The 144179-nt window shown below is 46.6% G+C and overlaps 1 protein-coding gene across 1 annotated transcript; it reads right to left on the reverse strand.

Moving 5' to 3' along the window:
• Positions 1-5501: 5501 nt before the first annotated feature.
• Positions 5502-107012, reverse strand: LOC142296616 (G-protein coupled receptor 54-like). The gene is made up of 6 exons (XM_075340434.1): positions 106969-107012; positions 106415-106784; positions 53212-53336; positions 47982-48117; positions 9441-9679; positions 5502-6852 (listed from the first exon to the last, which is right to left on the reverse strand). Exons 2-6 carry the CDS (start codon positions 106710-106712, stop codon positions 6502-6504), a joined length of 1149 nt encoding a protein of 382 aa, XP_075196549.1. The 5' UTR covers positions 106713-106784; positions 106969-107012; the 3' UTR covers positions 5502-6501.
• Positions 107013-144179: the final 37167 nt, after the last annotated feature.

The following is a 144179-nucleotide window of genomic DNA, read 5'->3' on the forward strand; positions in this document are numbered from 1 at the left end:
AAAAAAAAAAAGTTGTCTTGTGATTTAAATAAGTATTATTAGCCACACCTGTTTCTAGAAGCTTCTGGTAGTCCTTGTGGAACTATATAAACCAGCCAGAACAAGCGAGGTTCTGAGCGTGCGAGGTACTGCAGCAAAGTGCGGGGATTGCAGATAAGTGTGGCATAGTTTAAACACAAGTGCGGGGATTGCAGATAAGTGTGGCATAGTTTAAACACAATTTCATAGTTTGACACAAGAAAATAGTTTGAATTTATCCTTATACGTTTCCCATTGTTTTTTTTTCTTTCTTTGTTTTTCTATTTTACTGTTTGTCCCCATTTAATAGGTGCTCCATGGACAATGCTACCAGGTGTGTATCTTGTCAGATATATGCATGCCTTGAGCAGCCGTTCGAGGGTGAATAGGTCTGAACTCGATGCAAGCATGTTGCGTATTTGGAAGCCAAGGTAACTGATCTAATTAAGCAGCTTGCAACACTCAAGGGCATTGCAAACCTGTAGAGGAGTTTAGAGCTAACTGAGCTTTCTCTGGCTGGGGCCAGTGATATGGATGAGGGTGGAGGTGGGGAAGATCAGGACCCAGAGGTAGGTAGCTGGGTAACAGTTAGAAGAAGAGGTAGGGGGAAAAGTGTCAGGAAGCCTAGTCCTGACCTGGCACAACCTAGTAAATATGCCTGTTTGGTTGATATTTGGAATGAAGGGCCAGGACTAGGGTCACTACTGAAGGACATTGCTCCTAGCAACCAGGAAAACGACTGCTGTAGGAAGGAGGGAAATAGGAGTGCAGCAAATCCCAGACAGATGTTGGTGGTAGGGGACTCTATAATTAGGCGGATAGATAGGGTCATCTGTTGCCGAGACTGTGAATGCCGAACAGTGTGTTGTCTGCCGGGTGCGGCATATTGCGGATCGGATAGACAGATTGCTGGGTGCAGCTGGGGAAACCACAGCGGTCATGGTGTACATTGGTACTAATGACAAAATTAGAGGCAGGTGGAAGGTCATTAACACTAGAAGTCCCAGAAATTTCTGGGTCTCTGGGTTCCAAAGGTAAAAATGGTAAATGACCCCTCTCTGGGACTTCTAGTGTTAAAAATGATTACAGGGAACTAGGAGAGAAGCTGAAGTCCAGGACCTCCAAGGTGGTGTTTTCAGAAATACTACCGGTGCCACGAGCGTCACTAGAAAGACAGCGGGAGCTTAGGGAGATAAATACGTGGCTTAGAAATTGGTGCAGGAAGGAAGGGTTTGGGTTCATGGAGAACTGGCCTGACTTCTTAGTCTGCTACAGGCTCTACGGTAGGGATGGGCTGCACCTCAATGGGGAAGGTGCAGCTGTGCTGGGGGAGAAAATGGTCAGATGGATGGAGGAGCTTTTAAACTAGGATCTGGGGGGAGGGAGGGTAGTGGAGCAAAAAAGGGGATAGATAGAGCGGATAGAGACAGTAAGACGGTAGGGGTCAATGAAGGATTAGGGGGGATAGGACATGCAAGGAACGTAGGGAGGCTAGGAGTAATAAAGGTGTTAATGGTATTAAATGTCTACTGGCAAATGCAAGAAGTTTTGCAAACAAAATGAATGAATTGGAGGCTCTTATGTCAACCTTGGATTATGATGTGATGGGCATTACAGAAACCTGGCTGGATGAAATCCATGACTGGCTGACAAACATACAGGGTTATAGTACATTTAGGAGCTATAGGAAAGACAAAAAAGGTGGTGGGGTGTGTATATTTATCAAATCAAACCTAAAACCTGTGTTGAATGATGACATTGGGGGGGAACTGCAATAATGTAGAGTCAGTATGGGTAAATGTACATGGGGAGGGAAATAATGGAAAAATGCTAATTGGAGTTTGCTATAAGCCTCCTAACATACCTGAACAAATAGAGGGTGAAATGCTGGAACAAATTGAAAAGGCAGCTAAAAATAATAATCGGGTTCTTATTATGGGGGATTTCAACTATCCAGACGTACAGTGGGACATAGAATCTTCTGGTTGTGCTAAAAGCTGTAAATTCTTATCTACTATTCAAGACAATTTCCTCTCTCAGATGGTAGATGAACCGACGAGGGGAGATAATTTGCTAGATCTGGTCCTGTCAAATAGACCGGATACAATTTCAGATCTACAGGTCCGGGAGCACTTGGGCACCAGCGATCATAATATGGTAAGCTTCAAAGTAATATTCAATAGAACATTTCAAAGTGGAAATGCTAAAACCTGGAATTTTAGAAAAGCTGATTTCAACAAATTAAGGGAAGAGCTTAAATGTGTAGATTGGGACAAAGTCATGGTAACTGGGGATACTGAACATAAATGGGGAAAGTTTAAGTTGGTGCCTCAGGATTGCAGGATTGCTGATGTGGTACCGATATTTAAGAAAGGTAAGAGGGTAGATGCAGGCAACTACTGTCCAGTAAGCCTAACATCAGTTGTATGCAAAGTTTTTGAGGGCATTTTAAGGGATGACATGCAAAAATATATTGCAGAAAATAATATAATAACTGACAGACAGCATGGATTCATCAAAGATAAGTCGTGTCTAACCAACCTGTTGGGGTTCTATGAGGGGGTAAGTGCAAACCTGGATATTGGTAATGCAGCTGATGTGATTTATTTGGACTTTGCAAAGGCATTTGATACTGTACCACATAATAGCCTTATACTAAAGCTCCAGAAGCAAGGACTAGGGGAAACTATATGCAACTGGGTAAGGAATTGGCTAAAAGATAGGAAACAAAGCGTAGTCATAAATGGTACATTCTCTAAATGGGCTATAGTCAGCAGTGGGGTGCCGCAGGGATCTGTGCTAGGACCGATTTTCTTTTTAATCTCTTTATTAATGACCTTGTGGATGGGATTGATAGGAAAGTGTCAGTCTTTGCTGATGACACCAAACTATGTAGGATATTAAAAACTGACCTTGATAATACAATATTACAAAAAGATCTGGATAAGATGTCAGAATTGGCAGATACTTGGCAAATAAGATTTAATGTTGATAAATGTAAAGTAGTGCACCTAGGACGGAGTAATCCTATAACTGCGTATACATTAAATGGAAGTAAACTCAGGACTACAGAACAGGAGAAGGACTTGGGTATTCTCATTACAAATAAGCTGAGTAGCAGTACTCAATGTCAGGCAGCAGCTGCAAAAGCAAACAAGATTCTAGGGTGTATAAAAAGAGAGATTAGATCTCGTGATCCCAACGTATTGTTACCCCTCTATAAATCACTTGTAAGGCCACATCTGGAATATGGGAACCAGTTTTGGGCTCCACATTTTAAAAAGGACATTCTGAAGTTAGTCAGTTCAAAGGTGGGCAACTAGACTAATACAAGAAATGGAAGGCCTCCCATATGATGACAGGTTGAAAAAGTTAGATATGTTTAGCTTCGAAAAAAGACGTCTCAGAGGAGATCTCATTTATATGTATAAATACGTGTGTGGTCAATATAAAGGACTGGCACATGACTTATTTCTTCCAAAGACAATACTAAGGACCAGGGGGCACTCACTGTGAGTGGAAGAAAAGCGATTCAACAGCTAAATAGGAAAGGGTTCTTTACAGTTAGAGCAGTCAGACTGTGGAATGCCCTACCACAAGAGGTAGCAATGGCAGATACTATAACAGCTTTTAAAAAAGGGCTGGATGATTTTCTCAGTACACAAAACATTGTTGGTTATAAATGACTTAGTGACCAAATGTAGAACTGGGGGAGAAAGGTTGAACTAGATGGACCTAGGTCTTTTTTCAACCTAAGTAACTATGTAACTATGTAATGATCACCATTTTGGAACGATTTTGCGATCGTTGATCGTCGCTCATTAGTGTTACACGCTGCGATGTTGCTACCGGCGCCGAATGTGCATCACTAACGACGTGACCCCGACGATATATCGGTAGCGATGTCGCAGCGTGTAAAGCACCCCTAAATCCCACGCTGCACTGAATGAGAAGAAACTCCAGGAGAGATTCAATGGTGATTTTATTAATCACAGTGAATGTCATGTTGACCCGATGGAAGAGATGAATATCTCCGAAACGTGTTGTTAATAAGATCGACGTCAAATCTCTCCTGGAGTTTCTTCTCATTCACAGCTGCGCAACATTAACTCTTTCTACACCAGTTGTATTCACGTGGGGCTGCAGCGGCTGTGTTCTACGCTATCAGAGTGGTTGTGACTATCACAAGCCTTCAAGGTGAGACTCTTTCATTGTCCTACCCTTATCCTCTCACCCGGGTAAGACACTATTTGCGCTCCTTTGTCTTCCTTTTTTAAAACAGTTCAATGAAAGAGACCACCACTCAAAAATAAGCTTTTTACTAAACGTTAACTTTGTGGGGATTATGAACAGTAGCTAGCGGGTGCACAGCTTAAAGAACGTTTCTTTCACAATATGAAGCATTTCCATAAACAGTCTAAACTCCTTTCTCTTGACTTGCTTGACCTTGAATCCAGTTTTTTACCACAACCCAACTTAGTACTACAGTCCAGTTAGTGAGAGTCCTATTTTCATCCCATGGTTTTCCGTGTCTTTTTTTTCTCTTAAAGGAATCACCAGTCAGACCTTAGGTCTGTTTCTACTGCATGCTACACCCTATTTAACCTCTTTCACTTCAGTTTATCATCTCCCACTCTGGACTAGTTCCAAACATTAACTCTAACTTTCCCTACTGTCAGGCAAAATACAATCTATCACAAATAAAGCTAGTCACAATACACATTACAAATCATAACAGTACTCGTGTCTTCAAATGGGAACGTGGACAGTATGTTCCTCTCCTTGCAGAGGGGTAACTACAATTAGGGTAAGTTCACACAGTGGTTTTTTTGCGGCATTTTTGCATGTCTTTCGGGTGCATTTTTGGCCTCAAAACTGCATGACTTTGCTTCCCCAGCAAAGTCTATGAGTTTTCATTTTTGCTGTCCGCACACAACTTTTTTTTTTAAGCTGCGTTTTTGAGTTTAAAAAAAAAAATGGACATGTCAATTCTTTCCTGCATTTTTCTGCATTTTCCCCCCATGCAATGCATTGGAAAAAATGCAGAAAAACGCAGAGATCAAAAACGCAGCAAAACGCAGCCAAAAACGCACCAAATCGCGGTAAAATGCATGCGTTTTTTGCCGCGGGTGCGTTTTTGTGCGTTTTTAGCGGCCAAAAACGCACAAAAATGCAGTGTCAAAAAAACCGCAGTGTGTGCACATAGCCTTATGGAGACATCTGATGTGCAGAGCATTACTCCAGGAAAAGTGCACATACTTGAAAAAAATAAAAAAGACAAAAGAAGCGCTCTCAAGAAGCATAAAGAGAAATAGAAAGATGACTACACCTTCATGGGACAATACACCTAAACATCTATATGAGCATATGCATAGGATACATTTATTTTAGATAGGGCTCACCATTTTTATTTCCAACTAGATCATTTTAAAATAACTTTGAAAAAACAAACAAATCCAACATTTTGGGGGAGATTATGTCTTTATATATAGTGAAATTACCAGTACATATAAAAATACATTTCTTATACATAAACACATATAAACAGGTGTAATACACACATTTGCTCATCTGCAGAACCAATCTTGCTAGCAAATTAAAATATTATTCCAGCTTTTGTCACAAGGCAGAGACAATAAATATGACATGCAGACATCACACTTAACTTCTCAAATAAAATTAACACCAATAATATAAAATACAATTGGAGAAAATTTTTAAGAGGTTTGTGCCAGTATTTTGTCAGACAAAAAAATAAAAAAATGCTGGTGTACGCCATTTTTGTGCCACAATTTGCAAGTCTATCAGCACTTTTCAAAGCTTTCAATAAAAGAGGACAGGGGTTAGTGGAACATGATCAAACAAATGTACTATAATTTACATCAGAAATTTGTCTAAATCATAGCAAAAATCTGTCCCTGCTCATAGTCTGGCATAAAGTCATCCAAAGATACACCAAGTATATTAAGAATAAGGAACAGTAACATACAGCGAGCCAGCAGATAATGAAAAAATATGTAGATACAGTCATGACTGTGATGAAGACATAGCCGAAACACGTCTCATTTCCACTCCTAGCAGACTTCACTTTCACCTCTGCCTTTTTATTGCTTGTATGTGGATTGAATCTAAGGAATTTTTTTACTCTTTAAAATAAAGTATCTACATATTTTTTCATCACCTGCTGGCTCGCTGGATGTTACTGGTCATTCTATTTCCTGGTGGCATTGGCACTTGCCCTTTGGTCCGATGCTGAGCCCACAACACATACAAGGTGCAACTATACGGGTGGTAAGCTGGCAACCCCTGCTTTTTCTACTACTAAGTATATTAAGAGGCATGCACCTCATAATAAACTTTGCCACCTTATTTCAGTTTAAGTGACTTTCAGACTGGCATCTAAGTAAAGTCAAAAGTCAAATCTCCCCCTTAATGTTTGGCATCCACAAGAACACAGTGCTGACAACAATGTTCAAAAATTGTTCAGGTTCCTGATGACATAAAGTGCATTTCAGCATTCCTCGCTGCTCCTGTAATGCACTCAACCTTTGGCTTGAAAATGAAGGGAAAGGCTTTCTTAAAGGACTTTCTAAAGGTAGCCCCCATGAATGCATACACAATGGGATTCACAGAGGAATTGGAATAAGACATACAGTGTGCAAAAATTTTCAGCTTGTAGGTTTCATAGCTTTTCTGAAAATTTGAATCAAAGGCTTGAAATAAAATAAAGAGCTGAATGGGTCCCCAACAAATGGTAAAAAGAAGAACGATCACCACCACCATCTTGGATATCTTTGCTCGTACTGCCTCGGATCGCTCTGCTAAAAGCTGAACCTAAAAGAAAAAAGAAGAAATTTATTCAGGCATGTAAAGGGTAACAAGAAAGCAATGAAGTCATGACATCAGCGTTCTTCCATCACAGGACTGCTGAGACCTTTAATTGGCTGCAGCAGTAAGGTGACTAGAACAAGAGCTTTCCACCCAAGGAAAAACCTGCTAGCAGTAGAACAGTGAGTGAATCTACTCAGCATGTGACCACTAGTATCTAACTCACCAAACACGTAACGATGGTTCGAATTGGCTAGCAGAGTCGAATCCTTACAATGTGTATATCACACAATTACTATTCAACAAACTGCACTGCTTGTTGAAAGTTTTAGCTCGGTTGGAAAATGTCTTTAAGCCACAGAACTTTGTTTGCGATTATCTGGGAAGGTAAAGAGTCACAGACCCAGCACCACACATAGTTCTGGTAATGAGCTCAGGTTTTGACCCAGTGCAGCAGTGCCAGTCAGTGCAAGGTGGAACTTTTATGCCGAGAAATTTGATTTGCTGATTGTAGGCACCACAGACATTCCAAATTCTGGTGTTGTTTCTCTCTCAATGCACACAATCTTGTGTTGCAAACAACGCAACTTGCTATTATGATGATTATGATGATCTCACTCACCTCTCTGGCTGCCATCGCTGCCCGACACTGGATTTCGTCTCAATACGCATGACCTCGAAGTTCCAGTTATGCACAATAAGAAGCCGGGTGTATGCATTCTGGCTTCAAACTGAAGTAAGGCACATAACTGAAACTCTGGGGTCATGCGAACTGAGCCGAAATCCAGCGTCGGACACAATGGCGGCGAAGAGGTGAGTGAGATTATCCTCTGACACTGCACATTCATTAGCATGTTAGCATGCCCACAGGGGTGTACTAACATGCTAGTGAAGCCGACTAGCCAGGGTAACTAACACCCAGGGGACTGGTCCCCTCGCTCATTAGCATATGATAAAAGAGCTTTAGAAATCCTTTTTTTTTTAAACATCTCTTTATCTATGCTAATGTATACAGGGACGGTTAGGCAGGGATTAGCAATATACACCCAGAACTGCTCGTGGTTCTAGGTGCATATTGGACCTGACAGGTTCCCTTTTAAAGGCATAGTACTCTTAGTTATTATAAACTTTTGACTTCGTAGACAGTAATAAAAATGCCTTAAAACATTCTTGCTTTCATTATTCTGGCATTTGGTAAATTTAAATAATTTTAGTAATTTTAAGTGGCCAAAAACAAGAAAAGTTTATTCTAATTTCATGTCAGACAGTGAGAAAACATGCATATGTGTCTTTTTAGATAGTGTATGTAAATGTCTGGTTCAACTGTATATACCTGAAGTAAAAAGTACATGTTAATTAAAGTTCCACAACAAAAGTATGAATTTAAGTATAAGGTTGTCTGTGCTTTCTTCACCATAGGTCACCCTAATTTAATGAGTATGACTCCACATGCGTTATGTCCCACTCCAGTAGAATGTATTGGTAAGGTTACATGACTTCTTGAAATTTAGAATAAGAAAAGAAAACTTTTTTATTAATCAAACATGCTAAAAACAATCAATGGCATTCCCATATACCATTATATCATTATATATAACATCATAGTGTATAAAGGGATATTTGTATTAGAAAATGGTGTTCAACCATCAGATATTTACAATATTTACCTATTTGGATGTTCAGGCGAAAGATAGGACCCATAACAGATAGCCACAGCATAGCCACAAAGTACCATAGATATACAGTACATGAGGTTAAATAAGGTCCTAAATACAGCATTAAGGATTCCCTACCTGATGCGGAGGTTGGTACCCTAATATGTACGAAAATGGTGCGCCCATTGAACAAAGACTGTCCCTTTAAGTCCCTATTATATCTCAAAAATAATATTAAACGCATCACTCCTCTAATAGGGTATTAGAATTATAAATATCTTATGCAAATTTTCTCTTCAAAGAGGAAGAGTACTTGTAGTTTAGTGCCACCAATTGGAAATAGCAATACTAAAAGTCAATATTCACCCCTTAACGAGCCTTGCCATATGACTTAGGATATAAGCCAAATCAGAATCCTAGTTTGCAGACACAGTGTTTCAACCTCTTGAATTGTTATTTGGGTGTATTTATCTGACCTCTGAGCAATCAGTGAGATATATAATTTACAACGGAAATCATAGTGCCTTAGGCTGGGATAGGGGATTGTTATTAGTATATATGTGTTTTTGTTTTCTGATAGCCAGGAGCTTTCATTTTAAATATTGTATTAAAAGTTATATGTTACTTGGTCTACCTTCACTATAGCATTTTGACATTTACCCGCTAGATACCATAATTGCTTGTATTGAGCTTTTTGAAAGTTTTCATAATTTATTGTGATTCCCTTATACTTAGCATGCATTTAAACGGATTTCATGTGGCCAATATAAGTAATCAGACGAATTAAGTCTCCATTCTGGGTTATGTAAGTGAATATATTGTACGTAATAACTGTCTGAGTGGGTAATACACTTTGTAAAATGAAGGAAGAATCTGCCATACTTGTGGATAATTAACATCAATATCAGCTCTTTTTTTAGCCATACATCCATACTTTACCTGATAGTTGTTGTCAATGGGCTCCACAACAGGCCTACTCATCCTTTTCAGCATGAAAGCATAGCATACACAAATAGTTAGCAGAGGTAAGAGGTATACGGCCAGAAATGTATAAAGAATAAAGGCTTTTTGATGTGCAGCAGTTGGAAAGGCTTCTATGCAGTAGGTCTGTGGTCCATACCAGTATCCAGTACTCAGTTTTTGGTACATTGCACAAGGCACAGATAATACAAAGGAACCTGTAATTAATTGAAGTGTTACAAATGACAGAAAATCGAGTTACCGGATGCAAATTACACTTATCACAATGCAACAATAACTGATTTCTTCCTTTTAAGGTTCACAGTGATTTCTATATTGTGCCCAGTTATATGCACTCAATATTTCCTAGTTGAGAGCTTTACACGTTTCACGTAAATCAAATACAACAAATAAGCAATAACAGTGTGCAATACAATTAGACAGATCTACTACACATTATACCCTAATGCACTTAAAACGTTCTTGTTCCAAAACTTAATTTCACTATGGTTACTGAATTCACAGTCCGTGTCTGACAGCACTGCATATCCCTTTAATTTAAACAAATGATCCCATTAGTATGCAGTGTCCTTTGTTGTTTGGTCAAATTTTTTTATTTTTCCTTGTTAACAATATCCACAGTAAATCATTATAGATATTACAACAAGATTATTTATCAAGGGATGATTAAGTACAGAAAGACTGCTAACAACAGACTCAATGAGATAACAGTGACAGATTTTTATGTCCACTTGTGGTCTTAAATTGGACAATGTCTTCCTGCAGCTCTCTATATTCACATTGGCTCCTGCATATATGCACAAGCCAGCTATAAGTGCAGACGTCACTGTGTATAGAGCTAATTTCCATTACAACAAATAAAATACAATTGTAACCTAGAAACAACTAAACCAATGTGGATATGCCATAAAAGAGTGGAAAAGTTTCTGTTAGGCAGATCAGCTAAAGTGAAGCTCTATGCATATTGACTAATAAGAGAGTGCCTTGTGAATAGCTCTTCACTTTATGGAGCAATTTGTCATCTGGTGATAAACAGATTGCCATTGTATAACGAAATACAAATTAACCACCAAGCAATTTTTGTATCGTCAAAGCAACACTCAGTACGTCTGGAGCGGCAGTGATCATTACTGCTCAGACGTGGGTGTGGACCCACTGGACAACGGAGCCCTGGCTTAAGGCCGCTTTATACGCTGCGATCTCGCTAGCGAGATCGCTAGCATGAGTACACTCCCCCATCGGTTGTGCGTCACGGGCAAATCGCTGCCCGTGGCGCACAGCCGTTCAACATCGCTCGAACCCGTCACACGTACTTACCTGCCTAGCGACGTCGCTGTTGCCGGCGAACCGCCTCCTTTCTAAGGGGGCGGTTTGTTCGGCGTCACAGCGACGTCACTAATCAAAGCGGAGAGGCGGAGATGAGCGGGACGAACATTCCGCCCACCTCCTTCCTTCCTCATTGCCAGTGACTGCAGGTAAGGTGAGGTCCGTCATTCCTGCGGTGTCACACATAGCGATGTGTGCTGCATCGGGAACGACGAACAAGTCGTACCTGCAGCAGCAACGATATTTGGGAATGGAGGAGTGTGTCAACGAGCAACCATAAGGTGAGTATTTTTGCTCATTAGTGTTCGCTCATACGTTTCACACGCAACGACGTCGCTAACGAGGCCGGATGTGCGTTACGAATTCCGTGACCCCAACGACATCGGGTTCTCGATATCGTTGCGTGTAAAGCGGCCTTAACTCTGGAGGGGCATGACTAAACAGCTACTTGGTCTTCTTTAGAGCCTTTGCTGGTGAGGTTAGGCTTGTGCTGCAATTAGCAGTCAGGTGCCACTCCATGGCAGTGACCGAGTCCACAGTATCTGACCCAAACAGCAGCATGCGAGACAAAGTCGGAGCCACAGGCTGCAGTTTGGACTGGTAGCAGGTGAGAAAGAAACGTAACTACAGGCTGGAGTCTGGCCTGACAGCAGGCGATACTGAGTCAGAGCCACAGGCTGGAATCTGGAGTGACAGCAACCGATTTGGCGTAAGAGCCACAGGAAGGACAGGTTCAGGTGCAGGTTCAAGCAGGACAGGTTGAGGTTCAAGTGAATACAGAGTCACAGAAACCTACAGTGCCTTGCGAAAGTATTCGACTCCCTTGAATTTTTCAACCTTTTCCTACATTTCAGGCATCAAACATAAAGATACAAATTTTAATGTTATGGTGAAGAATCAACAAGTGGGACACAATCGTTAATTTGAACGAAATTTATTGCTTATTTTAAACTTTTTAAAAAAATAAATAACTGAAAATTGGGGCGTGCAATATTATTCGTCCCCTTTACTTACAGTGCCACAAACTCACTCCAGAAGTTCATTGAGGATCTCTGAATGATCCAATGTTGTCCTAAATGACTGATAATGATAAATATAAGCCACCTGTGTGTAATCAAGTCTCTGTATAAATGCACCTGCACTGTGATAGTCTCATTGTTCTGTTTAAAGTGCAGAGAGCATCATGAAGACCAAGGAACACAACAGGCAGGTCCGTGATACTTTTGTGGAGAAGTTTAAAGCCGGATTTTGTTACAAAAAGATTTAAAAAACTTTCAACATCCCAAGAAGCACTGTGCAAGCAATCATATTGAAATGGAAGGAGTATCATACCAATGCAAATCTACCAAGACCCGGCCATCCATCCAAACTTTCATCTCAAACAAGGAGAAGACTGATTAGAGATGCAGCCAAGAGGTCCATGATCACTCTGGATGAACTGCAGAGATCTACAGCTGAGGTGGGAGAGTCTGTCCACAGGAAAACACTCAGTCGTATACTGCACAAATCTAGCCTTTATGGAAGAGTGGCAAGGAGAAAGACATTTCTCAAAGATATTCATAAAAACTGTCGTTTAAAGTTTGCCACAAGCCACCTGGGAGACACACCAAACATGTGGAAGAAGGTGCTATGTTCAGATGAAACCAAAATCGAACTATTTAGGCACAATGCCAAACGATATGGTTGGCGTAAAAGCAACACAGCTCATCACCCTGAACACACCATCACCCCTGTCAAACATGGTGGTGGCAGCATCATGGTTTGGGCCTGCTTTTCTTCAGAAGGGACAGGGAAGATGGTTAAAATTGATGGGAAGATGGATGGAGCCAAATACAGGACTATTCTTGAAGAAAACCTGTTGGAGTCTGCAAAAGACCTGAGACTGGGAGGGAGATTTGTCTTCCATCAAGACAATGATCCCAAGCATAAAGGAAAATCTACAATGGAATGGTTCACAAATAAACGTATCCAGGTGCTAGAATGGCTAAGTCAAAGTCCAGACCTGAATCCAATCGAGAATCTGTGGAAAGAGCTCAAAACTGCTGTTCACAAATGCTCTCCATCCAACCTCACTCAGCTCGAGCTATTTGCAAAGGAAGAATGGGCAAGAATTTCAGTCTCTCGATGTGCAAAAGTGATAGAGACATACCCCAAGGGACTTACAGCTGTAATCGCAGCAAAAGGTGGCGCTACAAAGTATTAACTTAAAGGGGACGAATAATATTGCACGCCCCAATTTTCAGTTATTTATTTTTTTTAAAAAGTTTAAAATAAGCAATAAATTTTGTTCAACTTCACAATTGGGTCCCATTTGTTGATTCTTCACCATAACATTTTTATCTTTATGTTTGAAGCCTGAAATGTGGAAATAGGTTGAACAATTCAAGGGAGACGAATACTTTCGCAAGGCACTGTAACAAACCCACCAGCAGGTTACAAGACACTCAGTACTGAAGTTCCTCAGGCCCCTCTCTACAGCGGAGCGTGCCTTAACACTAGAAGTCCCAGAGAGGGGTCATTTAACATTTCTACCTTTGGAACCCAGAGACGGGTCGAATGACCTGAAGGATTTTAGCTAACTTTCTATAATCACTGTCTTTTGTTCTGTAATTAAGGCCATTACTGTCACACCACAGGAGGTTGTTATTTTCCATTGAGTTAGCCATTTAGTTTCTAGTTAGTTCTATTCAGTTTATTGTATGTCATTTGACCCTCTTTCGGGACTTCAGGGGGGAGCTTGAATTTTCTGGGACTTCTAGTGTTAAATGGCAAGTGCCTTCCAGCCATAGGGTTGGGACACTTCCAGAGAATGCACACTGCCCCTTTAAGAAGTAGGGAGTGAGTTGGCATGCGCCCTAATCTCATGGCCAGGAGACCTGCCCATTGCAAGATAATATGCCAAGGATTGATAATGAATGGAGAGGTCTGCCATTTTTATCGTACATACATTCCAGCTGTGACAGACAAAAAATCCAGAAAATTACATTGAATAATTTTTAAATGAATAATTTGCATTTTAGTGTATAAAATAAGTATTTGATACAATAGAAAAACAGAACTTAATATTTGGTACAGAATCCTTTGTTTGCAAGTACAGAGGTCAGACGTTTCCTGTAGTTCATGACCAAGTGTGCACACATTGCAGCATGGATTTTGGTGTACTCTTCTATGCATATCTTCTCAAGATCTTTCAGGTTTCGGAGCTGTCACTGGGCAACCTTGAGTTTCAGCTGCCTCCAAGGATTTTCTAGTGGGCTCAGGTCTGAAGACTGACCAGGCCACTCCAGGACCTTGAAATTCTTCTGACGGAGCCATTCCTTAGTTGTCCTGGCTGTTTTTCTTGTCATTGTTATGTTGGAAAGACTTAAGGGGGCTTTACACGCTGCGATATCGTTAGAGAATTATCGTCGGTGTCACAGTGTTTGTGACCACATCCGGCTTCATTAACGATATCGCAGTGTGTGATACCTATGAGCGACCTTAAACGATCGCAAAAGAGGTCAAAATCATTTTCCGTGGAGAGGTCGTCATGAAACCAAAAATCGTCTGCTTATTAGCGATGTTGTTCCTCGTTCCTGCGGCACCACACATTGCTGTGTGTGACACCGCAGGAGCGACGAACATCTCCTTACCTGCGTCCCGCCGGCAATGCGGAAGGAAGGAGGTGGGCGGGATGTTACGTCCCACTCCTCTCCGCCCTTCTGCTTCTATTGGACGCCTGCCGTGTGACGTCGCTGTGATGCTGCACAAACCGCCCCCATAGAAAGGAGGCGGTTCGCCGGCCAGAGCAAGGCAGGTAAGTCTGTGTGACTGGGACTAACGAGGTTGTGCACCACAGGCAGTGATTTGCCCATGTCGCACAACTAACGGGGGCGGGTACGATCGCTTGCGATCTCGCTAGCGAGATCGCAGCGTGTAAAATACCCTTTAGCCATGACCCATCTTTAATGCTCTTACTGAGGGAAGGAGATTGTTAATCAAAATCTCTCTATAAATGAACCCATCCATCCTCCATTCAATACGGTGTAGTCCTGTACCCTTTACAGAAAAGCACTCCCAAACTATGATGTTTCCACCACCATGCTTCACGGTTGAGATGGTGTTCTTGAGGTTATACCAAAAAGTTCTATTTTAATCTCATTTGACCACATATCTCTTCTGGATCATCCAGATGGACATTGGCAGACTTCAAATGGGCCTGGATATGTGATGGGTGACCTTGCGTGCCCTGCAGGATTTTAATCAATGACGGCATAATGTGTTATTAACTAATATTTGAGATTGTAATTCACCTCTATTCAGGTAATTGACCAGGTCCTCCCAAGTAGTTCTGGGATGATTCCTGACCTTTCTCAGAATCATCCTTACCCTATGAGGCGAGATCTTGCATGGAACCCCAGACCGAGTAAAGCGGGCTTTACACGCTGCGACATCGCTAATGCGGAGTCGTTGGGGTCACGGAATTAGTGACGCACATCCGGCCGCATTAGCGATGCCGTTGCGTGTGACACCGATAAGCGATTTTGCATCGTTGCAAAAACGTGCAAAATCACTAATCGGCGACATGGGGGTCCATTCTCAAATCTCGTTACTGCAGCAGTAACGAGGTTGTTCCTCGTTCCTGCGGCAGCACACATCGCTGCGTGTGACGCCGCAGGAACGAGGAAGCTCCCCTTACCTGCCTCCCGGCCGCTATGAGGAAGGAAGGAGGTGGGCGGGATGTTACGTCCCGCTCAGCTCCGCCCCTCCGCTTCTATTGGGCGGCGGTTCAGTGACGTCGCTGAGACGCCGCACGGACCGCCCCCTTAGAAAGGAGGCGGTTCGCCCGTCACAGCGACGTCGCCGGACAGGTATGTATGTGTGACGGCTGTTGTGCGACACGGGCAGCGATTTGCCCGTGTCGCGCAACAGATGGGGGCGGGTACCCACACTAGCGATATCGGGACCGATATCGCAGTGTGTAAAGTAGCCTTAAGATTAACAGTCATTTTGTGTTTCTTCCATTTTCTAATAATTGTGTCAACAGTTATTGCCTTCTTACCAAGCTGCTTGCTTATTCTCCTGTAGCTCATCCTAGCTTGTGCAGGTTCTTTAAGTTTGTCCCTAGTGTCCTTAGACAGCTTTTTGATCTTGGCCATGGTGGAGAGGTTGGCGTGTGATTGATTGTGTGGACATGTGTATTTTATACAGGTAACGGGTTCAAACAGGTGCAATTAATACAGGTAATGAGTGTAGAGTAGGAAGGCTTCTTAAAGAAAAAATAACAGATCTCTGAGAGACAAAATTCTTGCTGGTTGGTAAGTGATAAAATACTTATTTTGTGCAATAAAATGCAAATTAATGATTTAAAAATCATACAATGTAATTTTCTGGATTTTTGTTGGGGGGATTCAGTCTGGCACAGTTTGAGCGTACCTTCGATAAAAATTACATACCTCTCCAATCTTTGTAGATTGGAAAACCTGCAAAAACAGATGTGTCTCAAATACTTATTTTCCTCACTGTATGTGAGTAAGAGATTATTTGAGGTAGGCCTTAAAAAATTATGTATTAGGGCATCATACACAACCTTGGAAAATTAATAGCCAGGGTTGCATCATGAACCTGTTGATATGGTGAAAGAGGAGGAGTAGAAGGAGGAGGACACAAAAAATTAGAAAACAAGGACTGTATACTCTTATTTGGGTGGGAAGCAGTGCATCAGAAAGGAACATTACAATTTACTTTAGATCCAGCTGCTGTTATCCGGTGAGGTTGAGAAGTCTGGGCTAATCCACGCTTTGTTTATTTTGATGTCATTCTATCAGCATTGTCAGGCGGATGTGCCTATTGGTTATTATGCCCCCAGCATCATTAAAAACTCTCTCAGACAAAACAGGGCAGGTCAGCACCTCCAAGGCATAGAGGGACAGTTCAAGCCATGTGTCCAACTTGGATACCCAATAGTTGTATGGCACAGAGGAATCACGGAGAATAGTGGTACGATCGGCTACTCCGTCACCATTTTCATAAACTTTTCCCTAGTTTTCACAGTACCCCGCAAATCAAAACCTGTGTGCTGTGCTGGGAGGGTCTAATGAAACTGTCCCAGACCTTAGATAGTGTTCTCCTGCCTCTGTTGGTTATGGTTTGTGTTCCTCCTCCTCTACTCCTTGGTTGTCCAGACAACTATGAGCTCTGCTGCCAGTGTTGTCAGATGGGAATTTTTTCAACAATTCTTCAACTATGGCCTCCAGGTATTGCACCATTTTAGCCCTCTCGATCACAGGAAGGAGAGATGCAAAGTTCTTCATGTAGTGTGGGTTGAGAAGAGTGCACAACCAGTAATTGATATTGGCCAAAATGCATTTAATTCGATGATCATGGGAAAGGCAGCAATACATAAAGTCTGCCATTTGTGCCAGATTCCCAACAGACAGGACTTCCCTGTACCCACCAGAGGGATGACAATCCATCTCCTCCTCCTCCTCCCTTTCTTCTTCCTGCTTCTCTTCTTCAGGTCATCCATGCTGGTGTTGGTAGTATCCTCTGTAGTGCAGGCAACTATCTTTTGTTCCTTCTCCTCAGGCTCCTACTCCTCATTATCACCTAATCCACGCTGGGAAGATGAGATGAGGCTGGGCAGGGTACTATCACCCTATGTACTTTCCTCCTCCAGTTCTTATGTGTGGATGCTGATTGGAATACTAACAGGCATGTTGGAGTTGGTAGTCAACCATGGTTCTCTGCTGCTCATAGATCCTTGCCAACATATGCAATGTTGAGTTCCAGCACAGGGGCAGGTTACAAATCAGTTGTTGAGCTGGCACTTGCAAGCACTGCTGCAGCACTGCCAGATTGGTGGCAGCTGTAGCTGACTTGCAGAATTTGATGCACAAGCTGCACACTTTCACAAGTAGCTCAGGCAAATTCGAGTAAGTTTTCAGAAAGCGGTGAACTACTAAACTAAGTTGAGCACATGGGCCAGAGAGGGTACTGTGTCAGATTTCCAAGCTTCAGAGCCACCATCAGGTTACAGCCATTATCACACACGACTATTCCTGGTTGGTTCAGCAGAGAGAGACTCATATCTGTCTGGTCTGTTAAGGCCCAGTCACACACAACGACTTACCAGCGATCCCGAAAACGATGCGACCTGATAGGGATCGCAGGGAGGTCGCAGGTGAGATGTCACACAGTCAGATCTTACCAGCGATGCAGGAACAATACAGGTCGCAGTAGCGACCTGTATAACGATCTCAGCAGTCACTGTGACCCTGTCACACAGTGTCAAACACAGCGATGTGTCCTGCCCAGCAGGACATCGCCTTTGAAGAAAATGGCCTGGACCATTCTGCAATGACTAGAGATCTCACAGCAGGGGCCTGATCGCTGGTAGGTGTCACACATAACAAGATCGCTAACGGGATCACGGAAACCGTGACTCAGCTGCGATCTCGCTAGCGATCTCGTTATGTGTGACGGTACCTTTAGACTTTCCAACAACTTTGTGGCAGTGTGCTGCTTGTCACCTAAAGATATGAATTTCAGCATAACCTGTTTCCAGTTTACCGAGGCAGTGCTACAGTGCTTCCAGCTTTATATTTAAGTGAATGGAAGGTTTGAAGAAACAATTTATATATAAACCCTTAAAACATCATTTTATTGGTAAGCTTAAAACATCCAAAAAATACACACAATATAGAACCTAAAGTGCACTGGTGCAGAAGGGAGGAGGGTAAAGAATAAAAACCCTAAAAGTAAGCCTCCCTCCTGTCCACTACCTCACGTGGGGGTTGGCACCCTAAAAAACAATATATCGCCCCCACTCACCGACGGCTATCCTTGACCTGTCCTAAATCACCCTAACGGCAGGTACGAAAAAGTGCTCAAAACTGATAAAGTGCAAGAGTGTGGATAGCCAGTGAGGTATAAAAAGAGGATCGTGTATGTCCAATTGCCTCGTGCCCGAAATACCTCACATTGATAGATAGGTGAGGTGGGTATGGCTCTTGACAGAGGTTGGGTGGGAGTAGGTCAAAAAGGTGGGGACCCTAGTACCTGTCTCCTGACTGCTCCCTACCTCAAGCGGGGGTCGGCACCCTAAACAAAGCGATACAGTATGGCGCTTCTGTAATTGTAAGACCACAGGGGTGATATATGTGGCCACTTGTTCATGTCCCATAGACTACGTAGGAAAGACTAAGAGAGAACTACGCAGAAGAGTCGGGGAACACCTGGGAGATGTCCGCAATCAGCGTGACACACCACTGGGGAGACACATAAATGGACATCATGGAGGCGATATCCATCAGTTATCCTTCCGTGTATTGGAGGTGGTTAAAAAGAACCCTTGGGGGGAGATCATGATAGGATCCTCCTTAGAAAGGAGTGTGAGTGGATCTTCAGGATGGAGTCGGTACACCCTGGGGGACTTAATGAGCAGTTGGCACTAAAAGTTTAAAATGGCACTAAAAGTTTAAGTGTCATTAAACTTTTGCGTTTAATGACACTTTTGTGCATTATTGACATATATATGGCACTGGTTCCCTCTCCCCCCACCCCTTTCCCTTTCCCCCCCCCTCCCCCCTTCCCCTTGTATTTCATCAAAAGTGCTTCCAGCTTGCAACGGATGGCAACAAAAATTCAGAGAGGAGGGGTGCAGGACCTGGTGTAGTAGGTGGGGGAAACCCTAATGGAACAAAGGCCAGCAATTCTAGGTGTCGGTAGCACTTGTGCCGTCCAAGGCTCCAACTTAGTTCACGCCTCCACAAGGTTCACCCAGTGTGCTGTCAGGGAAATGTAGCATTCCTGGCCACAAGCACTTTTCCATGTGTCAGTGGTTAAGTGGACCTTCCCAGTAACTGCATTAGTGAGGGCATGGGTGGTTTTATGGGACATGTGCTGTGTAAGACTGGGACAGCACATCGGGAGAAACAGTTACAGCTGGGGACTGAGTACTGAGGGATAGATGCCATAAGGTTCCAGAAAGCCGCAGTCTCCAAAAGCCTAAACGCCAACATTTCCATGGTAAGCAGTCTGGAAATGTGGATGTTTACTGTGTGATCCTATGGGTGGGTGTCTGCTTATTTCTGCTTAAGTGCCAAGACCTGGGGTAGGGACAGCTGGATGCTGCACTGGTATAAGGAAGTGGACGTGGTTGCTGATGTAAATATGTAAAGACAGGTTCATGGCGAGTGGCATCCATGCCTGTATCCTGGACAGAGGATTAACCAGCACACAGCATAGGGGAAGAGGCAATGGAGTCACCAACAGACAATGATTGTGGATCCAGGTCTTCAGCCCACCTAGTTGGATGCTTATATAACATATACCTAAGCATGCTGATGGTGCTCAGGCTGGTAGTGGTCTGGCCTCTACTGAGCTTGGTATGACATAAGCTGCAAATGACCATTTTTTTTGTCTTTTGTACTTTCTGTAATAAAGCTCCAGACTGGTGAATACCTAAGCCTTTGCTTTGGATCTTGCTGTGTGTGGGTGCTATAGGGAACAGTTGTCCGCTTTCTCCCTCTGGCTACCCTACTTCCTCTTCCTATCTTTTTGGGGTGCTGCATATCCCTGCCCCTTTGCACTGCTGTTCTGTCTCTGCATGCCACTTTACAGATTGGGTCAGTGACTTCATTGTCTACCACTTCATCTTCCACATCCACACTCTGGTCCTCCTCCAGACTTGTAGACCTAATCTGACTTGTTGGCAACTGGGTCTCTTCATCATCATCAACCTCTTGAGATAGCAATTGCCATTCTTCACCATTGGCTTCTTCTGGCCATAGCTATTCAAAAAATTGGGCATCACCGCACACGATCTTGTCATGTGGCTCTTGAAATGGGCATGGTGAGAGATCAGAAGGAGCCATAAATGGAAAGGTAAAGATCTCCCCGATGTGTCCAAACAGGGGCGGCTCCAGGTTTTTGTGGGCCCCAGGCGGAAGAGTCCCAGTGGGCCCCATAAACACGCAGACACACACACATACACAGATACGTACATATACATATTTAAAGACAAACTCACAAAATACATATAAACAGCAGTGTGTGTGCCTGCTACATACAGACACACACACTGCTCTGCTGCATACATAGAGACACACACTGCTCTGCTGCATACATACAGACAGACACACACATACTGCTCTGCTACATACATACATACAGACACAGCTCTGCTGCATACATAGACACACACACAGCTCTGCTGCATACATACAGACACACACACAGCTCTGCTGCATACATACATATTCTTTTCGATTGGAGGAAAGAAAATTCCTACATCAGCATAGAAGAGGGTTCTTCACGGTAAGAGCAGTGAGGCTCTGGAACTCTCTTCCTGAGGAAGTGGTGATGGCCAACTCACTGAATGAATTTAAGAGAGGAATGGATGCATTTCTTGTTAGCAAAAGTATAGAAGGTTATAAATAGCATAATCTTACAGGTAGATAGAAGAGCGACCAAGATTATTAGAGGAATGGGTGGGCTGCAATACCAAGACAGGTTATTAAACTTGGGGTTAGTTAGTTAGGAAAAACAAAGGCTTAGGGGGATCTAATCACAATGTATAAATATATGAGGGGACAGTACAGAGACCTTTCCAAAGATCTCTTTACACCTAGGCCTGCGACTGGAACACGGGGGCATCCGCTACGTCTTGAGGAAAGAATGTTTAATCATAATCACAGATGAGGATTCTTTACTGTACAAGCAGTGAGACTATGGAGCTCTCTGCCGTATGATGTTGTATTGAGGGATTCACAAGTAAAATTTAAGCAGAGCCTGATCGCATTAATTGAAAAATATAATATTACCAGTTATGTATATTGGATTTTATGATAGGGTGTTGATCCAGGGAACTAGTCTGATTGCCGTATGTGGAGTCAGGAAGGAATTTTTTTCCCCATTGGAGCTTATTTGACACATTGGGGTTTTTTTGCCTTCCTCTGGATCAACATGTTAGGCTACGGGTTGAACTAGATGGACTTAGAGTCTCCCTTCAACCTTAAAAACTATGAAACTATGAATACAGGCACACACTGCTCTGCTGCATACATACAGACACACTCACACTGCTCTGGCGACTTTTCCTCTTTTGAAAAAAACGGCCGCCCATTATTCAATCTCGTATTCACTGCTTCCCCCGTCGCCTATGATTGGTTGCAGTCAAACCCGCCCCCACGCTGAGTTACAGCTGTCTCACTGCAACCAATCACAGCCGCCGGTGGGTGGGTCTATATCGTGTAGTACAACAAATAAATAAATAATTAAAAAAAAACGGCGTGCGGTCCCCCCAATTTTGATACCAGCCAAGGTAAAGCCACACGGCTGGAGGCTGGTATTCTCAGGATGGGGAGCCCCACGTTATGGGGAGCCCCCAGCCTAAAAAATATCAGCCAGCAGCCACCCGGAATTGCCGCATCCATTAGATGTGATAGTCCCGGGACTCAACCCGGCTCATCCCGAATTGCCCTGGTGCGGTGGCAATCGAGGTAATAAGGAGTTAATGGCAGCAGCCCATAGCTGCCACTAAGGTTAGCCTAGGTTAACCATGGCAGGCATCTCCCCGAGATACCTTCCATGATTAACCTGTAAGTGAAAGTAAATAAACACATACACCCGAAAAAATCCTTTATTTGGAATAAAAGACAAAAAAACCCCTCTTTTACCACTTTATTAAAATCCCCAAATACCCCTTCAGGTCCGGCGTAATCCACACGAGGTCCCACATCCAGCTCTGCTACATGAAGCTGACAGGAGCAGCAGTAGAACACCGCCTCTCCTGTGAGCTCCACGCAGCAACTGAAGTGAATCGCGCTGTCAGTGGGGACGTCACTGAGGTAATACCGGTGTGTGTGTGTGTGTGTGCGGTGATGATGGGTGCGGTAGTGCCGGTGTGTGTGCGGTGATGATGACGGCTGTAGTGTCAGGATGTGTGTGGGGATGTCGGGATGTGTGCGATGATGTCGGGGTGTGTGCGGTGAAGATGTGAGCGGTAATGTCGGGATGTGTGCGGTAATGTCGGGATGTGTACAGTGATGTCGGGAGGTGTGTGCAGTGATGTCAGGAGGTGTGCGGTGATGTCGGGAGGTGTGCGGTGATGTCGGGAGGTGTGCGGTGATGTCGGGAGGTGTGTGGTGATGTCGGGAGGTGTGCGGTGATGTCGGGAGGTGTGCGGTGATGTCGGGATGTGTGCGGTGATGTAGGGATGTGTGCGGTAATGTCGGGATGTGTGCGGTGATGATGAGGGCTCTCTCGGCTAAAGAAAACTTATTTCACTGGAATCCGTGGCCTTTATTATCACACTTTTTGCAACGCAAGTGTAAAACTAGCTAAGGGACGGCAGCCACAGTTTCCCGCCGAGGACTGCGGTCCCTGGAACTCGGCCCGGGGGCAGCAGAACTGAAGGAGAGTGGGCCCGGCCTGGGGGCAGCTGAAGTGACGAGGCCGAGTGGGCCCCCCAGCTCTCCAGGGCCCCGGCATTTGCCCGGGTATGCCGGGTGCTGACGCCGGCCCTGTGTCCAAATGTGGGGTGACTTGTCTCCTGGGACTCGCCATGGTGGGAGGAAGGAGGATCAGTTTAAGGATTATGGGGTCCAGACACTTAATTAGTCAGATTGGACCATCAGGAAGACAGAGTTATCCTAGTAAGTAGACTGCAAGCATTATCTGCCAACCAGCCCAGAACATGCTCTCACTTTTCTAGCTTGAACAGTGGTATCACATGCCTCCCCAGTAAAGGGAGACAGGAAACTAGGTCTAGATCAGAGGTCTCAAACACGCGGCCCCTGACGCTGCTTGTTGTGGCCCACAGGGCCGTAGACCCTGTGACAATCGCAGTCCTATGCACTGGGTCAGCGCTGGCAGGGCTTTACTACAGTTGATTCATTTGCGGCGCACCGCGCACATAGGAGCTCTCTGGACTATATCAATGGCAAGCAGGTAACGAGGCTTTGTGAAGTCACCTTATTGCCTGTGATTGGTAGAGTGCACTGTGCACTGCAAATGAATAACTGTAATAAAGCCCTGCTGGCACCGGCTTCCTGCACTGGCCACGATCACCATGGGGTACATGGGTCTGCAGTTAAGACAACACCAAGGGAATGGAGGAAAGGTGAAGTGTATGTGAAGAATAGCATAATAAGGAACTAGGATGAGGACTGGGGACATTACTACAAAGATGGGCACAATTCTACAAGGTTGGGCATAATGCTAACAGGATTAGCACAATGCTATAAGGATGGGCACAATACTACAAGGATGGGCACAATACTACAAGGATGGGCACAATACTACAAGGATGGGCACAATGCTACAAGGATGGGCAAAATGCTACAAAGATTGGCACAATATAATAACTGACAGACAGCATGGATTCATGAAAGATAAGTCGTGTCTAACCAACCTGTTGGGGTTCTATGAGGGGGGAAGTGCAAATCTGGATATTGGTAATGCAGCTGATTAGAGTTGAGCGTGGTTCGCGGTTCGTGGTTCTCCAGTTCGCGGCTCGAGTGATTTTGGGGGCTGTTCTAGATCGAACTAGAACTCGAGCTTTTTGCTAAAGCTCGATAGTTCTAGATACGTTCGAGAACGGTTCTAGCAGCAAAGAAAACAGCTAATTCCTAGCTGGCTTTCCGCTGTAATAGTGTAAGTCACTCTGTGACTCACACTATTATGACATTTCAGTGTATAGTGTGCGGGAACAGCGCATTCAGATCACTGCTGTATGTATAATGGCGATCGCCATTTTTTTTTTTTTCCCTTGGTTTCCTTCCCTAAGCGCGCGCGTGTAGTGGGGCGGGCCAGCATGTCAGCCAATCCCAGACACACACACAGCTAAGTGGACTTTTAGCCAGAGAAGCAACGGCATGTGTGATAGGATGTCCATGTCACATGTCCCTGCATTATAAAACCGGATATTTTCCTCCAGCACGCCATTATCTGCCTTCTGCGTCCTTGGTGTCAGACATCACTGGCGCAGCTCCTATCGCCGATACTGCTGTGTACGCTCCATACACAGCGCTGTACAGCATAGGGATAGCACTTCCTATCAGTCCTTTTAAGGGCTCATACCGGCAGGGTCAGAGCCATAGGTGACAGGTCCGTGAAAACAGAGTTTAACAGCTACACAAGATGACAGCGTCTGTGTAGCTAAGGTCAGGGATTTCCTCGCTGCATTTCCCCATTAGGAGGGATAGAAAGGCAGGCTTCCTTTCCTCTACCCAGACCCACAACCCTGCCACTGTACCCTCCTGCCCTTTGCACACTAAAACTCATTGTTACTAAGCCATTATACTAGCAAACACTGAGTGAACTTAGTGGCATCCTAAACGTGGCTGTTGGACTGCTGTATTGTCCCAGTAGTGCAAAGATATTTGCAGCACGTCTGCCTGCATTGCACACTAAAACTCATTGTTACTAAGCCATTATACTAGCAAACACTGAGTGAACTTAGTGGCATCCTAAACGTGGCTATTGGACTTCTGTATAGTCCCACTAGTGCAAAGATATTTGCAGCACGTCTGCCTGCATTGCACACTAAAACTCATTGTTACTAAGCCATTATACTAGCAAACAATGAGTGAACTTAGTGGCATCCTAAACGTGGCTATTGGACTTCTGTATAGTCCCACTAGTGCAAAGATATTTGCAGCACGTCTGCCTGCATTGCACACTCCAACTCATTGTTACTAAGACATTATACTAGCAAACACTGAGTGAACTTAGTGGCATCCTAAACGTGGCTATTGGACTTCTGTATAGTCCCACTAGTGCAAAGATATTTGCAGCACGTCTGTCTGCATTGCACACTCCAACTCATTGTTACTAATCCATTATACTAGCAATTTATGCTGCCAGTTTAACGGCCGTAGTTGCATTGTCAGGGATAATTATTCTTTATTATTCTGCTGTTAATAAAGCTAGACCACCGCTGCAATCTACACCACCTCTCAATTTTTACTACCACATTTTAAGTGCACAATCTTGTCGCAATCAACATGAGTGGCAAAATGACAGATGCTGGTGGAAAGGGGAAGAGGCGTGTTGGAAAAGGAAAAAAAGGGTTTGTCCGTGGGAAGGTGGCAAAGCTCCATTAACATCTGCTGAAGATAGACCATCTACCAGCAAAAGTAAGATGTCTACTACTTACCGTGGACAATCCGATGTGCTCCCTTTTTTACGGACACGAACAACAGGAACAAAGGTAGATGATGGCCAAAAAAGGAAAATGCTTGAATGGATCTCAAGTAGTCCAACAAGTGCCCTCTCAGCCACCTCAACTACCGCATCCAAAAAACACTAGTCCTCTGAGTTGTCATCCCAATCAAACTTGCTTTCTCCCAGCTCTGAAGTCTCCATCAGCCCTGCACAGTATGGTGGAACTGAGATGGCTGAGTCTGCAGAGCTGTTCAGTCACACTATAGCCTGGGAATCAGAGGTCTTCTCCCAAGCTACAGTGAGTACAGACCAGGAAATGGTCTGCAGTGATGCCCAGAACCTTTGTGACTCTGATTCAAGCCGTGAGGACCAAGTTTCTGAGCATAATGTTGACCCTTTGTCACAAACTGTAACACCTGTGGTTATAGACAATGAGGAACATACTGATGACGATGAGACGCAGATACCAGATTGTGATGACAACTTAAATATTCGGTCAGGGCAAGAAAAGGCTCGGTCTGAGGGTGAGGGGAGTGCAAACACAACAAATGATGAGGAAGTTCTAGATCCCACCTACTGTCAACCCACAGTCAGGCACTCGAGGACGTCAACAGAGGCCGTGGAGGAGGATGCAACCGACGACGAAGTTACCTTGCGCCTTCCTGGACAGAGTCGGAGCACTGGTAGCACGTCTACAACTGCATCATCAGCCACCACTCTGCCTCTGAGCACTAGTCTGGGGGGCTCAGCAGGTCGCATGCCCTCTAAGCCTTGCCTAGCCTGGTCCTTTTTTGACATAGAAAAAGATCGCCCAAATTATGTGATGTGTAAAATTTGTCGTGATTCTGTTAGTAGAGGTCAAAACCTCAGCAGTTTGACAACTTCTTCCATGAATCGTCACATGAATAAATATCATAGGTCCCAGTGGGAAGCTCACCGTGCTGCAATGCGGCCTAGCGGAGCGAACCATCCACGGCCTGCCCCTTCCAGTGCATCCGCGCGCTCTTCATCTTCTAGGACTGTGGGGACAGCTGTCACACCTGGTTTTCCACGCACAACTTCCACCACTGTAACCGCAACAGGCAGTTTGCTTGGTAGGTCGTCAGTTGGTTTGGAAGGGGAAACAAGTGCGTGTGTACAGCTCTCTCAGACATCGATAGCACCAACGTTGGATGAAAGCAACATCATGTCTCCGACTGCACTTTCCTCACAAACCTGCATTTTTCCAGGGACACCCTACTCAACACCGTCTACACACAGCAGCCAGATCTCTGTCCCTCAGATGTGGACAAATAAAAGGCCATTTCCTGTGACCCATGACAAAGCTAAGAGGTTGACTTTATCCCTCTGTAAGCTCTTGGCTACCGAAATGCTGCCTTTCTGCCTGGTGGACACACAGGATTTTAGAGACCTTATGTCTGTCGCTGTGCCCCAGTACCAGATGCCCAATCGCCACTACTTCTCTAAGAAAGGTGTGCCCGCGCTACACCAGCATGTCGCACACAACATCACCGCTTCCTTGAGAAACTCTGTGTGTGAACGGGTGCATTTTACCACCGATACTTGGACCAGTAAGCATGGACAGGGACGTTAAATGTCGCTGACTGGGCACTGGGTAACTATGGTGATAGATGGTGAAGGGTCTGCTGCACAAGTCTTGCCGTCCCCACGACTTGTGTGTCGATCCTCTGTCTGTCCAAGTTCCGCCACTGCTTCTGCCTCCTCCACCTCATCTGTGTCCTCCACCTCCGCCCCAAGCCTGCCTGGTCAGGCCACCAGCGTTCTCACTGCGCAGAAGGAATCACGCACCCCTCATTACTATGCTGGCAGCAGAGCGCAACATCATCAGGCGGTCTTTAGCTTGACATGTCTTGGGAATAAGAGTCACACAGCTGAGGAGTTGTGGTCAGCTCTGCGGTCCGAGTTTAATAAATGGTTGTCTCCACTCAACCTGCAGCCTGGTAAGGCCGTGTGCGACAATGCTGCAAACCTGGGTGCGGCCCTTCGCCTGGGCAAGGTGACACACGTACCTTGTATGGCTCACGTGTTGAACCTTGTTGTCCAGCCATTTTTAACACACTATCCCGGCCTAGATGGCCTTCTGACCAGGGCACGAAAACGGTCTGCTCACTTCCGCCGTTCAAGCGCCGCAGCTGAGCGACTTGCATCGCTCCAGAAGTCTTTCGGCCTGCCAGTTCATCGCCTGAAATGCGATGTGGCGACACGCTGGAATTCGACTCTCCACATGTTACAGCGACTGTGGCAGCACCGCCGAGCCCTGGTGCAATACGTCATGACGTATAGCCTGGGCCCACGAGATGCAGAGGTGGGGCAGATCACCCTGATGGAGTGGTCAAGGACCTATGCACCCTTCTGCACAGTTTCGACATGGCGACGAATATGTTTAGCGCTGACAATGCCATTATCAGCATAACAATTCCAGTCATTTACATGCTGGAGCACACGCTAAACACTATTCGGAGTCAGGGGGTGGGACAACAGGAAGGGGAGGAACTACAGGAGGATTCATATGCGCAAGACATAACAACATCTCCAAGGTCCAGACGTTCATCATCACCAACGCGGCAGGCATGGGACCATGGGGGACAGGGATCAACAAGGGCGCATGGTAGCAGGCGAAATGTTGAGGAAGGTGCAGGAGAACATGAAGAAATGGAGGACGAACTGTCCATGGACATGGAAGACCCAGCGGATGAGGGAGACCTTGATCAAATTTCAGTTGAAAGAGGTTGGGGGGAGATGTCAGAGGAAGAAAGAACGGTTAGCACCTCTATGCCACAAACACAGCGTGGACTTGGTCCGCATGGCTGCGCAAGACACATGAGTGCTTTCTTGCTGCACTACCTCCAACATGACCCTCGTATTGTCAAAATTAGAAGTGATGATGACTACTGGCTTGCCACACTATTAGATCCTCGGTACAAGTCCAAATTTTGTGACATAATTCCAGCCATAGAAAGGGACGCACGTATGCAGGAGTATCAGCAGAAGCTGTTACTCGATCTTAGCTCGGCTTTTCCACCAAACAACCGTTCAGGTGCAGGGAGTGAATCTCCCAGTTGTAACTTGACAAACATGGGACGGTCTCGTCATCTTCAATAGTCTACCCGTACCAGTAGGACTGTATCTGGTGCTGGTAATAGCAATTTTATGGAATCTTTTCATAATTTTTTTAGACCCTCCTTTGCAAGGCCAACAGGGACAACAAGTCTAACACATAGTCAACGGCTGGAGAGGATGATACAGGAGTATCTCCAAATGAACATCGATGCCATGACTTTGCAAATGGAGCCTTGCTCATTTTGGGCTTCAAATCTTGAAAAATGGCCAGAGCTCTCCACTTACGCTTGTCGTGTCCAGCTGCCAGCGTTGTCTCTGAACGTGTCTTCAGTGCTGCTGGGTGTGTGCTGACAGATAAGCGCACGCGTCTGTCCAGTGACAATGTGGACAGACTAACGTTCATCAAAATGAACAAGTCATGGATCCACAAGGAATTTACTACCCCTGTGTCATCCTGGGGAGAGTAAATGCTTGTGGATTTGGAATGTGCTTGATGCAAATCAAAACATCCTGTTTGCAACTAGGGCACAAGTGCTGCCACTGATGGGGTGTCTGTGTGGCCCAATTTTTTGAAAAAAGGGAGACTCCGCTTGGAGTAACCCTTACTTACATTGTTTTTAAAAATGATCCAAGATGAACAGAGCTGGGATCAGGAAAGACTTAGCTACCTACCCCGGTGTCATCCTGGGGACAGTTAAGAATGGCGTATTTTTGAATGTGCTTGATGCAAATCCAGCTGTAAAGTGTACAACTAGGGCACAAGTGCTGCCACTGAATGGGTGGGTGTGTGTGGGGCCCAATTTTTGGAAAAAAGGGAGACTCCGCTTGGAGTCACCTTGCGGTGTTTTACATGATTTTAGAAGGGCGTGCCATGCCTATATCTGTGTCTCGTCCTCTTTTTCCTCGTTACGCTCTTTTGTTTTCGCATGAGAATTTGTTCTTGTCACTTTCCCATGTGTTTGTGTTGTGTTGTGAGTTGTTTGTCACCTTTTGGACACCTTTGAGGGTGTTTTCTAAGTGTTTTTATGTGTTTGTGAATGCCTGCCATTGTTTCCTATGCAGTTCGAGTTCGGTTCGTCGAACGTTCGACGAACCGAACTCGAACGGGACTTTCGTTCGGCGAACCGAACTCGAGCCGAACCACGACCGGTTCGCTCATCTCTACAGCTGATGTGATTTATTTGGACTTTGCAAAGGCATTTGATACTGTACCACATAATAGCCTTAAACTAAAGTTCCAGAAGCAAGGACTAGGGGAAACTATATGCAACTGGGTAAGGAATTGGCTAAAAGATAGGAAACAAAGATTAGTCATAAATGGTACATTCTCTAAATGGGCTATTGTCAGCAGTGGGGTGCCACAGGGATCTGTGCTAGGACCAATTCTTTTTAATCTTTCTATTAATGACCTTGTGATTGGGATAGATAGTAAAGTGTCAGTCTTTGCTGATGACACCAAACTTTGTAGGATATTAAAAACTGACCTTGATAGTACAATATTACAAAAAGATCTGGATAAGATGTCAGAATGGGCAGATATTTGGCAAATGAGATTTAATGTTGATAAATGTAAAGTAATGCACCTAGGACGGAGTAATCCTATAGCTGCGTATATACAGTATTAAATGAAAGTAAACTCGGGACTACAGAACAGGAGAACAAGGATTTTGGTATTCTCCTTACAAATAGGCTGAACAACAGTAGTTAATGTCAGGCAGCAGCTGCTAAAGCAAACAAGATTTTAGGGTGTATAAAAAGAGAAATTAGATCCCGTGATCCGGAAATATTGTTACCCCTCTATAAATCACTTGTAAGGCCACATCTAGAATATGGGATTCAGTTTTGGGCTCCACATTTTAAAAAGGACATTCAGAAGTTAGAGTCAGTTCAAAGGCAGGTAACTAGACTACTACAAGGAATGGAAGGCCTCCCATATGATGAGGGGTTGAAAAAGTTAGATATGTTTAGCTTAGAAAAAAGACGTCTCAGAGGAGATCTCATTTATATGTATAAATACATGTGTGGTCCATATAAAGGACTGGCACATGACTTATTCCTTCCAAAGGCAATACTAAGGACCAGGGGGCATACACTGCTAGTGGAAGAAAAGCGATTCCGGCAGCTAAATAGGAAAGGGTTCTTTACAGTTGGAGCAGTCAGACTGTGGAATGCCCTACCACAACAGGTAGTAATGGCAGATACTATAAAAAAGGGCTGGATGATTTCCTCAGTACACATAACATTGATTGTTATAAATGACTTAAGGCCCTGTCACACACAGAGATAAATCTTTGGCAGATCTGTGGTTGCAGTGAAATTGTGGACAATCAGTGCCAGGTTTGTGGCTGTGTACAAATGGAACAATATGTCCATGATTTCACTGCAACCACAGATCTGCCAAAAATGTATCTCTGTGTGTGACAGGACCTTTAGTGACAAAGTGTAGAACTGATGTAGGAGGGTTGAACTGGATGGACCTAGGTCCTTTTTCAACCTAAGTAACTATGTAACTATGTTATAAAAAAATCTTGTGTAGCAGCATCAAGGTCTTTAAAGCTACAATCGCTGCGTCTAATACACTATCGCTACTCCAGCAGGTTGCCCTGCACTAAATGCAGCTAAGAGCGATGATATTATACAGTAAAATAGATTTTTCAGGTAGCAGCAGCACAGTCTGTAAGGCTAAAATCCCTGCTTCTAATACACTCTCCATACTACAGCAGCTTGCCCTACACTAAATACAGCTAAGAGTGGCAATATTAGAGCATATATTTTTTTACATAGCAGCATTAGCATGGTCTGTAAGGCTAGAATCCCTGCCTATGAGCCTCTAATACATTATCACTACTCCAGCAGCTTGCCCTAAACTAAATGCAGCTAGAAGTGTTATTAATAATTAAGCGCACCAATCACCAGGATTTTCCCAAATAACCTAAAGCCAATTCTGTAATAGCATTATCATGCTGAGTTTATACATACCTTTAGTTGTCAGATAGTATGTATACGTTTTGAAACACAAGCAAGTAAAGTTTTTTAAAATGAGCAGCTTTTTGAATGATAGCAGCTGATAGGTGGGTGGGTATTCATAGTGATTCCCACCCCCCTGCCTGTCCATCCTCCCTGTTACCCTGTTATTTATGCTAATTCTATAATAGAATCCTTTTACTGACTAAAAGGACCTGTACTGATGTCATACCCATGTGACCAGAAGGGGCGGGGCCTCAGCCAACATAGCTGATACCAGGAAGCAACATTATTTTTCTGTTGGCTGACACCCCGCCCCTTCTGTCACATTGGTATGACATCAGCACAGGTCCTTCGGTCAGTTAGTAAAACGATCCTATAATAGAATTAGCATAAATAGCAGGGGGAGGACGGACAGGCCAGGAGAGTGAGAATACCCACCCTAGCTATAAGCTGATCTGATTGGCAGCTGCTGTCGTTCAAAAAGCTGGTCTACAAACTTTACTTGCTTGTGTTTCAAAACCTATACATTTTAGCTGACAACTAAAGGTATGTGTAGAATCAGCATGATAGTACCAGTATAGCACTGGCTTTAGGTTATATAGGAAAATCCTGAAGATTGGTGCACCTTAATAGATTGTTTTTACATAGCAGCAGCAAGATCTGTAAGGCTAGAGTGCCTTCCTCAATGCCTCTAATACTCTCCCTACTCTAGAAGCTCAAACTACACTAATTACAGACTAAAGGGTGCTTTACACGCTGCGATATCGCCAGCGATAGCTAGCGATGTTGTGCGCGATAGCATACGCCCCCGTCGTTCGTGCGACATTTAGTGATCGCAGCCGTTGCCAATATTATCGCTACGGCAGCGTCACACGCACATACCTTTCCAGCGACGTCGCTGTGACCGCCGAACAATCCCTCCTTCAAGGGGGAGGTGCGTTTGGCGTCATAGCGACGTGCTGAACTGAAGTAAAGTGCTGAATTTAAGATAAGTGCATAGTTTCAACACAATTACATAGTGGTGATAACTGTAATTGTTGAATTTCATTGGGGAATTGTGTGTCTGTTTGTGATTCTGTGAAAAGGGAAAAAAAAAAAAAAGTTAGTCTTGTGATTTAATTAGTAGGATTAGTCACACCTGTTTCTAGAAGCTTCTAGCAGCTTCTAGTAGTCATTGTACATCTATATAAACCAGCCAGTGCAAGCGAGGTGCTGAGCGTGCGAGGTGCTGAACTGAAGTAAAGTGCTGAATTTAAGATAAGTGCATAGTTTCAACACAATTACATAGTGGTGATAACTGTAATTGTTGAATTTCATTAGGGAATTGTGTGTCTGTTTGTGATTCTGTGAAAAGGGGAAAAAAAAAAAAAAAGTTAGTCTTGTGATTTAATTAGTAGGATTAGTCACACCTGTTTCTAGAAGCTTCTAGCAGCTTCTAGTAGTCATTGTACATCTATATAAACCTGCCAGTGCAAGCGAGGTGCTGAACTGAAGTAAAGTGCTGAATTTAAGATAAGTGCATAGTTTCAACACAATTACATAGTGGTGATAACTGTAATTGTTGAATTTCATTAGGGAATTGTGTGTCTGTTTGTGATTCTGTGAAAAGGGAAAAAAAAAAAAAAAAAAGTTAGTCTTGTGATTTAATTAGTTGGATTAGTCACACCTGTTTCTAGAAGCTTCTAGCAGCTTCTAGTAGTCATTGTACTTCTATGTAAACCAGCCAGTGCAAGCGAGGTGCTGAGCGTGCGAGGTGCTGAACTGAAGTAAAGTGCTGAATTTAAGATAAGTGCATAGTTTCAACACAGTTACATAGTGGTGATAACTGTAATTGTTGAATTTCATTAGGGAATTGTGTGTCTGTTTGTGATTCTGTGAAAAGGGAAAAAAAAAAAAAAGTTAGTCTTGTGATTTAATTAGTTGGATTAGTCACACCTGTTTCTAGAAGCTTCTAGCAGCTTCTAGTAGTCATTGTAATTCTATGTAAACCAGCCAGTGCAAGCGAGGTGCTGAGCGTGCGAGGTGCTGAACTGAAGTAAAGTGCTGAATTTAAGATAAGTGCATAGTTTCAACACAGTTACATAGTGGTGATAACTGTAATTGTTGAATTTCATTAGGGAATTGTGTGTCTGTTTGTGATTCTGTGAAAAGGGAAAAAAAAAAAAAAAAGTTAGTCTTATGATTTAATTAGTAGGATTAGTCACACCTGTTTCTAGAAGCTTCTAGCAGCTTCTAGTAGTCATTGTACATCTATATAAACCAGCCAGTGCAAGCGAGGTGCTGAGCGTGCGAGGTGCTGAACTGAAGTAAAGTGCTGAATTTAAGATAAGTGCATAGTTTCAACACAATTACATAGTTTGACACAAGAACATAGTTTGAATTTATCCTTATACGTTTTCCATTGTTTTTTTTTCTCTTTGTTTTACTACTTTAACGTTTATCCCCATTTAATAGGTGCTCCATGGACAATGCTACCAGGTGTGTATCTTGTCAGATGTATGCATGCCTTGAGCAGCCGTTCGAGGGTGACTACGTCTGCACTCGATGCAAGCATGTTGCGTATTTGGAAGCCAAGGTAACTGATCTAAAAAAGCAGCTTGCAATACTAAGGGGCATTGCAAACCTGGAGAGGAGTTTAGAGCTCACTGAGCTTTCTCTGGCTGGGGCCAGTGATATGGAGGAGGGTGGAGGTGGGGAAGATCAGGACCCAGAGGTAGGTAGCTGGGTAACAGTTAGAAGAAGAGGTAGGGGGAAAAGTGTCAGGGAGCCTAGTCCAGACCTGGCACAACCTAGTAAATATGCCTGTTTGGCTGATATTAGGAATGAAGGGCCTGGACTAGGGTCACTACAGCAGGATGTTGCTCCTAGCAACCAGGAAAACAACTGCTGTAGGAAGGAGGGAAATAGGAGTGCAGCAAAGCCCAGACAGATGTTGGTGGTAGGGGACTCTATAATTAGGCGGACAGACAGGGTCATCTGTCGCCAAGACCGTGAATGCCGAACAGTGTGTTGTCTGCCGGGTGCTCGGGTTCGGCATATTGCGGATCGGATAGACAGATTGCTGGGTGGGGCTGGGGAAAACCCAGCGGTCATGGTGCACATTGGTACTAATGACAAAGTTAGAGGCAGGTGGAAGGTCCTTAAAAATGATTACAGGGAACTAGGAGAGAAGCTGAAGTCCAGGACCTCCAAGGTGGTGTTTTCAGAAATACTACCGGTGCCACGAGCGTCACTAGAAAGACAGCGGGAGCTTAGTGAGATAAATATGTGGCTTAGAAATTGGTGCAGGAAGGAAGGGTTCGGGTTCATGGAGAACTGGGCCGACTTCTCAGTCGGCTACAGGCTCTACGGTAGGGACGGGCTGCACCTCAATGGGGAAGGTGCAGCTGTGCTGGGGGAGAAAATGGTCAGACGGATGGAGGAGCTTTTAAACTAGGATCGGGGGGGAGGGAGGGTAGTGGAGCAAATAAGGGGAGAGATAGAGCAGATAGAGACAGTGAGACGGTAGGGGTCAATGAAGGATTAGGGGGGGATGGGACATACAAGGAACGTAGGGAGGCTAGGAGTAATAAAGGTGTTAATAGGATTAAATGTCTACTGGCAAATGCAAGAAGTCTTGCAAACAAAATGAATGAATTGGAGACTCTTATGTCAACCATGGATTATGATGTGGTGGGCATTACGGAAACCTGGCTGGATGAAAGCCATGACTGGGTGACAAACATACAGGGTTATAGTACATTTAGGAAGGACAGGAAAGGCCAAAAAGGTGGTGGGGTGTGTATATTTATTAAATCTAACCTAAAACCTGTGTTGTATGATGACATTGAGGGGAACAGCAACAATGTAGAGTCAGTATGGGTAAATGTACATGGGGAGGGGAATAATGGAAAAATGCTAATTGGAGTTTGCTATAAGCCTCCTAACATACCTCAACAAATAGAGGGTGAAATGCTGGAACAAATTGAAAAGGCAGCTAATAATAATAATCGGGTTCTTATTATGGGGGATTTCAACTATCCAGACATTCAGTGGGACATAGAATCTTCTGGTTCTGCTAAAAGCTGTACGTTCTTATCTACTATTCAAGACCATTTCCTCTCTCAGATGGTAGGTGAACCGACCAGGGGAGATAATTTGCTAGATCTGGTCCTGTCAAATAGACCGGATACAATTTCAGATCTACAGGTCCGGGAGCACTTGGGCACCAGCGATCATAATATGGTAAGCTTCAACATAATATTCAATAGAACATTTCAAAGGGGGAATGCTAAAACCTGGAATTTTAGGAAAGCTGATTTCAACAAATTAAGGGAAGAGCTTAAATGTGTAGATTGGGACAAAGTCATAATAACTGGGGATACCGAACATAAATGGGGTAAGTTTAAGGATATACTACTAGAGTCATGTAAAAAAACGTATACCCTCTGGTAATAAAATGTCCAGGAATAAAAAGAAACCACTATGGATAAATAAGACTATACAAAGTATAATAAAACAAAAACAAAGGGCATTTAAAATCTTAAAGGCTGAGAATACAGAAATAGCATTTCAGAAGTATAAAGATATCAATAGGAAATGTAAAAAAGAAATCAAACAAGCAAAATTAGCTACTGAAACAAAAATCGCCAATGACATTAAAATAAATCCCAAAATCTTTTATAAATACATTAATGCCAAAAGGAAAACAAAGGATAGTATTGGCCCCTTAAAATATAATAACAAGTTAGTTATAGAGGACAAACAAAAGACTGAGATATTAAATAGGCATTTCTCATCTGTATTCACCAAGTAACTGACTGTACCAGGGATCATTCAACAAGTGAAAAATCAAAGTTCACCACCCGATATAATTAATTTAACACAAGATGAAGTACGCCTACGTCTGAGTAAATTAAACATTGACAAATCCCCAGGGCCAGATGGCATTCATCCACGAATATTGAGGGAATTGAGCTCCGTAATCGACAGACCGCTGTATCTCATCTTTTTAGACTCACTTGTAACAGGGTTGGTGCCTCAGGATTGGAGGATTGCTGATGTGGTACCGATATTTAAGAAAGGTAAGAGGGTAGATCCAGGCAACTACCGTCCAGTAAGCCTGACATCAGTAGTATGCAAAGTTTTTGAGGGCATTTTAAGGGATGACATGCAAAAATATATTGCAGAAAATAATATGATAACTGACAAACAGCATGGATTCATGAAAGATAAGTCGTGTCTAACCAACCTGTTGGGGTTCTATGAGGGGGTAAGTTCAAACCTGGATATTGGTAATGCAGCTGATGTGATTTATTTGGACTTTGCAAAGGCATTTGATACTGTACCACATAATAGCCTTATACTAAAGCTCCAGAAGCAAGGACTAGGGGACACAATATGCAACTGGGTAAGGAATTGGCTAAAAGATAGGAAACAAAGAGTAGTCATAAATGGTACATTCTCTAAATGGGCTATAGTCAGCAGTGGGGTGCCGCAGGGATCTGTGCTTGGACCGATTCTTTTTAATCTCTTTATTAATGACCTTGTGGATGGGATTGATAGTACAGTGTCAGTCTTTGCCGATGACACCAAACTATGTAGGATATTAAAAACTGACCTGGATAGTACAATATTACAAAAAGATCTGGATAAGATGTCAGAATGGGCAGATACTTGGCAAATGAGATTTAATGTTGATAAATGTAAAGTAATGCACCTAGGACGGAGTAATCCTATAGCTGCGTCTACATTAAATGGAAGTAAACTCGGGACTACAGAACAGGAGAAGGACTTGGGTATTCTCATTACAAATAAGCTGAGCAGCAGCACTCAATGTCAAGCAGCAGCTGCTAAAGCAAACAAGATTTTAGGGTGTATAAAAAGAGAGATTAGATCCCGTGATCCCAACGTATTGTTACCCCTCTATAAATGCACTTGTAAGGCCACATCTGGAATATGGGATCCAGTTTTGGGCTCCACATTTTAAAAAGGACATTCAGAAGTTAGAGTCAGTTCAAAGGCAGGCAACTAGACTATTACAAGGAATGGAAGGCCTCCCATATGATGACAGGTTGAAAAAGTTAGATATGTTTAGCTTAGAAAAAAGACGTCTCAGAGCAGATCTCATTTATATGTATAAATACATGTGTGGTCAATATAAAGGACTGGCACATGACTTATTTCTTCCAAAGACAGTACTAAGGACCAGGGGGCACTCACTGCGAGTGGAAGAAAAGCGATTCCAACAGCTAAATAGGAAAGGGTTCTTTACAGTTAGAGCAGTCAGACTGTGGAATGCCCTACCACAAGAGGTAGTAATGGCAGATACTATAACAGCTTTTAAAAAAGGGCTGGATGATTTCCTCAGTACACAAAACATTGTTGGTTATAAATGACTTAGTGACTAAATGTAGAACTGGTGGAGGAAGGTTGAACTAGATGGACCTAGGTCTTTTTTCAACCTAAGTAACTATGTAACTGCGGCGTCACTAAGTGGCTGCCCAATAGCAGAGGAGGGGAGGAGATGAGTGGCCGGAACATGCCGCCCACCTCCTTCCTTCCTCATTGCCGGTGGACGGCAGGTAAGGAGATGTTCGTCGTTCCTGCAGTGTCACACGTAGCGATGTGTGGTGCCGCAGCAATGACAAACAACCTTGCTACTGACCAGACAACGATTTTTGGTAAATGAACGACGTGTTACAGACCAACGATTTTTAACTCTATTGCGATTGTTTAAGGTTGCTCCTAGGTATCACACGCTGCGATGTCGCTAACGATATCGGATGTGCGTCACAAACACCGTGACCCCGACGATATATCGTTAGCAATGATGTAGCGTGTAAATGGCCCTTAAGAGTGGTATTAGTATAGAATACAATAGATTTCAATTAGCCCTGAAAAGGACTGTTGGTTTAGTGTTGCACCAGCAGGTACTGTCATGGTATAGCACACTGTCCCTTCTCCAGCAGAACCCTCCCTACCCTATTTTTGGGTATACTGCAGCAAACATGGCCTCAATTGTTGGTATATGCAACAGACAAGGACTTCTTTGTTTGTGTGAAGGAGGACTTTGTGCTGATCTGGCAGTGGATGGTGTTGTGCAGTTTCCTTACTCACTGTATTGTAGAAAGTCTCTTGTTGTTTTTTCTTCCTGGTTTCACTTTTCACTTCCTGACACAATGCTGTATGACTGTGCTTATCATTACCTCATGTTCCAGGAGTAAAGAGTTGTTATCCCATGTATCTGCTCTGTGAACTTTCTTCTGCAACTGGGAAGCTAGAAGCTGTGCTGTGCAACAGGTTATGGGCCCACCCCAAGACAGCAAAGATCCCAGCAACACAAAGATCCCAAGATCCCAAGTATACCAGGCACCAAAGATCCCAGGCACCAAAGATCCCAGGCACCAAAGATCCCAGACACCCAAGATCCCAGACATCCAGGACACCAGAAAGCTCAGCAAGACCCTGGTGAATGCAGAAGAATTCTTCAGTACAATTCTCTCCAAACAAGTAAGACAAGTTAATAATGATGAGTAGCACAGACCTAAAACTCACAGTAGCTAAGCTGAATAATGAGAACTAGCAGTTATGGAAGTTCAAAGTGGAGATGTAATTGTCTAAAGATGATGTATGTGAAGTAATCACTACAGATAGAACCAATGATAATAATCAGACATGGGATAAAAAAAATAGACATCAAGAGCTACTTTCATCCTATTAGTGGAAGATTCTCAATTAATACACATAAGGAATGAGGATACAGCATATGGAATGTGGGAAGCATTAAGAAAGCTACATGAAAGACCCAGCTTAAATCACAAGTTATTTCTACGAAGAAAGCTTTACAGTATGAGATAGAGTGCAGACAATGACATGCAAAAGCAAATATTCGCTATGATGGAAGTGATATCACAGCTGAAATCAATTGGTAAAGATATTAAGGATAGTCACATAGCAGCAATATTATTGTGCAGTTTACTAGATTCATACACTGCTTTAATAAGAGCACTAGAGACAAGACCTGAAGCAGACATTACATTAGAGTTTGTGAAGACCAGACTCAGATGAATATCAAATAAGGAAAGAGCAAACAAATGATTCTACTTAAAAAGATGGTGGAAATGCTCTTAAAGCTACAGAATCAAAGAGACCCTATAATAAAGAGAAAAGAAAATGTTTCAGCTCTAAGAAAAAGGGCTAGTTAAAGAAAGATTGTACTATATGTAAAGCAGAACAACAGAAATTACACCATAAAGAGAATACACAAAAGGTAAAAAACACAATTTCTGATTCATGTGTAAATAATTGGAATGGCACAATTAAAGTAACTGATAAGAAATCATCATCAGGTTAGTTTATTGACTCAGGAGCAACAAGTCATATGACAAGTAATAAACGTTTCTTTACTGAACTTGATTTAAATAAGAACAAAGCCATTTATCTTGCAGATAGGAGCAAAATAACTGTGCAAGATATTGGACAACGAATGCTAAACTGTTCTAATATGTATGGACATGATTCAAAAATACTTGTACAGGATGTGTTATATGTTCCAGGATTAGAAAAAGAATTGTTATCTGTAAAACGTCTAACAGCTAAAGGACTTACTGTAAAATTCAAAGATGATGAATGTATATTCCTAGCGGGAAATGAGATAATAACCAATGTCAATGCAGATGAATTATTATATAATCTAGACACATTAAAGGAACAGATGAAGTTGTGTACACATGATCACAAGAATTGTATTCACATGTGGCATAGACGTCTAGGACACAGACATCCTGAAAGTATAATGGAGCTACAAAAGAAAGAATTGACAAAGGATCTATTGATATATGATTGCTCAATTACCGTAAGATGTGAATGTTGTATAAAATCTAAAGTTACATGAATATCTATACCTAAAGAAAGTGAGACGAAAAGTACAAGACCACTTGATTTGGTGCATACTGACGTATGTGGACTCTTGAAAGTGACTACATCAGGAGGCAATATATATATATAGTGACTTTTATAGATGACTACTCAAGATACACAGTCACATACTTGATCAAGAACAAAAGTGAAGTTTTCAATAAATTAGTAGGCTACGTGACAAAGTCGAATAACAAGTTTCAGAGGAAGCCAATTGTCATTAGAAGTGATAATGGAGGTGAATTCACAGGACACGAAATAGAAAACTACTTAAGACAAAATGGAATAGAGCATCAAAAGACTGTTCCATGCACACCTGAACAAAATGGGGTAGCAGAAAGGAAAAACAGAACTCTGACTGAAATAATAAGATGTATGCTACCAGATTCCAAACTACCAGAGAAATATTGGAGTGAAGCAGCAATGACAGCTACTTACCTACAAAACCAACTTTTTTTCCAGAAAACTGAAAAAAACCCATATTAACTGTGGCAGGGTAAGAAACTAAGTGTGAATCATTTAAGCGTTTTTGGATGTAAAGTTTTTGTATTTATTCCAAAAGGAAAATGTTCCAAAATTGAAAACAAATCTATAGAAGGCATATTTGTTGTATATAGTGAAAATTGCAAAGGATGTAGATTAATAGATCCCAAAACAGACAGAGTTACGGTGAGTAACAGTGTGACATTCATTGAGGATCTAAATGAAGACACAATGATTTCACTAGAAACAAAAAATGAGAAAAACAGCAGTGATATAGCTGAATGAACAGCTGATGAAAAAGAAGTTGAAATTGATGAAAAACAGGATACTGAAAATGAAGATACAACTACAAACAGACATAGAACCAAGACATTCAATAAGAGAAAACAAAGGAAACCCACTAATACGTCTTTCATACAAGGCAAGTACAAACAAAATTTATGAGCCTACCTCTTGGGAAGACATATCTTGACTTCCTGAAGAAGAAGCTAATAAATGGATAAAGGCAACAGAAACAGAAATAAAATCCATGCATGACTCAAAGATATGGACACTGACAGAATTACCAGAAGGAAGAAAAGCTATAGGATGTAAATGCGTTTTTAAAGTAAAATACCAAACAGATGGCAAAGCTGAACGATATCAAGCAAGACTCATAGCTAAAGGTTATTCTCAAAAATATGGAGAAGACTATGATGAAACATTTGCTCCAGTTGTAAAACATACTACAATAAGAACTCTGTTTGCAGTTGCAGTAATGAAACAAATGGAATTGAAGTAGCTGAACGTAAACACAGCATTTTTGAATGGAGATTTAACAGAAGATATTTACATGGAACAACCTCCAGGATCCAAAGATAAAAGTAACCCAAACATGGTTTGTAAACTACAGAAAAGTATATACGGTTTAAAACAAGCTGCTAAAGCGTGGAATGATAAAATCACAGAAGTGCTCACAGATAAAAAATTTCAAAGAAGCAAAGCTGATCCTTGGCTATACACAAAAAGACTGCTGGACAGATGGATCTATGTACTCATATATGTTGATGATATTTTAGCTTGTTTTGAAAAAGAAAGGGGTAAACAGGACATAATAAGAATTCTGAATCAACATTTCGAAATCAAAGACTTGGGAAATGTGAAGTATCATTTCTTGAGGGATCACCAGGAACAAGGAATCCTGAAATTAGAATATTGTCCAACTGAAGATATGACAGCAGATATTTTCACAAAGGCATTGAATGCTGAAAGACATCAGAGACTAATGAAGAAATTAAGCTTAATGTTGAGAAAGGGTGTTGGTATATGCAACAGACAAGGACTTCTTTGTTAGTGTGAAGGAGGACTTTGTGCTGAAAACGGTGATGTTGTGCAGTTTCCTTACTCAGTGTATTGTAGAAGTCTCTTGTTTTTTCTTCCTGGTTTCACTTTTCACTTCCTGATACAATGCTGTATAACTGTGCTTATCATTACCTCATGTTCCAGGAGTAAAGAGTTGTTATCCCATGTAATCTGCTCTGTGAACTTTCTTCTGCAACTGGGAAGCTAGAAGCTGTGCTGTGCAACATCAATGGGTCCCAATGATGCTATGCGGCCAGCCAATCATAGTAATGCTAGTATCCAACATGGATACGGCATTTACATGATTACCAGGTTATCCTTGCATGTTTAGTGGCTGAAAAAAAGCAGCAAAACATGCGGTGCAGGGACCCAAGCCTGTCACTCAAGTGCCAGAATACGCAATCGAGTATCAAGCATCTCAAGCACCCTGATGCTCGATCTAGTACCGAGTGGTGCCCAGCACACTCGCCCATCACTAATGCGGAGATTTAGAGACTAATCCATATGGAAGATCTAGCACTAAATTAGAAACAGCATTTTATATTCAAATTTGTTAATTAATTTGGTTACATTGATGCATCAATATCAGCACAGTTGTAGTGGACTGGTGTACCAATGATAATGTATTTGTAGTCTATTTTTGGCTTTAAATTATATTAAAAGTGTTGTTCACTACTTGACAATACATCCTTCTCATTCACTATGTTTGCCCCCGTTAAACTAAAAAGGCTTATATTTCCCTCCTCTGTAGGCGCAGTTTCAGCAGAATTAACAATCACTCTCTTGGGTTCATGTGAAGTTGTTCTCACGCGGGCCTTGCACCCAATCAGAGCCAGCTTTACTTTTCTGCCTTCAGACAAATCAGACATCAAGAGGAAGTGAGAGAGCAGCCTTCTCTGATTGGACACAGTGGTCGCGCGATGTAACAACCTCACATGAGCCCCGGCAGAGCAAGTGCTAAGACCAGTGGAACGGCGCCAACACCAGAGGCGAGTATAAGCTTTTATACTTTAACGGAGGCAAACATGGTGAATAATATATATATTATGATTGCATTGTAATCAACACAGCAGATGAATAGGTTAAGAAGATAGATGGAGTTCTATTTCAACCTTATGAACTTTATTATGATTGTAGTGGTCACATACTGCAGTTATTATTGGAGAGCTGTTGTATAGTTGCCCATGCACCAACAGTTTTCCAGATCTCCAGCTATTATGAAAACATATATCATCTCCATTAATGAAAGTGCTTCTATTTAAAAGTATAATAAAATACTCTAATTTTCCTCAATAAAATGTTACTTGGACTTTGCAGACCTCCAAACAAGATTACATAGTATTGGCAAAGACATTTGCTTAAAAAAATGAGATGGCATTTAATGACATGAAATTATGGAGCAATTATCCAATTTCAGTTTTCCCACAGTGTAAACAACTTCCGCATATGAATATAACCGAAGACCAATTATGTGCCTGTGCCTAAAACTTCATTATGAAAATAAGTGTAGGACATAATTATAGTAGTCTTGTAGCACAACTATAGGAAGTAGTAGGATGAAGAGGTTTAAAAAGAATGTATCATCAGAAAATGATCTATTTTTTAAAAGGTTATACAGGAGTTTTATTTTTCTACTATGAGGCTAAGCACTTATTGGGAAGTAGTTGCTACCTACCTGCATGTTCTGCTGTGAGACAATCTCTGTCGGCTCAGTGGTTACAGAACCACTTCTTGCTCTCCCACCTCCTGTGACGTCTCTTCTGTTCTGCTCCCTTGACAGGGCATCACTAATGGCATCATGTTGATTGACAGCTGGCTCCCCGCTGCCTAACGCAAGTCTGTTGAGTACGTGCGATTTACATTGCATTAGAAGTATAGTGAGATTAGTCTGCTAGAGAAACGTACACCCAGAGTAGGAGTTGGAAATCATGGAGTCATATGCAGAGATCTTTGCACTAATGCACCAGATCATGCAGTGTACATTGTACTCAGCGTGTCTGAATTGAGTTATACAGTGGGGATACGGCTGTCAATCAACATGATTGATAGAGCAGAGCATAAGAGAAGGAACAGCTCTGTTGATGTTAAGACATAGGAAGTGGGACATTTGTGACTGCTCTGAACTGGGAGACATTGGTGCACTGCAGAACATGCAAGTAGTTAGAAACTACATGTGGAAAAGTAAAAAATAGTCCTTGTTAACCCCCTTACATTTGATTTTTGTGTATATTTTTAAATTTTGTATTTTTTTTTCTGTATCACAACCTGTATAGAAATAAAAATTTATAAATAGGTTATTTTCTAATAATACATTCAGTTTATCTAGAATCACCACAAACTGAACATGACTGTTAAAGCAGCACTGTTTACAGGGCCGGTGTCAGCACCCGGCAAACCTGGTCAAATGCCGAGGCCCTGGGCTGCCGGGTGGGCCCACTCGCAGTGGCAGGAGTGGCATACCGCTAGTCAGGGGGGCCTGGTGCCCGCGCTGTCACTGCGTACCCCCCCCCCCGCCGAGGATCGCGCTTTCAATTGTATCGGCATTGCAGTTGCCGATACAATTAAGAGCAATGATGAGATGGAGTGGCACGCTCCCTCTCTTCAGTCTCCCGCTGTGTCTGTCGACGCTCTGACAGCTCAACACCAGAGCACAGTGATGTCATCACTGCGCGCCTGCAGTGAGGTCAGAGCGACAGCAGTGGACGCGCCTAGGAGACCGGAGCAGTAGGGGAACGAGGGTGCATTAAATGATATAGCGGCTGTATACTACATGAGGGTGCCTAATGCTATCTGGCTCTGCACTGTGATATATAGGGGCTGTGTACTACATGAGGGTGTCTAATGTTTTCTGGGTCTGCACTGTGCTATATAATGGCTGTATACTACATGAAGGTGCCTAATACTATCTGGGTCTGTACTGTGCTATATGGGGCTATGCACTACATGAGGGTGCCTAATGCTATCTGGCTCTGCACTATGCTATATAGGAGCGGTGTACAACATGAAGATGGCTAATGCTATCTGTCTCAGCACTGTGCTATATAGGGGCTATGTACTACATGAGGATTCCTAATGCTATCTGGCTCTGCACTATGCTATATAGGGGCTGTGTACTACGAGAGGATGCCTAATGCTATCTTTCTCAGCACTGTGCTATATAGGGGCTGTGTACTACGTGAGGATGTCTAATGCTATGTGGTTCAGCACTGTACTATATAGGGGCTGTGTACTACATGAGGGTGCCTAATACTATCTGGCTCTGCACTGTGCTATATGTGGGCTGTGTAGTACATGAGGATGCCTAATGCTATCTGGCTCTGCACTGTGCTATATAGGGGCTGTATACTACATGAGGATGCCTAATACTATCTGGCTCTGCACTGTGCTATATAGGGGCTGTGTACTAGATGAGGATGCCTAATGTTATCTGGGTCTGCACTGTGCTATATAGGGGCTGTGTACTACATGAGGATGCCTAATACTATCTGGCTCTGCACTGTGCTATATAGGGGCTGTGTACTAGATGAGGATGCCTAATGCTATCTGGGTCTGCACTGTGCTATATGCTGGCTGTATACTACATGAGAGTGCCTATTGCTATCTGGGTCTGCATTGTGCTATATGTGGGCTGTAAACTACATGAGGGTGCCTAATGCTTTATGGGTCTGCATTGTGCTATATGGGGGCTGTGTACTACATGAGGGTGCCTAATGCTATATGGGTCTGCAATGTGCTAAATAGGGGCTGTATACTACATGAGGGTGCCTAATGCTATATGGGGCTGCATTGTGCTATATGGGAGCTGCTTAATGTTATAAGGTGGCTGCATAATGCCATATGGGGGCTGCATAGTGCAATATGGGGGCTATATAATACTACATGGGGGCTACATAATACTATATGGAGGACTATGGGGGCTTCATAACACTATATGGAGGAATATGGGGGCTACATAATACTATACCCCCAGAGCTGTATGTCCCCCCCACCCCAGAGCTGTATACTCCCCAGAGCTGCATGTCACCCCCCCACCTCAGAGCTGTTTGCCCCCATTGCTGTATACCCCTTTCCTTTGTAATATGTATGCCCCCCGGTAATGTGTATGTATGTCCCCAGCCTCTCTTGTGATGTATATACAGCAGTGTTAGTGTGCTCTATGTGCGGCCATGTCTGTTAGTGACGGCCACCAATCAGCGTGGCACAGACACATGCCCAGGAGGAGCTGGATGGAGACAAGCGGGGAGGTGAATGAGGCTGTTGCCGCCTTCCCAATATTGGAAATATATATATAAATAAATATATATATATATATATATAAAAATAATGTGTCTGTATGTGCATGTATGATGTGTATCTATGTATGTCAGTGTATTATGACTGTCTAGATATATGTCTATTTATATGTGTTTTTGTGAATTTCTCTTTAAATATATATGTGTTTGTATGCCTGTATGTGTATGTATCTGTGCATGTCTATGTGTGGATGGGGCCCACGTAGACTCTTTCGCCCAGGGCCCACAGAAACCTGGAGCCGCCCCTGACTGTTTGTTACCATTTGTCTATAACAAACATTCATGAAAATGTTTGTCACTTCAATAGTAATGGTGCTGGAATGAAAGTCTTTATTCTTTTGAAAAATCTTCTTTTTACAACATGAAATGTACCTAGCTAAAAAATGGACCTACTGTACTTATAATGGAACATACAGTAGAAATGCAATATTTGCACATTTCATACAAATCCCACCAGCTATGACATAGGAGCTGTCTTACCAGGTGAATATTAGTCATATGTATCTACTTAGATGGCCTGCAATGTGGTTTGTCTGCCTACGTATTAGGCCGGTTGCAGAAATTGTCCAAGTTTTATCCATAAAACTTTGACAATTTTTTTCTAATTTACATTCGATTTTCATCCATGTGCAATCCATCTGTCTGTTTTTTACATCCGTGTGATGTCAGTGTGACATTGGGCATACAGAGTAGAATATCAACATTTGCAGATGATCATAAGCAAAGTATCTGGATCAACATTTTAGGTGGTGGGTTGAACTCGATAAACATGCTTTCTTTCAAACTTAAAACTTTAAATGGTGACATTTTGAAAATGTCCTGTATATTGCCTCCACCAACCAAATCATTTTCTTATTCATTGTTAGAAATGTCTGCCAAAATATTCAATGTTAAACACTGCAAGTTACAAATGATCTAAAGCAAATTTAATTATTATTATTATTATTATTATTATTATTACCTATCCAAATCCCCAGACTGACAGCCATGGCTAAGCGAGGGGTGCGATGACGCAGAGATTGCAATGGATATACTGTCACATAGCACCGGTCAACACTCATTGCTGTAAGAGTTATACAGGTTGCCTGGGCTGTAACCTTGAAAAAACAAAGATGGAAATAATTTTCAATCAACAAGAAAAGAGATAATAATTTAATAACATTGCTCTAAGTGGCAAATGAGTTCTAACATGTCTTGTCTTAAGGCTGCTTTACATGCTGCAATATTGTTACCGATATCACTAGCGTGCGTACCCGCCCCATCGGTTGTGCGACATGGGCAAATCGCTGCCCGTGGCGCACAACATCGCTAACACCCGTCACACTACTTACCTGCCTAGCGACGTCGCTGTGACTGGCAAACCGCGTCCTTTCTAAGGGGGCGGTTCGTGCGTCGTCACTAAGCGGGCGCCCAATAGAAGCGGAGGGGCGGAGATGAGCGGGACGTAACATCCCGCCCACCTTCTTCCTTCCTCATTGCCGGTGGCCGCAGGTAAGGTGAGGTTCCTCGTTCGTGCGGTGTCACACATAGCGATGTGTGCTGCCGCAGGAACAACGAACTACATTATACACTCAGCAGTAACGATAATTGACAATAGGGGGGCATGTCACCGATGAGTGATTTTGCACGTTTTTGCGACGATTCAAAATCACTCATAGGTGTCACACGCAACAACATTGCTAAAGCGACCGGATGTGCGTCACAAATTCCGTGACCCCAACGAGATCGCTTGAGCGATGTCGTAGCATGTAAAGCGGCCTTTAGTGTCGTCCTACAATCCTTACTTATACTTCCCAAATGTTCTGGGTTCTGTAGGACAGTCCAGAGTTTGTCTTGTTGACCCTATGTCCTTACTTCAATTGTATCTGTGTCCCCTATAATATAACCGCCATTATTAACACAGTAACATTTAGTTTGGAGTTATCTCAGGCTCTTAGGATCCACAATGTGTTTCACAGGGCACTGCTCAAAAGGTATCTGGAACCTTTGGAGCCATCCCCCTTGCTTCCGGCCCCAACCATGGTCGGAGTTTTAAATAGCTTAAATTGTTGACTCTCATTTCCTTTGTCGTTCCCTTCAATACTTGGTGCACTGGAGGGATTACAGACCAGAGGAGAAGATGTGGGTCCCAGCATCAGATGTGAATGCCACAAGAGTGGTTCATTCATTTCATGTAGCCCATCCAGATAGGCCTGGTCCTCAATGTCCGAAGACCAGTCGTAGAACGGATATACTGTCACGGGTGATAGACAGTTATGTGGTTTTTGGCTATAGAAGGTCACTGTTTGGCTGTGCAAAATGCTCCCTGACTTTCTATTGTACCTGCTGTCAGTATTCATTGTAATAGGTAGCTTTCCTGCTGGATTTTCATTTATCCCCCTTTTGGACCCAGCAGGAGCTCGTCTTTCACTCAGATGCTGATCATCAGTATTCTCTTGGTGCTTAAATACTCCCTTCTTTCCTGGACTGGTGCTGGTGATATTATTCAGTTCATTCTAGCTCTGTATATAATAGCCACTGGGTAAATTTCCAAAATTATCAAAATGCAAGGCAGCAAGACTTCAAAGCAGCAATTAATAACAATGCAGCAAGATTAAAATTTAACTTTTACTTAAATTCTCTTAAAATGCGATCAAAAAACACCCAATCAAAAAAGACAACCAAGTATTAAAAGGTTTAGCCCCTCCTATCTATTCAAGGGATATGTGCAAGCCAAACTATATTAAATTACCACCGCTGTAACAAATCGGATTTATCTCACCAAATTTATAGGTGCCACTTTCCATTGGAATTGTTGGGGTCCATTACCATAGCGGAACCTATTAGAATTTGGATGTACCTCCCAACGCGTTTCGTTCAATTAAACTCTTCAGGGCGGTCAAAAATGCGGCAAATCCAGCTCAGGTCCCATTGAATAAGAACCTATCATTTGCATGACATGCTGAAACAAATGTACAATATTGACAATAAATATCAGCGTGTCAGCAGTTTTCAACAAACATCCACATGCAGGAGAACTCACCACATAACATAAACTCTTCAAAGGAGTCCTAAATGCGGCAAATCCATTCAGGTCCCATTAGAACCCATCACCTACATAACATGCTGAAACAAATGTACAGATTGACAATAAACATCAGCATGTCAGCATGTCGACCGGGTGGGCGGAAACAACGTCACACGCCGAAATAGTGTGGGAATACTTAAATTCCGGCGTTGTGCGGTGGCTCTTGATAGATCGATAAGCACGGCCGCTCCTTGACACGTGGTGAGTCACCCTATATGTGAATGTGTAAAAAAAACGCTGACATGCTGATGTTTATTGTCAATCTGTACATTTGTTTCAGCATGTTATGTAGGTGATAGGTTCTAATGGGACCTGAATGGATTTGCTTCATTTAGGACTCCTTTGAAGAGTTTATGTTATGTGGTGAGTTCTCCTGCATGTGGATGTTTGTTGAAAACTGCTGACACGCTGATATTTATTGTCAATATTGTACATTTGTTTCAGCATGTCATGCAAATGATAGGTTCTTATTCAATGGGACCTCAGATGGATTTGCCGCATTTTTGACTCCCCTGAAGAGTTTAATTGAACGAAACGCGTTGGGAGGTACATCCGAATTCTAATGGGTTCCGCTATGGTAATGGACCACAACAATTCCAATGGAAAGTGGCACCTATAAATTTGGTGAGATAAATCCGATTTGTTACAGCGGTGGTAATTTAATATAGTTTGGCTTGCACATATCCCTTGAATAGCTAGGAGGGGCTAAACCTTTTAATACTTGGTTGTTTGTCTTTTTTGATTGGGTGTTTTTTGATCGCATTTTAAGAGAATTTAAGTAAAAGTTAAATTTTAATCTTGCTGCATTGTTATTAATTGCTGATTTGAAGTCATTCTAGCTCTGGTTGCAATCAGGTGGCTTGCTCTCATCTGTAGTACTGTTGCTGAAGCTTGCTTAACTCCTGCCTGTGTCATCTATGGATAAGTAGTTCATGCTTTTACCTCCATGTGTCCACCTTGTGTCTTTCTTTAGCGTTTTGTGGGGTTGATGAAGAGATCATCCCACCCATTCCCTATTTAGGGACCAGCACTAGGGATACCTAGGGTCAGGTATTCGGCTCGGCGCATAGGATCGGAACTCTTTCTAGGGTGGTGGGGGACCCCAGGGACCAGCTGTAGGTTTGGGCATGGGTCACTATCTCCCCCTTCCCTAGATGCAGGGTCCCCTTCCATTACCTTTCGCCATTCACTTGGTACTTCCCTGTACCTAGCGTGACAGCTACTCTAAAGAGGGCAGGGTTGGACGCTTGGCTCACCGGCTGGGATAGTGGAACAGAGGCTCAAATCTGGGACTGTCCAATTGCATCCGAGATAGTTAGGAGTTATATATTTGTCAATGGGCACTGGAGATACTGTGCCTAGGGTGGCATGTTGCAGGAGACGGTGCCGGTGTAAGAAAATTACAATTTTTTTATCCCCTTACCTTTAATATGTTAGATCAAATAACAAAACTGGGATCATTGTGGAAGGAGAGAGGAATTTTCATGCATTCATTTGCATTTGTGTCTTTTTGGGAGGTTTTTTTTTCATGTTTTAGACCTTTTAATTCTGAGATCACTGAGTGGTCCCAATCTTGAGCCCTCATCCAATTGCTCAAAAAAACCTATTGATAGTACACAGCTAAGGAGACAGGAGAGCACAAACAGCATATTACAAATATAGTAGAAAGTCATAGGCTTTCTGTGCACTCCTGTTTTCTTGTTTGTGCACTTCTAAGAAGTCATTGTGTACTGATGGTGGTTTGGTGCTGTATTCATGTACAAAGTGGTTTTGGTGATGTATTTATGTACATCACATGATAAAATGAATGATGTCCTTCAAAAGTACAAGTCATCCCGCAAAAAACAGGCCCTCAAACAGCTATGTGAACTGAAAAATAAAAATGTTATGGTTGTTGGAAGAAGGGGAGGAAAAAAATGAAAACGAGAAAATAGAAAATCCCAAGGTTGTGAAGGGGTTAAAGAGAGGTTACATTTTTTTAAATTTTAAAGGGACCCTGTCAGGATGTTTATAATCTAAATAAGATACATGGTAGTGTTAGGCTGGGTTCACACATAGCGACAGCGACAACGACGTCGTTGTTACGTCACCATTTTCTGTGACGTAACAGCGACCTTGTAAGTCGCTGTTATGATCGCTGCTTAGCTGTCAAACACAGCGATGCAGCAGCGATCATAACGTCGCTACATGTGCAGAGAGCAGGGAGCTGCGCACACTGCTTAGCGCTGGCTCCCTGCTCTCCTAGCTACAGTACACATCGGGTTAATTACCCGATGTGTACTGCAGCTACATGTGCAGAGAGCAGGGAGCCAAGCACACTGCTTAGCGCTGGCTCCCTGCACTCCTATCTACAGTACACATCGGGTTAATTAACCCAATGTGTACTGCAGCTACATGTGCAGAGAACAGGGAGCCGGCACTGGCAGCGTGAGAGCGGCGGAGGCTGGTGACGAAGGTAAATATCGGGTAACCACCTTGATTACCCGATGTTTACATTGGTTACAGCTTACCGCAGCTGCCAGATGCCGGCTCCTGCTCCCTGCTCGCTTCATTTCGTTGCTCTCTCGCTGTCACACACAGATCGCTGTGTGTGACAATAAAAAAACGAACCAGGGCTATGTGTAACGAGCAGCAATCTCACAGCAGGGGCCAGATCGCTGCTCAGTGTCACACACAGCGAGATCGCTAATGAGGTCACTGCTGCGTCACAAAATCCGTGACTCAGCAGCGATCTCAGCAGCGATCTCGCTGTGTGTGAAGCACCCCTTAGTTATAGAAGTACAGGTTCACATAGAACTTTATGGCCCAAAAGAATGTGCCATTGTGGGGAAAATCAGATTAGAAAGATTAAAGAGGTGGTTCACCCGTTTTCATTACTGGCCACATCGATATTATGTTGAGAAACAAGGTTTCTCTCAAAAACCTTGTGTTGCCAATAGTGCCTGTGAGTGGCGCTATTGCGGTTCGCTCACCTCCTTTGCGTGACTCCCGAGCTCTGTGACCTCTGATGTCAATTACATCGTTTTTGTATTTTTATTTATCTATATATGGCTATATATTCATTTTAACAGGTTCTGATCAAATAAACACTGAATTTGGTAGCTTTTATGGAGACTACACGTACCTGTTGTAAATAGTTCACTCCTCTGCACATTACATCTCCAAATACCCAGCTAGGGAGTGGATAAAGTGTTGCAGTAAAAGGGACACAACATAGCAGGAAAGTTATGTCTGTCGTGGCAAGATTTGCTGTAAAGAGAAAAAAATTAAATACTTAGATTTGCAGTTGTACAAATCTATAACACTCTAAATGACAATTTACTCAAACAACTGCCGCATAGATCTGTTTAACTGACAGTTATTTACAGTGCTATTGTAGAAAAGAAACTGTGGCACTCACCTGGGTATAAACATCAGAGGCTTTAACCCCTTAATAATGGGGTTATTTTTCGTTTTTTTACTCCCTTCCTTCCAAGTGCCATAACGTTTTAAATGTTTTCTCAAGACAGCCATATGAGGACTCGTTTTTTGGTAAATGAGTTGTACTTTTCAATGACACCATTCATTGTACCCCATAATATACTGGAAAATGTGAAACTGTGAGAATACAAATTATTTTTCTATATTCTTTTTTACTGCGAGTGTATATATTTAAGTATATATCTTTCTCTATATGTTTTTTTAATAACCACTATATACCATTCTAAAACCAAGTTTGCTTTTGTATATGAGGAGCAAAATGGAGTTTTAAGGCCTGAAGCTGATGATGGATATATATTTCAGTCTGTTTTTTGGTTACTGCAGCATATCAGGAAAAGTATGTGTACGTCAAGGTCACCAGCTGGACTGATACAAAGGAACGAAATGCAGATATGATAAGAAAGACTGGCTATCTGGCGCAAGTCCAAATTTATGGCCTGAGGTGCTATGTGACAACTGCACCACGAGGAATGGAAGGGACAGAGAGAGGAAGTTCCAAAATAGATAAATGTCACTGACTCTTTGCATATGCTTTTAATTTAGCCAATGGCATACTTATGAATTTTACTAAGAGATTAACCCCTTTTGGCTCTATAAAAGGCTTGTAAAAATAAAAGCACGTCACGCTTGTGCACCTATTCTCACTGAGCGGAGGTTTATACCAGATATCTGTGTGGTCTAAATCTCTTTGTCGCCACTCAGTGATTATTAGGCTGTGTCCGCACTTTGCAGTTCTATTCCGCCGCGTGTAAGTCATTGCGTGTGCGTCTCAGAACACAGCCAAAAAAGCTGCGTTCTGAGACGCATTTGGCAGAATGCAAAGTGCGGACATTCCTGGAGAGAATTCATGCGTTCTGGATGTTTTCTCTGCCATAGACAGAGTGGGAAAAGCATCCAGAACGCACATTTTTCACATTACGCACCCACTTGGCTCTGCAGCATCCCCATAGACTTGCAGCAGACCCGAGTGGGACCGCACTATCATGGCTGGCTGCGGGACAGAGCCACGCGATCAGAATAAACTCAGATGAACTTCACCCGACTTCATTGTGATCGCGCGGCTCTGTGTGTGTGCCGCGGCTTGATTTGCGGTCACACGCGAAGGACTCACCTGTGATCGCAAATCCCCTGAGTGACTGCAGTGAGCCACATGATCAGCTGTGCTTTCACTCAGGTTACTCGCGGACACAGCTGCAGTCCTCCACCTGAGAGCGGTGGTCGCGAGTAACCTCAATGAGAGCACAGCTGATCACGTGACTCACTTCAGTTGCTGTATGGAGCTCACAGGAGCGGCGGTGTTATAGTGCCGCTCCTGTCAGCTTCCAATGTAGCAGAGCTGGAAGCGTCGTGGGACCTTGCGTGGTTTACGTCGGACCTGGAAGTGTTTTTGAGGGATTATTAAAGTGGTGAAAGAGGGTTTATTTTGTCTTTCATTACAAATAAATGATTTTTTGGATGTGTGTGTTTATGGAAGGTATCTCGGGGAGACGCCTGCCATGATTAACCTAGGACTTAGTGGCAGCTATGGGCTGCTGCCATTAACTCCTTATTACCCCGTTTGCCACCTCACCAGGGCAATACGGGATGAGCCGGTAAAGTCCCGGGAGTGTCGCATCTAATGGATGCGGCAATTCCGGGCGGCTGCTGGCTGATATTGTTAGGCTGGGGAGCTCCCCATAATGTGGAGCTCCCCATCCTGAGAATACCAGCCTTCAACCGTGTGGCTTTACCTTGGCTGGTATCCAAATGGGGAGGGGACTTTTTTCATTTATTTATTTTTTTTACTGCTCGATATAGACACACCCACTGGTGGCTGTGATTGGTTGCAGTGAGACAGCTGTCACTCAGCGTGGGGGCGTGTCTGACAGCAACCAATCATAGGCGCCGGTGGGCGGGGGAAGCAGGGAATACGTGATGGATTAATGAGCGGCCGGCATTTTTATAAGAGAAGAAGCCGACACAGTGTGAACACCGTGCTGTGCAGTGCCGGTGATCATGGATCAGTAAGTATGAGAGAGGGGGTCGAAGGGAGAGACCGACATGGACAGAGAGAGAGATAGAGACATAGAGAGAGAGAGACCAACCGACAGACCGACCGACAGAGAGAGAAAGACGAAAGACCTGCCTTTGTTATGTTAAAAAAAACATGTGGATCGCAATAATAATGCAATACAAGCGCACTGCTTAACATTTTGGCAGCGATTTACTACAACTCATTGATTTCAATGAGTGTAGAACGCAGCCAAAATGGCAAAAACAATTGACATGCTGCTTCTTTGAACGCATGGTTTTTGCCCAAAATTATGCAAATTAAACGCAGCGTTTGGAAATGCAAAGTGCGGACAAGAAATTCACATTCTCAAAATGCATGCCTTTTGGCATGGAAACGCTGCAGTTCAAAACAGATCCTAAAAAGCAGCTAAAAAGCAGGTGTAAACGGAAAGTGCGGACACAGCCTTAGGCCTGTGACACACATTCGTGCTGCCGGCACGTGTTTGTGATTTTTTACACGTACCGGCGGCACGGAGACACGTTAAGCAATGCTACCCTATTGTAGCAGGCACACACACGTAAAACCACACGGAACGTGTGTCCGTGTGCGTTTGTACGTGTGTGCGTTTTTCAAAGCGCTGACATGTCAGTGTTTTCTCCCGCAGCACGGCTGTCACACGGCCCGCACCCGTACCACACGGGTGTAGTGTGGATGCGGTCCCATGTGACACGCACCGGAGAAAACACACGTGTCAGTGAAAAAAAAAAAACCATTTACTCACCTTCTCCTGCCCTCCTGTCTCTGCCGCTGCTGCCTCTTGCTGCCGACCGCCGCTCATTATTCTCATTGAATATTCCCTTCACTGCCTGGCAGCAGCAGCAGCGGGGAGACGGGAGGGCTGGAGACCGAGGATCAGCACCACGGACAGCAGCGCGGACAGCAGGAAGGACCAGGTGAGTATGTTAATTACCGGTTCTACGAGTGCTATCGCGGATAGCACACGTAGAACACACGTGTCCCGCACATACCAGAGACACGTACTTACCTACACGCAACACGCAGGGGAAATACGTGTCTCTCGGCACGTGCGTGATTTTCACGTGAATGTGGCAGAGGCCTTAATCAGAGACTTCAGAAGACATTCACTGTTAAGAAGGTGATTTCCGAAGCTATGGAATTTCACCTTGACAAAATAAATTCCAAATAAATTGAAATTGCAAAAAAAGTGCAATTCCACAATTGTTTTTGGGGTTTTTTCATTTACTAGATTCCCTATATGGTAAAACTGACCTGGCAATATAAGTCTATAAGTCAGTATGACTATGCAGATACCTAACGTAGTTTATTTATTTAACGGGTGAAAAAAAATTTGGAAATTTGGAGAAAAAAAAATTAAAAAGTTTACATTGGTCGCCATTTTCCTTGGGATATGAGGCTTTGTGAGTTCTATTTTTTGTGCCTAGAGTTGCTGTTTTTACTGATGCAATTTTTTGGGTTGATGCGTGCTTTTGATAGCCTGTTATTGCATTTTATTGTAATGTTGCAGCGACCTAAAATGTATTTTTTTTACTTTACATTGTTTACTGATCGGATTAGTATATTTTATATTTTGATAGTTTGGACTGTTATGAATTTAGTGATACCAAATATGTGTATTTTTTTATTTATTTATTTGTTTGATTTTTAGACAAAAGGAGGATGATTTTAACATGTGTTTTTAATTTTTCATATTTTTAAAAACTTTTTTCACTTTTACTGTATTTAGTAGTCCCCTTAGAAGACTTGAAGCTTCTTATGCTACACATAGAAGACCAAGGAACAAAAATAAACTCCGTTAAAAATTAACTTTAAGGCTATGTGCGCACTAGAAAAAGGATTTTTCTCAAGAAATTTTGTAAGAAATTTCTTGAGAATGAAGGATTAGCGCACCTGCGTTAAAAAAAACGCACCAATAACGCACCGAAAAACGCATGCGTTTTTACCGCGTTTTGGTGCTATTTTTTTGCAGGTTGGTCCTGCGTTTTTGCTTTAACAGCAATAAATAATATAGATAATAGATAGATAGATGGATAGACAGATAGATAATGGATAGATAGATAGATAGAAAAATGGATAGATGAATTAAATATTTTTTTTAAAAAAAACGACGTGGGGTCCCCCATATCTTTTGTAGCCACTAGCGCAAAGCAGATGGCTACAGCCTGCAGCAGACCACAGCTGGCAGCTTTACCTTGGCTGGTAATCCAAAACAGAGGGCACCCCACGCTGTTATTTTACATTAAATAAATAATTTAAAACAAAAACCGTGGGGTCTCCCCCAAATTGGATCACCAGCAAAGGTAAAGTGGACAGCTGTGGTCTGGTATTCTCAGACTAGGGAGGTCCACCATTATTGGACACTCCCCAGTCTAAAAATAGCAGGCCACAGCTGCCCCAGAAGTGGCACATCCATTAGACGTGCCAATCCTGGCGCTTTGCCCCAACTCATCCCATTGCCCTGGTGCAGTGGCAAACGGGGTAATATATGGGGTTGATACCAGATGTGTATTGTCACCTGGCATCAAGCCCTGGAGTTAGTGATGTCACGTGTCTATCAGATACCTGACATCACCAACCCAGTCAGTAAGAAAAAAAAAATAGACAACAAAAGAAGTTCTATTTGAAAAAACACTCCCCAAAACATTCCCTCTTTCACCATTTTATTGAAAAGAACAATTAAATCCAGGTCCGGTGTAATCCAATAAGGGGGTCCCAGGACAATCGATACCATAGTCACTGTCCCAGTCAATGAAGAACAGAATGTTCCCCATTGGCTGGGAGAGTAGTGCAGTGACCTGAGCTAACATCAATAGGTCAGCCCAGGTCCCTGCAGGGGATGACGAGCGCTGACTTCAGGAGGTTAGATGAGATCATTACCTGCTGTGACGATCTCTTACACTCCTGATGTCAGCGCTGTCACTGACTTCCATTGCCCGCCACGTTCTCACAGGAGCGTTATCGCGGGAGCCCGTGACGTCACCGCTAGTAACAGTCTCGGACCGCCCGCGAGATGTGACGTGTGAACACGGCGGTCAATGGAAGGCAGTGACAGTGCTGATGTCAGGAGTGCAGGAGATCGTCACAGCAGGTAAGGATCTCATCTAACCTCCTGACAGCAGCGCTCGTCATCCCCACGGCTGTCCGCACTGTAGTGTGAGAAGCTGCTGATACTGCAAAGGGGCAGAGGGGGGGGCATATACTGACACAGTGCAGTGCGAGCAGCTGTGGGGCTGGCAGGGAGCGGGACACAGACTGTACGGGCACCCGACGGAGGTCACATGGAAGTGCTTCCGTGCGGCTTCCAGGGATTGAGTGTGATCTGTGTGTGTTTACTCTTTGCTTAGCTTCCTCTTCCTGTCATAATGACATCACTTCCCTACAAAACGCAGGGCAGTGATGAACATTATGTCCCGAAAAACGTGAAATACCGCAGGGAATAACACAGGAAAACGCAATGAAACGCACAGAATTTGCTACCTGCGTTATTCCCTGCGTGATTTCATGATTACATTACAGTCAATGGAGTGAATAACGCAGTTAGCTGCAGAAAAGAAGTGACATGCTCATTCTTTTTCTCAAGAAAATCTACTGAAAGAATTTTCTTAAGAAAAAAACGCAGTGTGCACACAGCTAATTTTTTTTGCCATAGGTTTTGCTGGGAAATGTCTGCAGAAAGGTACAACCATTTTCTCAAGAAATTTATGCAGCAAAAACGCAAAAAAAAAACGCAGGTAAAAACGCAGTGTGTGAACGTAGCCTTAATGATAGCATTAAAAGGTCAAGTGACCAACATACACAAAAATACATGAAAAAGTAGGGTGCAGTGTGTATAATGACAATAACTAGGCAGGAGACGGAGATAGATACAAATTGGCCCTAATTAGGCCCTAATTTGTCTCTCCCTACCTAGCAATGGAAGGTATGACGCCCTAGGGTTGTAGCGCCCCCATTTACCAACAGGAATCCCTAAATCACCCTTTTATACCCTACCCTGACAAATAACACCATATATAACAAATTAACAATAACCCCCATAGCAATGCAACGATCTCTGGATACCATCACCAGATACGTTACCATTCTTTTGGCCCACCGTTGCCTAATTAGGACCAGTTTGTATCTATTTCCATCGAGAGGGGCGGAAGTAACTGTGCCCTCCACACAGACTGACAGGTGGTTATAATGGTAAGAGAGCTGTCAGTCAGTGCAAGGGATACAGCCACTGCTCTCGATAGACAGAGAGGTAGCTGAACCTGCCCCGGCACCACCCTAATGACTGAAACCCTAAACAATGCCGGGAGATTAAAGTTCTTTTCCTCATGATAGCAGGGCTCAAATTGTAGGCACTGGGCAGGTTTCAAACACTATTAACCCCATATCTGCAGCTTAATAGTGTTTTCATGTGACAAGTTCCCTGGAGATGTGTGAGATTTTTAGCAGAAAGACCAAAGAGTTGGATTTTGCTGTACTTGATGCAGGAGATGAGGGCATACACTAGCATTTTAGTAGATTCAGGGTTGCGGAAAGGACAGATTCCGGAAGTATTTTTGTAAAAGTTGGGATGTGGGGTTTGAAGGACAAGGCAGAATTGAGGTTTAATCCAAGGCAGTGGATTTCCGGTACAGGGGTGAGTGTGGTGTCATATGTTGTGCTAGAAAGATCAAGCAGGTGAGTTATATGAAAAGAAGGCAAGGTGATGAGTCCAGTTTTGTCCACATAGAGTTTTAGGAAGCAAGAGGAGAAAAAGGAGGATATAGCAGATAGACACTCCGGGATTCTGGACAGCAGAGAAGAGACGTCCAGTCCAGAGAGGTAGATCTTAGTTTCATAAGTGTATAGGTAGTACTACAAAAATTTGGGACTTTAAGGAGTTTCTTCATCAATTTGTCTAAAAGAAGCTGTCTGTTAACCTAATGGCAATGCGCTACCTTCAATTACAGTTTGTTATGCAGTCCACATGAAAGAAACCTATGAAAACATGAAACAGCTGTTAAGAGGCCTGAACTATGATCAACATTTGCCTCTGTGGTGACTTAAAGGTGGTTGCCATGTTGCTAGGTCTCCAGGGTGGATACCCAAAGTACTGCTGCTTTCTGTGTGAGTGGGATAGTAGTGCAAGAATAAAAGAGACTGTCCCCTCCAGTTTGTAAAAGAAATAGATACAAATTGTAAAACAAAGTATTTCATTGATAAATTTCCAAGGTTGAGTGAAGCAAAGATAAAGATAGGAACCTATATTGGACCTCAGATTCGTAAGCTTCTTCAAGAAGAGGAGTTTCTCTATTTGGTGCAGGGCAAGCAAAAGGCTGCATGGGTAGCATTTGCATTAGTGGTAACTAATATTTTTTGAACCTCAAGAGCAAATAACTATGAAGAGTTGGTGGAAAATCTCTTCCAAACATATAAGCATCCTGGCTATAACCTGTCCTAAAGTATGGATTTCTTACATACACATCTTGACTTTTTTTCCACCAAACTGAGGAATAGTGAGCGATGAGCATGGTGAGAGATTTCACCAAGATATTGCAGCTATGAAGAAAGTATATCATGGAAAATGAAATCCATCATTGCTTGCAGATTACTTTTTGGGTAATTATAAGAGATTATCCGATGCAGGAATACAAGAGACAAGCAAAAGAGTTGTCACTGAATGAGAAACAATTTTTTAGTGCATTTTCTGCAACGGGTTTATAATTCGCAATAGTGTTTAGACAGGTTCTAGTTATTTGAATCGTTGCTAAGTTCCCTCTAAATAAATATCAGATAATTGGCATAACAAAATATTCTGCATCTTTATATTTGCAAAAATCATAATGTGTGAAAGTACTGAAACTTTTATGCATTAATCATATGTATCAGTAAAAGGAAAACTCTTTGATATAATACAAACAAGAGTTAACTAACTAAACATTTTCATTGTCAGATTTGACTTCAGGAGCTCAAAATCATTAATAAACGGCTCATTTCACAATTGAACCTGATAACGTTTGAAAACAGTATATACTCCAATAAACGTATTACTGTTCTACATATTTTCAAAGAGATGTGTTAACAAGGTTATGCTGCTGTATTTGAGGGTAGCAAATACTAGTGATAGAGAATATAGCATTGTGTCACTTGTTTTACACATATTAAGGCCTTGTTCACATGACCGTAGCTATCCGATTTTCTATCAGATAGTAATTGAACCAAGGTTATTCAATGGGGCATTGCCGATGACCGATTTTTTTCACTGACAGAATTTGTGAAAAAATCTCTGAAATCAGATGAAACTCATCCATTCAAGTTCATGTATGCAATGAAAAATCTAAAAATCGAATGCCACAATATGACATCCGATTTTTTCGGATACTTTACAATTATGTAGCATAGGAAACTGTTAATGGCCCTGTAAATGATTAATAGCGGCTGAGTAAAAAGAACACATTGCATACGGATGCAAGTAAGAAAAAAATTGTCCGTTTTTCTGAATGAAAATCTGACCTTTTTTTTTTTTCTTTTACACTTGACTGGACTCGCCCTAAACAAGCTGCTATAACAGGCCTTGATGACACTGCAATTTATTGCTGCATACCTTTAGCCATAATTATGTTTCCCAATAACAAAGCAATTTAAGGGTATGTGCACATAATATGTTTTTTAGCACATTATGTGCAGGGCAGATCAAAGTGTGCCTGCGTGGACCTCACTGTCGGCTAGTCTAGATGACGTAGAACGTATCATCCACACTAGGTTCAGAAGGAGGACAAAGATGGCCGAAAGAGGAGGTGCGGGATCCGGAGAACGGAGATGCCCATCCGACCAGTCTGCTCCGCGCTGACTGTCAGGTAAGTATTATAAATATCCGGTGACAGGGTCCCTTTAAATACTGCACCCATATCTCTCTCTTTCATAGGTATCCTGTATACGCCTTTGTATGCCCTTGCCTCCCTCACTAGTAATTGACAGTACTTTCTTTATTAGAGAGATCACTGTCAGCCAAGAAGTTCAAGTAACTCAATGCCAGTCACCTGTAAGGGAGGTGGATACATGTAATACTAGAGGGTGGAATACCACACAGCGCTTTTTAGCCTTGCCAGGGTGTACTCCGCAGCCTAATTAGCATATTATGATAAACTTTACTTTCTGCTTATGACGCGTCTACGTCATACACACGCGCCAGCATTGAGATCCTGTGCAGGCGTACTACAATACCTTGATCTGCCCCGAGCAGGGCAGATCAAAGTGCACCTGCACAGGACCTCAATGCCGGCGCGTGTGTATGACGTAGACGCGTCATGCACCACAGCTTCAGAATAAGGAAGACCAAGATGGCCGAAAGGGGAGGCGCCGGTCCCGGAGAACGGGGCCACCCATTCGACTGTTGTGCACCGGAGCGACCTTCTAGGTGAGTATTATAAAGTGTTTTTCATGTCATACCCAGTAGCCTGGGCTCTTATATACAGCATGTTAGAATGCTGTATATAAGAGCCCAGTGGTGGTGGCCGCAGCTTATAGGGCAAAAAACTGGTGACAGGTTCCCTTTAATGTGATTGGGCTGTTTGCATATGACTAGGGTATTGTAAAGTGTCCCACGCACAATGACCACACAACGTTGAGTGGCGATGGAAATATATGGCCATAGCAGCCTTTATTAATTACAATTAATAACATACTCAAACTGATAACCATCATAAACATAACCTTTACTCTGAGGGGATCCTGGATGGCCTGAACCACTGAACAGCACCAGAATACCATCCCATTGCACCACTCCGACTCGGGGCTGACAAATGTTCCCTCCAAATTTTAACTTGTTGCCCGAGAACCGTCCCAGCTAGAACTTAACCATAACCAAGTATGAAGGGTCAGCATACCTCTGATGTAACCCCTTACTCTATTAACCAAGGCCATCCCTGACCTACTCACCTCCACAGCAATTGGACTCGAAACCTTGCGCCCGAGAGTGCCACCACACTTTAACGCCTAATTTATTCCTTCCTTCAAATCCAAATTCCACAAATCCAAGCCCATATCGTTTAGGTGAACAGCATCCTCACATAAGAAATCCGGGTCAGGTACCTCCCACTCTCTATGCAGCACAACTACTCCCCCATGTCTGCTTACAAATTTTGAAATGGCTCTATTAACTCTCCCCCTGACCCTATTAATTCTGTCCACCGAGCAAGCATTCTACCAAGTAAGGCGTGCCACAATTTCCGACCATACTATGACCACCTTAGGAAATAGTTCCCAAAGCCTCAATAAATCCAATTTTATATCCCTTACTATGTCCCTAGATGATTGGACGCCTAGGTCATTACCCCCAACGTGCAGCACTAAAACATCGGCAGGCGATCCAGTATAGCATAATAATGGAGCTGGGGTAAGACTCCATTCCATAGCATGCCCCTAATTCCAATCCAGTGCATGCTTGCCTCCTCTCTCTTGAGACCTAGAAATCTACCTTGAGACCTTCAGTCCACTCACAGTGCACCCCAGTACACGAACGAGTGACCCATAATCAATACTAATCTTGCGTTTGTATCTGTAGAAAAATAAAATTAGACACACCACAAGAAAACAGAACATTAAAACCAACATTTGAGAAACAAAACTACAGATGTACATATGTGTACTGGAGACGCTGGAGACCCTGCTGCTCCAAACAAAACCACCTTCTTTCCTTTGCATGCTTCGTCTGTTTTGGACCATCGCAATACACAAATTCCCCCCAATCCTGAAAGAATTCCACATTTCCGAACAACAACTCATCCTGTAACAACACCGTTCTGCTGATCAACAAAGGTCCCCAAAATGCCAATGAGAAGGCGACTTGGAACAACTGTACCTTATATTCATCTACACAGACCCCTTTCAGGTCATCTAACATGGACCCCAGCAATGCTAAAGAAACTGACTTTCTACGGTCCTGACGCATAAAATGCCTTCTGTAGCCTCAAAGCCCGTTGAACTAAAAAATCCTTCGTCACATCCACAATCTGTCTCAACCTAAACCAAAACGACAAGCCTGCCATTTTCTTTAAAATACTTGATCCCGACACTCCTGTTGAAAAACAATGACTTATAAAATATAATAACAATGGCAAAAGATACTCACTCACCCCTTCTCTGTCCACCGACCTACAGAATTCCAACCAATCCTTCCATACCGCATCATATGCTGCCCTCGTCGCTGCTCCTGACGATTGCAACATTAAATTAACCGCTACACGGATACCAGATTCCATAGATGATCCGGGCAGGGGGTGCCGTGCTGCTCCGCTCCCAGGGCCAACGAGTGGAGTTGGTCCCACTGGAAATGAGAAATGGCATCTGCTAAGCAATTATGTACACCCGGCACATATTTTGCAGACAACCATGCATTGAACTCTAAACCTCTCAAGACTAAATGCCGCATTAGGCTCACCACCGGAAGAGAGGAAGCAGACAAACTATCAATGACTTGCACGACTGCCATGTTATCGCAACAAAATTTGACACTCCTATTGTAAAATACCTTGCCTCATACCTCAATGGCAGTAACAATAGGAAATAACTCCAAAAGAGACAAATACTGAAGCAGACTACTTTTCCTCCACGCCTCTGGCCTGGCATGAGCCCAAGAATCACTTTCCTTGAAAGTAAGCGCCAAACCATACGCACCTGAGGCATCCGTAAATAGTTCTAAATCTGAACTATCTACCCAATCCTCCATTAAGGTCTCCTTCACACGTCCGTGAAAATCACGCACGTTTTTTTACGGACGTGTCAAAGGTGCGTATTGCCCTCCGTGTGCCGTGTTTATGGCACACGTGTGTTCTCTGTGTGTTATCTGTGATAACACACGGAGAACGGGAACTTTCTGCTCACCTGTCCCTGGCGTTGCTGTCCGTGGTGCTGATCTTCGGTCTGCGGTCCTGCCGACTCCCCGCTCCTGCTGCTTCCGGCCCGCAGAGAAAGCCATGGACCCCAAAAAGGGGGAGGGGCAACATGACCAGAGGGAAGGGAGGGAGTGAGGGGGTTAATAAAGTAAAATTAAAGGGGATTATGGGACACTTTAGGGGATTGGGGGAAAAGGGTCCCTATAGGGGAGGGGGGGAGTATATAAGCTATAGGGGAGGGGTCTTACCTTCCTTTGTGATTCCGGACGGCGAAGGATTCAGACCCAGGACCAGGGAACCAGCATGGCTGACCTCCAGGAGCTCGATTGGCTCCTCGGAGCGGCGATGGCGGTGCACGGGGCCCAGGCAGTGCAGTCCCACGTCAGGGCTGCCTGGGCTTCCCCGTCGGCACCTGCCCCTTGCTCCCTCCTAGACGCGGGCGGCGTCCCAGGCCCCCGATACGGTATTCCCCAGGCGCAGGGGGGGCAAGGAGGCACAGTGAGAGCCCCCCTCGGGACCAGCCGCGGCGGGGCGGGGCAACGGCAGCTCCCTGCGTCTGCCCCGGCCGCCGGGAGGAATCTCCGGCAAGGCCGCGGCGGCCAAGAAGGGGGCGTGGCCAGCCCGGGGCCTTCTTCCGGTCTCCGGCCTCGGGCTGGAGTCTGAAGCCCAGCAGCGTCTCCCGGCCGGGAGCGAGCCCAGCGACGAAGTGAGGCCAGCGGCGGCCTGGATGGAGGCGAGCCCGGTCTAGGGCCTACTTCCGGTCCCAGGCCTCGGGCTCAATTTTCCAGTCCGGCAGCAGCCCGGGATCGGTGGCGTGCCCAGCGCGGGACGGAGGCCCGGAGAGGGGACATGTCCGGCCTGGGGCCCGCTCTGGATGCCGGGCCCCCGGCGGTGGGGCACGTCCCGGCAGCAGCGACCACACGGGAGCGTGCCCGGCTTATGAATGAGGCCAGCAGTACCCCCCAAGGACAGTGGGGGGACCGGGCGCAGGCAGCCAGCAGGGGGACCGGTATGGGCAGGCGTCACCCGGATACCTGCGAGGCTGTGGACAGCAGGGGAGACGGCGGGAGCCCGGCGGTGACTGCCAGGTCCCTCAGATCAGCAGCACTGCGCCCGGCAGCCGCGGTCTCCCCCGGGCGGGGGAGGACCCAGCGGGAGGTTCCGGTCGGAGGCCCTGGAGGGCGAGGAACGACGGTGGGAAGCCCCCTGAGTCTGGGGAGCGGCTCCTCCAGGAAGAGGCCTCGGTCGGCGGCGTCCCATGGGACAGGACAGTCTCATGGGCGGTCGCCGCACGGAGAGCGAAGGATGTCGACCGCCAGTTCCCACGCGGCGGCCCAGGAGGGTGGCCGTGGTGGGGGGGACGCATCGGCTGCGTCCTCCGGAGCGGGACCGGTGGAGGATGACTACAGTGAGGAAGAAGAGGGAGCCCTCCGGTCAGGAGATGAATCAGAGGAGCAGCTGGCGGCTGACGTCGCGGAACCGTTTTCCATCTCTGCGTCACGGTTGGGTGAGCTAGCCGTGGATTCGGCATTGATTGCGGCGTGGGGCGCTGGTGTTGGGGAGGCGGCTGCGGGCACGGCAGTGCCGGAGGGGTCAGCTTTGCTTAGTCAGTTGCTGGGGTTGCTGCAGGGATTAGCGTGAGCAGCGGCGGCCTGGACGGGGTCGGCGGCGGATAGCACGGCGGCAGTCGGCGGCGAGTTGGCGGCGGTGGGGGCAGCAGCAGTTAGCGGAGTAGTAGAGCCTGTGGGTGAGAAAGTGGTAGATAAGGAGAAGGAAAAGGAGGATGAGGTGGTGCGGCTGGATGACAGGGCTAAGAGTGAGGTGTATGTGTGCTTTGAGGGACCGCTAGGGGCGCACCTCAAGAAAGAAGTGGGGGAAAAAATTTGGAAAGGGGAGTATGTGGAGATATTTTCCCTGCTACCCCTTGAAAATTTTAACCTGGACAAGGTCAGGCCGAGCGATTCCAAGAAAGAAAAGGAGGAGGAAGAAAAGCGCCGTTATAGGCTCATTCCTCGTTCCTTTTCTAATTGGTTGCAGGCGTTTGCAATTTTGGCTAGTGTGATAGGGGAAAAGGAGTTGGAGCACTGCTCGGCCCTGTTCGGCTATATGGATGCTATTGGGGAGGCGTACCGCACGTACGGGGGTTTAGCGTGGCTGCGGTATGATGAGCAGTTTAGGCAGAGGAAGGCGTTGCGGCCCAATATGCGGTGGGACCATAAGGATATTTCCTTATGGATGCGTCTAATGGCGGCCCCGAGTCAGCCCTTTCGTGGCGGTGCCGGGGGAACGGGAACCGGGCCCTCGGGTACACAGAAAAAGGGATTGTGCTGGGAATTTAATGAAGGCCAGTGCAAATTTGGCGCAGCGTGTATGTTTAAGCATGAGTGTTCCGGCTGCGGGGGGGGGGACATAGTTTGTCCAAGTGTTTTAAAAAAGGGAGGGGCAAGGCCGGGGATGGGTCTGGTAAAAGGGAGGACACCAGTGAGAATAGAGGCGATGGCACCGTTTTTAAATAGGTATCCAGACGGGACAGCGGCATCGCTTTTGCGTTGTGGTTTTTTGTATGGTTTTCAGATTCCGTCAGCGGTTGAGGCATTGCCTCCGGTTTGTCGTAATTTACGGTTAGCGAGGGACCTCCCTGAGGTGGTGGGTGAGAAGTTGGGGAAAGAGGTTGAGCTGGGTAGGATGGGGGGCCCATTTGAAAGCCCGCCGTGCAGTAATCTGGTGGTATCTCCGTTGGGGGTGGTGCCGAAGAAGGAGCCGAACAAATTTCGGCTCATTCACCATCTTTCATTTCCGGAAGGGTCGTCTGTGAATGACAAGACGCTGGACTTGGTGCGGGCGGCGGGGCGTGGTGCGTTGATGGCGAAGGCGGATGTGGAATCCGCGTTTCGTTTGTTGCCGGCGCATCCGGAGAGCCAGCACCTTCTGGGTTGCTGGTGGGGTGGGAAGTTTTATGTTGATCGTTGTCTGCCTATGGGTTGTTCAATTTCTTGTTCGAATTTTGAGGCGTTTAGTTCCTTTGTCGAGTGGATGGTGCAGGACGTGTCCGGCTTGTCCTCTATTATCCATTACTTAGATGATTCTCTTTGTGTTGGGCCGGCGGGTTCCATGGTCTGCGCTGGTTTGTTGTTTACCTTGCAGAAGGTGGCGGATCGTTTTGGGATACCTTTGGCTCGGGAAAAAACTGAGGGGCCGGCACCGGTTATGGGGTTCCTGGGGATTGAAATGTATTCCTTGGCGATGGAGTGTAGGTTGCCGGAAGGAAAAATTGTGGATTTGCGGAGCGCGGTAGCAGCAATGCTGGCGGCAAAGAAAGTGTGGCTTAAGGTGGTGCAGTCGTTGCTTGGGAAGCTGAATTTTGTGTGCAGGATTATGCCAATGGGGCGTGTGTTCGCCAGGAGGTTGGCTACAGCTACGGCAGGCGTATGTTCCCCGGGGCACTTTGTGTGGGTCACGCGGGAGATCAAGGAAGATCTGTTGGTTTGGGATGTCTTCTTGCGGCAGTTTAATGGCCGAGCTTTGTGGTTGAAGAATGTGGTGCCCAATGGTGCGCTGGACCTGCATACGGATGCGGTTTCGGCGCCATTTTTCAAGGGCATTGGTGCGTCGGGAGGTGGGCTGAGGAATGGCGGCAGGGTGGCCTGGTTAAAAATCTGGCTCTGCTGGAGTTGTTCCCAATCGTGGTGGCGGTGGAGTTGTGGGGGTCGCAATTTTCTGGACGGAAAGTGTGTTTTCATTGCGACAATCAGGCGGTCGTGCATGCAATTAACAGCTTGTCAGCAAAGTCTGGGCCTGTAGTGGCATATCTGCGGCATTTGGTGCTTAAATGCTTACTGTGGAACATTCATGTGGTGGCGAAACATGTACCGGGGGTTGACAACGGGGTGGCTGACGCTTTATCTCGTTTTCAGTTCCACAGGTTTCGGGAGTTGCTGCCGGGGGCGGACGAGATCGGAGCGGTGTGTCCAGAGGACTTGTGGAGCCTGGTGAGGCAGTGATTGTGGGTTTGATTCGGAATTCGGTGACTGAGGTGACTTGGTGCCGTTATGCTAAAGAGTGGGTTGAGTGGCAGGCAGTGTTGGGCGAGATGTTTGGTAATGGGCGAGCGGATTATTTATTGGCGCTACTGGCATTGGTGAGTGAGGATTTTAGGGCCTGGAGATCGGCATCGGCGGTAGCCCTTAGGGTGGCGGCTGTTGCCTTTTGGTTGAAGGTCAGGGGCGAGCGAGACGTGTCGCGGGATTTTCGGGTGCGGCAGGCCTTGAAAGGTTTTCGTAAAGGGGTGAAGGAACGGGACACTAGGTGGCCCATTTCATATGAGTTCTTACAGCGGTTGGTGGATGGTTTGCGGGTAATCTGTGTCTCAGTGTATGAAAGGGTGCTTTTTGAAACTGCCTTTGTGTTAGCCTTTTTTGGGGCTATTAGAATCGGGGAATTGGTAAGCCCGTCCAGGGTTAAAGGGGGTGGTTTGCTGTCTGAGGACGTGGCAGTAGTGGGATGGAGAGTGGAGTGTCGGCTTCGGCGGTCAAAAACGGACCAGATGGGTCGAGGCAGGTTGGTTGTGCTGTATGCGGTGCCGGGGGAGGAGTTGTGACCGGTGCAGGTGGTGAGAACGTTTTGCAGTTTGCGGGGCGGTCTTCCGGGCCCGCTGTTTCGGCACAAGGATGGTACGTGGTTGTCTCGTTACCAGTTTGTGGCAGTGTTGCGAAGTTGTTTGCGCTGGGCGGGGGAGTGCCCGGAGGATTTTGGGTCCCATTCCTTCAGGATCGGGGCAGCTACGGAGGCTTCGCGTTGGGGCCTGGGAGATGATATGGTGAGACGGATTGGTCATTGGGAGTCCTCTCGTTTTAAGGGTTATGTGCGTCCACAGTTGTTATCTCGTCGAGGAATGTGATAGAGTCGGTTGGTTTGCCGTTGGTTGTTGTTCCTTTGCGGGAATTTGGGAGTGGTGATATTTTGTTTATTGAAGTTGTTTCCTTTATTGTAGGAAATTGCCTGATATGGATTCTGTGGCACTCTTTCGTGTGCTGGGGGGCTCGTCGGGCCGACGCTCGCCCCAAATGGTCGGCAGCTGGGCATGGACAGATCGGTGGTGTCGGTCAAGTGGATCGGTGAAATGGAGCCGGGTCGTGCCGGAGTTTGAGTATTATTGTAGGGTGGATAGACCCCCGAATGTGTTGATTTTACACGTGGGGGGGGGGAATGATTTGGATGCGCGGGCGTCCCGTGACTTGATTAGGGACATTAAGATTGATTTATTACGTTTATGGACCAAGTATCCGGGTTTGATAGTGGTGTGGTCGGATATTGTGGCCAGATTGGTGTGGAGGGGGGCGCGGACGGTTGAGAAGCTGAATCGCGCCCGGGCTTAAGTGAACAGGGTGGTTGCGCGTTTCGTGCGAAGAAACGGTAGCGTTGTGGTTTGGCATGTGGACCTGGAGTCGCCGAAGTGGCAGTTTAGGAGGGGTGATGGGGTTCACCTTAACGAGATTGGTTCCGATCTATGGGCCTTGGGTTTGCGTGATGGTGTGGAGCAAGCCTTGGGTGTGTGGCGGGTCCAGGCCACATAAGGTGTCACGTGTCCTGTCCTGTGGCGGGGGTAGGTCTGGTCCAGAAGCAGTTGTAAGGGATTGGTGGCTGGACCGAGAGGCACTGTCTTGGTATGGTGTCTCCGGGTTCCGGTAAATTGCAGGCACGGGGTTCTGCAAAGTTTGGGGGGTATTAATCCGTGGTGTGGTTAATACCTCATCTTTGGGTCGGAGTGTTGCGGCCAGGGATATTGGTGTAGGAAAGGGTTTCTGCTGGACCGGGCCTACATAGGGTTACTTGTACAGTGTATTATTTATGTGTTACCTATTATTATTTGTTTGGGGTTGCCTGTTGGACGGCGCCCCCTTGTGTTAGAATGTTAATAATAGGTAATAAAGGCTGCTGTGGCCAATTTGTTTAACCAAGTCGCATGCAGTCGGTGTGTTTTTTATTAGGTTAAGTTTGGGGGATATGGTAAACCATCACGACCGGAGAATCCTTCCTCAGTGGTTATGGTGTGAATATGCAATGAGCATAATGAGTGGGGGTCGGAAGCAAGTGCCAGCAGTGGCAGAGACAGCAGTGCTGGAGAAGGTGAGTACAGAAATTATTTTTATTTCACAGGCACATGTGTTTTCTCCAGTGCGTGTCACACGGATCATATCCGTGCGGTCCGTGTGACACCGGTGATGCTGGAGAAAAACAGATATGTCTACGTGTGGAGCACATGGGCATACGTACGCTCCACACGGACACACGATCTATGGCAAACACGCACGTGAGCGCAGACCCATTGATTTTAATGGGTCTACGTGTGCCCGTGTCTCCGGCACGTGAGGAAACAGACCAAATACTTACCGGAGACACGGACGTGTGAAGGAGGCCTTACCATTGAACTTGATCAAACATGAAGACCAAATTCTTAGGTCTGCCTTTTGACAAGTCGACAGGCGGACAAAATGACCTAGGTGCCGCACGCCAGTAGTGGCTGCTGCAACATATCTGCCACATGGGCATACTGCGACATGCAAAATTCAGCTTTCCTAACGACTGGAGCAGACACAAACACATTTTTTTGCCTATCAAAGTCACCTGCACCTCCAATCTTAAATCCATGATCCTATTTATCGGGAAATGGCACTCCATGGCAACTGAATCCAATTCAGTCCCCAAAAAACGCATTGTTGCGGATGGGCCTTCCATTTTTTCAGGTGCCAGAGGGATCCGAAACATCTCTACCACCTGCTCAATTATGTGAAGTATCAAAGACCAGCAATCAGAGTTCATAAAACCCAGACACAAAAAATCGTCCAGGTAGTGCAACACCGACTGCTGTCCAGCTTATTGCTTTATCACTTATTCCACAAAAGTACTAAAACACTCAAACAATGAGCATGAAATCGACATCTCATTGGCAAACAGTCTACAAAAAATGTGTCATTCCACAGACAACCCAACAAATGAAAACATTCGGGATGTACTGGTAACAGGCGAAAAGCGGCTTCAATATCTGTTTTGGCCATCAGGGCACCATGCCCGCACCTCTGCAACCACACCAAGGCTTTATCAAAAGACACGTTGGATACTGTACTCAACTTGTCATTGATGCCATCATTTACCGACTGTCCCAGTGGGTACGATAAATGATGTATCAGCTGAAATTTATTAGGTTCCTTTTTTGGTGCTACTCCTAAAGGAGAGACCCGCAGGTGGGGCCATGGGGGCTCTCCAAATGGCCCGGCCATACGCCCCTGGATCACCTGATTAAGAAGTTTGTCTGACACCACCGACGCATGGAGTCGTGCAGACTTCAAGTTATCCAGGCAAAACAACCTAGCGTCCGGCAAATAGGGGATTTTAAAACCGAAAGAAAACCCCTTTTCCAGTAACTCTGCAGTATCCCTATCCTGATACTCCCTTAGGTAAGGTTGCATCTCTTTGATTCTCACCAGTGTCGCTCCCCTTCTGGTTAATAACTCCAGTACGCCCTTTTGATTTTTTGAAATGCTTAGATTGCGTGTGATTCCACCGCAGAAGGCACACTCATGTTTAAAGTGACCATTTGCACCATACCGGCATTGACTGTTGTTAAACTGCCAATAACAACCGGGTCGTTGATAGGCCGAAGACATCGAACTGGATGTTGACTGCCCGGCCCCTGACCGAAACGGCTGCGGATAAGAATGTAGAGCCCCCATAAGGCACATCCATAATGCAATGTCCTTATGGTCCCGCCAAAAATCTGGTCTAAAAGCCTTTCTTTGGCTGAACTGCTTGTCACAACGAAGCCAAGCAGTGCTGCCATAAACCGTATAAGCCTCACCTATAGAATCCATATAACAAAATAACGGGGAATAATTTGGCTGTGCCTTTTTGCCAATCACACTGGCTAAAATGGCAAACGCCTGCAGCTAGTTTGAAAAGGTACAAGGTATCAAACGGTACTGCTATTTTTCTTCCTCCTCCTTCTTACTTTCATCTGGCTTCACTTTATCCAGATGGAATGTTGTCAAGTCTAGTAACGAAAAATTTCAACATACTCATCCTCCCAAATGTTTTCATGCATATCCTGCTTTAAAACAGACACACTTCACCATGCGCTGCATCGTCCAACCAAATATCAGGGTCTGCTAACCCTGCCGGAGAACCCGTCCCCGAACCGCGACTTGAGAAACTGCTGCATTACTACTAGGGTCTGCTGACCCTACTGAGAACCCAGTCCCCAACATGGCCATTTGAGACACTGTAGCAAAAAACCACTGAATTGCTATCTTTATTATTTATCCATGCATTAACTGGTGACAACTGATAGCTCAGGGGGCCTTACCGCCGTCGACGAAAGCTTCATGGTCCCTGCTGGCATGGGTGGAGGCTACGCCCCCCACCTGCGCTCCTTCACCCGTCTGGTCTAGCTCCTGGCATTCCTCCCAGCAGCGTGACACCGCTGCTCCCTCGCTGGAGGAGACACCGACGAGTTCCTCATCCTCCTATGCTGCCAGGGGACCTCAGGGCTCAAGAGCTCTGGCGGGCGGCGACATCTAATGGGCGGATGGGCTGGCTCATCTCTCTGCCTCAGCAAAGATTTCAGCTGCTCCTGCAGTCACTCGTGGCCACGCTCCTCCATTGTTGTCCTCAATGCCGATGCCACCGCGGGGTCCATGTCCTGGATCCACGAGACAGTATGTCCTAGTGGCTCTTCCTGTTCTTATAAAGGTAATCCTTCTTCCTTTCCACATCCCTTCCTACAAACTTACCACCAATCTCATAGCAGTCCCTAACCATGTGACCACTCAAATCCCTATAATTCCCCCATATCCTGCCAAGTGAACATGCCAAAATCATTGTTAACCCTTTCCTGCTTAAACTCCCTATTAACCCCATATGTGCCTGTCCTTACAAACCCCTGTCATGTCCGTTTTTCCGCTATGGCTGCGCCCCTCTCCAGCCTTCATCTTTTTTATTCTACTTCTATTATCTATATATATAATTGCCTTATTCTGTCTGTCTGTCTGTCTGTCTGTCTATCTGTCTGTCTGTCTGTCTGTCATGCTCCGAAATTGTGTCCTTACGGTGACACAAAGCTGATTGGCCGCTGGGCTCGCCATGGCCCCGCCCCCCCACACGGATTGGCCTCTCGCCCCGGCTCTCTGCAGGCCCCGCCCCCCTCACGCAATGCACGCTCGCTCTGGCCCAACTGACACGGAGCTCCGATTCCCAGGTGAGTACACACACACATCAGATCACACTCACTCTCACACACACCTCACACATCACAACATCCTGGGATATCGCTTGCTTCTACACCGGCTCCGTCAGGATCCCAGCAGCGCCAGACATAACCTTGCGATGATGGGATCTTGACGGAGGCCGTGAACGCTGGTAACCATTATACACATCGGGTAACTAAGGTCCCTTAGTTACCCGATGTGTATCATAGTTACCAGTGTACACCGGCTCCCACTCACTCTCACACACACCTCACACACACATCACATCGCATCCACACATCAAGGTCCTGCAGCGGCGGAAAATACACACACGCACACACATAACAGCACACACACACACATACACACACAAATCAGATCACACTCACTCTCACACACACATCACACACACATCACATCGCATCCACATACTCACAACATCCTGGGATATCGCTTGCTTCTCGGCGGCGATACTGTGCTGTGAGCTTCCAGGACCTGTCGGAGGATCACATGGCCAGAAGCATGTGATATCTCCGGATGTTGTGAGTATAAGCGCGTATGTGCAATATCGTCAGTGTGAGTGTGTGTGAGTGTATGCGATCGGGTGTGTGTGAGTGTATGCGATCGGGTGTGTGTGAGTGTATGCGATCGGGTGTGTGTGAGTGTATGCGATCGGGTGTGTGTGAGTGTATGCGATCGGGTGTGTGTGAGTGTCGGCAGAGGAGCATGGCGTGCTGGAGGAGGCTGGGAGGAGAGAGGCTGATCCTGGGGAAGGCTGGGATGGGGAGGCTGATGCTGGGGACAGAGAGGCTGATGCTGGAGACGGAGAGGCTGATGCTGGGGACAGAGAGGCTGATGCTGGGGACAGAGAGGCTGATGCTGGGGACAGAGAGGCTGATGCTGGAGACAGAGAGGCTGATGCTGGAGACAGAGAGGCTGATGCTGGAGACAGAGAGGCTGATGCTGGGGACAGAGAGGCTGATGCTGGAGACAGAGAGGCTGATGCTGGGGACAGAGAGGCTGATGCTGGGGACAGAGAGGCTGATGCTGGGGACAGAGAGGCTGATGCTGGAGACAGAGAGGCTGATGCTGGGGACAGAGAGGCTGATGCTGGGGACAGAGAGGCTGATGCTGGGGACAGAGAGGCTGATGCTGGGGACAGAGAGGCTGATGCTGGAGACAGAGAGGCTGATAATGGGGACAGAGAGGCTGATGCTGGGGACAGAGAGGCTGATGCTGGGGACAGAGAGGCTGATGCTGGGGACAGAGAGGCTGATGCTGGAGACAGAGAGGCTGATGCTGGGGACAGAGAGGCTGATGCTGGGGACAGAGAGGCTGATGGTGGGGACAGAGAGGCTGATGCTGGGGACAGAGAGGCTGATGCTGGGGACAGAGAGGCTGATGCTGGGGACAGAGAGGCTGATGCTGGGAGGAGAGAGGCTGATGCTGGAGACAGAGAGGCTGATGCTGGAGACAGAGAGGCTGATGCTGGAGACAGGGAGGCTGATGCTGGGGACAGAGAGGCTGATGCTGGGGACAGAGAGGCTGATGCTGCGGGTAGAGAGGCTGATGCTGGCGCAGCATGGCGGATGAAGCACGTTTGGGAGTGCGCAGCATGGGGGATGGAGCACGTTTGGGAGTGCGCAGCATGGCGGATGGAGCACGTTTGGGAGTGCGCAGCATGGCGAATGGAGCACGTTTGGGAGTGCGCAGCATGGCGAATGGAGCACGTTTGGGAGTGCGCAGGATGGGAGATGGAGCACGATGGGGGGTGCGCAGCATAGGGGATGGAGCACGTTTGGGAGTGCGCAGCATGGCGGATGGAGCACGTTTGGGAGTGCGCAGCATGGGGGATGCAGCACGATGGGGAGTGCGGAGTATGGTGGATGGAGCACGTTTGGGAGTGCGCAGCATGGCGGATGGACCACGTTTGGGAGTGCGCAGCATGGTGGATGGAGCACGTTTGGGAGTGCGCAGCATGGGAGATGGAGCACGATGGGGGGTGCGCAGCATAGGGGATGGAGCACGATGGGGAGTGCGCTGCATGGGGGATGGAGTACGATGGGGAGTGCGGAGTATGGCGGATGGAGCACGTTTGGGAGTGCGCAGCATGGCGGATGGAGCACGTTTGGGAGTGCGCAGCATGGCGGATGGAGCACGTTTGGGAGTGCGCAGCATGGGAGATGGAGCACGATGGGGAGTGCGCAGCATGGCGGATGGAGCACGTTTGGGAGTGCGCAGCATGGGGGATGGAGCACGATAGGGAGTGCGCAGCATGGCGGATGGAGCACGTTTGGGAGTGCGCAGCATGGCGGATGGAGCATATTTGGGAGTGCGCAGCATGGGGGATGCAGCACGATGGGGAGTGCGGAGTATGGCGGATGGAGCACGTTTGGGAGTGCGCAGCATGGCGGATGGACCACGTTTGGGAGTGCGCAGCATGGCGGATGGAGCACGTTTGGGAGTGCGCAGCATGGGAGATGGAGCACGATGGGGGGTGCGCAGCATAGGGGATGGAGCACGATGGGGAGTGCGCTGCATGGGGGATGGAGCACGATGGGGAGTGCGGAGTATGGCGGATGGAGCACATTTGGGAGTGCGCAGCATGGCGGATGGAGCACGTTTGGGAGTGCGCAGCATGGGAGATGGAGCACGATGGGGAGTGCGCAGCATGGCGGATGGAGCACGTTTGGGAGTACGCAGCATGGGGGACGGAGCACGATAGGGAGTGCCCAGCATGGCGGATGGAGCACGTTTGGGAGTGCGCAGCATGGCGGATGGAGCACGTTTGGGAGTGCGCAGCATGGCGGATGGAGCACGTTTGGGAGTGCACAGGATGGGAGATGGAGCACGATGGGGGGTGCGCAGCATAGGGGATGGAGCACGATGGGGAGTGCGCTGCATGGGGGATGGAGCACGATGGGGAGTGCGCTGCATGGGGGATGGAGCATGATGGGAAGTGCACACCTCCCCCCAACACACACACACGCGCGCGCACTGCACAACACACCACACACACACACTGGGAACCACAAACAACTGCCCTACACAGACACCCACACACACAGACAACGCTGCACACACAAATATACGCACATACCGCACAACACACACATTGCACAAAACATACCTCCCCCAAAACACACCACACACACACAAACCGCGCAACACACACACAACGCTACAGACACACAGCGCTCCACAAACAACGCAACACACAAACAACACCGCTCTCACCCCCCATCACACCCAGACAACATCCAGAACATGTACAGCGCCCTACACAAACACTTGGTAACTACACACAACAACATATATATATATATATATATATATATATATATATATAACAAAAATCATACATGAACTACACAATACGTAAATTCTAGAATACCCGATGCGTAGAATCGGGCCACCTTCTAGTTCATACATAATTCCATTACTGATGACAATAAACCTATAACTATTACTGCACAACCTTCAATTTTTCCTATTTATGTAATAGTTTGGCTATTCTTCTCCTATGATTGGTATAGTCATTCTTTATATAAAAGAAAACCGGCAAACAGTACAAGCATCTTTTTATAGGAATGAAAAAAATCTATAGAATTAAATTGACAACCAACTCTCTTACAGAACCCAGCTCTTCAAGTGATAATAATATTAAATAATAGATTACTATTTTTTTTAAGTCTCTTTATGTTTGTAATGTATATTTAGCACAAGAGGAATATCAAACACTGAGCCTTGAGGCTCCGCTAAGCATAATATCTATAGGAGTATTGAGAGGAAAAGCTGTCAGCTAAATAAGCGTTCAGCTGACATCACTAACGCAAGCCATACACTTTAGACAGCTATCTCCTTGTCCATTGAACATAGCGTTCTCTCTTCTATTGAAAGCTTGCTAAGTAGTCTAGGTTGTTGATGTTAGGTAATGGCAGTATTTTATATTGTTAGCTGATATTTCTTGTCCATACATATTTTACTATCTGACATTTATTTTGGAGGTAAAAAGGAGAAGAGGAAGAAGAAAAACTAAATTTCCATTGATTGCCTGTGTAATAGCCACTGTTTCTCTGTCAAAAGGGCTCTAACTGAGTTTAACATTGGACGAGTATAATTTGGAAACCCTGAACAACAATGAAACACTGATGTACTAACCATGTCTTCTCTCACACTAACGCTGCTGCTCCCTTGGGGGCTGGTGGCAATAGCCTGTGATGAGGAACAACCAAGGAAGCATGAGAAGCCATTATAGTTACCAATAACAAAGCCTTTTACTGCGGTAGAGGCTGAAAAGACATAACATATAATTGTCATCGCATTCAGATTTAACAATTTTCATATAGATGGTTATATATGGTAACATTTTATATTTCTTCTTCAACACAATCTCACAGTTATATTAATCAATTTTAGCAAAGTCCATCTTTACTACTTCCTGTGCTCCGTTGTAGCAGTTCCCTTTCTTCTTGCTTCCATGAGGCAAGACTTAGGTGGGCTTTACACGTTGCGACATCGGTAACGATATATCGTCGCGGTCACGTCGTTAGTGACGCACATCCAGCGCCGTTACCGACATCGCAGCGTGTAAACCCTAGGATCGACGATCACCGATCGCAAAAACGTCAGAAATCGCTGATCTTTGTCACATCGCTCCTTCCCTTAATATCGTTACTGCTGCTGGTACGATGTTGTTTGTCGTTCCTGCAGCACCACACATCGCTGTGTGCGACACCACAGGAACGACAAACATCTCCTTACCTGCCTCCACCGACAATGCGGAAAGAAGGAGGTGTGCAGTTTGTTATGTCCCACTCATCTCCGCCCCTCTGCTTCTATTGGCCGGCCGCTTAGTGACGTTGCGGTGACGCCGAACGCACCTCCCCCTTGAAGGAGATATTGTTCGGCGGTCACAGCGACGTCGCCGACCAGGTATGTGTGTGAGAAGCTGCCGTAGCGATAATGTTCGCTACGGCAGAAATCACCACATATCGCATGTGCGACGGGGGCGGGTGCAATTGCTAGCAATGTCGCAGCGTGTAAAGCACGCCATAGAATTCCTTCTCTAAATTTTACACATTAGGTTGGTAACTTGAAATCCACCACTATTACATGGCGACCTTGTCCAATGTACAGCAGTTTTAGGACTACCATCTACCATACTACTATCATTGCTCCCACTTATGTTCCCGTTTGGGCTTTTACTGTCTCCACATTAAGCTGTAGTCACTTCCAGAATAATGTTTCTGACACTTTTATGGATGGTAGAATTTGCTTTCCGTCTGGCTGATGCTCAATGTGTGCTAGACCTCTGCAGCCCCATATATTGGTAAAGCCCCTCCTTGAGGTTTCCACTAATTATTAGCCCTTTTGTTACCCCAAACTCCTGCAGCTAGCAATAGTTTTCTTTTCATAGTGCACTTAAAAATCAGTTTAGCAACTGAGAAATGCATCAATTGCATATGATCTTCAAAGGACTCCTAATTATTCTTCCACTTTCTAACATCTTCATTCTATTTACTGTAATATCTACCTATTTATCAATTAGATAAAAATTACCTAACATGTAGTTTTACATTTAATTAAAATTAAATTTTACCAGGGATATCATGGAGAAAATTTAAGTATTTAAGTATTATTATTTTTTTATTAGAATTACACATGCTTTGTTCTACACATTTAATTTCTTTGTGTGTATTGAAACAAAACAAAAAAACAAAAACTGAAAAAAAGGAAAATAGGACATACCGTATTTTTCAGATTGTAAGACACACTTGTTTTCCCCCCAAAACTGAGGGCAAAAAGTAGGTGCATCTTACAATGCGGATATGGCTTATTGGGGCGGTGGTGGTGGAGTGAGGTTATTGGAGGCAGGGTCGGAGATACTGAGGGTGTCACTGCAGTGTCGTGGCGGTGGGTGCATAGAGCTTACTGGGGGTCTATTGAATTGTCAAAGGTTGATGCGATGAACTTCAAAAAAATGGCTGCGGAGGCAGCACGTGCACAGATTGACGTGATGGACTTCAAGAAAATGGACATGGAGACCTTTCTGTGTACACACCGCCTCTGCGGCCATTTTCTTCAAGTCCATCGCGTCAACCGCGGGCGATTCAATGGAGTCCGCAGTCAGATCAGGCACCCACTGCGACACCCCGTCCTGTGACCCTCCTTAGTTCTCCACTGCAGTGACACACTCGCAGCATACCTGCAGATCAATGGCGCCTGCTGACACGACATCCCCGAGGCCGCAGTATCACTGACCCTCTGTCAACTGACCTTCCTGAGACGCAACACCCCCTTCTCTGAGCCCACATCATCGCTGACCCTGTTTCCTGTGACCTTCCTGAGCCGCTCCCTCTGGTAAGCATTAGGATTAAGACACACTAGGATTATACGACAGACCCTCATTTTAACATTAAAAATTATATTTTCCTATTGTCCTCCTCTAAATTTGCGGTGCGTCTTATAATCTGAAAAATATGGTAAATTCACACAAAACTCCAAAAATAGGCTGAACAAAATTATTGTCATCTTCAACTAAATATTTGGTTGCACACCATTTGGAATAAATAATTGCATCAATCACTTCCTATAACTATCAACAAGCTTTCTACACCTCTCAACTGGAATTTTGGACAAACTGCTCCAGGAATCCAATATGTGAAGGGTGCCTTCTCTCATCAGCAATTTTTAAATCTCTCCATAAGTGTTCAATGGGATTTAGATCTGGACTCATTGCTTTCCTCTTCAGAACTCTCCAGCACTTTGTTTCCAACCATTTCTGGGGGCTTCTTAAAGTTTGTTTGGGGTGGGTCATTGTCCTGCTGGAAGACCCATGACCTAGGAAGCAAACCCAGCTTTTTGACACTGGGCTCTACACTGCGACCCAAAATCCTTTGGTAATCTTCAGATTTCATTATCTCTTGCATATATTTAAGGCACCCAATGCCAAAGTACAAAGTATTAAACATTTGTATGTGATATATAAATCTGGGACATACAGGTATCACATTTAGATACACACCGGCTTCTATAAGAACTCTGACTGAGATAGGGAAGGATGCGGAAGTAGCATGAAATGGGAGACTTTAAATCTGCAGTCAGAGCCGCCATCAGGGCATTACTACTGTAACTGGTGTAAGGGGCCCGGTGAAGAGAGGGGGCCCAGACAGGCCCGGGGTAATTACTAAGCTTTGTTAAGCCTCGGGCAGGCCAGTTGTAACGGGGTGCCAGGGGCGCCTCTGGGCTTGTAGTCGTGGCCCCTTCTGTCAGGCTTACCCCTGGCTCCGCCATCACTATCGGGACGGGAGATGTCTTGGTGGGGCAGAGTGTGGTGGTGCAGATGTCGTCCGACGTATAAACACGTTCCAGGCATGGTTCGATGCAAATAAAAGACATTCTTTATTTCACAACTCTTTCCAAAAACCAGCAGTTACAGATGACTTTACGTTATTTTCTTAGCTGGGGAAAGCCTGCCCTGACGTCTCCTCCAGTGGGGATGTGCCCGGCTACTCTACTTCACCTGGCTCCCACTTATGGCTACCCACAGCCCGGACCCACACCGGGACTGCTTCGCACTGTGAGGTTCCGCCCGCTCCTTTTCTCTCCGGCTTCCCTGTTCTTCCAGCTCCCTTCTTTCTTTCTTTCTTTCTGCCCACTCAGCTCCACACTCTGCCCCTGGCTGTTTCTTCTCTCCCGTCCCGGACACAACTCCCTTCAGCACACACTTCCTTTCCCCCTAAGCTGCCGGCTCCTCCTCCCTCCTGTACAGTTTCTATGGGGACAGCATTAACCACTTCAGAGAAAACCTGTGCTTCCTTGTAAGGGGTCTGCCCACCCCTTACACAGTCACAGCCGCAGCAAAGGGGCCCAGCCATTTCAGCCACTGCACACACACACACACACTGCTAAATTGCAGGCGAAATTAGCCATCTGGCAGGAAGCAAGGCGCGTGGAGCAGAGCAGGGAGGCGGCGCATCATCACACAGCACTGTGATGAGGTCATCACTTTGCGTCTCATCACAGTGTTTCGGGCAGCATGGAGGTGGCGAGGACACAGCATCCGCTGTGGAAAAGTAGGTGCTTGGTGAGCTGAACATAGCCGGGGGTGGGGGGCGCCCCTGCCTGCCTGCTTTAGCTAAAGGGTTGGAACCGCAGGCCTGCAATTACTTTTTCTGTGGCCCCTGGGAAGATTCCTGGGGGCCGCAGTGCTCTGGTGCTTACATACAAATGTGGTCAGGACTTCCTGTGTGAGCGGGTTTAGCTGTGTGCCTGGAGTCCTCCGTGTGTTGTGTGCCCGCTCTCCAGTGTGGTCTGTCCCCCCAAATCTGTGTGCAGCCCCCTAGTGCTGTGTGCAGCCCCCCAATGCTGTGTGCAGCCCCCTAGTACCATGTGCAGCCCCCTAGTACTATGTGCAGCCCCACAGTGCTGTGTGCAGCCCCCCCAGTGCTGTGTGCAGGCCCCCCTAGTGCTGTGTGCAGGCCCCCCTAGTGCTGTGTGCAGGCCCCTCAGTGCTGTGTGCAGCTCCCCAGTGCTTTGTGCAGGCCACCCAGTGCTATGTAACAGAGGGAGAAGGAGGGACTCAGCACCAATACTGCAGAATAAAATGTAGAAACTTTATACTTCATCCTTTTGAAAATAGTCAAAAATGTTCCAAAATAAACGCCATGCGACTTGACGCGTTTCGGACAAGGGGGGAAATAAAAGCAGTCCTTAATTATAAGCCTTATGATTAGAAATAAAGTTTCTACTTTTTATTCTGCGGTATTGGTGCTGAGTCCCTCCTTCTCCCTCTTCTACTCTTGCCTTGGATTACGGACCTGTCTATCCGGTGGATTATGAGCATCCATTCAAACCCTGGAGAACATTATATGGGTGAGCTGAAATAATTCCCCCTTCTCTTCACTAAGTGCTATGTGCAGGCCCCCAGTGCTGTGTGCAGCCCCTTAGTGCTGTGTGCAGCCCCTCAATGCTGTGTGCAGCCCGCTAGTGCTGTGTGCAGCCCTCCAATGCTGTGTGCAGCCCCTTCAATTGCTGTTTATCACCACCAGTATTGTGTTCCCTCCAATGCTGTGTACCACCCCCAGTGCTGTTTCTCCCCCAGTGATGTCTGTACTCTGCAATTGCTGACCATGCCACCCAGTTGTGTCTGTGCCCCCCTAGTGGTTTACGTGTCCCCCTAGTGATGTCTGTGCCCCCCTAGTGATGTCCGTGTCCCCCAAGGGATGTTCATACATACATATACACACTAGCTGTAATATCCAGCATTGCCTGGGATGGTAGCTGTCTCTCTGTCTCTCTCTCCCACTGTCCCTCTCTCCCAGCCTCACTCCGTCTCCCTCTCTGTCTGTCTTTCCCTGTCTGTCTTTGTGTGTCTGTCTGTGTGTCTGCCTCTCTCCCTGTCTGCCTCTTTCCCTGTCTGCCTCTCTCCCTGTCTGCCTGTCTGCCTCTCTCCCTGTCTCTATCTTTCTCCCTCTGTCTGTCTCGCCGTCTCTCCACTGATATACTATCTCACAGAGAAGCTTCTTATGCTAAGAATGTCCTTTGTTCCTATAGCAACCAATCACAGCTCCTATTAATGACCTGTAGCTCCCAGCTCCATTGACTTTAATGGAGGCAGGACTTTTGGGGAATAACTAAAGCGTGAGGTTAAATTTTCTCCTCAAAACATAATCTATGATGTTCCCTGAGTCACATGAGGCATCTATGTGTCTATATATATATATATATATATATATATATATATATACACACACACACACGTTTTTTCTAAGCATGGCATTGAGAGTGTGGAAGGTTTGAGGGGTAGAGGCGGAGCTGGGGTGCAGCCTGTGCGGAGTCTCAAGGGGGCCCAGAAATTTTGCCAGTATGGGGCCCTGAAATTCCTAGTGGCGGACCTGTCTGCAGTTGGTGAGATATCAGGAGATTCAGATGAGACAAAGGTTGTTGATTCTAAAGGCCCAGTCACACTAAACAACTTACCAGCGATCCCAACAACGATACAACCTGATAGGGATTGCTGGTAAGTTGCTAGGAGGTCGCTGGTGAGATGTCACACTAAGCGACGCTCCAGTGATCCCACCAGCAACCTGACCTGGCAGGGATCGCTGGAACGTCGCTACACGGGTTGCTGGTGAGCTGTCACACAGGCAGATCTCACCAGCAACCAGTGACCAGCCCCCAGCGACGCGTGGAAGCATGCTGCGCTTGGTAAATAAAACACCAAAAAACTGAGCTGAAACAATGTTCAGTAAACAACCCGATATTTACCTTGGTTACCAGCGCACACCGCTTAGCGCTGCACTCCTAGCCAGAGTACAGATCGGGTTAATTACCCGATGTGTACTCTGCTACGTGTGCAGGCAGCAGGGAGCCGGCTTCTGCAGACGCTGGTAACCACGGTAAACATTGGGTAACCAAGAAGCCCTTACCTTGGTTACCCGATATTTACCTTCGTTACCAGTGTCCGCCGCTCTCACACTGCCAGTGCCGGCTCCCTGTTCCCTGCACTCCTAGCCACAGTACACATCGGGTTAATTACCCGATGTGTACTGTGGCTACGTGTGCAGAGAGCAGGGAGCCGGCACTGGCACACACACACAGCGATGTGTGCTTCACAGCGGGAGAGCAACAACTAAAAAATGGTCTAGGACATTCAGCAACAACCAACGACCTCACAGCAGGGGCCAGGTTGTTGCTGGATGTCACACACAGCGACATCACTAGCAACATCGCTGCTACGTCACAAAAGTTGTGACTTTTGTGTTCTGCTGATCGGATCAGCAGGCATGTGCGGGGATTACCGTGGGCTCACCACAGGAGCCCGCGGTTACTTGGGGGGAAACAACCTAGGACGTATATATATATGTCCAAGGTCGCAAAGGGGTTAAACTTTATAATACTGTTTTATAGTATTTTATTTGCAGAAATGTTGACTAATTGACTTCAATTAAAGGGGTTGACCCACAAACAAAGTACATTTTAATTAATAGATCTTGAAATAATAATAAATTACACAATTGGATGTGTTATAAAAATGTTCCTGTGCTGAGATAATCTTATAAATGTGCCTTTGGTATGTACTGTGTAATGAATGTGACCGACCATTCAGAGCTGCTCTAGTTCATGATCTCAACATACTACAGATATTACCTAATGTAGGAAGCAAAAGAGCAAATGGACACCATGGGATCGCAGCTGATTCTTTCTGTGAGCTAAAACGTTTTAAACAAGCAGGAAAATGTTTTACCTCACAGAAAGGAGCATTTGTGATCCCATGTTGCAATGCCTGAATACTCACATATGTTTCCTCCCCGGCCCAGGAGATGTGATATGATCAGACCATGTCCTTGTATGGTTAGACACGGCCATTAGACAGTACATAGATGGGGTTCATTTATTTCAGTGTAGGAACATTTTTTTTAACACATCTAATTGTGGAACTTATTTTTATTTAAAGATCTAGTGATTAAAATATACTTTGTCCATGCGACAACCCCTTTTCCTAAGCTTTTGATAATATTTACCACATTTGGCAAAGCTGTTTTGACAGGATTACAAGATTTACATATTGCGGAGTTAGTGTTAGATTGTTATTATCCTCTTTCCCCAGAATCAAGGAAGATTGCTTCTAAAAGAAATTGTGCGCAAATGTATCAACATGAGTCAATAAAAACACTTCAAGATAAGTAATATAATCTCCACATAGAGACAAACCTAATGCCCTCATTTGGTAATCTTCTATCTAAGTGGAGAATTGCATTGAGAAAATATAAATGGAAAACAACTGGGTGTATTGCCCAAGCTCTTTTTTAAGGCCTCATTAAGGCATACATAATTTCTTTGCTATGTAAAATAGGGCTCATCATTCATTAAGGTTTTGAATCCAAGGTTATAAAAAAAATAATAGATTGCAAACCTTCCCGTATACATTGCAATGCTAATTACAGACAGTACACACATTACATGCTTATGGCATCTGTGTGCGGTCTGTAGTTTTCTCCGGCCAATAGACTTGTAAGGATAAATTTAATATGTGATATTAATCAAAAACTAATTTTTAACATTAATCTAATACTGTGGCCTCCTTAGCGCTCTATCAGACCGCTCTTCTATATTTTACTATTAGGCTACTTTCACACCTCCGGTTGTAGCAGTGCGGCACAATCCGGCGCTCTGCTGAAAAAACGAAACCGTTTTTTTTGCCGCCGGTTTAGTTTTTTCCAGCATTGACTTGCATTGGCGCCGCATTGTACCGCATGGGCTTGCGTTCCGTCCGTTTTTTGCCGCATGCGGCAGATTTAGCCGATGCGGCGGCCGGATGGAACGTTCCCTGCCACGTTTTTTGCTCCGGCAAAAAAAAATGCATTGCACCGCATCCGGCCGCTGCGGCGCATTTTTCAATGCATGCCTATGGACACTGGATGCGGCGCGATGTGGCAAAAACCGCATCCGGCCGCCGCATGCGGTTTCTTCCACTGCGCATGCTCAGTAGCATGCCGCAACCAGAAAAAAACGGATGGGCCGCATGTAAAAACTTATGCAAAGGATGCGGTGTTTTCGCCGCATCCGTTGCATAGGTTTCACAGCCGGATTGAGCCGCAGTGCTCAAACCGGATGTGTGAAAGTAGCCTTAATCAAAAACTGGCACATCTGTGTGATTTTTTTTTGTCAGGAAAGCACAAATGTGTGAACAGCGCCATAGATTATAATGGGTACATATTCTGTGAAAAATATAAAACATGTACGTGACTCAGAGACGTCTGATTGGGGTATAAATGGGTAGCCCACATAAATAAATGTATATGTGTATATATATATATTTTTATATATTGTCATTTTCTTAACATGGAGAATGTTTTACCTATTTTTCATATGTGGGATGTGATGTGACCAATTAATAGCAGAATGGCTGGGGAGTTTTTCTTTTGTGTTTGTTTTCTACATTTAGCATTCCATTACGAAGCATAGAATTTTAATTTCCTATTAACGTTAGGGTGAACTCTTAACCAGAGATCACTAGTTGCCTACTGCCTGGCCGAATTGATATGGGCCAAGTGCATGCATAAAAGAATTCACACCAGACACAGTCGGATATGAAATCTCTTCTTGGTCACAGTAAAGATGGCACCAAACAGACCAGTACAGAGCATGTGTCCTCTTTATATAGGCTAGGGGCGTACACAAGTTTGGATATGCCCATTTAGTGGGACAGTTCATGGGCTAGCCAATGGGGAGATCTGTGTTGCTGTTGATGGGCGAGTCAATGACATCATCGGATGGATCCATGGTGATGGGAGGGACGTCATCTGGAGGATCCATGCTGATGGTTTGGTCTGTGATGTCATCGGGGGCCATCTTGGCTTTCTCTGAAGAGTGACTGGCTTATGTATAGAGAATTGATTTAATTGAACACACTTCTCACAGTGCTCTATGTCCAGAGGTTATTAAGTATTTAATCTTATGGCTCTCCTCAACACTTACTTCAGCTACTAATTATCTTTATATCAGAAAATCCATATATGTCCTTCGCCTTCTTCAGGCAATTCCCATTTTGCGATCTTCTGTTATGAAGTATGTGTATCTACACCTAAGGATATCCTGGTATCAATACAGAAACTGTCTGGGAAAATAGTAGGACACATTGAATACATTATTCACTTAACGACAAGTTAAAGCACCATTCCAGCATTTTTTCATTCCACCACTGGAGTGGTGCTTTAAATGCAGATCCCCTGAGCCCTGTCTGACACTCACTGTAGCGTTGAGAGGCACTGGCTACAGAAAGCCAGTTCCGACTAGGGGAGTTGCCTGATCAACGTGTTTAGTTAGCTAGAGTTCCTGTGCCCTAGCCAGCTAGTTGTCAGGTCCCCTTTTCTGCTGTGCTTTACAGTGTACTATCTCCCTCCGCTACACTGGTGGCTTACGCTACACCAGAGACTGTGCCTGTCTGCCCCAGCTGTGTCCCAGCCTCTGCTACCCTGATGACTTGCTACGCCAGAGACTGTGACTATACCACCTGGCCATACCTCGAGCTTCAGTTACCGCCGTAGTCCTTGCAACACCAGAGACTGTGCCTGTCCTACATAGCAGTGCCTCGAGCTTCAAGTACCGCAGTGGCTTATGCCACACCAGAAACTGGGCCTGTTCGCCCAAGCCGTGCCTCCAGCCTCAGCTGGCCAATGGTCCCTGCCAAACCAGTGACTGCCTGTCCATCCTGGCTGTGCCGCTTGCCCCAGCCTCTCTGCTCCTGTGTCTGTTCTTGCCTTATGGGTCAGCTGCCACAGTCCCGGTCCCTGCCCTGGGAGTAGCACCTGGCTTATGCCTCGCGGTGGGCGCTTATTCAAGCACTTCCCATGTAAGGGGGTAGGCCCAAGGTCTCCCTGTGGCCCAGTGGGTCCACTCTAGCTTGCCACTTTACCATCTCCAGTGGTGAGCATGACACTCACCCTCTGCTGGCTTAACCTTCTATCACCGCCGCCCTGTTGTGCTCTTGCGATTTGTGCCCTGCTGGCAGATCCAGTGTTTTATGAGGCACGTCAGAGGTCACAATTCTATGTTAGCCTCATTCTGGCTCTCATAGAGATGCAATGGGAGCTTGTGATGTATCTTCTGGCCAGACAGAAGTTAATGTCACAAGATGGCACAGTGGGACTGTTACAGCGTCACTAAATGTTGAAGCCGCCAGATGATGAGTATATGACAGGGGCTTAGATTTAAAGTGCCACTCCAGCACTGAAAAATAGAGTGGTGCTTTAAAGACACATGAATTACCTCTCCCCATCATATGTTTGTTTCTGTTGCTGTTTTTCTTTTCGTTAATACATGTTTTCAGATCTAAGGGCAAACAGTTATAGATAGATTTATATATTATTTGTGAGTTTTATTATGCTGTCTAGAGAAGTGAATATTCGGGCCTATTAGCATACCTCTGCGTACTTAGCTCACAAGCCTCAACTGTGCTTCACATATGAATTTTGCCCACACATAAGTGTAATCTCACAATATTTATGTGAAGAATGCACCCTTTGACTGAAATGAGATTAAAGAATTCTTAAAATGCACAGAGGGCACCATCATGTTTACAATGGCAAATCTCTACTGACTAGATGAAAAAGTATTTGATGTTTAGGTTCACATTCAACTTTAACAATATCAAAGCCACAAAAAACAAGTAGCACATAATAAGTAAATGTTCAAAATCATATATATAAACCAATAGTTTTTACCGAGTTGTATTATAGTTGTGCCAATTCACAAAATCTCAATATAAAAGAAGCATGAAATACATAAAAATAAAAACATTATAATTCAATTAGAGAATAAGGGTTTTTCAAGTCAAAAATCTGTGTTTTTGGAACTATTTTATTTTTTTTACAGAACTGGTGCTCCCACACCACTGCCAGTACAGACTAGACACAACTTTGAGACCCATGTTGGAGTCTTGACATTTAAAAACCATTCAGGCAGACAGCGGCATCAATTGCCCCCCCTGCCCTCATTTTCCCATAGTTTGTTTGCACAGCAGAGAGTTATACTCTTTACAGCATGAAGGATGTGGGCTGGAATTTTCATTTAAAAAACTGAGCACACAGCGACCATGCCTTCTTTCTGCAATAGCACATGTAGGCTGGAATAGTGATCTCTGCCATCACAAAGCGCTCTCGCAAATCACTCCTTCCAGCGATTCTGTGGCTTCTGCTGACATAACGTTACATCTACAGAGCAGGGGCTTCTCTTCTTCTCTGCTCTGTTGACAGGGCATGCTGATTGACAGCCGGCTCTACGATGCCTAACTACTGAGAGGCGGCAGACAACCAGCATGATGTTGGCAGTCACGGCCCCTTGACAGAGCAGACTGGAAGATGAAGAGCTGTTCTGTTGACATGAAGCAACAGAATCGCCAGCAGGAGCGGTTCGTGACCACTCTGAGCTGGCAAGAGGGAGAACAGTTAACAACTATCTGCCTTTTAGTTTTTAAAGCACCACTACAGTGGTTTTATTTATATTTCATCACTGCAATGGTTTTCTAATCTAAAAGGGGCTTTACAAGCAACGACATCGCTAATGAGATGTCATTAAGGTCACGGAATTTGTGACGCACATCCGGCCTCGTTAGTGACGTCGTTGCGTGTGAAACGTACAAACGACCGCTAACGATCAAAATTACTCACCTAATCGGTGATCGTTGACACGTCATTCTAATCTCAAATATTGTTGCTGTTGCAGGACGCAGGTTGTTCGTCGTTCCTGAGGCAGCACACATCACTACGTGTGACACCCCAGGAACGAGGAACAACACCTTACCTGTGTCCTCCGGCAACGAGGTGGGCGTCAATTTCTTTCGGCTGCTCTCCGCCCCTCTGCTTCAATTGTATGGCTGCCGTGTGACGCCGCTGTGACGCCGCACGAACCACCCCCTTAGAAAGGAGGTGGTTCGCTGGCTACAGCGACGTTGCTAGGCAGGTAAGTCCATGTGACGGGTTCTAGTGATGTTGTGCGCCACGGGCAGCGATTTGCCCATGATGCACAACCGATGGGAGCGGGTGCCTTCACCAGCGACATTGCTAGCGATGTCGCTGCGTGTAAAGTGCCCTTTAGTCAAATGCCTTTAGTCTTATACTCAACCTCCAGTTTTTTCACCTTTTATCGCCGCCGCTCCCGACAGTTTGTGTTCAAATCCTATTTATATGCTCATAGCACTGGCAATGTTATCATGACTAAGGATGGTTCTCATCTAAAACATTGTTTCAAATGGATTTTTGTAAATGACATTTGGTGTCTGAATTTTTACCCTTGGGTTTTCTATGAAATAATTTTTTCTCCACATCAGAGACCTGTTTTTTTTCTTTGTTTGCTATTTAGTATGTCTGAACAGCACTTTTTTCTGCTCTGGAGTGTTGGAGTTCCTTTTGAGGTTGAGCTGAACTCTTTCAATGCATTAGTGTTGTGATGACAAAAAGATAGCGGAGAACCGGGGCTCCTAAACTGTCCCTTAAGCTGGTGGACCGTATGCTATCCCTAACCTCAGTAATACTATTGATGGTGGAGAGGCCTGAGACTCCTTCCTGGCCCTGCTCCTGACCAGTCCTCACTTGATTCCTCCTCCCGTTCCCGCCAGGGAGGAACGGGACAGGAGTGTGATGACGCCCACAGATAAAGACAAATAAGAGAAAATCAAAACTCTGTCACATAGCACTCACACAAAAGTAAAACAATAAAAGGTTCAGAAGGAAAAACAAGAGCAAGAAGGAAGCTACAAAACAACAGGGGTAAACTCCACAACTGCACCAAGCACTTTCACCAGTAAGTCTGGGTCACCACACCTCACAGACCAACATAGAATAAACTATAGCTGGCGTGAGTAGAAGGGACACCAAACATATTTTATTTTCTCATTTTCAGTACATTGAATGGTGAAAAAAATAACGTCTTTCAAAACCACAAATCATCCTGCAAAAAAACAAGCCATCATACAACTGTGGACAGAAAAATAAAAAAGGTATGGCTCTTCCATGAAAGGGAGGAATAAATGAAAGTGCATAAGCAAAAAATTGGCTGCAGAAGGAAAGGTGCAAGGAACGCCTCGAGTGGTTTTTAAATCTGGGATAAACACAACAGGGAAGTTAAGAATGAAGTGCGATAAGGTAGAGTGGACAGGTGGTGAGGGGCAGTAAAGTAGGGTGAGATGGTCTTCATCAGTGAAGGAGGAAAAGCAGGTTACGAAGGCAGATCATTAAGCATTTGTGTAGAAGGCTTGTGCTGGATTCAGGTTGCAGCTCTCTCTGATGTTACTGATCTCATGTTTGAAATACATGGCAAAGTCCTCAGCAGAGGTGAAAGATGCGAGAGGGGGCACCAGAGAACAGAGAAGAGAGGTAAAAGTGTTAAATAATTCTGTGTAATAGAAGGGAAAAGAGCCAAACTCCAAACACTGCAATGCCGACAAAGCAGATAATCTCCCATGGGCACCTATTTGTGTCTGCCATGTCACAAAACTCCATCATCTTATGTTTTTCATTGACTCTTGGAAGTAGATGAGCCAACTAGAGGGTTACTGTACACTGTACTGAGAATAAGTGCAGTGGGGCCATGGATGTAATTTACAGCGTCTGATTGTCTAACAATACACAGGCAATTACAAAGTTTTATCATTGTGTCAAATACGAATTAGCACTATACAGCACCTTAAACAATATATTTAATTGAATATCTATTGTGTAACAGATCTGTGATTATTTCCTAATATGTAGTCACTTGTAATAAATTGCAGTCATAGGCACACAGAGTTTAATTCACTGGCAGACACAGACAGAAGAAGGCCCAGAGGCTAGCTGGAAAATGTTGGCCTAGGGGACAAGTGCACAGCAGTGGCCCATGAGTAGCGGCCCTTTCTTATTGCGTTTAGAGTATGAAATTCTCCATTGAGGTAAGCTCAATATATCAGACAGAAACATCCTCACCAAAGATCTGGCAGTTATTACACAGAAATGGTACTACAACCAAGCTAACTACATAAAAGTAGTGAAATAACCAATAGAAAAATGCCAGCTCACCTGTATTGGAACTTTCCCTAATGAGAAGCACGGACAACAACCTGTTAGGTGTAGTAATGGTTTGGATTGATTTACAGTCTATGTTTTTCCTCTGGGAATTATGTTTATAAAACTTTGATCATTGGATTTTAGCCTAAGTATTCTACAGTAAAGCCCTTTTTAACCACTTTGAAGCTTGATTTTCTGTTTTATTGCAGTAAAAGATCCAAGCCTACTACACAGATATGGTACCAAAACCAAGCTTAGGTCATGTTCACACACAACTTTTTTGCTGCCAAAACCTGCTCTCTTTGCAGTAGAAATGCTCATTCTGCAACATTTTTCTGGTGGTTTAAGTATGCTTCGTCTATAGTACATGTATTATAAAATTAGATTTACTCACCAAAATGCTTAAAAATGCAGCAAATTACATTGTTGCATTTTTTGCAGCATTTTTCTGATTGCTTTCTGTGTATGAAAAAAGGTGCAAAAATTGCCTGCTACAAATTTAAAAAACACTGAGGTTCTCATATTCACTCAAGGAAAAAAAAAACTAGTGTGTGTATGAGATTTCTGAAATCTCGTAACTTTTGCTGGTACTGTAAAAAGCAAAATTTAATTTGCATAAAATACACAGCAAACATTGTTGCAAAAATGCAACGTGTAAACATAGCCTTAAGGTAGCATTACACGCTACGCTAAAGCGATGTCGTTGGGGTCACAGATTTTGTGACACACATCTGGCTGCGTTAGCGATGTCGTTGCATGTGACACCTATTAGCGATTTTGAATCGTTGCAAAAACATTCAAAATCGCTAATCGGTGACATCCCCCCTAATCTCAATTATCGTTGCTGCTGCAGTAACGATGTTGTTCGTCATTCCTGCGGCATCACACATCGCTACGTGTGACACCACAGGAACGAGGAACCTTTCCTTACCTGCATCCCGCCAGCAATGAGGAAGGAAGGAGGTGGGCGGGATGTTCGTCCCGCTCATCTCCGCCCCTCCGCTTTGATTGGCCGGCCGCTTAGTGACGTCGCGGTGACGCCGAACGCACCACCCCCTTGAGGGAGGGATTGTTCGGCAATCACAGCGACGTCGCTGAACAGGTATGTGCGTGTGACGCTGCCGTAGCGGTAATGTTCGCTATGGCAGCGATCAGCACATATCGGCCGTACGACGGGGGCGGGTGCTATTGCGCTCAAAATCGCTAGCAATGTCGTAGCGTGTAAAGTGGCCCTTAGGTATGTGCAGATCACATTATCTTCAGGTGGATTCCGCCTGAAATCTACATGAAAAAGTGCAGCAAAAAAGAACATAATGCACAGCAATGTAAAAATGACATTACTGTGCACAGTTTAATGTTTTGTTATCTCTTCTAACCACTTCAGGGTTCGCAAACTGTGAAGAGGTTAGAACGTGACACATTTCTAGTGTAAACTGAAAAGAAAAAACACCAGCGGATCACCTGCAGAGAATTACAGCAAAGCCACCATAGAAGTAAGTGTGACGCCCTGGACTAGCCAGGTAGTCACAGGTAGACCCCTGCACTACACCTGTCCCCTAATAAGGTGTCATCAGCCAACCATTAAAACCTAGTCACCTCTCTCAGTGCTTGATGGACACACCAGCGGGGCAGAGCTAGGTGGTTGGCCACACCCACCGAGGAGTTCAGAGGGCCTGAGGCAGGAAAAACAAGGAGATGAGTTGACAGGAGTGAAGGAGAGTGGAAGCAGGCCTGTGCCCAGGTCTGCAGCAATCTGACAGGTGCCGGTGTCGGAGCCCTGGTACCTTGGCTAGGAGGCAAACGGTGGCCTTAGCCTGCAGGAGCCGGGAAGACGGCTCGGTGGAACCGTGGTGGACCGGGACAGGGTAGTGGCCCGCCGGTAACGACCCAGGGAAACGACTCGGAAACCGGAGCACAAAGGGGGCACTCAGACCCTGAAACGAGGTCCAGAATCCACTGGACTGAGTTAATTAACTGATTGCGGTCTGTACTATAGGTCCTTTACCACCCAAGTCCCGACTGAAGACAACAGCCCACCGAGGGGGATAGAAAGCCACCGCACAGGCAGAAAGATCCCACGGGCCAGCGTCTGCGGGCAAAAGGGCTCTCCCGACATCTACCAAGCCGGGGAGCGGACTTCTGACGCTGAAGCGCAGGCAGCCCAAGTACACAACACGGTACAGGAGAAAGGCCAAGACCACCGTATCGGGTGGGAGACCAGACGCAGCCGACTGCGGGCACCGACCACCATCAACTTGGTTTACTAGAGACTTGTGTGTGTCAATAACCGTGAGTACAACAGTGCCATCCGGCCGCGCACCGCCCTGCACCGCCCAGCTATCCCCAACGGATCCCGGGGCCATCACCCCTACCCACGGAGGTGTTAACATCTTGCTGCACTACCATCTTCCCTGGGTGCCCAGTAATCGCAGCGGTGGTGTCCAACTTCACCACAACCCGTGGGAGGCGTCACGAACTCAAACACGGCTCCGGCCGTGCACCTACCTAACCCCCTCCAAAAGCGCCAGTACCCCCTTTGAGAGCTAAGTGACCCCGGGTCCGGAGGCGCTCGAGCCACCCACCAACGAGCCCGGATCCGAGTGGCTCGGCAGGAGCCGAGCGCAGGGCGGTACATAAGTTTAGGAAAAAGACGGCCAACGTTTAACTGAAGTGAAAAACTCAGCTAGAACAGACATCATGTGCTCATACCCATTATGCGAGTCCAAAACACCATCACGTGACTCGAATGAGAAGTGAAACCGTGTTCGATACTGAAGAAGACATCAGAAGACAAGAATATTAACATACTGACACTACACTACATACACATGTGTAGGGAAAAAAAAGTTCTGCTTCTTTAAAGCAGAATATAACTGATAAAAAGTTATATCCTTTCTTTGTAGTAGAGCTGGTTACATTTTGAAATATGGTGTGAATTCAGTCTAAGGGCTCACCCACATTAGCGTATAAATTGGACAAGTGCAATGTAAGAAAATCTCGCTTTGCACTCGGACCAATGTTAGTCAATGATTCAGGTCAGATCTGTGAGGTTTTCATCATTTCTAAATGGACTGAGAAAAAACTTGCAGCATGCTGTTTTTCACATTGTCTCAGATCACAAACAGCCATACGAGTTTATGGGTGTGTAAAGTGCTGGAGAAGGGCAGTCGTCGGCAAGGGTTGTGGACCCTAACCCATCCCAGCATAGTACAGACACGGGGGGGGGCTGAGTGGAGTGGGCACATGGTGGTGGACCGTACGGCCTGGCGCACTAGACGGTTGGACTCTCTTGATGCCCTCCCGCTGCGACTGCGTTCCTTGAAGTCCTAGCATGTGCCAGCCTAAGGTAGGGGCGTCCAATTTCTCCTTTTAGGTCTCCATGACTTCACAGGACTTATACTCCACTGAAGACGAGCCCCCTTGGAATATATATGCTTCTCTCTTCTTTCTTCCTTTTCTGTCTTGCCTCTGTCTCTACACCACTACCCTCCACTCTGCAGCATTCTGACCCTTTCTTGCTTGTTCTTCTCACTGCCTCTGCATCTCTCTAACTGACTGAAACAGGAAGCTGCCCTTTTCCTATATCTCTTACTGTTCTGGTGAGCAACCCTGTCACTTAACCCCTGCTGCGCTGTCACTCCCTATCTATCCCTTCTCTCTAAGGGGCCCGGGATCCATGACACCTGGTGACAGCCAGCCATAATACACCGGAGAGATATCGTACATTAATACATTTCAATACAATTCACAAGTATAAACACTACAGTTCCATTAGTCACCATAAGGAAGTAGGGGCGGTAGAACACTGGTCCCCCTTTTACAGGTGCATGTGAAACATTGGACTGCACTTTGATGATATATGCACAGACAGACAATGGAGAAGATGGAGAAACTAATTTCTCCATCTTCACTGCACCTGTGATCAGACTCTCGCATGCAAGAGAATCACGGTGGACAAGACTCAGCTCATGCTCGGAGCAAAGTTTGAGCCAAGTGTCATTAGCATATTGCATCTGATTCTCTTGCATCGGATGCTATAGGCTAGTGTGATTCCAGCCTAAAGGGGGCTTTACACGGTAGCGATATCGCTAGCAATTTGTAGCGATAGCGAGCGTGTAAGTACCCACCCCCGTCGCGCATGCGATTGTTTGTGATCGCTGCCGTAGCGAACATTATCGCTACGGCAGCGTCACACATACCTGGTCGGCGTCGTAGCTGTGATTGCCGAACAATCCCTCCTTTAAGGGGGAGGGACGTTCGGCATCACAGCGACGTCACCGCAACGTCACTAAGCGGCCGGCCAATCAAAGCGGAGGGGCGGAGATGAGCAGGACATAACATCCCGCCCACCTCCTTCCTTCCATATTGTGGCCGGCGGCAGGTAAGGAGATGTTCCTCGCTCCTGCGGTGTCACACATAGCGATGTGTGCTGCCGCGTGAGCGATGAACCACCTGGATAAACAACCCGTACCGATTTTTGAGTTTGGGACGACCTCTCCATGGTGAACGATTTTCACCATTTTTGAGGTCGCTTAAGGTCGCTGGTCAGTGTCACACGCTGCGATATCGTTAATGACGCCGGATGTGCGTCACTAACAACTTGACCCCGACGACAAAACATTAATGATATCTTAGCGTGTAAAGCCCCCTTAAGAGTTGTTCACATAACAGTCGCAGTGAGTACATAAACTTGAAACCAGAAGTTTATATACACTAGCTAAAACGACACATATGCATGTTTTTCTCACTATCTGACATGAAATCAAAATTAACCTTGCCTGTTTTAGGTCACTTAGGATCACCAAAATGATTTACAGTTAGGTCCAGAAATATTTGGACAGTGACACAAGTTTTGTTATTTTAGCTGTTTACAAAAACATGTTCAGAAATACAATTATATATATAATATGGGCTGAAAGTGCACACTCCCAGCTGCAATATGAGAGTTTTCACATCCAAATCAGAGAAAGGGTTTAGGAATCATAGCTCTGTAATGCATAGCCTCCTCTTTTTCAAGGGACCAAAAGTAATTGGACAAGGGACTCTAAGGGCTGCAATTAACTCTGAAGGCGTCTCCCTCGTTAACCTGTAATCAATGAAGTAGTTAAAAGGTCTGGGGTTGATTACAGGTGTGGGGTTTTGCATTTGGAAGATGTTGCTGTGACCAGACAACATGCGGTCTAAGGAACTCTCAATTGAGGTGAAGCAGAACATCCTGAGGCTGAAAAAAAAGAAAAAATCCATCAGAGAGATAGCAGACATGCTTGGAGTAGCAAAATCAACAGTCGGGTACATTCTGAGAAAAAAGGAATTGACTGGTGAGCTTGGGAACTCAAAAAGGCCTGGGCGTCCACGGATGACAACAGTGGTGGATGATCGCCGCATACTTTCTTTGGTGAAGAAGAAGCCGTTCACAACATCAACTGAAGTCCAGAACACTCTCAGTGAAGTAGGTGTATCTGTCTCTAAGTCAACAGTAAAGAGAAGACTCCATGAAAGTAAATACAAAGGGTTCACATCTAGATGTAAACCATTCATCAATTCCAAAAATAGACAGGCCAGAGTTAAATTTGCTGAAAAACACCTCATGAAGCCAGCTCAGTTCTGGAAAAGTATTCTATGGACAGATGAGACAAAGATCAACCTGTACCAGAATGATGGGAAGAAAAAAGTTTGGAGAAGAAAGGGAACGGCACATGATCCAAGGCACACCACATCCTCTGTAAAACATGGTGGAGGCAACGTGATGGCATGGGCATGCATGGCTTTCAATGGCACTGGGTCACTTGTGTTTATTGATGACATAACAGCAGACAAGAGTAGCCGGATGAATTCTGAAGTGTACCGGGATATACTTTCAGCCCAGATTCAGCCAAATGCCGCAAAGTTGATTGGACGGCGCTTCATAGTACAGATGGACAATGACCCCAAGCATACAGCCAAAGCTACCCAGGAGTTCATGAGCGCAAAAAAGTGGAACATTCTGCAATGGCCAAGTCAATCACCAGATCTTAACCCAATTGAGCATGCATTTCACTTGCTCAAATCCAGACTTAAGACGGAAAGACCCACAAACAAGCAAGACCTGAAGGCTGCGGCTGTAAAGGCCTGGCAAAGCATTAAGAAGGAGGAAACCCAGCGTTTGGTGATGTCTATGGGTTCCAGACTTAAGGCAGTGATTGCCTCCAAAGGATTCGCAACAAAATATTGAAAATAAAAATATTTTGTTTGGGTTTGGTTTATTTGTCCAATTACTTTTGACCTCCTAAAATGTGGAGTGTTTGTAAAGAAATGTGTACAATTCCTACAATTTCTATCAGATATTTTTGTTCAAACCTTCAAATTAAACGTTACAATCTGCACTTGAATTCTGTTGTAGAGGTTTCATTTCAAATCCAATGTGGTGGCATGCAGAGCCCAACTCGCGAAAATTGTGTCACTGTCCAAATATTTCTGGACCTAACTGTATATTTGCAAAAATGCCAGAATAATGAGAGAGAAAGTTTTAAGGCATTTTTATTACTTTCTGCAAAGTCAAACGTTTACATACATTTCATTAGTATTTGGTACCACTGTCCTTAAACTGTACGACTTGGGTCAAACATTTTGGATACCCTTACACCAGCTTCTCAGAATAGTTGGTAGGAATTTGGGCTCATTCCTCCTGACAGAACTGGTGTAACTGAGCCATGTTTGTAAATCACCTTGCTCGCACCTGCCTTTTTAGCTTAGCCCATACATTTTCAACAAGATTGAGATCAGGGATTTGTGATGGCCACTCCAAAACATTGACTTTGTTATCCTTAAGCCACTTTGTAACCAGTTTGACCGTATACTTTGGGTCATTGCCCATTTGAAAGACTCATTTCCACCCACGTTTTAAGTTCCTGGCTGATGTCTTGAGATATTGCTTCAGTATTGCCACATAATCTTTTTCCTCATAAAACCATCTATTTTTTGAAGTGCAACAGTCCCTTCTGTAGCAAACAACACCACAACACCACAACATGATGCTGCTACCCTCGTGTGTTCACAGTTTGGATGGTGTTCTTGGGCTTCAAAGCTTCTCCCTTTTTCCTCCAAACGTAACGATGGACATTATGTCCAAACAATTCAATTATAATTTTGTCAGACCATAGGACATGTCTCCAAAAGTTAAGGTCTTTATTCCTGTGTGCATTTTTAAAAATTAATCTGGCTTTTTTATGTTTCTTTTGGAGTAATGGCTTCTTCCTGTCAGAGTGACCTTTCATCCCATGTTGATACAGTACTCATTTCACTGTGGATAATGACACAATCTTACCAGCTTCCACCAGTATCTTCACAAGGTCTTTTGCTTTTGTTCTTACACTATGTGCAGAATTATTAGGCAAGTTGTATTTTAGAGGATTTTTTTTATTATTGATCAACAAGTATGTTCTCAATTAACCCAAAATACTCATAAATATCAAAGCTTAATATTTTTGAAGGTTGGAGTGGGTTTTTTTAGATTTCACTATCTTAGGAGGATATCTGTTTCTGCAGGTAACTATTACTGTGCAGAATTATTAGGCAACTTATTAAAAAACAAATATATTCTCATCTGACTTGTTTATTTTCACCAGGTAAACCAATATAACTGCACAAAATTTAGAAATAAACATTTCTGACATGCAAAAACAAAACCCAAAAAATTAGTGACCAATATAGCCACCTTTCTTTATGATGACACTCAACAGCCTACCATCCATAGATTCTGTCAGTTGCTTAATCTTTTTACAATCAACATTGTGTACAGCAGTCACCACAGCCTCCCAGACACTGTTCCAAGAGGTGTACGGCTTTCCCTCCCTGTAGATATCACATTTTATGTGGGACCACAGGTTCTCTATGGGGTTCAGATCAGGTGAACAAGGGGACCATTTCATTATTTTTTCATCTTTTATACCTTTACTGGCCAGCCATGCTGTGGAGTAGTTGGATGCATGTGATGGAGCATTGTCATGCATGAAAATCATGTTTTTCTTGAACGATACCGACTTCTTCCTGTACCACTGCTTGAAGAAGTTGTCTTCCAGAAACTGGCAGTAGGTCTGGGAGTTGAGCTTCACTCCATTTTCAACTCGAAAAGGTCCTACAAGTTCATCTTTGATGATACTAGCCCATACCAGTACCCCACGTCCACCTTGCTGGCGTCTGAGTCGGAGTGGAGCTCTCTGCCCTTTACTGATACAGCCTCTGGCCCATCCATCTGGCCCATCAAGAGTCACTCTCATTTCATCAGTCGATAAAAATTTTGAAAAATCAGTCTTAAGATATTTCTTGGCCCAGTCTTGACGTTTTATCTTATGTTTCTTGTTCAAAGGTGGTAGTTTTTCAGCCTTCCTTACCTTGGCCCTGACCCTGAGTATTGCACACCTTGTGCTTTTTGATACTCCAGTAACGTTGCAGCTCTGAAATATGGCCAAACTGGTGGCAAATGGCATCTTGGCAGCTTCACGCTTGATTGTCACGCTTCTTGCGACCCTGTTGGCTATTTGCCATGAAATGCTTGATTGTTCGGTGATCACGCTTCAAAAGTTTGGCAATTTCAAGACTGCTGCATCCCTCTGCAAGATAATAAATAAATTCACTGCACTCATAGATTGTGATGCAAAAAGTTTTTCAAATTTATTGAGGCGACTGTGAAGTCATTCCGACGTTTTGACCCCGCCTGGGTCTTAGTCAAGAGTCGCTTCAAGATGGGTGCCTGGGATATGGAAATTTGAGTGGATAAATAGCGTTTAGTAGAGAATACCTTGCGGATAAAGGTCCTGGGTTTAGCCAGCGCAGCAGCGCTGTGGCTGGTGATATGGTGTATCCTGGCTAAACCCAGGACCTTTATCCTTAAGGTATTCTCTATCAAACGCTATTTATCCACTCAAATTTCCATATCCCAGGTACCCATCTTGAAGCGACTCTTGACTAAGACCCAGGCGGTTTCGAAACGTCGGAATGACTTCACAGTCGCCTCAATAAATTTGAAAAACTATTTGCATCACAATCTATGAGTGTAGTGAATTTATTTATTATCTTGGATTGGACCCATTTTTCACTTGCACCACCACCCACTTGTCTGAGTGCAGACCAATTTTTTTGATCTATGCATCCCTCTGCAAGACATCTCACAATTTCAGAGCCCGTCAAATCTCTCGTCTGACCCATTTTGCCAAAGGAAAGGAAGTTGCCTAATAATTAAGCACACCTATGTAGGGTGTTGATGTCATTACACCACACCCCTCCTCATTACCAAGATGCACATAATCTGATTTACTTAATTGGTAGTTGGCTCTCAAGCCTATACAGCTTGGAGTAGGACAACATGTTTAAAAAGTATCATATGATCAAAATACTCATTTGCCTAATAATATTGCACACAGTGTAGATTGATATGCACATGTCTGATCAAAGCACCCTCTGTGACTATGGCTGTTATGCCACTGCATAACCCAGGCCCATGCAGTTAGGGCCAAATGCACCGGGGTCCCTTGGACTCTGGTTACACCACTAACCAACTGATGCCTATGCACACAGTACCGCACATCCAGTATTCAGATTAGTATATACCATACTGTGGCTACAGACATCAAATAAATAAAATAAAAAAATGTTAAAAAAGTGCTCATTGGATGTCTTAAACGGTGCACAGATATACAGTCTTAGGCCTCCTTCACATATCTGTGTTTCCAGTATGTGTGGTGTCCATTTTCAAACATACTCGAGACATGTTAGTAGGCATACTCATTAAAATATGTGTATATTTTCACACCTCCATATTTTCACATGGACCGTGTGTTCATATGAACCAGACATGTGTCTATATGATCCAAATGGAGACATGTCCATGCCCATATTACCACGGATGACAAGGACCAATAGAACTCTATGGATAAGTGATAAACATGTATAACACACCGATGACATCCATGTGACACAGATCAAAATTAAAGGCATTCACAAAATTAAACATTTAGAGAGTGAGAAATGGTAGCTTCATAGATAGTAGATAGAGAAATAGAGAGATAGATGTTAGATAGCAGATAGATAGATTTTACAGCTATTCTCCAAATAAATATTAATTGAAAAAAATGACTTTGGGTCTCCCAGATTTTTGATAACCATAGAAATAACCATAGAAGATAAAGCAGACAGCTGAGAGCTGATATTTTCAGGCTGGGAAGGTCCATGGTTATTGGATCTTTCCCAGCCTAAATATACCAGCCCGGAGCTTCCCCAGAAGTTGCGCAACACATTAGATGTGCCAATTCTGGTGCTTCACCTCGGCTCTGCCCTGCTGTGTTGGCAATTAGGGTAATGGTCTATGAGGTTGATGTCAGGTGTGTAGGGTCAGTAGAGAGTTATAAATTACTCTCTACTGATATACTTTCATATATTACCCTTATACCTCTTTGATGATTTTACACTATTGTCCTTTCTATCTGCCCCATTCTTACTGGGGTTCATGATTCACACATGTGCTTTATTATAATAGTAAATCCCTGGTAGGGTGGCGTAGTGCTATTTATAACTTGTGTACAATTAAATCTTTATTTTTCTCCCCTCTGCTGTTCTTGCTGGTGTCTTTCAGTCACATTGTTTATATCTTCTTTTAATCTGTTTAAATACAATTTACATTTTAATTGGCTATTTTGTAATCGTTGTTTATTGGTGACCCCCATAACTACCCCAGGAAGTAAAAAGAAAAAAACATACATGCTGCTTGTATGAACACACTGACTGCCTTTGTGCATAGAGATCCTAAACAAGAATGAAGCGAGTATCCATGAGCTATATAGTACTGTGCATCCACTATAATGTGTATATATCGTGTGAAAAAATTATATAGTTGAAAATCACAACTGACACTATGCCCACCTGTGTGAATGAGATAAACACATGGAAATTGTGTGTAGACTATGCTTCAAACCACCAAAATGAGATAATAATCAATGCAGATCTAAGGTAGGTAAACAATACTGCTCCATACCATGCTGTAGGTCCAGGATAGATCGGGTAGGTCCAAGATTCGTGGTGTAGTGTTTTTAGAGGTCTGGCCAATAGAACTGATAGAAACATTAAAAAAAAGAGTGCGGGTAACTGCCCTTTTCAGCAAATGTGATGTATGGGATTAACAACGGGCATAAAGCAATCAACAATCGCTTGCAACTTGTTTTTTTTCCCCATAGGTAATCATATCATGTCTATACATTTGTATATTTTTTAGTATAGTACCCTAATAAAGGGTTAATTAGTTGTGGTTACCACGCTTATTTAGTGGGCTACAAGAAGGAGAATAATTTCTGTTTGATTTTTTACCTGATGAAGACAGAAGACTGCCTTAAAAACGCATTGTAGTCAATAAAAAAATACTTTTATGATGGGACTCCTCCTTTTTTAGTTTTATCCATTTACATAATAATGAAAAATGACACAGGGGAGAAAGTATTGAACACAAGAAAAAGAGGTGCAAAAAGCCATGGAAAGTCATTATACCAGCTGAAATCTATCAGTAATTAGAAATCAATTCTGCCACTTAGTACAAAATAATATCGGCTGGTTCAACTGATGGCCTAAAAAAAGTGTCTCTTTTCAAAGGTACCACACAAGAAACACCTCATGATGGGTAAAGCCAGTGAGCTGTCTCAAAACCTTCGCAACTTTATTGTTGCAAAGCATACTGACGGCAATGGTTACATGAGAATTTCTAAACTACTGTATGTTCCAGTGAGCACTGTTCGGACCATACTCTAGAGGCGTGAGGAACATCATTTGACCGTAAGCTGGCCACAACCAGGTGCTCCCAGCAAGATTTCAGACGGAAGAATGAAAAGAATAATCAGAAGAGTTGTCCAAAAGCCAAGAACCACCTGTGGAGGGCTAATGAAAGAGCTGGAATCAGTGGGTACAACTATTTCAAAGAAAACAATAAGTTATACACTCAACTTTCATGGCTTGTATTCACACTATCCAAGCAAGACTCCATTGCTGGACAAAAAGCATGTTCAAGCGCATTTAAAGTTTGCTCAAAAACATTTAGACAAGTCTGTGAAATACTGGGAGCATAAAGTCTAGTCAAATGAGATCAATATGGACACAGTCACGGAAACTCTCAATTGGTTTCAGAGAAAGAAAATAAAGATCCTAGAATTACCAAGCTAATCACCTGACCTGAATACAATAAAAATTTATGAAAGGAACAAAAGCTCAGAGTTCATAGAAGGAGTGCATGGGGCCTTCAGGATTTGAAGAGTGTTTGTGTGGAAGTATAGACCAAAATCACACCTGAGCAATGCATGCTACTAGTTTCTCCATACAGGATGCATCTTGAAGCTGTCATCACGAGCAAAGGTTTTTGTACAAAGTATTAAATAACTTTCAGTAAGCGTGTTCAATATTGTTTCCTGGTGTAATTTCTAGTTATTGTACATCACTTCCTTCTTTCGTTTGATTTCTTTGCCTGTGAGAATTGTATGAATTGTTATCGACATCTGGTGAGAAATTCATGTCACTAGCACCTTTAGAAATACATTTAGAAATTGGTGACATGTTCAATACTTATTTCACCTGTTGTATGTCTGGTTAATAAAAGTATATGCACACCGTACTTAATCCCTGTATACCATTGCTTGGTTACAGGTATATACTGCTAACAGTGTGAAAAAAAATTGTTTTGAATATCGTGAATTTTAAATATAGAGATCTATGAAAGGTCCATAAAAAGTTAAGACTAAAGGCCCCGTTACACACAGAGATAAATCTTTGGCAGATCTGTGGTTACAGTGAAATCATGGACATATTCTTCCATTTGTACACAGCCACAAACCTGGCACTGATTGTCCACAATTTCACTGCAACCACAGATCTGCCGCAGATTTATCTCTGTGTGTGACAGGGCCTTAACTGACATTAAAAGCAGCTATTACAGACCTCAAACTAGAATTTAGGGTGCTGAGTACTGTGAATTAGCACTGCCCTGAGTGAGAGTAGATAGGCAGGAGTTGTCTCACACTGTGCTACTCAATTGACAAAATTCAACTAGCCGGCAGAGGCAGTGAGTGCATCTTCGTCTCTTGTTCTTCTTGAAAGCATGCTCTTATAGACATATGAAAGCAAAGACTATTCCATTGCATAGTAAACATTTTCAACTTACCAATATAGAAGTTAGTTACTGTCCTCATTTGTTTGTGCTTGGTGATTACATATATGACTAGTGAGTTACCGATGAGTCCCACCAGCATGATGAGTGCAAAGAAAAGAGGGACCAACCAGGCATCCACCAGCAAAGGCGGCGTCTGTTCGAAATCATATAGTGATCGGTTGGAGCAAGTCACAGAGTCATTTTGGGGACCCTCCACAGAATTATTTTGGAGACCCTCCACAGAGTCATTGAAGAGTGAGTGCATAATTTCTCCTTCAGTTGACATACAGTCAAAAGGGGTCCCATCCATGGCTAGAAAAGTTGAAAAATAATGCTCTAGTTACGTTGACATCCACTTCATCCACAATACATGTAGTTTCCACTGAAAACAACAAATGCGAAGATTTCTTGAAAATATATTATTATTTATAGTCACAATATCAGGATAGAAAGCGATTCTTCAAGCACTGATTACACATTTGTACCTTTCCAGAACATTCTCATCATCCTGGGTATCACGCTTTCTTTCCCAGCCTGAAGTGTACCTTGCAAATGAGGGTACTCACCATGAACATCCTTCTGTCAAGTTTCATTGCATTAGTCCTGCTTATTGCTTCTCAGCGTGTAAGCTGAGAATCGCTGAGAAAAAGGACAAAAAAAAGAGTGCAGGCATAAGGCTTCCTCTGGGTCTTAATGCTTGCAACCAGTCTAACACAAGTGGTAAGATATTTCAGCTACCCATAGAATATCTATAAATAAAAAATAATTGCTGTCATCCCTGTGTGTTTCTGCTGAATACTCATTGTAGAAGCTTGAAAAGACAGTTTCATTGCTTCCAAAATAAATGTAACAGCCCATAATACCATCAGAACAGCGTACCTGTCAACTATTCAGTACTGACCTTCCATCCCGACTCACCCCTCCCCCCAACTCCAAATCCAGCTCTATGTCATCTGTTCAATCCAAGGCTATCATATTAAATGAAATCTATTAAGAGGTTTGCAATGTAATTTTCTAATAAACCTACAGTTTGTGTAAGTGGGGATTCAATTAAATTCCCTATAAATGGAGAACAGTTTTCTTAGCTGCATCTCATCTAGTGATTATATAACCCTCTTATTGGGCTACGTTCACAAATTGTGTTCGCAAGACAGTTTTTTTTATGCAATTGCAGGAAAAGTGTAATGTTTTTCATGCATATTTGCAGGAATCGTTGCATTTTTTGCCAAATAAAATATACCACTGAAGTAACGGGAAGGAAGCTTTGGTCTCCTCTTTCTCTGACTTAAAGGGAACCTGTCAGGTGCAATATGCACCCAGATCCATTAGCAGTTCTGGGTGCATATTGCTAATCCCTGCCTAACAGGCCCGGTATCTAGTAGTATACATAAAGAGATCTTCAGAAAAAGTATTTATAAAGATATTTTATGATATGCTAATGAGGCCAAGGACTAGTCACAAGGGCGTTACTTCCCTTGGCTAGTTGGCCAGTCTGCGATGACAGCAGAGAGGTGAGCGCGACCATCCTCTGACGCTGCGCATTCATTAGCATGTTAGCATACCCACAGGGGCATGCTTACATGCTAAGGAAGCCGACTAGCCAAGGGAAGTAATGCCCTTGCAACTAGTCCCTGGCCTCATTAGCATAGCGTAAAATTTCCACTAACTTTATCTCGCGGGCGGGGAGGATGCCGTCGCTGCTGCGCTCTCGCTAATGCTCGGGTCCGGCGCTGCTGCGGCTGCTGCTCGGTGGCTCGAGCGGTGGGCTGGATCTGGGGACTTGAGGGGTCGGTGGTCCCGGGGCCCGGTGATGTTGTGACGGGGAGGCAGAATCGGTGAGGTGCAGGGTTGCAGGGACAGCGCGGCGCGGTGCCGGATGGCATGGGTGTACTCACTCAGCAAGAAAGGTACAAAGTCCTCGGTAAACCAAACGGCTGGATGGACGGGTCCCGCAGCCGGCTGCAGTGCTTCTCCCCGGACAGGTGATGGCGGCTGCCTTTCCCTGCACCTTGATGTTCTCTTTCTGACTACTATGGATTCCCAACGGTAGTCCGCTCCCCGGTGTATGGGTACCGGAGGAGCCCGTTTGCCCGCAGACGCTGGCCCTTGGGTCTCTAGCTTTAGGCGGTAGCTGTATACCCTCACGGTGTGGGCGGTTGCCTTCAATCGGGACTTTTGCTGTTGTGAAACCCCTGGGGTTTCAGTCACATTCGGATCTGACTATTGACGGTGGCTCCAAGCCTGGTCGGGGTCCGATGGCCCTGCCTGTGTGTGCTGGTTTCACTTGGCTCCCCGGTCAGTACCGGCGGGCCGTCGCTCGTCCCTGGTCCTACGGTTCCGCGTTGCTCCACCACTCCTGCAGACGGCCACCACCGTCTGCCAACCTTGCTGTCAGTGCCTGGGCCACAAACCTAGACACCCAAGTGCTTGCTCCTCTCACTTCAACCTCCTATACTCAACTGTCACTTTTCCTGCCTCCAGGCCTGTGAACTCCTCGGTGGGTGGGGCCAACCGCTTGGCTCCGCCCCACCTGGTGTGGACATCAGACACTGGAGGGAGGCAACAAGGATTTTGTGTTTGGCTGGTGTCCCTGTCTAATGGGGGTGGGGGGTGTTTGTATGTTATTTGTGACGACCTGGCTAGGCCAGGGCGCCACATTTACTCTAGACCAGACATGGGCAAAGTGTGGCATATAGGCCGGACTGGAATAATCAGAGAACCAGATATGACTCACTGGCCACACAAAGCCATCCACCACCCGCTGATTGTGTCTTGATGTAATTGCTATTGTCATCCTCAGGATGCAGATAACTGTGAACACATAGGTGGTGAACGGTGCCTCTTGCTCCTTCTTCCACCAATGAGTGTATAGGACTGAGACAGTGTAGTGTCCATGAAGCCATCAGGGAGCTACATGGTATTGCATCCCTCACCAGGATGCAGGGCCTACCCCCTAGGGACCCAGAAGACCAGTGCCGGTAACATGAAACACTCCAGAAAATCCCTGTTCTTCCCCAACATTCCCCCATAAAATGGTACAAGACTAAGGTTGGACCAATGGATGGCCGCCTAGAGGTGGAGTCAGTCCAGTCCACTAGATGACCAGGTGGGAGGGGCGGACTGTGGAGCCCGGGATCCATCCTCGACCAGGCCACATCACCGCCAGAGCCAGTGAGACCTGAAGCGGTCACATCACCTTCTCCGGAGGAGAAGGATCCAGCATTACAGGCATCCCCGGCCAGATCAAATCCGGCCGCATCACCTTCTCCTGAGGAGAAGGATCAAGCTGCACCACCTTATCCAGTGTCGACAGCCCAGGCTACGACGTCATCGGGAGCCGCAGAGGAGGCCGTCGCCAGCGCTGACGAACTTCCCCAGGTACTGTGCCCAGTCGCTGTCGGGGACCCGGCAGTGAGCTACCCTGAACCAGATAGCAGGAAGCCAGCGATTGTCACCTGGGAGCAGACTGTGAGTGCTGATCCCAGGAGGCCAATGGAACCAGATGGCCCCTTTCCCACACCCTGGTAACTACCACCTGCAAAAGTTACCAGTTGTTTATTGTTGACTGTTCCAGTTAAAAATGTTGATTTGCTCTGATATAACCTAATTAATGTTTGAATGTTTTGAAAAATGGACAATAGCAGATAAAACGTTAACCATGTTGCCTTAACCAGTTTGATATAAAAATGGACCCAGGCTGTAGGACTGGCAGCAGCCACAAACTTCTAAATGTAAATAGTTGCACTAGTTGTGCATCACCAGAGTACACCCTACCAGTGGACCCTAATGGACATCGCCACCAGGAGAGGCCGGGTGCAGGAAAGCTCTGCAGCAGAGGCGACCGAGACCTGGTCACTAGTGCAACTGGTGACTTGTCTCCTTAGAGGGTTCTGGGACCAGGACCTTTGGGTGGTGGGTGCAGGGAAGGGGTATTCCAGTTTGAAACGTTGAAAGAATGAACTTCCCCTGCGTGGGAAGACTGTTATGTGATATTTGTGTGCAAAATAAAAAGTGTAAACTTGTATCACTTGCAGCCCGAGGACGTGCTGGAATTAACCAAGGGGGAATGTAGCGCCCCTGAAGCCATCAGGGAGCTACAAGGTACTGCATCCCTCACCAGGATGCAGGGCCTATCCCCCAAGGGACCCAGAAGACCAGTGCCGTTAACATCAACACTCCAGAAAATCCCTGTTCTTCCCCAACAATCCCCCAAAGAATGGTTCAAGGCTAGGGTCTGACCAACGGATGGCCACCTAGAGGTGGAGTCAGTCCAGTCCACTAGATGACCAGGTGAGAGAGGCAGACAGTGGACAGTCATACAGGAACAGAGAAGGGAGTTGAGCAGTGACAGTGAACGTGAGCAGACGTGCTGACAGGAGTGAACAGTGACCTGAGGGCCCAGGTGGTCAGTTGCTGGTGGAGTACTCCTGGAACTACGCACCAACAGGTACAGGACCCTAGGTCAGGCAGAAGCTCCAGGCAGGCCTGATAACATCTGCACAGTGAGGGGACCATCAAGGACCTCACTGACCTTGAAGTTCAGGACTCAGTAGCAAAGGGAGAACCGGGGACAAGACCAGAGGCTCCAACCCCAGAGGGTTCACGCTACCGTCATACAGACTGCAGTAGAAGACCACCAGGAGGGGACCCCCAGCTGCTCTACACCATGGGGACCCACCAACCAAACAACAGGTGCAAGGGAAGAAGCCACCTGGTTACTAAACCGGCACTGGGACTAAGGGGACCTGAAGGTGAAACCAGCCGGCCTTGGGTGACCAGTTACCACCAGAAAGTGAGTAAAGAACCAGTTACATTGAAACCCTCTTGTATGGCCTACCTTCTTCCGACATCCTTCACATCACCTACCCTCTGAGGCCCGGGCAACGGCCACCAAAGTGATATTCCCCAGCTATACACCGCCCTGGACCGAGTACCCCCATAACCCTGGGTGACACAACAGCAAACACCATTACATTAATTAATTGTGTCTGCTATGTGGAGAGTCAGTGTACCAAAGAATGGAGCAGAGCACTTGCCATGTGTGCTTACCCCAAATCACATAGTCAGGGTCAGATGTATATTCACCTTTTTCAGTGAGGGACAAGTATACACTATCGTTATGCAATCACCAATAAGAGGGTACTTATTGCTTTCCGACACTTTTTTACGGCGGTCAGAAGTAAGTGAATAGCGCCCCCAGCGACGGAAAATCTCCGGGGTTTCATCTACCGGGGGTAGCCAAGACCTTGGAGATCACAATTCGGGCCGTTTTCTTTCGGTCCCTGATCACGTGATCCCCAGTATACATTGTATGTATGTGTGATGACGTGATAGTAAATGTCAGCACCGGTACAAAAATGATTTATCTCCTCCCTGACATGATAAAACATGTCAGATAGGAGATAAATCTCCTCCCCTGGTCCTCTCCGGTTCCCCGGGGTGGTCAGAGTGCTCCCCCCGGCCCCCAACCCCTTCCTGGCTAGCCAAAATGGCGGGCGCAGCTGGTGGCGCATGCTGCATTCACCCTCCTCCTGATTTCTGTTGCATGTGACATCTCAGATGCAACAGAAATGTCATCCCCAGGTTCCCCCGCTATGTCCCCGTCTGTCCCAGTCTTCCCCTGGTCTCTCCCGGTCTCCCTTACCTCCTTGCAGCGGTGTTCCCCCGCGATCCCTCCTCCTCTTCAGACACACGTCAGTTACATGCGCAGAAAGCCGCTCTCAGTGCTGGCTCCCTGCTAAGCAGCTGTAACGGGGTGCCAGGGGTGCCTCGGGGATTGTAGTCGTGGTCCCTTTTTCTATCAGGCTTACCCCTGGCTCTGCCGTCACTTTTGGGACAGGAGATTGCTTGGTGGGGCAGAGTGTGGTGGTGCAGATAACGCCGTCAGATGTACAAACACTTTGCAGACGTAGGTCGGTTGAACCAGAAGGCATGTTTATTGTACACTTCTTCATAACAGAGGCAAAAATCAGATGACTTCACAACTTCTGCTAGGGGAAAACCTGTTCTGGACGTCTCCTCTAGTGGGGATGTGCCCGGCTACTCCACTTCACCTAGGCTCCCACTCCGGCTAACACAGACTGGACCCACAGCAATTCTGCTTCACCCTTGAGGACACTTCTCTTCTTTTCCTTCGCTTTCCTGTCCACCTAGCTTCCACACTCTGCCCCTTCTGTTTCTTCTCTCCCGTCCCGGACTCAACTGCCTCTAACTCAAGCTTTTCTCTCTAACACTCTTTTTCCTCCCTCCCCCTTCTGCTGCCGGCTCCACCTTACTCCTGCACTGTTGCTATGGGGACAGCCGTCCCACCCGGCCACTAGGGGAACCCACTAAAACAGTATAAAACATCTTTATTAAATCACATCAACATTAACAGTTTTCAGGGGGAAACTGCGCCTCCTTGTAAGGGGTCTGCCCACCCCTTACATTCCTCCCCTCTTTTCGCCTTAGCCTCCCGGCAAGGCCCGCACCTGTAACACACAAACTTAGCAGCAAAGTCACTTTTATAAAAACCTTAAAAATGTTCACATAAAGGCACACTCAAGGGGCGCACAAGTCCGGCGCCCGGAGTCCCTCCTGGGAGCTCCCGGTCTTTGTAGATAGTGTGCCCGGAGACCTTCAGCAGGCACTCCCAGTCTTTGCTGGCCTTCTGCCCGGAGGTTTTCACAACACTCCCGGTCTTGGTAGGTAGGAGTACAAACAATAAAGTCTCTGTTAACAACACAGAGGGAGCCCCTGGCTCAGTCCAGCATCAGGCTCCTTCCGGGCTCGGTAGCTTAAACATGGTTACAAACTGTGGAACTTTTCCGGCTCTTTTAACAATGCCGGTACTCAACACGAACATGTCCATTACCTCCGGTCATTACGGGTCACTCAGGATGGTAAGCGCGCTGCCATTCGGCCCGCTGAGCCCTCACATAATCGGAAAGGGACTGACCTGGCAAGCGGCGCAGCCTCCGGAATGGTTCGTAGTTGACTGGTGGTTCTGGCGCCTCTGCCTCCGGTTTTGCCTCTTCAACCCCCGACGGGGGTGATGGGGTAGCTGAACGTGATGGCCGGGGACTACCAACGACGACCACCGGGTGTGTTACCAAGCTCTGGTGGATCGCTAACACCGCCGGTGTCCCCTTTTCCGAGTCAGCACTCAGTCCTGTCATGACTTCTGGTGACACCGCCAGCGTGTTTCTCGGCCGGGAAATCTCAGCCAGCACCGGTCTCTGTTGGGTACGTCTCCGGTATTGGCACTCTTCCCATTCGATCTCTTGCTGCCACTGTGCGGCCTCTTGTGTAGTGGGCATCCGGGTCACTCCTACGGCAAATAGGCCCCGGCATCCCACTTCTCTCCGGAACTTCACCTTTTTTCCCGGGTACAGCGTATGAAGGCGTTGTGGTAAGCCCTCAGTGTCCAGGTTAACCCGGTTATAGAAAAAATGGTCTCCGGTCTCTTCATCCTCAATGAATCCATAGCCCTCCTTCTGGTTAAATTTGACCACGGTGCCAACGGTACACTGCCGTTCAAACTCGTCGCTAAGGGGACCGGCCATCATCTCGCGGGCCACGGTCTCGGCCAGTAACCTTTCCTGCACCGGATCGGGTTCAGGCGATGGGGACTTTCGCTGAGTCAGGGGCGTCGGCTTCACCGGCTCCCAAAAGAATCCCCACTCATCTTCTTCTAGCTCCCGGGCATGTTGCTCTTCTGGGGCCGGAACTGCTGTGTGGGTTGGAGGTCCCACCTCGACTGGCGGGAACACCTCCGGACACTGGCTTGGAGTTCCCAGGACTTTGCTTCCCGGCTGTAGCTGCGCCTTGTAGGTGGCCCGGACTTCAGTCGAGGTCTCACCGGTCGCGGCATCCCAGGTAGTGACCCATGTTACTCTTGTGGGCCGCTCCGGTCCTCCTGGCACAGCCGGTAGGTTAAGGGTAAGTCCTTCTGCGGCTGCAGTCTGCTTCAGGCGTCCTCTCCCCAGGCTGGTTGCTACCAGCGCGCCCACTGTAGCTCGCTGTTTTCTCTGGGTCTCCATCTTGCTCGGAGTCAGTCTCTGAGTTGGCGTTTCTTGCAATGGCGCCGGGGACAGTGGAGATGCTGGAGAAGGTGGAGGCGGGCCTTCTTTTCCCGCTCCTGGATACACTCCACCCCCAGTCTCGCACATTGATTCAACCCAGCCTAGGCGGCCCTTCTTTTTTCCTGTAACGCCGGCCTCTTCACATGTCTTCAACAACATCCTGGGGCCAGCACCTCCCCTCTTTAAGCGGCGCACTCCGCACTTCTTTTTCTTCACCGGCCAGCCCCAGGCTTTTCTTTTGGCGCCAATTCTTCGCACGCTCACTATGTTCGTGAAGACGGCGGCCATCTTACCGCCATCTTGTACCTGGTCCAACGCCTTAGGCACCACTTGTTCTTCCCACCATGGAATCGGGACCCTTCGCCAATAATCCGGATCCTGCCGACTACGCCACATGTAACGGGGTGCCAGGGGTGCCTCGGGGATTGTAGTCGTGGCCCCTTTTTCTATCAGGCTTACCCCTGGCTCCGCCGTCACTTTTGGGACAGGAGATTGCTTGGTGGGGCAGAGTGTGGTGGTGCAGATAACGCCGTCAGATGTACAAACACTTTGCAGACGTAGGTCGGTTGAACCAGAAGGCATGTTTATTGTACACTTCTTCATAACAGAGGCAAAAATCAGATGACTTCACAACTTCTGCTAGGGGAAAACCTGTTCTGGACGTCTCCTCTAGTGGGGATGTGCCCGGCTACTCCACTTCACCTAGGCTCCCACTACGGCTAACACAGACTGGACCCACAGCAATTCTGCTTCACCCTTGAGGACACTTCTTCTCTTCTTTTCCTTCGCGTTCCTGTCCACCTAGCTTCCACACTCTGCCCCTTCTGTTTCTTCTCTCCCGTCCCGGACTCAACTGCCTCTAACTCAAGCTTTTCTCTCTAACACTCTTTTTTCTCCCTCCCCCTTCTGCTGCCGGCTCCACCTTACTCTTGCACTGTTGCTATGGGGACAGCCGTCCCACCCGGCCACTAGGGGAACCCACTAAAACAGTATAAAACATCTTTATTAAATCACATCAACATTAACAGTTTTCAGGGGGAAACTGCGCCTCCTTGTAAGGGGTCTGCCCACCCCTTCCACAGCGACAGTAATGTCACTGCCGCTCACACAGCCCTGGTGTAGACCCGGGGAAGGTGAGTTCTATGTCATTGCAGCCACTCTCCTCACATGGAGAGTCTGCAGTTCTAGAAAATAGGGTGTACGTTCTCTGAGCATGCAACCCATATTCTGGAAGGTGAAGAATCATCATGGGACCTCCAAAATGGATTACGGCGGACCAGATTTTTTTTTTTCAATACATTGGTGAAAGAGGGAATGTGTTGGGGAGTGTTTTTTCAAATAAAATTATTTTTTGGCTTTATTTTTTCTTTATTATTGACAGTTTGTGATGTCGGGTATCTGATAGACGCCGTGACATCACTAACTGCTGGGCTTGATGCCAGGTGACATTACACAGCTGATATCAACCCCTTATATTACCCTGTTTGCCACCGCACCTGGGCAGCGGGATAAGCTGGGGAGAAGCACCAGGATTGGCGCATCCAATGGATGCGCCACTTCTGGGGTGGCTGTGGCCTGCTATTTTTAGGCTTGGAAGGGCCAAATAACCATGGCCCTTCCCACCCTGATGGTACCAGATCACAGCTGTCCACTTTACCTTGGCTGTTAACCCAATTTGGGGGGACCCCACATTTTTTTTTAATTATTTATAAATATAAAAAAGGGCCTGGAGTGACCTCCAAATTGGACTAACAGCCAAGGTGGTGCGTTATTCTGTACGGTGCGTGTGTCCGTGTGCGTGAAACGTATGTGTATCCATATAGCACGGATGCATGTCCATTTTCTGCACGGAACACGCACACACGCACCCAATGAAAAACTATGGGTCCATGAGCACACGTACGTGACACGGATGCATCTCCGTATGCTCCGTGTACGTTTTGTGCTTTTTTCTAGCGATGTCGGTCTTTTTTTTTTTCTGTGTATGTCAGTCAATCTCCCTCAGTCCGTCGGTCGGTCTCTCACTCAGTCTGTCGGTCAGTTTCACCCCTCTCTCATACTCACCGTTCCCCGATCACTGCCGCAGCGCTGCACGGCTGTTAAAAAACTCCGGCGGCTTTTACTATTTTGAAAAAGCCGTCCGCTCATTAATCAATCTAGTATTACCTGCTTTCCCCGCCCACTGGTGCCTATGATTGGTTGCAGTGAGACACGCCCCCAAGCTGAGTGACAGCTGTCTCACTGCAACCAATCACAGCAGCCGGTGGGCGTGTCTATACTGTGCAGTAAAATAAATATATAAATGATTAAAAAAAAGGCGTGCGGTCCCCCCAATTTTTATACCAGCCAAGATAAAGTCATATGGCAGAAGGCGGGTATTCTCAGGATGCGGAGCCCCATGTTATGTGGAGCCCCCCAGCCTAACAATATCAGTCAGCAGCCGCCCAGAATTGCCGCATCCATTAGATGCGACAGTTCTGGGACTCTACCCGGCTCTTCCCGATTTGCCCTGGTGCATTGGCAATCGGGGTAATAAGGAGTTAATGGCAGCAACCCTTAGCTTCCACTAAGTCCTAGATTAATCATTGTAGGCGTCTATGAGACACCCCCAATGATTAACCTGTATTTTAAAGTTAATAAACACACACAGTGAAAAAATCCTTTATTTGCAATAATAAACACTAACAAATATCCTCGTTATTAAGCCCCAAAACCCCATCCATGTCCGGCGTAATCCACGGAGGTCCCGCGTCGCTTCCAGCTCTGCTACATGAAGGTGACAGGAGCTGCAGTAGAACACCGCTGCTCCAGTCAGCTCCACGCAGCAACTGAGTTGAGCCGCGCAATCAGCTGTGCTGTCACTGAGGTTATTTGCGGCCACTGCTGGATCCTCCAACTGTGACAGCAAGTCGCCCGAGTGACAGCGATGAAGTCACAGGTGAGTTGTGGTCTCGGGTGGAGGATCCAGATGGCCGCACGTAGCCTGAGTGACGGCAGCGCTAATCGCGCTGCTCACTTCAGTCACTCAGGGGATTAGCGGTCACCATTGAGTCCTTCACGGGTGACCGCTAATCAGTACGCGACACAGACAGAGCCGCTGGATGACAATGAAGTCGGGTGAAGTTCACCCGAGTTAATTCTCATCGCGCGATGCTGTCTTTCTGCTGTCAGCGGGTATGTATCAACGTCATTGTGCATCACACACGGAACATTTCACACGGGCAACACACGGACATGTCACTTATGTATCTCATGCACACACGGACATTCCACACGCACACACGGCTAGCATACGCCATTCACACTGATGCCACACGTACCATAAAAACGGACATAAAAACGTAACACGGACCCGAAAAACGTAACGTAACACACGTGCTTGTTTTTCACGGACATGTGAAGGGGGCCTCAGATTGTGTAAAAACTGATGCAACGGATTCGGTAAAAAAACTGATCCGTTTTTGTTTTTTTTTATGCTGAGAGAGAGAGAGAGACCCTACCTTCACTGCACAAACACCGGCACTACCGCACGCATCATCACCGCACACACAGGCACTACCGAACACACCATCAGCGCACACGCAGGCACTACTGCACGCACCATCACCGCACAAACACCGGCACTACCGCCCCCACCATCACCACACACGCAGGCACTACCGCACGCATCGTCACCGCACACGCAGGCACTAGCGCACGCACCATCACCGCACATGCAGGCGCTACAGCCCCCATCATCACCGCACATGCAGGCATTACCTCAGTGATGTCCCCGCTCACGTCAAGTTGCTGCGTGGATCTGACACAGAGCGCTCGTGTTCTACTGCCACTCCTATCAGCTTCATGTAGCAGAGATGAAATCGTCGTGGGACCTCTGTGGATTACGTCGGACCTGGAGGAGTATTTGGGGATTTTAATAAAATGGTGAAAGAGGGTGTTTTTTGTCTTTTATTCCAAATAAAGTATTTTTTTGGGTGTATGTGTTTCTTTACTTTCACTTACAGGTTAATCATTCGGGGTGTCTCATAGACGACTGCCATGATTAACCCCTTATTACCTCGATTGCCATCACACCAGGGCAATTTGGGATGAGCCAGATAAAGTCCCGGGACTGTCGCATCTAATGGATGCGGCAATTCCGGGCGGCTACTGCCTGATATTGTTAGGCTGGGGGGCTCCCCATAACGTGGAGCTCCCCATCCTGAAAGTACCAGCCTTCAGCCGTGTGGAGTTATCTTGGCTGGTATCAAAATTGGGGGAAACCGCACGCCGTTTTTTTAAATTATTTATTTATTTATTTTACTGCAAGATATAGACCCGCCCACCGGCGACTGTGATTGGTTGCAGTGAACAGCTGTCACTCAGCGTGGGGGCTTGCTTGACTGCAACCAATCATAGGCGCTGGTGGGCGGGGAAAGCAGTGAATACGAGATTGAATAATGGGTGGCCGGCATTTTAAAATCAGGAGAAGCTGCCAGAGCTTTGTGACAGCTGTGCAGCGCCGGTGATCGGTGAGTGGGTGAGAGCGAGGGAATGAGTCAGTGAGTGAGTCAGTGAGTGAGAGAGTTTGAGAGAGAGTGAGTGAGTGGGTGATTGATTGATTTTCTGACAAGCAATTAATTTATATCACTTCTGGGCATGCTCAGAAGCAAAAACTGGATACGGTACATGCTTCCGTCGTTTGAAGCATGCCACGGTATCCGGCGCGCATAGTCTTTCATTATGCACCATGCTGCACAGTGCCGCACCCGGCGCTCTGCAGTTTTTTGCCGCTGGCAAAAAACGTTTCTCTCTGCGTCCTGTGCGGCTGCCGGAGTGACGTTTTTTGCCGCATCCGGCAAAAACCAAATCAAACGCAAGTACATGCGGCACAATCCGGCTCTAATAAAAGTCTATGAGGAAAAAACGCACCTGGCGGCAAAAAAAACCCCAGATGCGCTTTTCCCGCAAAGCGCTGGATTGTGCCGCACAGCAAAAACCTGATGTGTGAACATACCCTTAGACGTCTATTCATTCATCCATCCATCCATCCTAGCTTTTTAGGCTGTGTGCCCACAATCAGGATTTCCAACGTTTTGGATGCAGTTTTTTTCGCTTCGTCCATAACGCTGCATTGTGCAGTACAAGCACAGTGGAAGGATTTTTAGAAATCTCCTGCCCACGTCACTTCTTTTCTCTGCAGCATAAACTGACCTGTGGCGTGGCTTCCTGAGCAGCAGCATGTCAATTTATGCTGCGGAGACTAAAGTGTTCTTCGGAGGGAGAATAAAGTCTGCAGTAGCCCGAACTCGTTTTGTATGCACAGGCAGCTGTGTTCTCCCGTGGACAACACCTACATCTCTGCAAGAAGGCTGGTACTGCATCCTAGACACAGTGTCGCCGGATCGTGGGCTGCGGCAATTCCGGGCGGCTGTGAAGTACCTGTAGATTCAAAATTCTCACTATACCCCTGAATAAAGTGCTTGAAGGGTCTAGTTTCCAAAATGGGGTCACTTGTGGGGTTTTCTGCTGTATAAGTACCCTACGGGCTCTGCAAATGCGATATGGTGCCCGCAATTTATTTCAACTTTTACAAAATTCAAATCATGCTCCTTCCGTTCCGAGCCCTACTGTTTGTCCAAACAGAGTTTTTTGCCACATATGGGGTATCACTGCGCTCATAATAAATTGGATAACAAACTGTGTGGTCCACTTTCTGGTATTTTCTCTTGAAAAAGTGAGAAATTTGGTGCTAAAGCAACATTTTTTTAAAAAAAATAAAATTTTCAATTTGACTACCTAAGGTTATCAAATTCTATGAAGTACCTGTGGCTTCAAAATGCATACTATACCTCTAGATAAAATCCTTGAGGGGTCTAGTTTCCAGAATGGGGTCACTTGTGAGGGCGCTCCACTGTTTAGGCACCTCAGGGGGTCTCCTAATGCAACATGGCGTTCACTAATGATTCCTGCCAATTTTGCAGTCAAATGGTGCTCTTTTCCTTCCTAGCCCTGCCATGCACCCAAACAGTTGATTTCCACCACATATGAGGTATTGGCAAACGCAGGAGAAATTGCACAATAAATTTTATGGTGCATTTTTTCTGTTTCCCTTGTGAAAAAAAAGCTATGTGGTTGAAGTAACAATTTTGTGGTAAAAAATTTTTTTTTTATTTTCACGGCTAAACGTTATAAAATTCTGTGAAACACCTGGGGGTTCAGAGTACTCACCAAACATCTAGATAAATTCCTTGAGGGGCCTAGTTTCCAAAATGAGGCTACTTGTGAGGATTTTTGCTGTTTACGTACCTTAGTGGCCCTACAAATGCAACATGGTACCTGCAATCTTTTTCCACCAAATTTGCTTTCCAAAATTCAAATATTGCTCCTTCCGTTCCAAGCCCTCCCATTTGTCCAAACAAAGGTTTCTGACCACATATGAGGTATTACCGCGCTCATAAGAAAGTGGGTAACAAACTTTGGGGTCAAATTTTTGGAATTACCTCTTGAAAAAATGAGAATAATGATGCTAAGACAACATTTTTGAGAAAAAAAATGAAAATTTTCAATATGACAATGTAACGTTATCAAAATCTGGGAAGTACCTGTGGGTCCAAAATGCTCACTATACCCCTAAATAGAAGCCTTGAGGGGTCTAGTTTCCAAAATGGGGTTTGTGAAGGGTTTCTGCTGTTTAGGTACCTTAGGGGACCTGTAAATGCAACATGGTGCCCACAATCTATTTGAGACAAATTTGCTTTCCAAAATTCAAATATTGCTCCTTCTGTTCCGGAACTTGCCATTTGTCCAAACAGAGGTTTTTTACCACATGTGGGGTATCGGCGCATTCATAAGAAACTGTGTAACAAATTTTGGGTCCATTTTGTTGTTATTTCTTCTAAAAGTGAATAAATTTCGGGTAGAGCAACATTTTTAGGTAAAATTTTATTTTTTGCTTTTTTTTTATTCCACATTGCTTTAGTTCCTGTGAAGCACCTGAAGGGTTAATAAACTTTTTGTATGTGGTTATGAGTACTTTGAGCGGTGCAGTATTTAGAATGGTGTCACTTTTGGGTATTTTCTGTCACCTCAGCCTCTCAAAGACCCTTCAAATGTGATGTGGTCCCTAAAAAAATGGTTTGTAAATTTTGTTGAAAAATAGGAAATTGCTGATGAACTTTGAACCCTTCTAACTTCCTAACCCAAAAAAAATTTGTTTCACAAATTGCACTGATGTAAAGTAGACATGTGGGAAATGTTATTTATTAACTATTTTGTGTGACATAACTCTCGGATATATGGGCATAAAAATTTAAAGTTTGAAAATTGCGAAATTTTCATCAAATTTCCAAGTTTTTCAGTAAATAAAAGCAAAAAATATCGTCCTAAATTTACCACTATCATGAAGTACAATATGTCATGAAAAAACGGTCTCAGAATCACGGGGATCCACTGAAGCACTTCAGAGTTATAACCTCATAAAGTGACACTGGTCAGAATTGCAAAAAATGGCCTAGGCATTAAGCTCAAAACTGGCTTCGTCCTTAAAGGGTTAAACAACATTAAAGGTAACAGTTTAAAGAAAACAGGTAAGAACAGCCCAAAAGGTTGTGCCTTGCATCAGCTAGCAGTGTCTAATGATCACTGACAAGATCAGATAGTCTTGGGACATCTTATTGACAATGAGAATGGTAACATCCAGCGTCGGTCTGGCGTGCCGGGGTAGCAGGGAAACCCCCCGGTAGGCCCTGACCTTGTCTTCAAATTAAGCTGTCCCTGGCAGCCTGCAGGGGTCCTCGCCGGGTGTATTAACATCACCTGCGGCCACGGCTCCATAGACCGTCGGGCCGCCACCGCAGGTGATAATACTGCATGCAGGCAGCTGTAAGATTATGACAGCGCCAGCAGCTACAGGGGGGCAAAGGGGGGCGGTCTTACCTGGAGGGGAGCACCCGGAAATTATGAGCTGGAGCGTGGCAGGGGCAGAGAAGAAAGCTCCTTCCTAGAGGAAGAAGATGCACGAGAAGAAGGACCTGCGGTGATATCATGCCCATGTGACCGTGTGGGAGGAGCCGGGCAGGAGATACCGACCTGTGAGCACGGTAATGAGGAATTATGGGGGGGTGTTGCAGGGTGAGTGCCTTTTGGGGGGGCTGGATATGCAGAGCATAAGGGTGCTGGGTGTGTGTGAAATATGCAGGACATAGCGTGCTGGGTGTGTGTGAGATATGCAGGGCAGGAGGGTGCTGGGTGTGTGTGAGATATGCAGAGCATAAGGGTGCTGGGTGTGTGTGAGATATGCAGAGCATGAGGGTGCTTGGTGTGTGTGAGCTATGCAGGACATGGGGGTGCTGGGTGTGTGTGAGATAGGCAGGGCATAAGGTTGCAAGGTGTGTGTGATTTGGGGGTCCTGGGTGTGTGTGATTTAAGGGTGCAGGGTGTCTGCACCAGTTCCTGTTGCGTGACACGCGTGAAGTCCACACAGTAACTATATATCAGTAGGGATTAGGGAAAGAGGGATAGCAGCAGTCAGAGCATGGGTTGGGATTGGGAAAGCTGGGTGCTGAGCTGAGAGAAAGAGGCTCTTTTCCTCATCACCCAGCCTTTCTATGTTCTGATATTCATCTTGTCCTCAGCTCCCCAGCTCCCAGATTTCCCATTCTCTGATATCATGGGAAAGCTTGGTGCTGAGCTGAGAGAAAGAGGCTCTTTTCCTCATCACCCAGAACATAGAAAAGCTGGGCGCTGAGGAAAAGAACCGAGTGTCCAGAGTAATTATCCTGTACCCCATGTGGCTTATCGAGAACAAGAAAATGAGGAGGGCACCACTAAACAACTGGGATCACCACTGGCACTAAATACATATGCAGAACAAAAAGAGGAAACTGTACCCCCAGTGTCAGTATCATTATCCTGTACCCCCAGTGTCATTATCCTGTACCCCCAGTATCATTGTCATTATCCTGTACCTCCAGTGTCAGTAAATTACAGATTCACGGCACTCCTGGGGGTTATGATAGGTGCTCAGAATAGGTCCAACCCTGTCTTCATATAGAAAAATAATTTGGCACTCAATTGTATTGAAAGCAAAAAATCCCTTTAATTGGGTAATTCAAGTAGCAGTGTTTAATTTCGACATTTCGGTCAATCAATGACCTTCCTCATATACTGTAAACACTGAACAAATTGACAAAGATACATAACAATAATCAAAATATATCATAACCAATACATAGGTTGTAACATCTTGTACATCAAAAAAACAAAAATTATTATTTGGAATGAAAAAAATAAAAAAATAAAAAACAAACAGACTATGCTTGATGTTTGCTTTTTGTTTTTTTTATTTTTTTTTCATTCCAAATCTATTTTTTTAATTTTGACATTTCGGTCAATCAATGACCTTCCTCATATAAACACTGAAAAACTTGACAAAGATACATAACAATAATCAAAATATATCATAACCAATACATAGGTTGTAACATCTTGTACATCAAAAAAACAAAAATTATTATTTGGAATGAAAAAAAATAAAAAAACAAAAAACAGACTATGCTTGATGTTTGTTTTTTGTTTTTTTTTATTTTTTTCATTCCAAATATATTTTTTTGCTCTACAGGGCACACCTTAGGCCTCTTTCACACAGCAGTGAAAAACAGACATATTTTTCATTAACGTGTTGAAGGTGCGTATGGCCCTCTGTGTGCAGTGATTTTGGCACACGTGTGTTATCCGTGTGCTATTTGTGGTAGCACACGGTGAACAGGAACTTTATACTTCCCTGTCCACTCCACTGCTGTCCCTGGTGCTGATTTCTCCTGGGCTGCTGCTTCCGGATCTGCAGTGCAGTGAATATTCATGAGCATAATTAGCGAGCCTGGAAGCAAGTGACAGCAGCGCCGAAGACAGCAGTACTGGAGACAGGTAAGTATAGAAAATAATTTTATTTCACAGACATGTGTTTTCTCTGGTACATGTCACACGGATCACACCACTGTGTGGTCAATGTGACATCACTGCTACCGGAGAAAAACGGATTTGTCTCAGTGCGGAACACACATATGTGCGCCACACGGACACAAGGTCCATGAGAAATAACTGATGTGTGTATATACCCATTGATTTTAATGGGCCGTGTGTATGTCCATGATTCTGGTATGTATAAAAACAGCAACATACATACTGAAATCACTGAAATGTGAAGGGGGCCTTAGGCTGTAGCCACACTTGTGTGTGACTCGCACGAGGATCGCATTACCTGGACTGGCTGGCGTTTCTTCTGACAGGAGCGTGTCAGCTACATAGAAATACATGAAGCGGACACAATTCTGTCATGAGAGCCAGTCCAGACAATGCAATGTGATCATTGTGCGAGTCACATGCGTGTTACTTCAGCCTTATTATAAGAGGCACCCCAAGATTCTGTCCTGAAAACTAGGTCCTGTCATGATCAAGGCCGGATTTTCCCTGCTGCTGGTTACACCCAGCTCTGGCCTGGTCATGTCAGGGGTTAACTTCCCTTGCTCGTTCTGGATCCCAGGACGCTATATATTGCCTCGCTACCTATGGCTCAGTGCCAGTGATATTTCTGCCTTGCAGCGTGTATACTGGCTCCGGTGAGTGCTCCTGATCTGTCCTGTCTCCCTGCTTCTGTGTCCTGACTTTTACCCTCCCCCGTTCGTCTGCCTGTCCCTGACTTCCCGCTCCTGTCTGTTGTTTGTGTTTCCCTCTGCATACCTCATCTCCCGGCTTCCAACTCGGTTATGCATTCTGACTTTGATATTGATCCTCCCTTTGCAGTGACTTGACTTTCCTGGCTAGACCCTGACTGCTTGACTACTCTTTTTTTCCCCTGGTGATTCGCCTGTTAACATTGCTGAGGTTACTCTGCATTACTTCAGCTGCCTTTCCGTTACAGTGTTTCTTTGTCTCTCCTTCACTACTTTGCTGCCACCTAGTGGGGATTACGCTGTACTTCGTCTTACTAGCCTTTGTGTGCTGCCCCCGTGCCAGCAGCCGCGCCGCTCGGATGCGGATCCGCGGTATGGCTCAAGGGACTCTACCGGGTCCGGGGGTCACGCAGACACCCCGAACAAAAAGGGGGGACGTATCTGTACGGGGGTTGTTCAAAACTGTCTGTGACACCACCCATGGTGCGCGGTGATATGTAGCACCACCGCCGCTTCCGTGGGGCTCCCAGGGGCGATGGGCTGGCAGCTGGACATCAACCCCTCCGTGGGCAGGGATGGACGCCCCGGGGCCCAGTGTCCCTGCGCAGGGGATGATAACGGCAGGGGCCGGCGCACCTGGCCAGGCCAGGAAAGTTACTCACTGTTGACTCAATCACACAAGTCTTTTGGCAAACCAAGGTGATGGTGGCCGGCCACCGCAGACGGGTGCATCTGGTCCCACACCCGAGCCGATGGTAACTGCCCGCCCCCCTCTGCACTTTGTGTTTTCTTATGTTGACTTCCCGGTGTGCAACGCAGGAGTCCGCTCCCAGCCCTCCGGCCGGGAGCCGTGCCTGTCAGACGCTGACCCGTGGGCTCTACCGGGCCCTGGTGGATGCCCTATCCCTCTCTGTGGGCGGCTGTCTACCTTTTGTGACCTAGGCTGGGACAGGACCCGGAATCCTGCCTCCAATCGGCCAACTAGCTAGGCCGTCAGTGCCGGTCCTGGCTTCAGGGTCCGAGTACCCCCTTGTGTGCATGGCTTCCGGGTCTGTTCTCCGGTGCCGGTGCCGGCAGGCTACAACCCTGCCTCGGTCCACACCTGTCAGCTTCTCCTCCTAACACATCTGAACTGTTTTCCCCCCCGGGCTCTCTAGACCCCTAGGTGGGCGTTTTCTTTCCACCTGGTCCCACCCACTGGTGTGTCTGTCCTTCCCTGAGGGGGGGGGTGACTAGGGTTTTGTCTGCTGATTTAACCCTGTGTGGGAGCGGTGTTGTGCAGGGGCCTAACCTGTGTGACTACCTGGTTTTGCCAGGGTGTCAGATTCCCTCTATGGAAAAGGTAAAAACAGTGTACAATTATAATAACATATTTACAATTTCTTCCCTTACGGGAGGCACAAAACTTAAACGTTGCACATTTAAACATAACGGGACAGACCAGACCACCTTCTTGCTGCACCCACCCAAACAAACCTGACACTGGTGCCACCTCTAAGAACTGGTTGGCACCCCTTTTTCCAAGTCCAGGAACGGGTCCGGGCGACGCCCACACTGGCCGGGTAAAAATTTCTTTACCCGGCAGTCTATCTCAAGGGCCCCACTTCCAGGGGACCCCTGGCCTGGAGGGTAGTCACCGGTTTTGGTGGTGACTGGGCCTCGGCCGACTCTACCACAGGCCCTTCCTCCAATCAGCCTCTCCAGAGACTGCTGCGGGACAAAGAGGGTGGTCGGGGTGTATTTACAAAGCCCAAAAGTTTTTGGGTTGGTTTCCAGTACAAAGCCATGGTCCATATTTTAAATGGTAACGGTAACGGGTTCAACTTTAACTGGGGTAGCCGGGAACCGCTACCTTAACAATCTTGGCTTGAAGATGGCGGAGGGGGGTGGAGGCACACCATTTCATCCATCTTGCCCCACTTCCTCACATCGAGGACAAACCACCCCCTCTTTCCGCAGTGCCGGGTGTAGGAGACCAGCTCTCCTGGCTCCAGGTCACGGTCTGGGTGGCCTGTAGGCAAATGAGGGGCCATGTCCCTCCGGGACACAAAAATCTCGGCCTCCAGGCCCGGTTCATAAATAAAACCCCATCCCCTTTGGGGGTTAAAATGCTGGACCTGTCCTTGGAATGTTGGGCCCTGCACCCAGAAGGTTGCCTGCCGGAGGTTTTCTTTCTCCCAGTAGGTCCGGTTCAGTACTTCGGCCTTCCGCTTCTCCCGAGCCGCGATCTCCGTCTTCAGCTGCTGCCGCTCCCAATACGGAGCACCATCTCCGCACTCTGATTCCCCTTGCACAGGGGCTTGGACCATCCGGACGCCCTCACTGCCGGCTACGACCGGGCTCACGTGAAGTGGAAGAGGGCTCCGTTGATCCGCGGCCTGCTCTGCCGCTCTGCCGGTGCATCCCGGCTGCGCCTCAGCCGGGACCGGGTACTGGGGAGCGGCCGGCGTCTTTGCTGACTTCCAGACGGGTGTAGCCTCTGCTGCGGCCGGGCGGATTGCCGGGGCGACGTCATCGAGTGCGCCGTCTTCTCCAGGATCGGGGATGATGTCATCTCTGGTGCGGCCGGGCTCGGGGTCAGAGGGGATGTCTTCCGGGTCTTGATCTTTCGCGGGGCTGCTACGGGTGCGGAAGCGGTGGCGTGCTCAGGGCCAGAGGACTCCGCGGCCGGGTCCTCACAGGCATATGGAACAGGTACTGCTGCCGTTGCTTGTGGCAGCGGACCGAGCGGGGCGCCAGCTACAGGTACGGGCAGCGAGAGAGGCTGCATGGCGGACGGGGGCAGACCGGGCCCCTAAGTCTGTTGGGCCGGTCCCGGTGGGACATAGGGGCATGGGTTGCTTACCCGCTCCTCCGAGGTCACCTCCACTTTGCAGGCCCGGACAGCTGCAGCCAGTTCCTGCATCTCGGCCGTCCATCTCTTTAGTAGGAAGTTGGCCTGGGCCTGGATCCTTCGGCACATCCGTTCTGTCTGGGCTTACACCCAGTCGCCAGTCCGGGGCAAATCCCTCCATCTTCGGGTTGCCGGACCAATCAGACATCCTCTTGAGGTGGTGTCCAGGAACGGAAGATAGCAGAGTCCTGGTGTCCCTGCCTCTTATTTCCTTGGATAACATGCCGCTGTTCTCGCCCGCCCCCCTGGTTTTTCGGGAGCAGTCTCTAGACGTGGTTTGTTAGTTTCGTTTTCAGCCTCAGGGTTTACCTTCCGGCCTTGTTCCCAGGGGGCAGGGCTTCAACTTCGCGGCCTTTCTCAGGGAACAAGACGCTGGGTTGTCCTTTTTCGCGCCTAAAAATGGCGACTAAAATGTCGATTTTCAAAAACTTTGCAGCGGAGCACCGCTGACTGTGCAACACAAGGCGCACTTTCACCAAATAGGTGAATGGGTAGGAATCCTGTTTGTAACGCCAAGTTTCGAGGTGTGCCGCCCCCGTGCCCGCAGCCGCGCCGCTCGGATCCTTGCTATGGCTCGAGGGACTCTAATGGACCCAGGGGTCACGCGGACACCCCGAACAAAAAGAGGGGACGTATCTGTACTGGGGTTGTTAAAAACTGTCTGTGACGCCACCCATGGTGCGCGGTGAGATGTAGCACCACCGCCGCTTCCGTGGGGCTCCCAGGGGCGATGGGCTGGCAGCTGGACATCAACCCCTCCGTGGGCAGGGATGGATGCCCCGGGGCCCAGTGTCCCTGCGCAGGGGATGATAACGGCAGGGGCCGGCGCACCTGGCCAGGCCGGGAAAGTTACTCACTGTTGACTCAATCACACAAGTCTTTTGGCAAACCAAGGTGATGGTGGCCGGCCGCCGCAGACGGGTGCATCTGGTCCCACACCCGAGCCGATGGTCACCGCCCCCCTCTGCACTTTGTGTTTTCTTATGTTGACTTCCCGGTGTGAAACGCAGGAGTCCGCTCCCAGCCCTCCGGCCGGGAGCCGTGCCTGTCAAACGCTGACCCGTGGGCTCTACCGGGCCCTGGTGGATGCCCTATCCCTCTCTGTGGGTGGCTGTCTACCTTTCGTGACCTAGGCTGGGACAGGACCCGGAATCCTGCCTCCAATCGGCCAACTAGCTAGGCCGTCGGTGCCGGTCCTGGCTTCAGGGTCCGAGTACCCCCTTGTGTGCACGGCTTCCGGGTCTGTTCTCCGGTGCCGGTGCCGGCAGGCTACAACCCTGCCTCGGTCCACCTCTGATCTGCCGAGCCGTCTTCCTGTCTCCTGCTGGCGGCAATCACCGTCTGCCACCTAGCCAATGTGTCAGGGCTCCGACCCTGACACCTGTCAGCTTCTCCTCCTAACTCATCTGAACTGTTTTCCCCCCCGGGCTCTCTAGACCCCTAGGTGGGCGTTTTCTTTCCACCTGGTCCCACCCACTGGTGTGTCTGTCCTTCCCTGAGGGGGGGTGACTAGGGTTTTGTCTGCTGATTTAACCCAGTGTGGGAGCGGTGTTGTGCAGGGGCCTAACCTGTGGGACTACCTGGTTTTGCCAGGGTGTCAGATTCCCTCTATGGAAAAGGTAAAAACAGGGTACAATTATAATAACATATTTACGATTTCTTCCCTTACGGGAGGCACAAAACTTAAACGTTGCACATTTAAACATAACGGGACAGACCAGACCACCTTCTTGCTGCACCCACCCAAACAAACCTGACACTGGTGCCACCTCTAAGAACTGGTTGGCACCCCTTTTTCCAAGTCCAGGAACGGGTCCGGGCGACGCCCACACAGGCCGGGTAAAAATTTCTTTACCCGGCAGTCTATCTCAAGGGCCCCACGTCCAGGGGACCCCTGGCCTGGAGGGTAGTCACCGGTTTTGGTGGTGACTGGGCCTCGGCCGACTCTACCACCGGCCCTTCCTCCAATCAGCCTCTCCAGAGACTGCTGCGGGACAAAGAGGGTGGCCGGGGTGTATTTACAAAGCCCAAAAGTTTTTGGGCTGGCTTTCCAGTACAAAGCCATGGTCCATATTTTAAATGGTAACGGTAACGGGTTCAACTTTAACTGGGGTAGCCGGGAACCGCTACCTTAACAATCTTGGCTTGAAGATGGCGGAGGGGGGTGGAGGCACACCATTTCATCCATCTTGCCCCACTTCCTCACATCGAGGACAAACCACCCCCTCTATCCGCAGTGCCGGGTGTAGGAGACCAGCTCTCCTGGCTCCAGGTCACGGTCTGGGTGGCCTGTAGGCAAATGAGGGGCCATGTCCCTCCGGGACACAAAAATCTCAGCCTCCAGGCCCGGTTCATGAATAAAACCCCATCCCTTTTGGGGGTTAAAATGCCGGACCTGTCTTTGGAACGTTGGGCCCTGCACCCAGAAGGTTGCCTGCCGGAGGTTTTCTTTCTCCCAGTAAGTCCGGTTCAGTTCTTCGGCCTTCCACTTCTTCCGAGCCGCGATCTCCGTCTTCAGCTGCTGCCGCTCCCAATACGGAGCACCATCTCCGCACTCTGCTTCCCCTTGCACAGGGGCTTGGACCATCCGGACGCCCTCACTGCCGGCTACGACCGGGCTCACGTGAAGTGGAAGAGGGCTCCGTTGATCTGCGGCCTGCTCTGCCGCTCTGCCGGTGCATCCTGGCTGCGCCTCAGCCGGGACCGGGTACTGGGGAGCGGCCGGCGTCTTTGCTGACTTCCAGTCGGGTGTCGCCTTTGCTGCGGCTGGGCGGATTGGCGGGGCGACGTCATCGAGTGCGCCATCTTCTCCAGGATCGGGGATGATGTCATCTCTGGTGCGGCCGGGCTCGGGGTCAGAGGGAATGTCTTCCGGGTCTTGATCTTTCGCGGGGCTGCTACGGGTGCGGAAGCGGTGGCGTGCTCAGGGCCCGAGGACTCCGTGGCCGGGTCCTCACAGGCATATGGAACAGGTACTGCTGCCGTTGCTTGTGGCAGCGGACCGAGCGGGGCGCCAGCTACAGGTACGGGCAGCGAGGGAGGTTGTGTGGCGGACGGGGGCAGACCGGGCCCCTCAGTCTGTTGGGCTGGTCCCGGTGGGACATGGGTTGCTTACCCGCTCCTCCGAGGTCACCTCCACTTTGCAGGCCCGGACAGCTGCAGCCAGTTCCTGCATCTCGGCCGTCCATCTCTTTAGTAGGAAGTTGGCCTGGGCCTGGATCCTTCGGCACATCCATTCTGTCTGGGCTTACATCCAGTCGCCAGTCCGGGGCAAATCCCTCCATCTTCGGGTTGCCGGACCGATCAGACATCCTCTTGAGGTGGTGTCCAGGAACGGAAGATGGCAGAGTCCTGGTGTCCCTGCCTCTTATTTCCTTGGATCACATGCCGCTGTTCTCGCCCTCCCACCTGGTCTTTTGGGAGCAGTCTCTAGACGTGGCTTGTTAGTTTCGTTTTCAGCCTTAGGGTTTACCTTCCGGCCTTGTTCCCAGGGGGCGGGGCTTCAACTTTGCGCCCTTTCTCGGGGAACAAGACGCTGGGTTGTCCTTTTTCGCGCCTAAAAATGGCGACTAAAATGTCGATTTTCAAAAACTTTGCAGCGGAGCACCGCTGACTGTGCAACACAAGGCGCACTTTCACCAAATAGGTGAATGGGTAGGAATCCTGTTTGTAACGCCAAGTTTCGAAGTGTGCCGCCCCCGTGCCAGCAGCCGCACCACTCGGATCCGGATCCGCGCTATGGCTCGAGGGACTCTAATGGACCCGGGGGTCATGCGGACACCCTGAACAAAAAGAGGGGACGTATCTGTACGGGGGTTGTTAAAAACTGTCTGTGACGCACCCACGGTTCGCGGTGAGATGTAGCACCACCACTGCTGCCGTGGGGCTCCCAGGGGTGATGGGCTGGCAGCTGGACGTCAACCCCTCCGTGTGCAGGAATGGATGCCCCGGGGCCCAGTGTCCCTGCGCAGGGGATGATAACGGCAGGGGCCAGTGCACCCGGCCAGGCCGGGAAAGTTACTCACTGTTGAATCAATCACACAAGTCTTTTGGAAAACCAAGGTGATGGTGGCCAGCCGCCGCAGACGGGTGCATCTGGTCCCACACCTGGGCTAATGGTCACTGCCCTCCCCTCTGCACTTCGTGTTTTCTTGTGTGGACTTGCCGGTGTGCAACGCAGGAGTCCGCTCCCAGCCCTCCTGCTAGGAGCCGTGCCTGTCAGACGCTGTGCCGTGGGATCTACCGGGCCCTGGCGGATGCCCTATCCCTCTCTGTTGGCGGCTGTCTACCCTTCGGGACCTAGGCTGGGACAGGACCCGGATTCCTGCCCTCAATTCTCCAGTGTCGGTACCGGCGGGCTACAATCCTGCCCCTGTCCACATTGGATCTGCCGAGCCGTCTTCCTGTCTCCTGCTGGCGGCGATCACCGTCTGCCACCTAGCCAATGTGTCAGGGTTCCGACCCTGACACCTTCTCCTCCTAACTCATCTGAACTGTTTTCCCGCCCTGGGCTCTTCAGACCCCTAGGTGGGCGTTTCCTTTCTGCTTGGTCCCACCCACTGGTGTGTCTGTCCTTCCCTGAGGGGGGTTGACTAGGGTTTTGTTGGCTGATTTAACCCTGTGTGGGAGCGGTGTTGTGCGGGGGCCTAACCTGTGTGACTACCTGGTTTTGCCAGGGTGTCACATTTGTACGGCATGACAGTCCTATGTTTAATAGTCAGTACAAAGTTATCGCCGTTAATAATCCTGTAGCTTTTTGTCTTAAACTACATCAAGCGCTTAATCTATTTCATGGGTCATTGCTAAAAAAAAAGATATTTTGCGTCTTGGAGCCGTCAACCTTCCTGCCGGCTCTAGTGATTGTTGACTGTAATTTAAAGTTTCAAGTGGAAAGAGTAATGGATTTTTGTTTTCTTCACCATTTTCTCCAATATTTGCGACACTGGAATGGTTATAGTCCAGAAGAATGGATGTGGGTACCAGCATCGAAAGTTAATACCAACTGGTTGGTCCCACACCCGGGGATGTGCTTCGCATCTGACAAGACTGCTCCTGAGAGTCTTGAGATCCCTTGTAGAAGGGGGGTACTGTCACAAGTGTGTTACTGCCTGATGGGATTTCGGGGAGCAATCTAGGATCAAAAGGTCATAGCGTATTGTTAAGCTCAGATACACTTTAGTGCCTGCTCGTGGTTTACCCTTAGTTGGAGCATATTTAATTCCATCCTGTAGTGAAGTGGTTAAGGTGCATTTCTATCCTGCAGAGATCTAACAGTTTGTAATCTCATCTGCAGCCACTTCCTTCTGCCACTGTATAAAAATATGCTTCTCACTCCAGCCTATGTCGGCTATAGCTCAAACCTTAGCCGTCCATGTTGAAGGAGCTTGTCTCTGCAGAGCTGTGGTGTTGCTAGAATTGCAGCTGCGAATCTCTGCTGAAAAAAACGCTGAGGGCTCATTGGTATGTCTTTTCACCTCCTGTTTGCCTTATATCCTTCATGTTGTCTTACTTGCAGTATCGTAACTAGTGTTTCACTGGCCACCACTAGTCAGGCACATGATTGGCGATGGGGGGAATGACCCATATAGGGTTGTTAGGGAGCATAGGGATCAAACTCAGGCGAGTGTTAGGAGATAACCCCACTCCCCTCTCCCTAGACTCAGGACCCTCCGTTGTATGTTTCCCCAGTGTATCCTGTGTTGCAGCGCTTGACGGGTGTCCCATCTACACATTGAGAGACCCCGTTAGTCACTGCGTGGCAGATATACTGAGGTCTCCGGAGAGGAGACATGTTTGCTTGGTTAGGCCCAGTCTACCCATACATCTGGATCAACTGTTTTTTGTCACTAGGCAGCTTCTAATTTGCCTGACACCAGAAATCTACCACATGAGAGAGGAATATGTATCTATGTAATGCCTAAAAATGTGTCAGTGTTGGCATAGCTATAAAACAACTCTTAGTTACACAAATCTTTTATTACAAAGAAGCAGAAAATTGCATGTTGATCAAAGACAGTTTTTCTCTACACAGGGGTCCTGTATGCATACAATGATTACAGCATTTATCCAGTGTATGGAGAATTATCTGTGATAAAATGGGGATATGAACTGCATCTGAGTATATGTAGCACTCAGGGATATGGGGTACTCGGTTCCGGGCAGAGTCTCTACTTGAATGTCACGGTGGTGGCCGTTACCTGGTTCTGTGCCCTGGGCCATTTTTGTAATGGGGATATTTACAGGGGGAGATTAGGATAATGTTCACTTGTGACGCCACTTGCGGTGTTGCGGCTAAAGCCTGCTTTACACGTTGCAATTTCGCATACGATATCATATGCGATTTGCAACGCCCCCATCGTATGTGTGGCACGTTCAATTTGTTGAGGGACGTTCGGCGTCACATCGACGTCACGCGGCAGCCGGCCAATAGAAGCGGAGGGGCGGAGCTGAGCAGGACCTAATCATCCCGCCCACCTCCTTCCTTCCGCATTGTGGGCCGGGAGCCGCAGGACGTAGGTACGATCTGTTCATCGTTCCCGGGGTGTCACACACTGCAATGTGTGCTACCCCAGGTACGATGAACAATCTGACGTGCAATTCTAGAGAAAGGTACGATGTGTATGCGATGAACGTTTTAACGTTCAATCGCAATCGCATGTACCTGTCACACACTGCAATGTACCTTACGATGTCGGATGTACGTCACTTATGACGTGACCCCGCCGACACATTGTAAGATACATTGCAGCGTGTAAAGCAGGCTTAAGTGTGGGGAGCCACCACTGCAGAATGTCTCTAGGGCTGGTGGTAATGGCAGCTGTGATGGTAGGTAAGGCTGAGTACGGGACATGTATGATGGAGTAATAAGGGAGGCCACACTGTGTAATTAACAGTCTCTACTCACTCTTGACCCTCGGTCGGCTGGTTCAGGTCCCTGTAGTTCCAGTGCCAGTTGATGACTCAGTTGCTCTGTCACCGCCACCCTCAGTGTGGTTGGGTCCCGGTAGTGTGGAGAAGTTTGGGGCTTGACTGTCCCTTTTTGTGGCAGTCTTCTTGTCCATACGGCGGGCAGTGTGGACCCTGAAGGGCTGGTCTGTGTTCCGAACCCTGATCCTTTTTAAATCAGATACTTTTTTATTAAAACAGAATACATACAACAGTATAACAAATCGGCATCCAAATTAAGTTTATCATATCTATTACCCCTTTTCCTCTCCCTCCAACCCCCTTAAACCCCCCCCATCCCGGCAGCAACACTCCTTCCCAATACTACATCCCATTTAGTACACACTTAGAATACCCTCCAACTGTAGTATAGCAACTATCCCGTTCACCCCGATGTGCAGGAGGAACTACTAGTAACACAAATAAAACAAAACACACACATCAGAGGTCTCCGACGGCTATCCCGGTCCCAAACCAGTTTACTGGTCCATCACTCGTCCTATTCGCATTGCAGCCAAGGAGACCATAGCTTCTCAAACATTTTATCATTCCCCCTTCTTTCATACACTCCCAATGTGGCGCCCCTGACCTGGTCAGGCACCACTGAGTACTGCACCCATGCTGGGGACAGTACAAAACAGGTAATCCAGAAGGCTGACCGAGGTGTGACTACACAGGCGCATAGTGATCAGGTCTCACACATTTACCTTTGAGAGGACCCCTGGGGATCCCAGGAGGGGGCGAAGCCTCCATCTCCACTCGAGGGGGGTGGTAGAGAGCCTGGTTGCTAGGTGACGTAGGCAAGAACAGGAGAGGAGGGAAGAGTGAGCCGAAGGCAGTTGAGTGGTGAAGTTCAGGGAGAGCAGAAGCAGACCCTGTAGCTCTACACAATTCTGACAACGTACGCGCAGTGACTACCGACGGGGGAGAACGGTCACCTGGTAGTGCTGCCTGAAATCCACACACGGCTAAAGAGAGAGCAACGGAGTGGAAAGTAAGGAGACTGTCAGGGAGATACCAGGCCCAAACGGGTAACAGGTCCCAGTGCAGGGATAGATCCACCTGTCCTTTGCCAAACCTGCATGAGGGGGCACTTTACACCCCCAAGACAACACCACAGAGTCCGCAGCCACGTAGCAAAGTGAGGGCCCATAGCTCACAGGAGGCAAGCAGCCGGAGTGACCTGGTCCAGGCTACAAGCAAACGGGCAAAAAGAAGGGGAGAGAGGCACCAGCAACTTCCCTGGGCGACCCCAGCAGGGCTTCAAGTAGGGGTTACCCCAAAACACAACGGGCTAAGGAAGGCGAGTTGGTAGCCACCCTCATAAGTCAGCCTGAAGGACACCTGGTTCCAACCTGGTTCATCCCAGCTACGCCCGGGTTACTCACCCTGCCACCATCAGTGAGTAAAATCCCTGAAAGACATCCTGCTTGTGCGTGTGAGTCATTCTGCGACTTGTAGTTCCACACACCTACACGGGACCCTGGGGCATGCCTCACTCTCAGGAGGCTATTACAACTGACTGCACCTACCATCAGCCCCAGGCACCCCTAACCTGCAGTGGCGGTCTCCACTGACCGCAATTCTGAGAGTGGCGTCACGACAATCAAAATAGAGGATTTCCTACCTGTGACAAGATCCAGCCGCGTGGAGTCCCTGAAGGTAATGCGCCGCTGCACCGACACCGAGCCTCGGGGCCCCACACATCTGGCGTCACGAACAGGATAAGGACTAGACCTGTTCAGACAGGTGACCATGTGCCTGGGCGGTCCGCTTGGAAAATTGGAAGCGCCGCCATATTGCCACCATGAAAAGCGCGCTGAAAAACAACAGCAGCCCGCGCTGGGAGAAGTTACCGCCCACGAAGAGGTGTGGCTACCCAGAGATCCCCTGAAGAGTCCTGCCCTCGCAAGTGAGGAGAGCGGAGGCGTTCAGAGACGTCGGGAAAGAAAGGGAGCCAGAAGCCTGCTACTAGAAGAAGGAGACGCAGAAGAAATGGCGTCTGAACGCAGAGACCCAGAGCCAGGCTCCGCTGCCTGGTGGTGTCGGGAACTTGCCCAGTTTTGCGACCAACTAGAGGCCAGGGTCGTATGGCAGATCAGCGAGGGACGCACGGAGCTCCTGGAGATGGCTGCAGCGGTTCAGGCCTATGAGAGGGGAACCGCACGACGAGTGCCAGACCGAGCGGCGACGACTCAGACCCCGATGATGTTACCGATGGGTGAGTCCTGTGTTGCCCCTGTCAGCGCGAGTGCCCCGACCCCTACTGCCATGCCCGCGGTCCCTGAAGAGGCACCCGGCGCGGCGACGCTGAATCAGGCCGCAGCCACGTCAGGTGCGGCCCGCCGAGCCCAGGCCGCCGCAACGATGCCCAGCCCGGCCCGCAAAGATCCGGCTGCCACCGCGACCCTCCTCCACGCCGCAGGTGCGACCCGCCAAGGACCGGCTGCAGCTGCGACGCCAATCCAGGCCGCAGAAGCGCCCAGCCCGGCCCGCACAGATCCCATCGCAGCTGCGACGCCAATCCAGGCCGCAGAAGCGCCCAGCCCGGCCCGCACAGATCCCATCGCAGCTGCGACGCCAATCCAGGCCGCAGAAGCGCCCAGCCCGGCCCGCACAGATCCCATCGCAGCTGCGACGCCAATCCAGGCCGCCGCAGCGATGCCCTGCTCGGCCCGCCAAGACCAGGCCGCTGCCACGCCAGGCTCGGCCCGCCAAGACCAGGCCGCTGCCACGCCAGGCTCGGCCCGCCAAGACAAGACTGTACAATTATTTACCCCGGCCTGCCAGGTCAGAGCAGACACCGCTCCCCAGCCCAAGGAAGTCCCTGCTAGGAAGTCCCTGCTGGGGGAGGACCCCGAATACTGGAAGCTGAAGGCTGATCTAGAGGCCCACTTCCCAAAAGAGATGGTGGACCGGTATCTGCTCCCTCCGCATACTCACAGGAAGACTCCTGCAACATTCATGCCAAAGGGTCCCCCGCCCTGGCCTGCTGATGAAAATCCATCCCTAGCGCTGCCACAAGAGGAGTGCCCAGAAGAACTGAGGGGGAGGGGAGGCCAGGAAGCTGAGAAGTTGACCCCAAAGCCATCAGCAGTGGATGCAGCACCAGTCCAAGAGCCAGAGATGCTGCCGTACTCCCGCTGGGATGAAGAGGGCCCGACATCCTCCGCTGAGGAAGATCTGTCCAGATACATCACCTGGGAGCCTGCAAGCGGTGAGGTAGCAGCCAGGCCGGACCCAGCCCGCAGGACACGGCGCCGCAGCAGGACAAGGGATCCACCTGCACAGCAGTCTCCCGAGGAGAAGGACGAGGTCACGGCCAGAGACTTAGAGGAAAAGCGGTCCCTGAGAAGGGCCAAATCGCAGGTTAGAGGCCCACTTTGTCGAGGAGTTGTAGAAGACTTCAATCTAAGGTCTGGATATGGCTTTATAGTAGCACCTGGTGTAAAAGAGGGCATCTTTGTGAGCAGAAGGGATGTTAGAGCACATTTACCTAGAGGACATCCAGGAAGAAACCTACAGATAGGAGACTCAGTAGAATTCACCAAACACCAAGGAGAACGCGGATGGTACGCACTAGATGTTACACCATGCCCCAGAAATCCCTACAGCAAACCTGCTATCTCAACATTACAAGATAAAGAAAGAGAAAAAGAAACAGACACAGATGATGACGACAGGTGCCACAGCCCTACAGGCCCAAGCCCTGGTGAGGAGGAAGAAGGAGCAAAGTCCATGTAAAGTAAAGTAAGAAGTACAGCAGTTTGAAAAGTTTTGCAACGTTCAAGTTTAAGCACGTGCCCACATGAACTTGTGTGAGAAACCCTTTTGCACTCTAACCCATGAACCTTAAGGCTATGAACTGGCTATAGCCACAAACTCTCGCAGTGTTTATAGTTACCCCAGAGGTACAACCACTACCAGGGAGCACGCCTGTTTATGGGGCCTGGCTCTCCACCACAAAGAGGGTACCTGGTCAGCACCAACTGTGGAGGCCGCCTCTACATCCTGCCAGAAGAGGCTGAAGGCGCGGCTCCACCAGGCCAGGTATACCCTGAAACCACCAGACCATGAAAGCCGCCTTTACATCCTGCCAGAAGTGGCTGAAGGCGCGGCCAACGGGAGAGGCAGATGGGAAGAAAGGTCTGGGGAAGCTGATAGCCCAGACCTGGTTACCAAAAGAAACCGGTGACCTGCCGCCTGAGAGGGTTTAGGGTGGGTTAACGGACTTGTGGGTGGAGGGTGGTGATGTATGGTACCTGATGGGTTTAAAACGTTTTACCATGTTTTACTGTTTTACGCATTTTAAAATGTTGTCTTGCAGCCCGAGGACGTGCTGGTGATAACTAAGGGGGAATGTGGCGCCCCTCACCTGGTCAGGCACCACTGAGTACTGCACCCATGCTGGGGACAGTACGAAACAGGTAATCCAGAAGGCTGACCGAGGTGTGACTACACAGGCGCATAGTGATCAGGTCTCACACATTTACCTTTGAGAGGACCCCTGGGGATCCCAGGAGGGGGCGAAGCCTCCATCTCCACTCGAGGGGGGTGGTAGAGAGCCTGGTTGCTAGGTGACGTAGGCAAGAACAGGAGAGGAGGGAAGAGTGAGCCGAAGGCAGTTGAGTGGTGAAGTTCAGGGAGAGCAGAAGCAGACCCTGTAGCTCTACACAATTCTGACAACGTACGCGCAGTGACTACCGACGGGGGAGAACGGTCACCTGGTAGTGCTGCCTGAAATCCACACACGGCTAAAGAGAGAGCAACGGAGTGGAAAGTAAGGAGACTGTCAGGGAGATACCAGGCCCAAACGGGTAACAGGTCCCAGTGCAGGGATAGATCCACCTGTCCTTTGCCAAACCTGCATGAGGGGGCACTTTACACCCCCAAGACAACACCACAGAGTCCGCAGCCACGTAGCAAAGTGAGGGCCCATAGCTCACAGGAGGCAAGCAGCCGGAGTGACCTGGTCCAGGCTACAAGCAAACGGGCAAAAAGAAGGGGAGAGAGGCACCAGCAACTTCCCTGGGCGACCCCAGCAGGGCTTCAAGTAGGGGTTACCCCAAAACACAACGGGCTAAGGAAGGCGAGTTGGTAGCCACCCTCATAAGTCAGCCTGAAGGACACCTGGTTCCAACCTGGTTCATCCCAGCTACGCCCGGGTTACTCACCCTGCCACCATCAGTGAGTAAAATCCCTGAAAGACATCCTGCTTGTGCGTGTGAGTCATTCTGCGACTTGTAGTTCCACACACCTACACGGGACCCTGGGGCATGCCTCACTCTCAGGAGGCTATTACAACTGACTGCACCTACCATCAGCCCCAGGCACCCCTAACCTGCAGTGGCGGTCTCCACTGACCACAATTCTGAGAGTGGCGTCACGACAATCAAAATAGAGGATTTCCTACCTGTGACAAGATCCAGCCGCGTGGAGTCCCTGAAGGTAATGCGCCGCTGCACCGACACCGAGCCTCGGGGCCCCACACCTGTTCCAGCTGAAGAATACATTTCATCCTTTTAATGTACTCTCCCCTGGTCGGGGGTCTTTTTTAATCCAGGACCTGGCGATTAGCTTTTTTGCCTCATACAGCAACCTGGCAATGGCAATTTTCATGGTATTTTCCACCCCAAGCTCCTCAACATATCCCAATAGGCATATCAATGGTTCCCTGGGAAGGACACACCCATATGTTCTTCCTATCTTGTGGATAACCTTAGTCCAAAAGGAGACCAGTCTAGGACAAGACCACCACATATGACAAATACCTGCGTCAGATCCCTGACACCTTGGACACTCCGAATTCCTTTTCAACCCCATTTTAAACATCAGTAAGGGAGACCTATATACCCGGTGAATCACATATAGGTGAGATAGTCTGGCTGGTTCGCTCATGGAAAGTTTAGGGACATACTCTAAGATAGTCTCCCACACCTCCTCCGTTATTGTCCCAACTTCCTCCTCCCATTTAGATTTAGTTTTAAGTGGGTAGTCTAAAAGAAAGGTATGTGGTATAACTTTATACATGCCAGAAATTATCCCTTTAGTGCTTCCTTCCCCCTTACACACATACTCCAGTACCAGGTCAGTCTGTATGTCCACACTTTTTCTAGCCGCTTTTGCTGCAATTGCATATTTCAATTGACTGTAGTGGAGCCAGCCGGACGCCGGTAACTGAAACTCACTCTGTAACTGTGGGAACGATTTCAAAATTCCTCCGTCCAATATCTGATGCATGTATATTACACCCTTGTGTCTCCACTCCTCAATATTCACCATTTTCTGAATCTCCGGGAGATTACTGTTATCCCAGATAGGTGTAAATTTAGTTAACAGCTTCTCCCATGTCTTATTTATAAGTGCCATTGTAGGAGATGTTCCACCCAGGAGACCCACCGCACCATCCTCTAGTCCCATTACCAATGGACTTCTACCCACTATGTATTCCAGCACTTCTTTAATGCCCCCATCTTTCTCTCGATCAGAACACCCCTTGAGGTGTTGACATTGCGCCGCCATATAATACAATTCCGGATTTGGGATTGCTATACCCCCCTCATCTTTCGGCCTCTGTAAAGTCTCTAATCGCATCCTAGGCTGCTTTTTACCCCACACCAGGTCTCTAAACAGCGAGTTTATCCCTTTAAATCTTTTCTTTGAAATGCAAACAGGGGCATTGTACAGTATGTATAGGAGTTTAGGCATTACTACCATCTTTAATAAATTAACCCTTCCAACAACTGACAAATATAGCTTGTTCCAGGCATCCACTTTGGCTCTCAATTTTTTAAGAAGCGGCCATAAGTTCACCTGTATGTATTTTTCTACTGGCAGAGATATCTGGATACCTAAATATTTAAATTCGTCCACACTCTTCAATTTGTTAGCCCCAGTATTATCATTTCCGAACCCTGATCCTTGCTTTACTGCTGGTGCCCCTGGATCTGTGGGTCAGTGAGGTCCGTGGAGGTCCCCTCACTGTGCAGGTATTTGTCAGACTGTATGAAACTGGCGTCTGACCTAGGGCCCTGTCGGTGCTCTGGTTCCAGCGGTACTTGGGTGTACCTGCCCTGGCGACCACTCTCCTGTACACCCGGGTCACCGTTACACAACCCAGCTCTCAGGCATCTCTTTCCACTTTCACTTCCTATTTCTTATTGCCTACTGTCCCCTCCCACCAGGCTGTCTAGTTCCTCTGGTCTGGCTCCACCCTTTAGGTGGCTATCCCCTTGTGTCAGACTAGCCAATTACCCCTGGTGTGGGGTGGAAACTGGGATTTTGGTGTGTTGCTGGCACTGGTGTTTGAGGTCCCATGGGGTAGGCCCTGCATTTTGCTGAGGATGCAGTTCCTAGTAGTGCCCTGAGTGGCTCAGGGGCGCTACATATATGATCCTGTACAAGGATGCCGTCAAGGTAGAATGGGATAAATTGATAAGCTAAAGATGAAGGAACGTCTTTTAGAAACAACTACTTATCAAATTTGCATCTAACTTGGTACACATTATCCTAAAGACTTTATCCTTCATCAATAAAGTTGATAATGTTACAGTTTTCCATTGTACAACTCTGTGGATTCCATGTAATCTGTGACAATGTATGCACGTAAGGTGTTGGTCCAAAACGAAAATTAATTTTAATCCTAAATCTATATAATGTCATAATCTAATCTGTTTTCAAAATATGCCTTTTTAAATAAAGCCTGTACCGTTCTGTCTCTAATCTATCTAACTGCTTTATTTTACTTCTTCCTCTTTGATGACGCTTTCCTTGAAAATTTCAGTGCATGTTGGGCTAGTCGTCATCATGGGTTAGAGGTTGCGGTCACTGCTTCAGTCTTTTTCCCCCTTCCTGAAATGAAGCATTATCAGTGATGTCTGTGTGGGGGACTGGGCTAGTCCCTGCACTAATGAGCATGTGTTGTTTGTCAATTCCAACGTATGCTCAGTAAATACTTAAATTGTCTCTCCAGTAAAGGAGACAAACTCTAGCACAGCGCCACCTATTGGAAGTAGCGATATACTAAAATAGTAAAATAAAAGTAAAGTAAAATAAAAGTAAATACTTGTCACTGTACAGTATGCACAGTGACAGTGCACTCGCTCGCCAACTCTGATTAGAAGTAACAAGCGGGCAAGAGAGTGCACTATGCGTTGGAAGTAGAATAGCTGGCATGCAAAAAAAAAATGAAAACAGTGCCACCTCATAAGTGACGTTTCTTGTAGGAGCGGCACTGGTCTCTGCTTACTCATTCTCTTTTTACAGTGAACACTGACAGTGCATTCTTCTGCTGGCTCATTACTTCTGATCAGAGCTGGCGAGCATGCTCACTGTCACTATGCATATTTCACATTGACAAAAATCTACTGAGCATGTGTCAGAATTGACAACTGATGCATGCTCTGTAGAGCAGCATCGGACACTGAAAGCTTAGAGCCTCTGTGCAAGAAATGTGTTTGGGCCCCTCTCCTTTAATGGGGATTAAGTTTCAGATTTGACTACATTCAAAATAATTATTCAAATTGGATTTAAAGGTACTTTCACACTTGCGTTGTTTTCCTTCCGTTACAATCCGACCTTTTGGAAAACAGCGGAATCCGTTAACGGATTCCGCTGTTTCCCATAGACTTGTATGGTTGACGGATTGTACCAAAAGGACCTGCGTGGCTTCCGCTGGGCGACGCTCCGTTGCTTCCGCCCAGCGGGAGGAACGCAGCATGTAACGTTGTTTTGAGCAGCGGAATCCTCTGGATTTCACTGCGCATGCTCTTTTTTTTTTTTTTTTTTCCTTTTTAAATCACAAACTTTATTTTGGCTTGCGGTGGCCGAACGTTCAGCTGAGCGCCTGCCCGCAAGTGAGAGCGCTCAGCTGAGCTCCCGCCCGCCGGCATGCCCGGGCGCCGGCATGCCCGGGTGCCGGCAGGTGACAGCGCTCAGCTGATCACACGGCGGTCGGTTGCAGGGAGCGATCAGCTGATCACCCGGCGGCCGGCAAGTGACAGCGCTCAGCTGATCACCCGGCGGCCGGCAAGTGACAGCGCTCAGCTGATCACCCGGCGGTCGGCTGCAGGGAGCGATCAGCTGATCACCCGGCGGCCGGCAAGTGACAGCGCTCAGCTGATCACACGGCGGCCGGCTGCAGGGAGCGATCAGCTGATCGTTCACAATAGTCTGCCGCAGGTAAAACTGTAAAAAAAAAAAATCAAAACGGATTCCGTTGTTTT

This window comes from Anomaloglossus baeobatrachus, chromosome 1 (genome assembly GCF_048569485.1).
Source record: "Anomaloglossus baeobatrachus isolate aAnoBae1 chromosome 1, aAnoBae1.hap1, whole genome shotgun sequence".
Classification (NCBI taxonomy): domain Eukaryota; kingdom Metazoa; phylum Chordata; class Amphibia; order Anura; family Aromobatidae; genus Anomaloglossus; species Anomaloglossus baeobatrachus.

Bases quoted from the DNA above. Each gene is read 5' to 3' on its own strand.
- LOC142296616 (XM_075340434.1), bottom strand. From the start codon at position 106,712: ATGGATGGGACCCCTTTTGACTGTATGTCAACTGAAGGAGAAATTATG. The intron at 53,337-106,414 runs GTAAGTTGAAAA...TTCTCTTTACAG, and splicing joins AGTAACTAACTTCTATATTG to CAAATCTTGCCACGACAGAC. The intron at 6,853-9,440 runs GTAAAGTATGGA...TTTTTCTTTTAG, and splicing joins CCATTGACAACAACTATCAG to GTTCAGCTTTTAGCAGAGCG.